This window comes from Oncorhynchus nerka, linkage group LG2 (genome assembly GCF_034236695.1).
Source record: "Oncorhynchus nerka isolate Pitt River linkage group LG2, Oner_Uvic_2.0, whole genome shotgun sequence".
In the NCBI taxonomy this organism is placed as follows: domain Eukaryota; kingdom Metazoa; phylum Chordata; class Actinopteri; order Salmoniformes; family Salmonidae; genus Oncorhynchus; species Oncorhynchus nerka.
The window spans coordinates 101,612,390-101,756,568 of record NC_088397.1 but is presented as its reverse complement, the minus strand read 5'-3'; the positions used below and the strand labels follow the sequence as shown (position 1 = coordinate 101,756,568).

Here is a 144,179-nt window from a genome sequence, read left to right as displayed (position 1 = left end):
AGATGGGCATGAGGAGATAGATGTACCAAGCCAACCTCCACACTAGATGAGCATGAGGAGATAGATGTACCAAGCCAACCTCCACACTAGATGAGCATGAGGAGATAGATGTACCAAGCCAACCTCCACACTAGATGGGCATGATGAGATAGATGTACCAAGCCAACCTCCACACTAGATGGGCATGATGAGATAGATGTACCAAGCCAACCTCCACACTAGATGGGCATGATGAGATAGATGTACCAAGCCAACCTCCACACTAGATGGGCATGATGAGATAGATGTACCAAGCCAACCTCCACACTAGATGGGCATGATGAGATAGATGTACCAAGCCAACCTCCACACTAGATGGGCATGATGAGATAGATGTACCAAGCCAACCTCCACACTAGATGGGCATGATGAGATAGATGTACCAAGCCAACCTCCCAAGCCAACCTCCACACTAGATGGGCATGATGAGATAGATGTACCAAGCCAACCTCCACACTAGATGGGCATGATGAGATAGATGTACCAAGCCAACCTCCACACTAGATGGGCATGATGAGATAGATGTACCAAGCCAACCTCCACACTAGATGGGCATGATGAGATAGATGTACCAAGCCAACCTCCACACTAGATGGGCATGATGAGATAGATGTACCAAGCCAACCTCCACACTAGATGGGCATGATGAGATAGATGTACCAAGCCAACCTCCACACTAGATGGGCATGATGAGATAGATGTACCAAGCCAACCTCCACACTAGATGGGCATGATGAGATAGATGTACCAAGCCAACCTCCACACTAGATGGGCATGATGAGATAGATGTACCAAGCCAACCTCCACACTAGATGGGCATGATGAGATAGATGTACCAAGCCAACCTCCACACTAGATGGGCATGATGAGATAGATGTACCAAGCCAACCTCCACACTAGATGGGCATGATGAGATAGATGTACCAAGCCAACCTCCACACTAGATGGGCATGATGAGATAGATGTACCAAGCCAACCTCCACACTAGATGGGCATGATGAGATAGATGTACCAAGCCAACCTCTACACTAGATGGGCATGATGAGATAGATGTACCAAGCCAACCTCCACACTAGATGGGCATGATGAGATAGATGTACCAAGCCAACCTCCACACTAGATGGGCATGATGAGATAGATGTACCAAGCCAACCTCCACACTAGATGGGCATGATGAGATAGATGTACCAAGCCAACCTCCACACTAGATGGGCATGATGAGATAGATGTACCAAGCAAACCTCCACACTAGATGGGCATGATGAGATAGATGTACCAAGCCAACCTCCACACTAGATGGGCATGATGAGATAGATGTACCAAGCAAACCTCCACACTAGATGGGCATGATGAGATAGATGTACCAAGCCAACCTCCACACTAGATGGGCATGATGAGATAGATGTACCAAGCAAACCTCCACACTAGATGGGCATGATGAGATAGATGTACCAAGCCAACCTCCACACTAGATGGGCATGATGAGATAGATGTACCAAGCCAACCTCCACACTAGATGGGCATGATGAGATAGATGTACCAAGCCAACCTCCACACTAGATGGGCATGATGAGATAGATGTACCAAGCCAACCTCCACACTAGATGGGCATGATGAGATAGATGTACCAAGCCAACCTCCACACTAGATGGGCATGATGAGATACATGTACCAAGCCAACCTCCACACTAGATGGGCATGATGAGATAGACGTACCAAGCAAACCTCCACACTAGATGGGCATGATGAGATAGATGTACCAAGCCAACCTCCACACTAGATGGGCATGATGAGATAGATGTACCAAGCCAACCTCCACACTAGATGGGCATGATGAGATAGATGTACCAAGTAAGCCCTTAACTGTGTTCCATACCTTTTTACAATCAATTTCTCATTTTGACTTGGCTGTGAAGACTTTTGCCATATTTCTTTGAGAAAAAGCCTCACCCAGTTCATCATCAATCCATGGAGATGGAACGAGCACCAACTGTCCTCTTTCTTATAGGGGCATGATGGTCCATTACCTCAGTGAGCAAATCAATAAAACATTCTCTAGCGTGAATCAAATCATCCTCTAGATAAATCAGCTCCCAGGGTACAGCAGCCAAATCATCCTCTAGATAAATCAGCTCCCAGGATACAGCAGCCAAATCATCCTCTAGATAAATCAGCTCCCAGGATACAGCAGCCAAATCATCCTCTAGATAAATCAGCTCCCAGGGTACAGCAGCCAAATCATCCTCTAGATAAATCAGCCCCCAGGGTACAGCAGCCAAATCATCCTCTAGATAAATCAGCTCCCAGGGTACAGCAGCCAAATCATCCTCTAGATAAATCAGCTCCCAGGGTACAGCAGCCAAATCATCCTCTAGATAAATCAGCTCCCAGGGTACAGCAGCCAAATCATCCTCTAGATAAATCAGCTCCCAGGGTACAGCAGCCAAATCATCCTCTAGATAAATCAGCTTAAAGGGTACAGCAGCCAAATCATCCTCTAGATAAATCAGCTCCCAGGGTACAGCAGCCAAATCATCCTCTAGATAAATCAGCTCCCAGGGTACAGCAGCCAAATCATCCTCTAGATAAATCAGCTCCCAGGATACAGCAGCCAAATCATCCTCTAGATAAATCAGCTCCCAGGGTACAGCAGCCAAATCATTTAGAAATAACTCATGATTAAATGTTTTAAAATGTATCTTGACCACAATCCTAAGGGGTTTCTTTGGAACCTTGGTGGTCATGGTTATGGTCACAATATTATGGTCTGTTCATTCATGGTATATTACAGAAAATCAGATCAATGCATGAGGTTAGGGTAGGTAGTCTCTGGTATTTGATAGGAGGTCATGTGACATACCAAACACTGGGTTATGGGTTAGTGATATATACCTCTATAGGGTTATGGTTAGTGATATATACCTCTATAGGGTTATGGTTAGTGATATATATCTCTGTAGGGTTATGGTTAGTGGTATATACCTCTATAGGGTTATGGTTAGTGATATATACCTCCTATAGGGTTATGGTTAGTGATATATACCTCCTATAGGGTTATGGTTAGTGATATATACCTCTATAGGGTTATGGTTAGTGATATATATCTCTGTAGGGTTATGGTTAGTGATATATACCTCTATAGGGTTAGGGTTAGTGATATATACCTCTATAGGGTTATGGTTAGTGATGTATACCTCTATAGGGTTATGGTTAGTGGTATATACCTCTATAGGGTTATGGTTAGTGGTATATACCTCTATAGGGTTATGGTTAGTGATATATACCTCTATAGGGTTATGGTTAGTGATATATACCCTACTCAACAAATTGGATGCAGTCTATCACAGTGCTATCCGTTTTGTCACCAAAGCCCCATATACTACCCACCATTGCGACCTGTACGCTCTCGTTGGCTGGCCCTCGCTTCATACTCTGTAGGGTTGGGGTTCGCCAAACCCACTGGCTCCATGTCATCTACAAGACCCTGCTAGGTAAAGTCCCCCTTATCTCAGCTCGCTGGTCACCATAGCATCTCCCACCTGGGTTATGGTTACACGCTCCAGTTAGTGGTATATCTCTCTAGTCACCCCCAAAACCAATTCTTTCTTTGGCCGCCTCTCCTTCCAGTTCTCTGCTGCCAATGACTGGAACGAACTACAAAAATCTCTTAAATTGGGAAACACTTATCTCCTCACTAGCTTTAAACACCAACTGTCAGAGCATCTTACAGATTACTGCACCTGTACATAGCCCACCTATAATTTAGCCCAAACAACTACCTCTTTCCTAACTGTATTTAATTTATTTATTTATTTTGCTCCTTTGCACCCCATTATTTTTATTTCTACTTTGCACATTCTTCCATTGCAATACTACCATTCCAGTGTTTTACTTGCTATATTGTATTTACTTTGCCACCATGGCCTTTTTTGCCTTTACCTCCCTTCTCACCTAATTTGCTCACATTGTATATAGACTTGTTTTTTTTTACTGTATTATTGACTGTATGTTTGTTTTACTCCATGTGTAACTCTGTGTCGTTGTATGTGTCGAACTGCTTTGCTTTATCTTGGCCAGGTCGCAATTGTAAATGAGAACTTGTTCTCAACTTGCTTACCTGGTTAAATAAAGGTGAAATAAATAAATAAAAATAAATATATATCTCTGTAGGGTTATGGTTAGTGATGTATATCTCTGTAGGGTTGGGGTTATGGTTAGTGATGTATATCTCTGTAGGGTTATGGTTAGTGATATATACCTCTATAGGGTTATGGTTAGTGGTATATACCTCTATAGGGTTATGGTTAGTGATGTATATCTCTGTAGGGTTATGGTTAGTGATATATACCTATATAGGGTTATGGTTAGTGATATATACCTATATAGGGTTATGGTTAGTGATATATACCTATATAGGGTTATGGTTAGTGATATATACCTCTATAGGGTTATGGTTAGTGATATATACCTATATAGGGTTATGGTTAGTGATGTATATCTCTGTAGGGTTATGGTTAGTGATATATACCTCTATAGGGTTATGGTTAGTGATATATACCTCTATAGGGTTATGGTTAGTGATATATACCTCTATAGGGTTATGGTTAGTGATATATACCTATATAGGGTTATGGTTAGTGATGTATATCTCTGTAGGGTTAGGGTTATGGTTAGTGATATATACCTCTATAGGGTTATGGTTAGTGATGTATACCTATATAGGGTTATGGTTAGTGATGTATATCTCTGTAGGGTTGGGGTTATGGTTAGTGATATATACCTCTGTAGGGTTATGGTTAGTGATGTATATCTCTGTAGGGTTGGGGTTATGGTTAGTGATATATACCTCTATAGGGTTATGGTTAGTGATATATACCTATATAGGGTTATGGTTAGTGATATATACCTCTGTAGGGTTATGGTTAGTGATGTATATCTCTGTAGGGTTGGGGTTATGGTTAGTGATATATACCTCTGTAGGGTTAGGGTTAGTGATGTATATCTCTGTAGGGTTGGAGTTATGGTTAGTGATATATACCTATATAGGGTTATGGTTAGTGATGTATATCTCTGTAGGGTTGGGGTTATGGTTAGTGATATATATCTCTGTAGGGTTGGGGTTATGGTTAGTGATATATACCTCTATGGGGTTATGGTTAGTGATGTATATCTCTGTAGGGTTGGGGTTAGGGTTAGTGATATATACCTCTATAGGGTTATGGTTAGTGATGTATATCTCTGTAGGGTTATGGTTAGTGATGTATACCTATATAGGGTTATGGTTAGTGATGTATATCTCTGTAGGGTTGGGGTTATGGTTAGTGATATATACCTCTGTAGGGTTATGGTTAGTGATGTATACCTATATAGGGTTATGGTTAGTGATATATATCTCTGTAGGGTTGGGGTTATGGTTAGTGATATATACCTCTATGGGGTTATGGTTAGTGATGTATATCTCTGTAGGGTTGGGGTTAGGGTTAGTGATGTATATCTCTGTAGGGTTGGGGTTATGGTTAGTGATATATATCTCTGTAGGGTTGGGGTTATGGTTAGTGATGTTTTTAAAACAGCTATGTGTGGCATCTTAATGTGTAATGTCTCTACCTCCATAGCCTTGGAGAGAGAATGTGCTTCATGGCAACACCCAGAGACCCACACTGCCTCAGAGAGACATCCGACCCTGGCTACACCGCTACAATGACATGGAGCTCTACATCACACCCCCACCAGTCTTGAGTCCTGTCCCCCCTGTTACTATACACCTGGCAGGTAACACCCCTTCAGTCCTGTTACTATACACCTACCAGGTACCAGACCCTCACCCTGTCTCTATGGTTACTATACACCTACCACGTACCAGACCCCCACCCTGTCTCTATAGTTACTATACACCAACCATGTACCAGACCTCCACCCTGTCTCTATAGTTACTATACACCTACCATGTACCAGACCCCCACCCCGTCTCTGTAGTTACTGTACACCTACCACATACCAGACCCCCACCCTGTCTCTATAGTTACTATACACCTACCATGTACCAGACCCCCACCCAGTCTCTATAGTTACTATACACCTACCATGTACCAGACCCCCACCCTGTCTCTATAGTTACTATATACCTACCATGTACCAGACCCCCACCCTGTCTCTGTAGTTACTATACACCTACCAGGGTAGTTTACCATAACCGTATTCAGCTCTGTCCTACCTTTCACCATCCACTTCACAAGTAGGGACCAGGTAGGGACCGCTCCACACCAGGGCCATGTATAGTATCAGTCTATGGTTTGGACACACCTACCCATTCAAGGGTTTTTCTTTGTTTTTTACTATTTTCTACATTGTAGAATAATAGTGAAGACATCAAAACTATGAAATAACATATGGAATAATGTAGTTACCAAAAAAGTGTTAAGGGCTTTTTGACCAAGAAGGAGAGTGATGGAGTGCTGCATCAGATCACCTGGCCTCCACAATCACCCAACCTCAACCCAATTCGTGATGATTTGGACCACAGAGTGAAGGAAAACCAGCTAACAAGTGCTCAGCTTATGTGGAAACTCCTTCAAGACTGTTGGAAAAGCATTCCAGGTGAAACTGGTTGAGAGAATGCCATCTGACAGAAGCTGTCATCAAGGCGAAGGAAGGGTGGCTACTTTGAAGATTCTAAAATCTATAATATATTTTGATTTGTTTAACACTTTTTTGGTTACTACATGATTCCATATGTGTTATTTCATAGTTACCAGGGCACAGTGTTAAGTAGTGCACTGCGTTCAGTATGGCCCAGTGTTCAGTAGGATACAGCGTTCAGTAGGATACAGCATTCAGTAGGATACAGCATTCAGTAGGATACAGCATTCAGTAGGATACAGTAATCAGTAGGATACAGTAATCAGTAGGATACAGTAATCAGTAGGTTACCATGTTCAGTAGGATACAGCATTCAGTAGGATACAGCATTCAGTAGGATACAGTAATCAGTAGGTTACCATGTTCAGTAGGATACAGCATTCAGTAGGATACAGCATTCAGTATGGCCCAGTGTTCAGTAGGATACAGCATTCAGTAGGATACAGTAATCAGTAGGATACAGTAATCAGTAGGTTACCATGTTCAGTAGGATACAGCATTCAGTAGGATACAGCATTCAGTATGGCCCAGTGTTCAGTAGGATACAGCGTTCAGTAGGATACAGCATTCAGTAGGATACAGCATTCAGTAGGATACAGCATTCAGTATGGCCCAGTGTTCAGTAGGATACAGTGTTCAGTAGGATACAGCGTTCAGTAGGATACAGCGTTCAGTAGGATACAGTAATCAGTAGGTTACCATGTTCAGTAGGATATAGCTTTTAGTAGAACACAGGGTTTAGTAGGTCACAGTGTTCAGTAGGGTACAGAGTTCAGTAGGATAAAGCATTCAGTAGAATACAGCGTTTAGTAGAATAGAGTTCAGTATTGCATAGCATTCAGTAGGTCAGTGTTCAGTAAGATACGGCATTCAGTAGGTTACAGTATAGCCCAGTGTTCAGTAGGATACAGTATAGCCCAGTGTTCAGTAGGTTACAGTATAGCCCAGTGTTCAGTAGGTTACAGTATAGCCCAGTGTTCAGTAGGATACACCGTCCAGTAGGATACAGCGTTCAGTAGGTTGCAGTGTTCAGTAGGATTCAGCATTCAGTAGGTTACACCGTTCAGTAGGTTGCAGTGTTCAGTAGTATTCCGTGTTCAGTAGGTTACAGTGTTTAGTAAAGCCCAGCATTTAGTAGAACACAGAGTTTAGTAGGATTCAGCGTTCAGTAAAGCCCAGCATTTAGTAGAACACAGAGTTTAGTAGGATTCAGCGTTCAGTAAAGCCCAGCATTTAGTAGAACACAGAGTTTAGTAGGATTCAGCGTTCAGTAAAGCCCAGCATTTAGTAGAACACAGAGTTTAGTAGGATTCAGCGTTCAGTAAAACCCAGCATTTAGTAGAACACAGAGTTTAGTAGGATACAGCGTTCAGTAAAGCCCAGCATTTAGTAGAACACAGAGTTCAGTATTGCATAGCATTCAGTAGGTCAGTGTTCAGTAAGATACGGCATTCAGTAGGTTACAGTATAGCCCAGTGTTCAGTAGGATACACCGTCCAGTAGGATACAGCGTTCAGTAGGTTGCAGTGTTCAGTAGGATTCAGCATTCAGTAGGTTACACCGTCCAGTAGGATACAGTGTTCAGTAGGATACAGTGTTCAGTAGGATACAGTGTTCAGTGGGTTGCAGTGTTCAGTAGGATTCAGCATTCAGTAGGATACAGCATTCAGTAGGTTGCAGTGTTCAGTAGGATTCAGCATTCAGTAGGATACAGCGTTCAGTAGGATACAGTATAGCCCAGTGTTCAGTAGGATACAGTATAGCCCAGTGTTCAGTAGGATACAGTATAGCCCAGTGTTCAGTAGGATACAACATTTAGTAGAATACACTGTTCAATAGGATACAGCATTCAGTAGGTTACACCCTTTAGTAGGTTAGTGTTCAGTAGGTTACAGTGTTCAGTAGGATACAGTGTTCAGTAGGTTACAGTGTTCAGTAGGTTACAGTGTTCAGTAGGATACAGTGTTCAGTAGGATACAGTGTTCAGTAGGTTACAGTGTTCAGTAGGATACAGTGTTCAGTAGGATACAGTGTTCAGTAGGTTACAGTGTTCAGTAGGTTACAGTGTTCAGTAGGATACAGTGTTCAGTAGGATACAGTGTTCAGTAGGTTACAGTGTTCAGTAGGATACAGTGTTCAGTAGGATACAGTGTTCAGTAGGTTACAGTGTTCAGTAGGTTACAGTGTTCAGTAGGATACAGTGTTCAGTAGGATACAGTGTTCAGTAGGATACAGTGTTCAGTAGGATACAGTGTTCAGAAGGATCCAGTTTTCATTAGGGCACGGCATTCAGTAGGATACACACTTTAGTAGGTTAGTGTTCAGCATTATTCAGTGTTCAGAAGGATCCAGTTTTCAACGGCGTTCAGTAGGGCATGGCATTGTGAAACATTCATTATAATATGCTCCTACCTGTGTTCCCTCCCCCAGGAGAGCGTCTGCAGAGGGAGCAGCTGCAGGGAGCCCAGTCTCAGTACTACCGCTGGCTGAGGAAGGTGCTGCCTGATGCAGGACACACTCCCGCGCCAAACTGCAGCCACGTGCGGGTCCCACAGTTCAGCTGCCACATGGGCGGGGCCGACCCAGGGAAGCTGCATGATATACTGAAGGATCGACCAATGAAATACTCCCTCAGGAAACCTGGCCTCACCCTCAAGGTAGGGAACAGGAGTAGGGACAGGAGATTTACCTGTTCAGGTGAACACTGCTTCAGGAAACACTCCTGCCCCCATTAATAGACAATCACAGAAAATCAAAAGTAATGTTGAGGAGGAATTACAGAACATGACATCATGTTCTTCCCCTGAAATACAGTGTGTTCTCTTTGCTCCTTGAGCCAGAGATGTGTGTTACCGTGTGTGTCAGACACGGCCGTACTCCCTCATTTCAAGCTCAGATGGGAACAGTAGCCCAGTTGGAATAGGAGCTGAAGTCTGGCCGCTGACTTTCGGCTTCAATTGTAGCCTATTATAGAATTAACTCCTGAACAATGAACTGTTTCTTGCAGAAAAATGTTCATTTTGTCTCGCGAACAGAAGTGGAGAAATATGATTTCTTTCTTTCAGCATCTTGAGGGGAATACCGTAAGAAGGCACATTTAGGGACCTGTTGTGTAGCCTAAACATGCAATTTCTTTCAGTGAAATAAAAGCTGACAGTATAGAATTTTTTACCACATAATGTGCATCCAAGATGAACTGATATACTACCAGAATGTGGGATATTTGTTACCACATAATGTGCATCCAAGATGAACTGATATACTACCAGAATGTTGGATATTTGTTTTTACTTCCTTAAAACCGGTCCAATTGATGTCATTTGGACATTTTGCACAAAAAATCTCTTATACTTGTTTATACGTAAGTCTAAACACCATGGGACCACGCATCCGTCATACCACTCAGGAAGGAGACGCGTTCTGTCTCCTAGAGATGAACATACTTTGGTGCGAAAAGTGCAAATCAATCCCAGAACAACAGCAAAGGACCTTGTGAAGATGCTGGAGGAAGCAGGTACAAAAGTATCTATATCCACAGTAAAATAAGTCCTATATCGACATAACCCCTCAGCAAGGAAGAAGCCACTGCTCCAAAGCCGCCATAAAAAAGCGAGACTACGGATTGCAACTGCACATGGGGACAAAGATCGTACTTTTTGGAGAAATGCCCTCTGGTCTGATGAAACAAAAATAGAACCGTTTGGCCATAATGACCATCGTTATGTTTGGAGGAAAAAGGGGGAGGTTTGCAAGCCAAAGAACACCATCCCAACCGTGAAGCACGGGGGTGGCAGCATCATGTTGTGGGGGTGCTCTGCTGCAGGAAGGACTGGTGCACTTCACAAAATAGATGGCATCACGAGGTAGGGAAATGATGTGGATATATTGAAGCAACATCTCACGACATCAGTCAGGAAGCTTGTTTGCAAATGGGTCTTCCAGATGGACAATGACCCCAAGCATACTTCCAAAGTTGTGGCCAAATGGCTTAAGGACAACAAAGTCAACGTATTGGAGTGGCTATCACAAAGCCCTGATTTCAATCCCATAGAAAATTTGTGGGCAGAACTGAAAAAGCGTGTGCGAGCAAGGAGGCCTTACAACCCTGACTCACAACTTATTGTGGGAATCTTGTGGAAGGCTACCCAAAACGTTTACCCCATGTTAAACAATTTAAAGGCAATGCTACCAAATACTAATTGAGTGAATGTAAACTTCTGACCCACTGGGAATGTGATGAAAGGAATAAAAGATGAAATAAATCATTCTCTCTACTATTATTCTGACATTTCACATTATTTTAATACAGTGGTGATCCTATCTGACTGAAAACAGGGATTTTTACTAGGATTAAATGTCAGAAATTGAGTTTAAATTTATTTGGCTAAGGTGTATTGTAAAGTTTTGACTTCAACTGTAAACTGAACAAGTTCCACAGACATGTGAATAACAGAAATTGAATAATTTGACCGTGAACAAATCAAAAGTAACAGTCAGTATCTGTTTGTGGCATTGTCATGCTGGAGGGTCATGTCAGGAGGGAGGAGGATGTCTTCCCTATAACGAACCGTGTTGAGATTGCTTGATTTTTGAGATTGATGCTGTGGCACACCGCTCCAGACCATGATGGACCCTCCACCTCCAAATCGATCCCGCTCCAGAGTACAGGCCTCGGTGTAACACTCATTCCTTCGACTAGTTAGGGTTAGCGAATCCGACCATCATCCCTGGTGAGACAAATCCGCGACTCGTTAATGAATAGCACTTTTTGCCAGTCCCGTCTGGTCCAGCAATGGTGGTTTCGTGCCCATAGGCAATGTTGTTGCCGGTGATGTCTGGTGTGGACCTGCCTTACAACAGGCCTACAAACCCCCAGTCCAGCCTCTCTCAGCCTATTGCGGACAGTCTAATCACTGATGGAGGGATTGTGCGTTCCTGGTGTAACACCTGTGCAGGTGTTGTTACACATGGTCTGCCACTGCGAGGACGATCAGCTGTCCGTCCCGTCTCCCTGTAGCACTGTCTTAGGCATCTCACTGTACGGATATTGCAATTTACTTCCCTGGCCACATCTGCAGTCCTCATGCCTCCTTGCAGCATGCCTAAGGCACGTTCACGCAGATGAGCTGGGCTCCTGGGCATCTTTCTTTTGGTGTTTTTCAGAGTCCGTAGAAAGGCCTCTTTAGTGTCCTAAGTTTTCATAACTGTGACCTTAATTGCCTACCGTCTATAAGCTGTTAGTGTCTTAATGACCGTTCCACAGGTGCATGTTCATTATGGTTCATGGAAAACAGTGTTTAAACCCTTTACAATGAAGATCTGTGAAGTTATTCGGATTTTTATGAATTATCTTTGAAAGACGGGGTCCTGAAAAAGGTCCGTTTCTTTTTTTGGCTGGGTTTATTTGCTGTATTCTATTCTACTGTATTTTAGTCAATGCCACTCCGACATTGCTCGTAGTAATATTTAAAAATGTCTTAATTCCATAATTTAACTTTTATATTTAAGTGTATAGTTGTGAATTGTTAGATGTTACTGCACTGTTGGAGCTAGTCTGAACATAAGCATTTCGCTACACCTGCAATAACATCTGATAAATATGTGTATGTGACCAATAACATTAGATTTGATTTATTTAGTATTCAACAGCATCAAGTAATGACAGAAGAGAAGCATCCACAAACCTTCTAAATCAGAAAGCAGAAAACGATCAAACATAGTAAAAACAAATTAAAATTATTGAAAAATCCTTCCACCCTCACTGGTGTTTGTTTGGTAATGGTTGTGTGTGTACTTACTGTATGACAATGTATGTGTGTTGTATCACAGCCCATGCCGGTACTGTCAGTACTGCAACAACCCCAGCAGGTCTCCAGGTCAGGCCGTATGGCGGTGGTGAGAGAGGAGAGCTCGTCCTTCGCCCCAGGACCGTTCCCGGAACACAGTCTGAGCTGGGATAAGAACACCATCCCCCGACAACCCTCACACTACAACAAGTACCACTTTACGTAAGTTACCATGACCACCCTCACTACAACAAGCAACACATCACATACATTACCACGACAACCATCACACTACAGCAAGTAACACATTATGTACAGTATGTTACCTAAAACTAACACTTCCCCCCTAGCCTAACCCTCCTGACACTACAACAAGTACCACTTTATGTATGTTACCTAAAGCTAACACTCCCCCCCTAGCCTAACCCTCCTGACACTACAACAAGTACCACTTTATGGAAGTTACCTAAAGCTAACACTTCCCCCCTAGCCTAACCCTCCTGACACTACAACAAGTACCCTTTATGTATGTTACCTAAAGCTAACACTCCCCTAGCCTAACCCTCCTGACACTACAACAAGTACCACTTTATGGAAGTTACCTAAAGCTAACACTCCCCCCCTAGCCTAACCCTCCTGACACTACAACAAGTACCACTTTATGGAAGTTACCTAAAGCTAACACTCCCCCCTCGCCTAACCCCTAACCCTCCTGACACTACAACAAGTATCACTTTATGGAAGTTACCTAAAGCTAACACTTCCCCCCTAGCCTAACCCTCCTGACACTACAACAAGTACCACTTTATGGAAGTTACCTAAAGCTAACACTCCCCCCCTAGCCTAACCCTCCTGACACTACAACAAGTACCACTTTATGGAAGTTACCTAAAGCTAACACTTCCCCCCTAGCCTAACCCTCCTGACACTACAACAAGTACCACTTTATGGAAGTTACCTAAAGCTAACACTCCCCCTAGCCTAACCCTCCTGACACTACAACAAGTACCACCCTAAAGCCTAACCCCTAACCCTCCTGACACTACAACAAGTCCCACTTTATGGAAGTTACCTAAAACTAACACTTCCCCCCTAGCCTAACCCTCCTGACACTACAAAAAGTACCACTTTATGGAAGTTACCATGACGACACTCACTTAACCAATTAACACTTCACCTATTTCTCTTTGTTGGCTATGCATATTTTAACCCCCCCAATAAATGGAATTAGCATAATAAAAACAATCATTTTTTTGCATTGGATTTGTCTCAATGCACTGCATCCACATATGTAACACTTCCATATCTGTGGTGAAAGCTGGCCGAGCTATAGGGGTGACTGTTAGTCCATGAGACTTACCTAATCCTAATCCTAACCCTAACACTGACTCTAACCCTAACCCTAACACTCCTGACTCTAACTCTAACCCTAACCCTAACTCTCCTGACTCTAACTCTAACCCTAACACTCCTGACTCTAACTCTAACCTTAACCCTAACACTCCTGACTCTAACTCTAACCTTAACCCTAACTCTAACACTCCTGACTCTAACTCTAACCCTAACACTCCTGACTCTAACCCTAACCTACTGCATCCACATATGTAACACTTCCATATCTGTGGTGAAAGCTGGCCGAGCTATAGGGGTGACTGTTAGTCCATGAGACTTACCTAACCCTAACACTCCTGACTCTAACCCTAACACTCTCTAACCCTAACACTCCTGACTCTAACCCTTACCTAACCCTAATACTCCTGACTCTAACCCTAACACTCTCTAACCCTAACACTCCTGACTCTAACCCTTACCTAACCCTAATACTCCTGACTCTACCCTAACACTCCCTAACCCTAACACTCCCTAACCCTAACCCTAACACTCCTGACTCTAACCCTAACACTCCCTAACCCTAACAATCCTGACTCTAACCCTTACCTAACCTTATTACTCCTGACTCTACAAGTGCCAGTTCATGTATGTTACCTCACAATCTTTATTACCATACACACTAACATTAGTCACAACAGAATCTCAGATTTTACAAATGTAGTAAATAACTGTATAGATACTAATCTATATCACTGTCTTGTAGTTGTATTTAGTAACAGGAAATGTTAGTGAAAAATAAATAGAGTCCCTAGCTGAGAGCTATAGGTGCCACAGATTTGTTTTAAAGGACCATGAAACATAAGTGTGATGTCACTTCCTGAAGGGAGTTCCTGAGGCAGAGGTCGTTCCAGTACAAGAGGTCAGCTCCTCCCCTAACAGACAAAGAGAGGCGTATCCACGTTTTCCAGAAACACCCAGCCCCCTATGACACCAGACAAACTGCTGGAACCAGCCAATCACAGCCAGCCCAGAGCATCGTAGAGACTCGGACCTATAGGGATGTCACCCTGCACATCAACTGAGGAAAACCCCTTGTGTGAGTCCCAAATGGCACCCTATACAGTGCACTACTTTGACCAAACGTTGGTACTGTATAGGGAATCGGGTGCCATTTGAGATGCAACCTCAGACTGAAACCACACCACTGCACTATGGAAGACAAATGTGAAAAATCAACACTAATATAATAAATGGTCAGTATGTTCCAACCACCACTGTTCATTTCATTACAACCTCTTCAGTAGTGTCAGTAGAATCATCAGTACTAAAAGAAGAGCAGCATCCCAAATGGCACCCTATATGCTATGTAGTGCACTACTTTTGATCTGGGAAACAGGGTGCAATGGGACCCAGGTAAGGTCATTATAGTCACTTGTGTGTGTTATTATAAATGGTATATACAGTATTAAATGAACATCCCTGGTGATTTTCTTGAGAGAATCTGGAACCAATAGAGCTTCATTACATACAAACATCCACTACATTCATTCATCTAATAAAACAAGAGTTTTTTCTGGATCAAAAAGGGTCTTAGGCGGCACGTCCTGAAAACCCCTGCTCTCTGAATATGTTGAGTAACTGGCACAAAGCATATGAAATGTCAGTAATTAAAATAGCTTGTATAATGTGGCAATATGGCATGCGATGATGTGGCTGACTGACTGGTGGGATTTCTGCAACACATGCAACTCTGCTGTAGTGATGAGCTGTAAAACTCTACTGGCTGTAAACAATTAGCTGCCCATGTTTTCTGTTCTACCCACTCTTCTGCAGCTGTCATCCAGTAGTTGTTCTTGAAGAATGCGTTGGTGCAGAACGTGTTAGGCAGCAGCACCTAGAAAAATAGAACACAACACAGCCATATAACAACAGAACACACCCTTAGAACAACAGAACACTTCCGTAGAACAACAGAACACTTCCATAGAATAACAGAACACACCCGTAGATCAACAGAAAACTTCCGTAGAACAACAGAAGACACCCTTAGAACAACAGAACACTTCCGTAGAACAACAGAACACTTCCGTAGAACAACAGAACACTTCCATAGAATAACAGAACACACCCGTAGATCAACAGAAAACTTCCGTAGAACAACAGAAGACACCCGTAGAACAACAGAACACACCCGTAGAACAACAGAACACACCCGTAGAACAACAGAACACACCCGTAGAACAACAGAACACACCCGTAGAACAACAGAAAACTTCCGTAGAACAACAGAACACACCCGTAGAACAACAGAACACACCCGTAGAACAACAGAACACACCCGTACAACAACAGAAGACACCCGTAGAACAACAGAACACATCCTTTCACTTAGTTCGTCACGGTACAGAATATATTAGAGATATAAAAAAATGGAAGAAATAAATATTGAGGAAAGGTTCCGGTGGCATGCATTGAAGCGAGTGGCCTTTTCATGGCTTTCTTTTGCAACCTGTCAATACTAAACATCATATTAAGATGTGGGACAAGAAATAACTAGCAGGTCTATTACGCTCCAGCAGCTAGAATTTCTCTGTCCACAATTCAACAGTGGGAACATGGCGGCTCTCAGCACCAACAGAAAGAGTTGAAAACTACTATACGAGAGAATATTTGTGAGGGATTGAATTGAATCATTGGAAGTGCTCACTGCTAACGTGGATACCTATTTAACCAAAGTGGAAAGTCTGGAAAGGACAGCCAATACAGTACCAGTCAAAAGTTTGGACACACCTACTCATTCAAGGGCTTTTCTTTATTTTTTATATTTTTTTCTCTTTTCTACATTGTTGAATAATAGTGAAGACATCAAAACTATGAAATAACACATATAGCATCATGTAGTAACCAAAAAAGTTTAGTAACCAAAGAATTAAAAATATATTTCAAATTCTTCAAAGTAGCCACCCTTTTCCAGCTTCATGAGGAATGCTTTTTCAACAGTCTTGAAGGAGTTCTCACATATGCTGAGCACTAGTTGGCAGCATTTCCTTCACTCTGGTCTGATGAGTCCAAATTTGAGATTTTTGGTTCTAACCACTGTGTCTTTTGAGACGCAGAGTAGGTGAACAGGTGATCTCCGCATGTGTGGTTCCCACCGTGAAGCATGGAAGAGGAGGTGTGATGGTGTGGGGGTGCTTTGCTGGTGACACTGTCTGTGATTCACTCTGCAGTCCAACTCATCCCAAACCATCTGAACTGGGTTGAGGTTGGGTGATTGTGGAGGCCAGATCATCTGATGCAGCACTCCATCACTCTCCTTCTTGGTCAAATAGCCCTTACACAGCCTGGAGGTGTGTTGGGTCATTGTCCTGTTGAAAAACAAATGATAGTTCCACTAAGAGCAAACCAGATGGGATGGTGTATCTCTGCAGAATGCTGTGGTAGACATGCTGGTTGTGCCTTGAATTCTAAATAACCAGTTGGATTTAGGGGGCGCTATTTTAATTTTTGGATGAAAAACGTTCCCGTTTTAAACAAGATATTTTGTCAAGAAAAGATGCTCGACTATGCATATAATTGACAGCTTTGGAAAGAAGACAATCTGACGTTTCCAAAACTGCAAAGATATTGTCTGTGAGTGCCACAGAACTGATGTTACAGGCGAAACCCAGAAAAAATCCAACCAGGAAGTGACACCTTTTTTGAAACCACCTCATGCCAATGACTCCTTATATGGCTGTGAATGAGCTACGAATGAGCTTACGTTTTCTACGTTTTCCCCAAAGTGTCTACAGCATTGTGACGTCTTTTTAGGCATTTCCCTTGAAGAATGGCTGTAAGGGACCATATATGGCATGTGGTCACATGGTGTCTCCCGCAGAAAACCTCGCGTAAAATCTGAGGTAGCCATTTTTCCTATCGCTTCTTATGAGAAACCAACTGCCTCGACGGATATATTATCGAATATATTTGTTAAAAACACCTTGAGGATGGATCCTAAACAACGTTTGCCGTGTTTCTGTCGATATTATGGAGCAAATTTTGAAAAAAGTTTGGCGTTATAGGGTCGATTTCTCAGCCAAGCATGATGAACAAACGGGAGCTATTTCGCCTACAAAAATAATATTTTGGGAAAAAAGGAACATTTGCTATCTAACTGGGAGTCTCCTGAGTGAAAGCATCTGAAGTTCTTCAAAGGTAAATTATTTAATTTGGTTGCTTTTCTTATTTTCATGAAAATGTTGCCTGCTGCCAGCAGAGCCTAGCATAGCATTATGCCATGATAAACTTACACAAATGCTTGTCTAGCGTTGGCTGTAACGCATATTTTGAAAATCTTAGATAACAGTGTTGTTAACAAAAGGCTAAGCTTGTGTTTGAATATATTTATTTCATTTCATTTGCGATTTTCATGAATAGGAAAAGTTTCTAGGGGTATTTATGTCCGTTGCGTTATGCTAATGCGTTTGAGGTTATGATTACGCTCCCGGATACGGGTTTGCTCATCGCAACAGGTTAAATCACATACAGTGTCACCAGCAAAGCACCCCCACACCCTCACATCTCCTCCTCCATGCTTCACTGTGGGAACCACACATGCAGAGATCATCTGTTCACCTATAAAAGTAAAGACACAGAGATAAGATAATTGTATATCTTACACTACAGTATGGCAAAGTCATTCTGCTTTGAAAGTTGATAAACTTGTAACCTCACTTTTGAGAAAATGTCCCTTGAATGTTTTGGAGAGCTGTTCTTTACATGTTAGTCATTTAGCATAAGCTCTTATCCAGAGTTACTTACAGTAGTGAGTGCATACATTTTCATATTGTCTTTCCTTTGTCTACACCCATTCAGCATTGTTCACACCCTCTTAAGCCTTAGCCCCACCCATTCAGCATTGTTCACACCCTCTTAACCCTTAGCCCCACTCATCTCTTTAAGGATTCACATGTGAGGCCATGTGCTAAACAGAGTGCACAAAAAAAACTAAAATGTTAATACTAAAGGCTGCTTTACTACACTACGCCTATCGACGTGTCTGTAGACAGTTGTCGCTATGAAAAAGTAGAAACACAAAAACAACAGGATGCATGGTGGTCCAAAATAGCATAATTGGTGTATTTTATTAACACCAATAAACCCATCAGTTTAAAAAACGAATTTAGTAAATGTCAATCTAGCAAACCAGCCAACTAAAAGCAACTTTCTGAACAATGTTTTGGTTCGTTTTTAGCTTGTTAGCTAGCTGGCTATCCAGTTCAAATAATGACCATATCATATAGCTGACAACAACTTCACTTTAGCTAATCTAGATGCATTATTACACAAAATAAACTCACAACAAGATCATTATTTACAAGTAAATGGCGAGCTAATTGCAGAAAATAGCTTATAGTTGTGAGTGTGAAAATCAGAGCATTCTACCAGAATGTAATTTTATATCGTAATTTGACTTTGATACATGTTGCTCTTCACATTCCCGTCTCTGGTAAACAAACACTATATGAAATCATGCAGAGGATACAGAAGGTGTAAACAGTACAGTGAAATGGTTACTGGCATAGTGGAGTCATTTGTTTATACATGTAGCTAGCTAAACAATGAACTATAATCCCAACTCATAACGTTAGTACCCTGCATTACACAGTGGAGTCTTCTGTTTAGACATGTAGCTAGCTAGCTAAACAATGAACTATAATCCCAACTCATAACGTTAGTACCCTGCATTACATAGTGGAGTCTTTTCTTTAGACATGTAGCTAGCTAGCTAAACAATGAACTATAATCCCAACTCATAACGTTAGTACCCTGCATTACATAGTGGAGTCTTTTCTTTAGACATGTAGCTAGCTAGCTAAACAATGAACTATAATCCCAACTCATAACGTTACTACCCTGCATTACATAGTGGAGTCTTTTCTTTAGACATGTAGCTAGCTAGCTAAACAATTAACTATAATCCCAACTCATAACGTTACTACCCTGCATTACATAGTGGAGTCTTCTGTTTAGACATGTAGCTAGCTAGCTAAACAATGAACTATAATTCCAACTCATAACGTTACTACACTGCATTACATAGTGGAGTCTTCTGTTTAGACATGTAGCTAGCTAGCTAAACAATGAACTATAATCCCAACTCATAACGTTAGTACCCTGCATTACATAGTGGAGTCTTCTGTTTAGACATGTAGCTAGCTAGCTAAACAATGAACTATAATCACAACTCATAATTTTACTACACTGCATTACATTACAGTTACTTCCGGCGCCAACAGAGATGGCCGCCTCGCTTCGCGTTCCTAGGAAACTATGCAGTTTTTTGTTTTTTTAAGTGTTATTAAACTCATTCATATCTCTTTATGTACATATTCTTTATTCCCTTACACTTGTGTCTATAAGGTAGTAGTTTTGGAATTGTTAGCTAGATTACTTGTTGGTTATTACTGCATTGTCGGAACTAGAAGCACAAGCATTTCGCTACACTCGCATTAACATCTGCTAACCATGTGTATGTGACAAATAAAATTTGATTTTGATTTGATTTAGTGGATCAAATCCTTCCCTCCCTGGGAACAAATGAAACAGACTAATTACCAATACTTAATGAACAATTTCAATAACCAAAAACACTTAAGTACTTTTGGGATACACATACCGCCGAAGGAGCGGCTACAAAATAATATCCACACAACTTTTACTGACCGCCACAACAATCAACACGGGACATAAAAAGTAGCTCTCTTCTGACAAAGGAACACTGGATAATATCAAGCTGGAGAAGGAGATGGTAATTGCAGAGGCAGCTGTATCCCTTGATGAGAGAGAGGGGTCAGAGCTCCAATCTGCAATGGGGCTGACCTATCAGCTGCTTAGAATCCAGGAAGCCATTTTCTGAAAAACATACACATACAAACCCACAACACAGAAACTGGGGAACGTAACAGTACAGTAGTCTATAGTCTGGAGGGACAGAGAGAGAAATAGGTATATAGTCGAGTCTATAGTCTGGAGAGACAGAGAGAGAGACAGGCATATAGTAGAGTCTATAGTCTGGAGAGACAGAGAGAGAGACAGGCATATCGTAGAGTCTATAGTCTGGAGGGACAGAGAGAGAAACAGGTATACAGTAGAGTCTATAGTCTGGAGAGACAGAGAGAGAAACAGGTATACAGTAGAGTCTATAGTCTGGAGAGACAGAGAGAGAGACAGGCATATAGTAGAGTCTATAGTCTGGAGAGACAGAGAGAGAGACAGGCATATAGTAGAGTCTATAGTCTGGAGAGACAGAGAGAGAGAGACAGGCATATAGTAGAGTCTATAGTCTGGAGGGACAGAAAGAGAAACAGGTATATAATCGACTCTATAGTCTGAAGAGACAGAGAGAGAGACAGGCATATAGTAGAGTCTATAGTCTGGAGGGACAGAGAGAGAGACAGGCATATAGTAGAGTCTTTAGTCTGGAGAGACCGAGAGAGACAGGCATATAGTAGAGTCTATAGTCTGGAGGGACAGAGAGAGAGACAGGTATATATTAGAGTATAGTAGAGTCTATAGTCTGGAGGGACAGAGAGAGAGACAGGCATATAGTAGAGTCTATAATCTGGAGAGACAGAGAGAGAGATAGGTATATAGTAGAGTCTATAGTCTGGAGGGACAGAGAGAGAGACAGGTATATAGTAGAGTCTAGTCTGAAGAGGCAGAGAGAGACAGGTATATAGTAGAGTACAGTAGAGTCTATAGTCTGGAGGGACAGAGAGAGACAGGTATATAGTAGAGTACAGTAGAGTCTATAGTCTGAAGAGAAAGAGAGAGACCGGTATATAGTAGAGTACAGTAGAGTCTATAGTCTGGAGGGACAGAGAGAGAGAGACAGGTATATAGTACCATCCCCTACTACCCCATCCCCTACTACCCCATTCCCTACTTCCCCATTCCCTACTTCCCCATTCCCTACTACCCCATTCCCTACTACCCCATTCCCCACTACCCCATTCCCTACTACCCCATTCCCTACTACCTCATTCCCTACTACCCCATCCCCTACTACCCCATTCTCTTCTTCCCCATTCCCTACTATCCCATTGCCTTCTACCCCATCCCCTACTACCCCATTCCCTACTACCCCATTCCCTACTTCCCCATCCCCTACTACCCAATTCCCTACTCCCCCATTCCCTACTATCCCATTCCCTACTACCCATTCCCTACTACCCCATTCCCTACTACCCCATTCCCTACTTCCCTACTACTACCCATTCCCTACTTCCCCATACCCCCCTACTACCCATTCCTTCTACCCCATTCCCTTCTACCCCATTCCCTACTATCCCATTCCCTTCTACATCCCATTCCCATTTCCTACCCCATTCCCCCACTACTACCCCATTCCCTACTCCCACATCCCCCATACTACCACATTTCCTACTACCCCATTCCCTACATTCCCCCCATCCCCTACTACCCCATTCCCTACTCTCCCATCCCCATTTACTACTACCCCATTCCCTACTCCCCCATCCCATACTACCCCATTCCCTACTACCCCATCCCATACTACCCCGTTGCCTACTACCCCATTCCCTACATTCCCTACTACCCCATTCCCTACTCCCCCATCCCCTACTCCCCCATCTTTTTCTAAGATGGCGTAGCAGTCGGACGTGTGTTTTGTCTTGTCCCGTCCTGTATAGTGTAAATATAGGTTTTCCTCGTTTTTTTCTGTATATATTTCGTACATATTTTAATCTCACTTTCCAACTACAGGCTGAATATACTCTCCTGCAACCCGCATCACCCAATGTGGTACGGATCTGCTTTTTCTATACTTTAGAATCGGAACCCTCATCAGAAGCTAGCCAGCTAACTAGCTACTAGCTAGTAGCTAGCCACTGCTAGCGGTCTTCAACGCTAACTAGGACACCAGCGCGACATCTACCCAAAGCATATCAGACTGCTTTTTCTCTACCACATCTCCGGATTCCTACCGCAAGCTCTGAACCTTTACACCGGATCATCGCAACTAGCTAGCTGCAATCCGAGTGGCTACTCCTGGCTAACGTCTCTGTCTCAGAGCAAGCACCAGTTAGCCTGGAGCTAGCCTCGAGCTAAGCCCATCTCCCGACTAGCCGAAGAGGTCCAACAATACCTATTTTGCCAATTGGCCTGGACCCTCTACTGCCGACACGGAGCCCCGCCCGATCCATCACGACTGGTCCGCCGACATAATCGTCCGAGGGGGTTTCAACAGGCTTTTCCGCTGCGACATCGCCAAAGATCCATCTGCTGGCCAAGGCCCGCGAGCTTTCTGAATCGCTGTATCTCCAGCTCACCGCATGAAGAGGAATAAACAGACTCACCCCATCGCGACGTCCCCCAAAGGTTAACTCTCTAGCCCTCGCTATCTCCCTGCTTGCTAATTCGGCCTGCTAACGGCTAGCTTGTCAAGCTCCGGTCCGCTAACTGCTACCTTGTCTAGCTCGGGCCTACGAACTGTTAGCTTGTTAGCACAGGCCTGCTAACCGTCTGAACCACCGCGTCCCAATCACTCTCTGACCCCATTTACTTTCTATCTCTTTTTGATTTTTAATTTGTTTATACCTTCCGGAAACCTGCCTCACCCAATGTGATACGGAATCGCTATTACTTTTACTCTTATTTTTATTTTTATGACACACTCAAGAACCTCCAGACGCTAACCAGCTAACTAGCTACAAGCTATTTAGTCATTGTTAGTTTTTTAAAAACCTGGATAACACTCGCCAGCCCAGCCTCCCTGCCCATCCACCGCTGCCCCCTGGACACTGATCTCTTGGCTACATAGCTGACGCACGCTGGACTGTCCATTAATCACGGTACTCCTTTCTGCTTGTTTGTCTTACCTGTCGGCCCCGTTGCCTAGTCAACGCCATTTTACCTGCTGTTTGTTGTGCTAGCGGATTAGCCTCGCCTACTGTTTTTAGCTAGCTTTCCAAATTCAACACCTGTGATTACTGTATGCCTCGCTGTATGTCTCTCTCAGATGTCAATATGCCTTGTATACTGTTGTTCAGGTTAGTTATCATTGTTTTAGTTCACAATGGAGCCCCTAGACCCACTCTGCATACCCCTGTTACCTCCTTTGTCCCACCTCCCACACATGCGGTGACCTCACCCATTACAACCAGCATGTCCAGAGATACAACCTCTCTCATCATCACCCAGTGCCTGGGCCTACCTCCGCTGTACCCGCACCCCACCATACCCCTGTCTGCGCATTATGCCCTGAATATATTCTACCATGCCCAGAAACCTGCTCCTCTTATCCTCTGCCCCCAACGCTCTAGGCGACCAGTTTTGATAGCCTTTAGCCGCACCCTCATACTACTACTTCTCTGTTCCGCGGGTGATGTGGAGGTAAACCCAGGCCCTGCATGTCCCCAGGTACCCTCATTTGTTGACTTCTGTGATCGAAAAAGCCTTGGTTTTATGCATGTCAACATCAGAAGCCTCCTCCCTAAGTTTGTTTTACTCACTGCTTTAGCACACTCTGCTAACCCTGATGTCCTTGCCGTGTCTGAATCCTGGCTCAGGAATTCTGAGATTTCCATACCCAACTATAACATCTTCCGTCAAGATAGAACTGCCAAAGGGGGCGGAGTTGCAGTCTACTGCAGAGATAGCCTGCAAAGTAATGTCATACTTTCCAGGTCCATACCCAAACAGTTCGAACTACTAATTTTGAAAATTACTCTCTCCAGAAATAAGTCTCTCACTGTTGCCGCCTGCTACCGACCCCCCTCAGCTCCCAGCTGTGCGCTGGACACCATTTGTGAATTGATCGCCCCCCATCTAGCTTCAGAGTTTGTTCTGTTAGGTGACCTAAACTGGGATATGCTTAACACCCCGGCAGTCCTACAATGTAAGCTAGATGCCCTCAATCTCACTCAAATCATCAAGGAACCCACCAGGTACAACCCTAACTCTGTAAACAAGGGCACCCTCATAGACGTCATCCTGACCAACTGGCCCTCCAAATACACCTCCGCTGTCTTCAACCAGGATCTCAGCGATCACTGCCTCATTGCCTGTATCCGCCACGGAGCCGCAGTCAAACGACCACCCCTCATCACTGTCAAACGCTCCATAAAACACTTCTGTGAGCAGGCCTTTCTAATCGACCTGGCCCGGGTATCCTGGAAGGACATTGACCTCATCCCGTCAGTTGAGGATGCCTGGTCATTCTTTAAAAGTAACTTCCTCACCATTTTAGATAAGCATGCTCCGTTCAAAAAATGCAGAACCAAGAACAGATACAGCCCTTGGTTCACTCCAGACCTGACTGCCCTCGACCAGCACAAAAACATCCTGTGGCGGACTGCAATAGCATCGAATAGCCCCGTGATATGCAACTGTTCAGGGAAGTCAGGAACCAATACACGCAGTCAGTCAGGAAAGCTAAGGCCAGCTTCTTCAGGCAGAAGTTTGCATCCTGTAGCTCCAACTCCAAAAAGTTCTGGGACACTGTGAAGTCCATGGAGAACAAGAGCACCTCCTCCCAGCTGCCCACTGCACTGAGGCTAGGTAACACGGTCTCCACCGATAAATCCATGATTATCGAAAGCTTCAATAAGCACTTCTCAACGGCTGGCCATGCCTTCCGCCTGGCTACTCCAACCTCGGCCAACAGCTCCGTCCCCCCGCAGCTCCTCGCCCAAGCCTCTCCAGGTTCTCCTTTACCCAAATCCAGATAGCAGATGTTCTGAAAGAGCTGCAAAACCTAGACCCGTACAAATCAGCTGGGCTTGACAATCTGGACCCTCTATTTCTGAAACTATCTGCCGCAATTGTCGCAACCCCTATTACCAGCCTGTTCAACCTCTCTTTCATATCGTCTGAGATCCCGAAGGATTGAAAGCTGCCGCAGTCATCCCCTCTTCAAAGGGGGAGACACCCTGGACCCAAACTGCTATAGACCTATATCCATCCTGCCCTGCCTATCTAAGGTCTTCGAATGCCAAGTCAACAAACAGGTCACTGACCATCTCGAATCCCACCGTACCTTCTCCGCTGTGCAATCTGGTTTCCGAGCCGGTCACGGGTGCACCTCAGCCACGCTCAAGGTACTAAACGATATCATAACCGCCATCGATAAAAGACAGTACTGTGCAGCCGTCTTCATCGACCTCGCCAAGGCTTTCGACTCTGTCAATCACCATATTCTTATCGGCAGACTCAATAGCCTCGGTTTCTCGGATGACTGCCTTGCCTGGTTCACCAATTACTTTGCAGACAGAGTTCAGTGTGTCAAATCGGAGGGCATGCTGTCCGGTCCTCTGGCAGTCTCTATGGGGGTGCCACAGGGTTCAATTCTCGGGCCGACTCTTTTCTCTGTATATATCAATGATGTTGCTCTTGCTGCGGGCGATTCCCTGATCCACCTCTACGCAGACGACACCATTCTATATACTTTCGGCCCGTCATTGGACACTGTGCTATCTAACCTCCAAACGAGCTTCAATGCCATACAGCACTCCTTCCGTGGCCTCCAACTGCTCTTAAACGCGAGTAAAACCAAATGCATGCTTTTCAACCGATCGCTGCCTGCACCCGCATGCCCGACTAGCATCACCACCCTGGATGGTTCCAACCTTGAATATGTGGACATCTATAAGTACCTAGGTGTCTGGCTAGACTGCAAACTCTCCTTCCAGACTCACATCAAACATCTCCAATCGAAAATCAAATCAAGAGTCGGCTTTCTATTCCGCAACAAAGCCTCCTTCACTCACGCCGCCAAGCTTACCCTAGTAAAACTGACTATCCTACCGATCCTCGACTTCGGCAATGTCATCTACAAAATGGCTTCCAACACTCTACTCAGCAAACTGGATGCAGTCTATCACAGTGCCATCCGTTTTGTCACCAAAGCACCTTATACCACCCACCACTGCGACTTGTATGCTCTAGTCGGCTGGCCCTCGCTACATATTCGTCGCCAGACCCACTGGCTCCAGGTCATCTACAAGTCCATGCTAGGTAAAGCTCCGCCTTATCTCAGTTCACTGGTCACGATGGCAACACCCATCCGTAGCACGCGCTCCAGCAGGTGTATCTCACTGATCATCCCTAAAGCCAACACCTCATTTGGCCGCCTTTCGTTCCAGTACTCTGCTGCCTGTGACTGGAACGAACTGCAAAAATCGCTGAAGTTGGAGACTTTTATCTCCCTCACCAACTTCAAACATCAGCTATCCGAGCAGCTAACCGATCGCTGCAGCTGTACATAGTCTATTGGTAAATAGCCCACCCATTTTCACCTACCTCATTCCCATACTGTTTTTATACTTGTTTTTTTTTCATTTATTTACTTTTCTGCTCTTTTGCACACCAATATCTCTACCTGTACATGACCATCTGATCATTTATCACTCCAGTGTTAATCTGCAAAATTGTATTATTCGCCTACCTCATGCCTTTTGCACACATTGTATATAGACTGCCCATTTTTTTCTACTGTGTTATTGACTTGTTAATTGTTTACTCCATGTGTAACTCTGTGTTGTCTGTTCACACTGCTATGCTTTATCTTGGCCAGGTCGCAGATGCAAATGAGAACTTGTTCTCAACTAGCCTACCTGGTTAAATAAAGGTGAAATAAAAAATAAAAAAAAATCCCCTACTACCCCATTCTCTACCCCCCCCATTCCCTACTTCCCCATCCCCATCCCCTACTACCCAATTCCGTACTTCCCCATTCCCTACTATCCCATTCCCTACTACCCCATTCCCTACTACCCCATTCCCTACTCCCCCATCCCATACTACCCCATTCCTACTACCCCATCCCCTACTCCCCATCCCATACTACCCCAATCCCTACTACCACATTCCCAACATTCCCTACTACTCCATCCCCTACTACCCCATTCCCCACATCCCCTACTACCCCATTCCCTACTACCCCATCCCATACTACCCCATTCCCTACTTCCCCATTCCCTACTACCCCATTCCCTACTTCCCCATCCCCTACTACCCAATTCCCTACTCCCCATTCCCTACTACCTCATTCCTACTACCCCATCCTCTATTACCCCATTCCCTACTTCCCCATCCCCTACTACCCAATTCCCTACTCCCCCATTCCCTTCTACCCCATTCCCTACTATCCCATTCCCTTCTACCCCATTCCCTTCCACCCCATTCACTACTACCCCATTCCCTACTCCCACAGCCCATACTACCACATTTCCTACTACCCCATTCCCTACTCCCCATCCCCTACTACCCCATTCCCTACTCCCCATCCCATACTACCCCGTTGCCTACTACCCCATTCCCTACATTCCCTACTACCCCATTCCCTACTCCCCCATCCCCTACTCCCCATCCCCTACTACCCCATTCCCTACTCCCCCATTCTCTACTCCCCCATTCTCTACTCCCCCATCCCATACTACCCCATTCCCTACTTCCCCATCCCCATCCCCTACTACCCAATTCCCTACTTCCCCATTCCCTACTCCCCCATTCCCTACTCCCCCATCCCATACTACGCCATTCCCTACTACCCCATTCCCTTCTCCCCCATCATCTAATACCCCATTCCCTACTACCCCATTCCCTAATCCCCCATTCCCTACTCCCCCATCCCATACTACCCCATTACCTACTACCCCATCCCCTACTCCCCCATTCCTACTACCCCATTCCCTACTACCCCATTCATTACTCCCCCCCCATTACCCCATTCCCTCTCTCCCATCCCATACTACCCCAATCCCTACTACCACATTTCCTACATTCCCTACTACTCCATCCACTACTACCCCATTCCCCACATCCCCTACTACCCCATTCCTTACTCCCCATTCCCTACTACCCCACCAACTACTCCCCATTCCCTAATGAGAACTTGTTCTCAACTAGCCTACCTGGTTAAATAAAGGTGAAATATTTTTTTTTTAAATCCCCTACTACCCCATTCTCTACTCCCCATTCTCTACCCCCCCATCCCATACTACCCCATCCCCTACTACCCCATTCCCTACTACCCCATCCCCTACTACCCCATCCCCTACTACCCTATTCCCTTATGCTTATCTTGTGATCAAATCCTTCCATGGCCATGGAGGAAGTCTCTTTAAATGTCTAAAACTAGTCTGTTTAATCAAATGTTGGTCAACACTGTGAACCGGGAATAAACTCACACAGGACGATGACAGGAAGACAGAGGGTATCTGAAGCATTTCCCACTACTTTACTGGTTATCCTCAATAACATGGCCCCATACACACACCGCTAGGAATAAGCTACCTAGGAACAGATCTGTGAATCTGTCTGTGTGTGTTTGTGTGTGTGTGTGTGTGTGTGCAGCTGCTGAGCAGATGAACATGATCTCAGCAGGGACAGGAAGTGAGGGAGTTGAGAGAAGGTCCCCGCTGGTATCAACACTGGGGGGACCTTAGTGAGCAGCCTTAGTAATCACCATGGCCGTCTCCATGGAAACACGCAACAGTGTAAACACTGTTCAACACATGGAACATTTGGCAGAGGAATTCAACAATTGATTTCCTTTTAATCGTACCAAATAAATCTACTTATTTGACGGCAGACGTAACTGTTCCATTACTTTGGGAACTGAACTGAGAAAAAGAATGTGTAACATTTACAAGCTTTTTAGTTAGAAATATCCTGGTGCTTGGAAGAAAAGCAAATGTTTTGTCCATTAAAATAACATCAAATTGATTAGAAATACAATGTAGACATTGTTCATGTTGTAAATGACCCATTGTAGCTGGAAACGGCTGATGTTTAATGGAATATCTATATAGGCCCAGTATCAGCAAACATCACTCCTGTGTTCCAATGGCACGTTGTGTTAGCTAATCCAAGTTTATCATTTTAAAAAGCTAATTGATCATTAGAAAACCTTTTTCGCAATTATGTTAGCACAGCTGAAAACGGTTGTCCTGATTAAAGAAGAAATAAAACCTATGATGTCAGTTCATTGTCATCTGAGACATTCTCATCGATGATAGGATGACATAAACTCTACAGTGGAAAGGCTACACATCAGAGTTATAGGATTCACATGGAATTGTTGTTCAATTTGAATGTTTGAATATACAATTATTGGTGAAGAGATGAAATGTAATTTTATCTTCCAAATGAGAGATTTTGGTTTTCATAAGGTAGGGCTCTGCTCAATCAGTAGCCCGCCCCTGTGAAGGGACATGGTTATACAGCTTTTCAAACACGCCCTCCTCTCCCTTGATGAAAATGTAACCTGTTCCAAGTATGTGAGGTCTGCAGCCTCTGCGTTAAAAGGACTAACATGTCAACTACAGAACTATGCCAACCTCTTAGTGAGTTTTGGTTGCGAATGGTATGAACTTTGATCTCTTATTCACTACAGAAGTGATACCTCCTAGCCGTTGAGTTAGCAACAGCAGCTGCAAACGTGGTCTAGGAAAGAACAGACAGAGTATCCCATCTACCACACAACGACGTTACTACAACGTATCCAATTGACCACCAGAGACATTCTTCAAAGGACTCGGTTGGGCAACACGGCCTTCCATCTACCACCAACCTACCGAAGCGCAGCTCAAAGTGAATATTTATTGCATTTTCCTTTTCCAAATGGGCGGTAATTTAAAATGCATAAGATACTGTATTTACGATAGCACAGCTTCTCCCTTTGTCCCTCAGTCTTTCACTCAAACCCAGCCCCCTTTTCTTTTGTGTAACCAGCTGTCATATCTGTTCCGCCCACTAGGGACGTTTTCCTTTATGATGTAATTTGTAATCAAGGTATGATTCATTCTCTGTATATGTAATTCTGTGTGATTAGTTGGGTATTTAGTAAATAAATAATTAAACCCAATTGTGTATTGCTGATTCAACTTGTTAGCCAGGGTTCGTGAAGATAACCAAGAATTGGCTTTAAGACTGAATTAATATGACGATTAATATTGACTGCTATTGATGTAAAATATTACTAGGTCTTTAAGAGTTTATTCGGAAGATAACAGCTCTATAAATATTATTTTGTGGTGCCCCGACTCTCTAGTTAAATACATTTGCATGATTACCTCAATCAGGTAATATTAATTACAGAGAAAGGATTTTATAGAATAGCATGTCATATCACTTAATAGCCAACGACATGACAGTACCCAAAAGTTTTGTAACGGATCTTGTCCTCCTCTTCTGAGGAGGAGTAGCGAGAAGGATCGGAGGACCAATTTGCGGCGTGGTAAGTGTTCATGATGTAATATTTAATGAATCAAACTGAACAGAACACTGGAACAAAACAATAAACGTGAATAAACCGAAACAGTCCTGTCTGGCGACATACACAAAGACAGAAAATAACCACCCACAAAACACAATGGAAAACAGGCTACCTAAATATGGTTCTCAATCAGGGACAACAATTGACAGCTGCCTCTGATTGAGAACCATACCAGGCCAAACACAGAAATAGAAAATCATAGACAAACTAACATAGACAACCCACCCAACTCACGCCCTGACCATACTAAAACAAAAGGCAAAACAAAGAAACTAAGGTCAGAACGTGACACATTTGGTATACATATTTGTTCAGAACTTAGCAATGAACCTCAGCTATCATAGCCAGTTGTATCAACTTCAAAACAGTCTGAATGACATTAATGAAGCCTATTGATTGAGTAGAATATAATATAATGTTGTGCCAAGGATGCAAGTTGTATATACAGTTGAAGTCGGAAGTTTACATACACCTTAGCCAAATACATTTAAACTCAGTTTTTCATAATTCCTGACATTTAATCCTAGTAAACATTCCCTGTCTTAGGTCAGTTAGGATCACCACTTTATTTTAAGAATGTGAAATGTCAGAATAATAGTAGAGAGAATGATTTATTTCAGCTTTTATTTCTTTCATCACATTCCCAGTGGGTCAGAAGTTTACATACATTCAATTAGTATTTTGTAGCATTGCCTTTAAATGGTTTAACTTGGGTCAAACATTTTGGGTAGTCAGGGTTGTAGGCCTCCTTGCTCGCACACGCTTTTTCATTTCTTCCCACACATTTTCTATAGGATTGAAGTCAAGGCTTTGTGATGGCCACTCCAATACCTTGACTTTGTTGTCCTTAAGTCATTTTGACACAACTTTGGAAGTATGCTTGGGGTCATTATCCATTTGGAAGATCCATTTGCGACCAAGCTTTAACTTCCAGACTGATGTCTTGAGATGTTGCTTCAATATATCCACATAATTTCCCTTCCTCATGAAGCCATCTATTTTGTGAAGTGCACCAGGCCTCCTGCAGCAAGGCACCCCCACAACATGATGCTGCCACCCCGTGCTTCACGGTTGGGATGGTGTTCTTCAGCTTGCAATCCTTCCCCTTTTCCCTCCAAACACAACGATGGTCACTATGGCCAAACAGTTCTACTTTTGTTTCATCAGACCAGAGGACATTTCTTCCTAAAAGTACGATCTTTGTCCCCATGTGCAGTTGTAAACCCTTGTCTGGCTTTTTTTATGGCGGTTTTGGAGCAGTGGTTTCTTCCTTGTTGAGCGGCCTTTCAGGTTATGTCGATATAGGACTTGTTTTACTGTGGCTATAGATTCTTTTGTACCTGTTTCCTCCAGCAACTTCACAAGGTCCTTTGCTGTTGTTTTGGGATTGATTTGCACTTTTTTGCTCCAAAAGTACATTCATCTCTAGGAGACAGAACTTGTCTCCTTCCTGAGCGGTACGATGGCTGCATGGTCCCATGGTGTTTATACTATTGTTTGTACAGATTAACGTGGTACCTTCAGGTGTACATGTAGTTATTACCATGCATGTGTACACCCACATTGTAGCCTGTACATTTAATAGATTTGTATTTTTGTATTTATTATGGATCCCCACTACTCTTCTTGGGGTCCAGCAAAATTACGGCAGTTTATACAATTTTTAAACAGTACAGTACATTCACAGATTTCACAACACACTGTGTGCCCTCAGGCCCCTCCTCCACCACTACCAGGGTGGACTATTTCATCAAGTTTTTCCACTCACCACGTTTATTCTGAAAAATGGCTGTCCTCACTCTGGTAGCCTACGGACAAACATTAAGAATAAGATACATGGTGAGTTGATGGCTATTCGGCAGCTAGTTAGCTATGTGAATTGATCATGGTACTTTGTATGCATTGTTTGTTGGCAACCTTGTAATTCACAAAGTTTTTGGAACAGATTGCTGTTGGAACGTTCCACAAATGATACCTATCTTGGCAAATAAAGGTGCAGTTCAGGTATGAATGTGTTTGAGATTGTTTTTCAGTCATATGCAATATCAGGAGTATTAAACTCCAGTCTTTGAATGATGATGTGTCTGCATGTATGTATTACAATTATACACTTCAACAGTGTTTACCAATATTGGTCCTGGGACATCAATGGTAACACATTGTAACTATGCAATAGACTAGAAACATGATTTAACTAGTTAAAGGCTGATTTGTAATTCATATATACAGAAATATAATTTTTTTAAACAGTACACTACACCTCCTATGCATCATGTAAATACTGTAAAACCAGTTTATCTCAATATCTAATGCATTGATCTGATAAACATATCCTCAATACTGACAAAACAAAACTAATGGTGTTTTTTTCTAAAGCAAGAAATAGACCTTTGAACCTTTCACCTATTACTACCTCTCAGGGTAAGGAGATTGAGGTTGTAACCTCATATAAATATCTTGGAATTTTAATTGATGACGACCTCTCTTTTAAATTGCATATTCAACAATTTACAAAACAATTGAAGCTGAAATTGGGATTTTATTTTAGGAATAAGACCTGTTTTTCTATTGAAGCCAGAAGGAGGCTAGTGTCAGCTACATTTATGCCTTTACTAGACTATTGGGATATTTTATATATGAATGCTTCCGCTCAATGTTTGAGAACAATTGACACCCTTTACCATGGCACTTTGAGATTTATTTATTTTAAACTGCAAAACCCTTACGCACCACTGCACTTTGTATACCAGGGTTGGCTGGCCTTCTCTAGTCACTCGTAGGTTCAGGCACTGGTATACTTTTATTTACAAAGCCATTTTGGGTTTACTACCTTTTTATTTGTGCATTTTTATTGTTCAGAAATGTCTCTCTTCGTTCGCTGGACTTTATCCTGCTAACTGTTCCAAATGTCCGAACTAAATTTGGTAAAAGGGCTTTTATGTACTCTACTCTTGGAACACCTTACAAAATACTTTTAAACTGAAAGAACTTGTCCCGATTGGTGTTTTTAAATCACTGATGAATGATCTTGAGACTGATTCCCTGACCTGTCAATGTTTTTCATTTGCTGATTTTGATTTTGTTATAGTCTTGTGAATTCATTTACATTTACATTTAAGTCATTTAGCAGACGCTCTTATCCAGAGCGACTTACAAATTGGTGCATTCACCTTATGACATCCAGTGGAAAATTCTATGGTTTTTATTTTTTACTTGTAGTTTTTCATGTTGTTTGTTTGTAATTTTTGTAAAGACTTGGTGCTGCCGATCTTGGCCAGGACGCTCTTGAAAAATAGATTTTAAATCTCAATGAGCCCTTCCTTGTTAAATAAAGGTTAAAAAACAAACACAGGATGGGTGTAGTATTTCATCAACTTAAATTTCAACCAGGAGAGAATGTGAAACGCTTTATTGAAAGAAGTCCATTATCCAAGTGTTATAAATACATGCATTATAAATATTATAATTGTAATATTATAACTACAAGTTCAATCTGTACTTCAATGCACATCTGTTGTTTATTAAAAAAAACAGAGGAAGAAAGAGGAGGTGTGAAAGGCAGACAAGGAAAGAGGTAAGAACATAGGAGCTGGGAAGGCAGCATATGCTGGCTGAGTTGGGGTGGACTTTCAATGTTTTTGTTCTATGTGTTGTATTTCTGCTTTTGGTATGGTTCCTTATCAGAGGCAGATCCGATATTTCCTACTCCTCCTCAGACGACGAAGAGATTCGTTATACATGCATACATATACACATACTGTATATACATACACATACCTATATAGACATACTTTTTTAAAGAATATACCTTTATAATTATTCCCCACAAATCCTAGCACCGATCCCCCAATTGGACTAAACTAATAAACACTTCGGCTTTTACCTTCAATGTATACAATCTTATACACATTTTACAGACACCATCTACTTTACAATAGTTCTCTTTTGTTTGTTCTTAGTCCTTCCTCTATTTTTGTAACTGCTATTTCACAAAAGTTCCGAACCTATATACATTTGACAGATCCCGTATGTTTTACATTGTTTCTCTTGTTATTAGTCCCACCCTTCAGCTCCATTCAACCCCACCTATCTATCTCTCAACACCATCCAGTCCCACCCTTCAGCTCCATTCAACCCCACCTATCTATCTCTCAACACCATCCAGTCCCACCCTTCAGCTCCATTCAACCCCACCTATCTATCTCTCAACACCATCCAGTCCCACCCTTCAGCTCCATTCAACCCCACCTATCTATCTCTCAACACCATCCAGTCCCACCCTTCAGCTCCATTCAACCCCACCTATCTATCTCTCAACACCATCCAGTCCCACCCTTCAGCTCCATTCAACCCCACCTATCTATCTCTCAACATCATCCATTTCAATTTTTTATTTGCCAAATATTTTTAAACTGTGCTGTGATGCTTCACAAAATAATTGAACCTTTCTATTCTCATAGATTCTACAGATTGTAAATTAAAAATATATTTTTTTGCTAAAATAATTATTAGATTATTGATTGACTATGGCTTTTCAAATCACCCAGTATTGCTGTCTGCAGCATTAGTTCTAGGCAAATGTTGCAATTCTTCAGCCATTCCTGGACCTGTGACCATAAACGAGCTACATATGGACAATACCAAAATAAATGATCCAATGACTCTGCCTCCTCACAGCAGAATCTGCAGAGCTGGGAAGATTGTATCCCCCATATATATAATATTCTATTAGTTTCAAGAATTTTGTATAGTAATTTAAATTGGAAAATTAGAAGTTTTGAATCCAGCGTTGTTTTGCGTATCAATTCATAAACCATGTGCCATGGAATGGGTACATCAAAAATCTCTTCCCAATTATTTTGCAATTTATACACACAACACAGCTGTCAAAGTCAATACTTTGTAGAGACACCTTTTGCAGCAATTACAACTGCAAGTCTCTTGGGGTATGTCTCTATAAGCTTGGCACATCTAGCCACTTGGATTGTTGCCCATTCTTCAAGGCCCATTCTTCTTCATTTATTTATTTTTTATTTCACCTTTATTTATCCAGGTAGGCTAATTGAGAACAAGTTCTCATTTGCAACTGCGACCTGGCCAAGATAAAGAAAAGAAGTGTGACACAGACAACACAGAGTTACACATGGAGTAAACAATAAACAAGCCAATAACACAATAAACAAATCAATGACAAAGTAGAAAAAAGAAAGTCTATATACAGTGTGTGCAAAAGGCATGAGGAGGTAGGCAATAAATAGGCCATAGGAGAGAATAGTTACAATTTATCAGATTAACACTGGAGTGATAGATGAGCAGATGATGATGTGCAAGTAGAGATACTGGTGAGCAAAAGAGCAGAAAAGTCAACAAAATAAAAACAGTATGGGGATGAGGTAGATAGATTGGGTGGGCTATTTACAGGTGGACTATATACAGCTGCAGCGATCGGTTAGCTGCAAAGATAGTTGATGTTTAAAGTTGGTGAGGGAAATAAAAGTCTCCAACTTCAGCGATTTTTGCAATTCGTTCCAGTCACTGGCAGCAGAGAACTGGAAGGAAAGGCAGCCAAATGAAGTGTTGGCTTTGGGGATAATCAGTGAGATATACCTGCTGGAACGTGTGCTACGGGTGGGTGTTGTTATCGTGACCAGTGAACTGAGATAAGGTGGAGCTTTACCTAGCATAGAGTTATAGATGACCTGGAGCCAGTGGGTCTGGTGACGAATATGTAGCGAGGGCCAGCCGACTACAGCATACAGGTCACAGTGGTGGGTGGTATAAGGTGCTTTGGTAACAAGACAGATGGCACTGTGATAGACTACATCCAGTTTGCTGAGTAGAGTGTTGGAAGCTATTTTGTAGATTACATCGCTGAAGTCGAGGATCGGTAGGATAGTCAGTTTTACTAGGGTAAGTTTGGCGGCGTGAGTGAAGGAGGCTTTGTTGGGAAATAGAAAGCCGATTCTACATTTGATTTTTGATTGGAGATGTTTAATATAAGTCTGGATGTGTTCTGCTGGTGTACAGCAATCATTAAGTCATACCACAGATTCTCAATTGGATTGAGGTCTGGGCTTTGACTAGGCAATTGAATGTTTCTCCTTAAACCACTCAAGTGTTGCTTTGGCAGTATGCTTAGGGTTAGTGTCAAATCTCTGGAAGACTGAAACAGGTTTCCCTCAAGAATTTCCCTGTATTTAGCGCCATCCATCATTCCTTCAATTATGACCATTTTCCCAGTCCCTGCCAATGAAAAACATCCGCACAGCATTATGCGGCCACCACCATGGTGTTGGTGTTCTCAGAGTGATGAAAGGTGTTGGGTTTGCCCCAGACATTTTCCTTGATGGCCAAAAAGCTCAATTTTAGTCTCATCTCGACCAGAGTACCTTCTTCCATAATTTTGGGGAGTCTCCCACACACCTTTTGGTAAACACCACACGTGTTTGCTTATTTTTTTCTTTAAGCAATGTTTTTTTCCCTGGCCACTCTTCTGTAAAGCCCAGCTCTGTGGAGTATACGGCTTAAAACCATCCTATGGATAAATTCTCCAAACTCTGCTGTGGAGCTTTGAGGCTCCTTCAGGGTTATCTTTGGTCTCATTGTTGCCTCTCTTATTAATGCCCTCCTTGCCTGGTCCGTGAGTTTTGGTGGGTGGCCCTTTCTTGGCAGGTTTGTTGTGGTGCTATATTCCTTCCATTATTTAATAATGGATTTAATGGTGCTCAGTGGGATGTTCAAAGTTTCTGATATTTTTTTATAACCCAACCCTGATCTGTACTTCTCCACAACTTTGTCCCTGACCTGTTTGGAGAGCTCCTTGGTCATCATGGTGTCGCTTGCTTGGTGGTGCCCCTTGCTTAGTGTTGTTGCAGACTCTGGGGCATTTCAGAACAGGTGTATATACTGAGATCATGTGACAGATCATGTTGACACTTAGATTGCACACAGATGGGCTTCATTTAAATAATTGTGTGACTTCTGAAGGTAATTTGTTGCACCAGCCAGTCACATTCTGTTAAAGGTCCCAGTTAAAAGCACATACATCCCTGGGTTGCTCGTCTTTTCAGTTCGCTGCAGCTAGCGACTGGAACGAGCTGCACTCAAACTGGACAGTTTTATCTCAATCTCTTCATTCAAAGACTCAATCATGGACACTCTTACTGACAGTTGTGGCTGCTTAGCGTGTATTGTTGGCTCTACCTTTTTTATTTATTGAATACCCGAAACATACAATTTACTTGCAGTGAAGCTAATCAACAACTGCATCCAACAGATTCCCATTCAGAGCGACACACAGAAGCAACCAGGGTCAATGCCCTGCTCAAGGGCACGTTGAAAAATCTACCACCAGGCCAAGAAACGTGAACCCGAACCAAACTATTCGAGACCTCTCACGTACAATTTCAATCTATCTAATCGAATAGAATCCACAGATTGCGGGTTGAAGATAAATACTTTTACTAAGAGTATTAGTATATTAGTAATTGACTGACCCTATCTCTCCAAATCTCCAAACAGTACTATTTCTCGGGTAAATTTGAGATCAATGCTATGCATTTTCAGCCATTCCTGAACCTAAGACCAGAAACAGGAAACCCGGGGGCAATATCAAAATTAATGGTCTATTGATTCTGTATCCTCACAACAAAATATGCAGAGCTTGGATGACTTTATGCCCCAAATATTCAACATTTTGTTGGTGGCAAGAATTCTATATAATAATTTTAGCTGAAAAGCACTGTAGTGGAAATGTCCTGTATTTACCAAATCATGAGAGCAAACCACACACAAGTCAGAGTTATCATAAAGTCCATCTTAAATTATATGAGCTCCATCACAACCCTGTGACTCTCAGATCAATTCAGTGTCTTCCAATGAATTCTCTGAGAGTCCTTACACATTGCAACTGAGATCCTTTATAGCAAAGACACACATAGCCAGACAGCATTGGCTATAAATTATCATTCAGCTTTGTCTCCTAAACTATGTTCTTATCTCGCTCTCAGGACCATAAAACAAAACCTCATCAACAGGCATATATCAAATACACCCCTCCTTGACAAGATCACAGAGACACAGTGACTGGCACACAGACATTGTGGAGCCAAGAGATACTTGGTTTAAAAGATATGTTTACATATGAAGACAATCTTGACCTCTCCCCTTTCTGCGGCCCAAGTAACTGAAACCTTGACAGAGAACAGATAACTGCAACAGGCCAACCGTATTATCCAAAAGAGAGATCAGGGTCCAGAGTAACGCCGAGGTCCTTCACAGTTTTATTTGAGACGACTGTACAACCATTAAGATTCATTGTCAGATTCAACAGAAGATCTCTTTGTTTCTTGGGACCTAGAACAAGCATCTCTGTTTTGTCCGAGTTTAAAAGTAGAAAGTTTGCAGCCATCCACTTTCTTATGTCTGAAAAACATGCTTCTAGCGAGGGCAATTTTGGGGCTTCACCATGTTTCATTCATTCATCTACTTCCGGGTTGGAGCGAGCGGTCGCATCTGCACTCGGTCCGCAGGTAGTTTTTCATTTCATTACATTTCATTATAGTACAACGGTTTGATTTGTCTAATCTTAGCAATTGTTCTTCTCAGCTAGCTACATAGCCGTCTTTGTATCATAGATAATCATAGATAATTGCGTAATTATCGTATTTCGTCGTCCTAACGCAGTCTACACCGCCCTGCAGCTAGCTAGCTAGCTAACGTCTACCGTTAGCTAGTCCACCGTCTACCGATTAGCAGCACAACTTCCACTCAACTGAACGACTTGATTAGTGTAGTGTTAGCTAGCTACATAGTTGTCTTTGCTGTCTTCGTATCCAAGATAATTGTGTAGTTAGAGTGTGTAGTTTTAGAGTGATTATCTTAATTTACCGAGGTTAGCTAGCCAGCTATTCGTCGTCCTTAACGTAACAGAACTTCCGCACTCAACAATCCGGTCGCATTTCGCTTCGCTCCACAGGTAGTATCACATTTTTCATTTCATTACAGTACAACGGCTTGATTTGTTTGATCGTAGCTAGCTACATAGCTAGCTACATAGCCGTCTTTGTATCAAAGATAATTGTGTAGTCTTGAGCGATTTCCTAGGTTAGCTAGCCAGCTATTGTCGTTCTTTTAACGCAACGTAACGTAAATCAACACTGCTAGCTAGCCAGCTAGCCCCGAATAGCAGCACAGTAGCACAGTAGAAACCATTACACTCAACGGAACGACTTGATTAGTGTAGTGTCAACAACACAGACACTGCCAGCTAGCCTACATAGTCAACAACGCAGCCTCTGCCAGCTAGCCTACTTCAGCAGTACTGTATCATTTTAATCATTTTAGTCAATAAGATTCTTGCTACGTAAGCTTAACTTTCTGAACACTCGAGACGTGTAGTCCACTTGTCATTCCAATCTCCTTTGCATTAGCGTAGCCTCTTGTGTAGCCTGTCAACTATGTGTCTGTCTATCCCTGTTCTCTCCTCTCTGCACAGATCATACAAACGCTCCACACCCCGTGGCCGCGGCCACCCTAATCTGGTGGTCCCAGCGCGCACGACCCACGTGGAGTACCAGGTCTCCGGTAGCCTCTGGAACTGCCGATCTGCGGCCAACAAGGCAGAGTTCATCTCAGCCTATGCCTCCCTCCAGTCCCTCGACTTCTTGGCACTGACGGAAACATGGATCACCACAGACAACACTGCTACTCCTACTGCTCTCTCTTCGTCTGCCCACGTGTTCTCGCACACCCCGAGAGCTTCTGGTCAGCGGGGTGGTGGCACCGGGATCCTCATCTCTCCCAAGTGGTCATTCTCTCTTTCTCCCCTTACCCATCTGTCTATCGCCTCCTTTGAATTCCATGCTGTCACAGTTACCAGCCCTTTCAAGCTTAACATCCTTATCATTTATCGCCCTCCAGGTTCCTCGGAGAGTTCATCAATGAGCTTGATGCCTTGATAAGCTCCTTTCCTGAGGACGGCTCACCTCTCACAGTTCTGGGCGACTTTAACCTCCCCACGTCTACCTTTGACTCATTCCTCTCTGCCTCCTTCTTTCCACTCCTCTCCTCTTTTGACCTCACCCTCTCACCTTCCCCCCTACTCACAAGGCAGGAAATACGCTCGACCTCATCTTTACTAGATGCTGTTCTTCCACTAAACTCATTGCAACTCCCCTCCAAGTCTCCGACCACTACCTTGTATCCTTCTCCCTCTCGCTCTCATCCAACACTTCCCACACTGCCCCTACTCGGATGGTATCGCGCCGTCCCAACCTTCGCTCTCTCTCCCCCGCTACTCTCTCCTCTTCCATCCTATCATCTCTTCCCTCTGCTCAAACCTTCTCCAACCTATCTCCTGATTCTGCCTCCTCAACCCTCCTCTCCTCCCTTTCTGCATCCTTTGACTCTCTATGTCCCCTATCCTCCAGGCCGGCTCGGTCCTCCCCTCCCGCTCCGTGGCTCAACGACTCATTGCGAGCTCACAGAACAGGGCTCCGGGCAGCCGGGCGGAAATGGAGGAAAACTCGCCTCCCTGCGGACCTGACATCCTTTCACTCCCTCCTCTCTACATTTTCCTCTTCTCTCTCTGCTGCTAAAGCCACTTTCTACCACTCTAAATTCCAAGCATCTGCCTCTAACCCTAGGAAGCTCTTTGCAACCTTCTCCTCCCTCCTGAATCCTCCTCCCCCTCCCCCCCCTCCTCCCTCTCTGCAGATGACTTCGTCAACCATTTTGAAAAGAAGGTCGACGACATCCGATCCTCGTTTGTTAAGTCAAACGACACCGCTGGTTCTGCTCACACTGCCCTACCCTGCGCTCTGACCTCTTTCTCCCCCCCTCTCTCCAGATGAAATCTCGCGTCTTGTGACGGCCGGCCGCCCAACAACCTGCCCGCTTGACCCTATCCCCTCCTCTCTTCTCCAGACCATTTCCGGAGACCTTCTCCCCTACCTCACCTCGCTCATCAACTCATCCCTGACCGCTGGCTACGTCCCTTCCGTCTTCAAGAGAGCGAGAGTTGCACCCCTTCTGAAAAAACCTACACTCGATCCCTCCGATGTCAACAACTACAGACCAGTATCCCTTCTTTCTTTTCTCTCCAAAACTCTTGAACGTGCCGTCCTTGGCCAGCTCTCCCGCTATCTCTCTCAGAATGACCTTCTTGATCCAAATCAGTCAGGTTTCAAGACTAGTCATTCAACTGAGACTGCTCTTCTCTGTATCACGGAGGCGCTCCGCACTGCTAAAGCTAACTCTCTCTCCTCTGCTCTCATCCTTCTAGACCTATCGGCTGCCTTCGATACTGTGAACCATCAGATCCTCCTCTCCACCCTCTCCGAGTTGGGCATCTCCGGCGCGGCCCACGCTTGGATTGCGTCCTACCTGACAGGTCGCTCCTACCAGGTGGCGTGGCGAGAATCCGTCTCCACACCACGTGCTCTCACCACTGGTGTCCCCCAGGGCTCTGTTCTAGGCCCTCTCCTATTCTCGCTATACACCAAGTCACTTGGCTCTGTCATAACCTCACATTGTCTCTCCTATCATTGCTATGCAGACGACACACAATTAATCTTCTCCTTTCCCCCTTCTGATGATCAGGTGGCGAATCGCATCTCTGCATGTCTGGCAGACATATCAGTGTGGATGACGGATCACCACCTCAAGCTGAACCTCGGCAAGACGGAGCTGCTCTTCCTCCCGGGGAAGGACTGCCCGTTCCATGATCTCGCCATCACGGTTGACAACTCCATTGTGTCCTCCTCCCAGAGCGCTAAGAACCTTGGCGTGATCCTGGACAACACCCTGTCGTTCTCAACTAACATCAAGGCGGTGGCCCGTTCCTGTAGGTTCATGCTCTACAACATCCGCAGAGTACGACCCTGCCTCACACAGGAAGCGGCGCAGGTTCTAATCCAGGCACTCGTCATCTCCCGTCTGGATTACTGCAACTCGCTGTTGGCTGGGCTCCCTGCCTGTGCCATTAAACCCCTACAACTCATCCAGAACGCCGCAGCCCGTCTGGTGTTCAACCTTCCCAAGTTCTCTCACGTCACCCCGCTCCTCCGCTCTCTCCACTGGCTTCCAGTTGAAGCTCGCATCCGCTACAAGACCATGGTGCTTGCCTACGGAGCTGTGAGGGGAACGGCACCTCAGTACCTCCAGGCTCTGATCAGGCCCTACGCCCAAACAAGGGCACTGCCACATCCACCTCTGGCCTGCTCGCCTCCCTACCACTGAGGAAGTACAGTTCCCGCCCAGCCCAGTCAAAACTGTTCGCTGCTCTGGCCCCCCAATGGTGGAACAAACTCCCTCACGACGCCAGGACAGCGGAGTCAATCACCACCTTCCGGAGACACCTGAAACCCCACCTCTTTAAGGAATACCTAGGATAGGATAAAGTAATCCCTCTCACCCCCTTAAAAGATTTAGATGCGCTACTGTTCCACTGGATGTCATAAGGTGAATGCACCAATTTGTAAGTCGCTCTGGATAAGAGCGTCTGCTAAATGACTTAAATGTAAATGAAATGTAAATGTAAATGTACAGCTGTGTGTCATCCGCATAGCAGTGAAAGTTAACATTATTATTAACATTATGAGATCTAGTATAAGAGTAAGACTATAATGTGTGATGTCCAAATAAATAACAACTGCCAATTTGCATGTTTGAGTGTCTATGTGTCTAACATGTAGTGTGTATAGCCTTAATATTCATAATTGTAATCCATATCGTATCACCATCATAGTTGCATCATAATTACCTTTAACATAATTGAAAAACACATCCCAGCATTTCCCTAGCAATTGACGTTTCACAAGATCATGAAAGAGACCTTGCATTACTCTGGAGACTTCACTAGAACTAGAGGCTTCACTACAGTACAAATGTATTCCGTACAGTATGTTATTATTCCCCAATGTCTCTACTCTGATATCTTCCCCAGTATGTTATTATTCCCCAATGTCTCTACTCTGATATCTTCCCCAGTATGTTATTATTCCCCAATGTCTCTACTCTGATATCTTCCCCAGTATGTTATTATTCCCCAATGTCTCTACTCTGATATCTTCCCCACTATTCTGATATCTTCCCCAATGTCTCTACTCTGATATCTTCCCCAATGTCTCTAATCTGATATCTTCCCCAGTATGTTATTATTCCCCAATGTCTCTATTCTGATATCTTCCCCAGTATGTTATTATTCCCCAATGTCTCTACTCTGATATCTTCCCCAATGTCTCTATTCTGATATCTTCCCCAATATGTTATTATTCCCCAATGTCTCTATTCTGATATCTTCCCCAATATGTTATTATTCCCCAGTATGTTATTATTCCCCAATGTCTCTACTCTGATATCTTCCCCAATGTGTTATTATTCCCCAATGTCTCTACTCTGATATCTTCCCCAGTATGTTATTATTCCCCAATGTCTCTACTCTGATATCTTCCCCAGTATGTTATTATTCCCCAATGTCTCTACTCTGATATCTTCCCCAATGTCTCTATTCTGATATCTTCCCCAATATGTTATTATTCCCCAATGTCTCTACTCTGATATCTTCCCCAGTATGTTATTATTCCCCAATGCCTCTACTCTGATATCTTCCCCAATGCCTCTACTCTGATATCTTCCCCAATGTCTCTATTCTGATATCTTGCCCAGTATGTTATTATTCCCCAATGTCTCTATTCTGATATCTTCCCCAATATGTTATTATTCCCCAGTATGTTATTATTCCCCAATGTCTCTACTCTGATATCTTCCCCAATGTGTTATTATTCCCCAATGTCTCTACTCTGATATCTTCCCCAGTATGTTATTATTCCCCAATGTCTCTACTCTGATATCTTCCCCAGTATGTTATTATTCCCCAATGTCTCTACTCTGATATCTTCCCCAATGTCTCTATTCTGATATCTTCCCCAATATGTTATTATTCCCCAATGTCTCTACTCTGATATCTTCCCCAGTATGTTATTATTCCCCAATGCCTCTACTCTGATATCTTCCCCAATGCCTCTACTCTGATATCTTCCCCAATGTCTCTATTCTGATATCTTGCCCAGTATGTTATTATTCCCCAATGTCTCTATTCTGATATCTTCCCCAATATGTTATTATTCCCCAATGTCTCTACTCTGATATCTTCCCCAGTATGTTATTATTCCCCAATGTCTCTACTCTGATATCTTCCCCAGTATGTTATTATTCCCCAATGTCTCTACTCTGATATCTTCCCCAGTATGTTATTATTCCCCAATGCCTCTACTCTGATATCTTCCCCAGTATGTTATTATTCCCCAATGTCTCTACTCTGATATCTTCCCCAGTATGTTATTATTCCCCAATGCCTCTACTCTGATATCTTCCCCAGTATGTTATTATTCCCCAATGCCTCTACTCTGATATCTTCCCCAGTATGTTATTATTCCCCAATGTCTCTACTCTGATATCTTCCCCAGTATGTTATTATTCCCCAATGCCTCTACTCTGATATCTTCCCCAGTATGTTATTATTCCCCCATGCCTCTACTCTGATATCTTCCCCAGTATGTTATTATTCCCCAATGTCTCTACTCTGATATCTTCCCCAGTATGTTATTATTCCCCAATGTCTCTACTCTGATATCTTCCCCAATATGTTATTATTCCCCAATGCCCCTATTCTGATATCTTCCCCAGTATGTTATTATTCCCCAGTATGTTATTATTCCCCAATGTCTCTACTCTGATATATTCCCCAATATGTTATAATTCCCCAATGCCTCTACTCTGATATCTTCCCCAGTATGTTATTATTCCCCAGTATGTTATTATTCCCCAGTATGTTATTATTCCCCAGTATGTTATTATTCCCTAATGCCTCTATTCTGATATCTTCCCCAATATGTTATTATTCCCCAATGTCTCTACTCTGATATCTTCCCCAGTATGTTATTATTCCCCAGTATGTTATTATTCCCCAATGTCTCTACTCTGATATCTTCCCCAGTATGTTATTATTCCCCAATGTCTCTACTCTGATACCTTCCCCAATATGTTATTATTCCCCAATGTCTCTGTTCTGATATCTTCCCCAGTATGTTATTATTCCCCAATGTCTCTACTCTGATATCTTCCCCAGTATGTTATTATTCCCCAATGTCTCTACTCTGATATCTTCCCCAATATGTTATTATTCCCCAATGCCTCTATTCTGATATCTTCCCCAGTATGTTATTATTCCCCAATGCCTCTATTCTGATATCTTCCCCAGTATGTTATTATTCCCCAATGTCTCTACTCTGATATCTTCCCCAGTATGTTATTATTCCCCAATGTCTCTATTCTGATATCTTCCCCAGTATGTTATTATTCCCCAGTATGTTATTATTCCCCAATGTCTCTACTCTGATATCTTCCCCAGTATGTTATTATTCCCCAATGTCTCTACTCTGATATCTTCCCCACTATTCTGATATCTTCCCCAATGTCTCTACTCTGATATCTTCCCCAATGTCTCTACTCTGATATCTTCCCCAATGTCTCTACTCTGATATCTTCCCCAGTATGTTATTATTCCCCAATGTCTCTACTCTGATATCTTCCCCAATGTCTCTATTCTGATATCTTCCCCAATATGTTATTATTCCCCAATGTCTCTATTCTGATATCTTCCCCAATATGTTATTATTCCCCAGTATGTTATTATTCCCCAATGTCTCTACTCTGATATCTTCCCCAATGTGTTATTATTCCCCAATGTCTCTACTCTGATATCTTCCCCAGTATGTTATTATTCCCCAATGTCTCTACTCTGATATCTTCCCCAGTATGTTATTATTCCCCAATGTCTCTACTCTGATATCTTCCCCAATGTCTCTACTCTGATATCTTCCCCAATATGTTATTATTCCCCAATGCCTCTACTCTGATATCTTCCCCAATGCCTCTACTCTGATATCTTCCCCAATGTCTCTATTCTGATATCTTCCCCAATATGTTATTATTCCCCAATGTCTCTACTCTGATATCTTCCCCAGTATGTTATTATTCCCCAATGTCTCTATTCTGATATCTTCCCCAATATGTTATTATTCCCCAATGTCTCTACTCTGATATCTTCCCCAATATGTTATTATTCCCCAATGTCTCTACTCTGATATCTTCCCCAGTATGTTATTATTCCCCAATGTCTCTACTCTGATATCTTCCCCAGTATGTTATTATTCCCCAATGCCTCTACTCTGATATCTTCCCCAGTATGTTATTATTCCCCAATGTCTCTACTCTGATATCTTCCCCAGTATGTTATTATTCCCCAATGCCTCTACTCTGATATCTTCCCCAGTATGTTATTATTCCCCAATGTCTCTACTCTGATATCTTCCCCAGTATGTTATTATTCCCCAATGCCTCTACTCTGATATCTTCCCCAGTATGTTATTATTCCCCCATGCCTCTACTCTGATATCTTCCCCAGTATGTTATTATTCCCCAATGTCTCTACTCTGATATCTTCCCCAGTATGTTATTATTCCCCAATGTCTCTACTCTGATATCTTCCCCAATATGTTATTATTCCCCAATGCCCCTATTCTGATATCTTCCCCAGTATGTTATTATTCCCCAGTATGTTATTATTCCCCAATGTCTCTACTCTGATATCTTCCCCAATATGTTATTATTCCCCAATGCCTCTACTCTGATATCTTCCCCAGTATGTTATTATTCCCCAGTATGTTATTATTCCCCAGTATGTTATTATTCCCCAGTATGTTATTATTCCCTAATGCCTCTATTCTGATATCTTCCCCAATATGTTATTATTCCCCAATGTCTCTACTCTGATATCTTCCCCAGTATGTTATTATTCCCCAGTATGTTATTATTCCCCAATGTCTCTACTCTGATATCTTCCCCAGTATGTTATTATTCCCCAATGTCTCTACTCTGATATCTTCCCCAATGTCTCTACTCTGATATCTTCCCCAATGTCTCTACTCTGATACCTTCCCCAATATGTTATTATTCCCCAATGTCTCTATTCTGATATCTTCCCCAGTATGTTATTATTCCCCAATGTCTCTACTCTGATATCTTCCCCAGTATGTTATTATTCCCCAATGTCTCTACTCTGATATCTTCCCCAATATGTTATTATTCCCCAATGCCTCTATTCTGATATCTTCCCCAGTATGTTATTATTCCCCAATGCCTCTATTCTGATATCTTCCCCAGTATGTTATTATTCCCCAATGTCTCTACTCTGATATCTTCCCCAGTATGTTATTATTCCCCAATGTCTCTATTCTGATATCTTCCCCAGTATGTTATTATTCCCCAGTATGTTATTATTCCCCAGTATGTTATTATTCCCCAATGCCCCTATTCTGATATCTTCCCCAGTATGTTATTATTCCCCAATGCCTCTATTCTGATATCTTCCCCAATGTCTCTACTCTGATATCTTCCCCAATATGTTATTATTCCCCAATGTCTCTACTCTGATATCTTCCCCAGTATGTTATTATTCCCCAATGTCTCTACTCTGATATCTTCCCCAGTATGTTATTATTCCCCAATGTCTCTACTCTGATATCTTCCCCAGTATGTTATTATTCCCCAATGTCTCTACTCTGATATCTTCCCCAGTATGTTATTATTCCCCAATGTCTCTATTCTGATATCTTCCCCAGTATGTTATTATTCCCCAATGTCACTACTCTGATATCTTCCCCAATGTCTCTATTCTGATATCTTCCCCAGTATGTTATTATTCCCCAATGTCTCTACTCTGATATCTTCCCCAGTATGTTATTATTCCCCAATGTCTCTACTCTGATATCTTCCCCAATGTCTCTATTCTGATATCTTCCCCAGTATGTTATTATTCCCCAATGTCTCTACTCTGATATCTTTCCCAATATGTTATTATTCCCCAATGTCTCTATTCTGATATCTTCCCCAGTATGTTATTATTCCCCCATGCCTCTACTCTGATATCTTCCCCAGTATGTTATTATTCCCCAATGTCTCTACTCTGATATCTTCCCCAATATGTTATTATTCCCCAATGCCTCTACTCTGATATCTTCCCCAGTATGTTATTATTCCCCAATGTCTCTACTCTGATATCTTCCCCAGTATGTTATTATTCCCCAATGTCTCTACTCTGATATCTTCCCCAGTATGTTATTATTCCCCAATGCCCCTATTCTGATATCTTCCCCAGTATGTTATTATTCCCCAATGTCTCTGATATCTTCCCCAATATGTTATTATTCCCCAATGCCTCTACTCTGATATCTTCCCCAGTATGTTATTATTCCCCAATGTCTCTACTCTGATATCTTCCCCAATATGTTATTATTCCCCAGTATGTTATTATTCCCCAATATGTTATTATTCCCCAATGTCTCTACTCTGATATATTCCCCAGTATGTTATTATTCCCCAATGTCTCTACTCTGATATATTCCCCAGTATGTTATTATTCCCCAATGTCTCTATTCTGATATCTTCCCCAGTATGTTATTATTCCCCAGTATGTTATTATTCCCCAATGTCTCTACTCTGATATCTTCCCCAGTATGTTATTATTCCCCAATGTCTCTATTCTGATATCTTCCCTAGTATGTTATTATTCCCCAATGCCTCTATTCTGATATCTTCCCCAGTATGTTATTATTCCCCAATGCCTCTATTCTGATATCTTCCCCAGTATGTTATTATTCCCCAATGCCTCTACTCTGATATCTTCCCCAGTATGTTATTATTCCCCAATGTCTCTACTCTGATATCTTCCCCAGTATGTTATTATTCCCCAATGCCTCTATTCTGATATCTTCCCCAGTATGTTATTATTCCCCAATGCCTCTTTTCTGATATCTTCCCCAGTATGTTATTATTCCCCAATGCCTCTATTCTGATATCTTCCCCAGTATGTTATTATTCCCCAATGCCTCTACTCTGATATCTTCCCCAGTATGTTATTATTCCCCAATGTCTCTACTCTGATATCTTCCCCAGTATGTTATTATTCCCCAATGTCTCTACTCTGATATCTTCCCCAATATGTTATTATTCCCCAATGCCCCTATTCTGATATCCTCCCCAGTATGTTATTATTCCCCAGTATGTTATTATTCCCCACATCCTTAGCTAAAGTGGGCCACCAGTACCTTCCTTCAAGACAGCGCATCGTCCGACCTATCCCAGGATGACCAGAGGAGGGTGACGTGTGAGCCCAATATATCAATCGGTCGCGGACAGCAGACGGAACGTACAGACGACCAGCTGGACACTCAGGGGGAGAGGGCTCTGCACGTGACGCCCGCTCAATGTCCGTGTCCAGCTCCCACACTACCGGCGCCACCAGACACGAAGCTGGGAGTATGGGAGTGGGATCCATGGACCGCTCCTCTGTGTCATACAGCCGAGACAATGCGTCTGCCTTAACGTTCTGGGAGCCTGGTCTGTAAGAAAGAGTAAACACAAAACGAGTGAAAAACATGGCCCACCTTGCCTGGCGAGGATTCAATCTCTTCGCCTGCTGGATGTCCTCCAGATTGCGGTGGTCAGTCCAAATGAGAAAAGGGTGTTTAGCCCCCTCAAGCCAATGCCTCCACACCTTCAAGGCTTCTACGACAGCTAACAGCTCTCGGTTCCCTACATCATAGTTTCGCTCCGCTGGGCTGAGCTTCTTCGAAAAGAAAGCACAGGGGCGAAGCTTCAGTGGCGCACCCGAACGCTGAGAGAGCACTGCTCCTATCCCAGCTTCGGATGCGTCCACCTCCACTATGAATGGCAAAGAGGGATCCGGATGAGCCAACACAGGCACCGAGGTAAACAGAGTCTTCAGGTGCTCAAAAGCCCTGTTCGGCTCAGCCGACCACTGCAAGCGCACCGGGCCCCCCTTTAGCAGTGAGGTAATGGGAGCTGCCACCTGACCAAAACCCCGGATAAACCTCCGGTAGTAATTGGAAAACCCCAAAAACGCTGCAACTCCTTTACCGTGGTTGGAGTCGGCCAATTACGCACGGCTGTAATGCGGTCACTCTCCATCTCCACTCCTGAAGTGGAAATCCGATGCCCTAGGAAGGAGATGGATTGTTGGAAAAACAAGCATTTCTCAGCCTTGACATATAGATCATGCTCCAACAGGCGACCAAGCACCCTGCGCACCAGGGACACATGCTCGGCGCGTGTAGCAGAGTATATCAGAATATCATCGATATACACCACTACACCAGATATACACCACTACACCTGCCCGTGCAGGTCCCTGAAGATCTCATCTACAAATGATTGGAAAACTGATGGAGCATTCATCAACCCATATGGCATGACCAGGTACTCATAATGACCTGAGGGAGTGCTAAATGCCGTCTTCCACTCATCACCCTTCTTAATACGCACCAGATTGTACGCACTCCTGAGATCCAATTTTGTGAAAAAGCGTGCCCCGTGCATTAACTCAATAACCGTATTGATCAGAGGCAGCGGGTAGCTATATTTCACTGTGATTTTATTTAGACCTCGATAATCAATGCACGGGCGTAAACCGCCATCCTTTTTCTTCACAAAAAAGAAACTCGAGGAGACGGGTGAAATGGATGACTGAATGAACCCCTGATGCAGGGATTCAGAGACATATGTCTCCATAGCCTCCGTCTCCGCTAGCGATAGGGGATACACGTGACTCTTGGGATATGCAGCGTCTACGAGGAGATCTATCGCACAATCCCCCCGTCGATGGGATGGTAATTGAGTCGCCTTCTTTTTACAGAAGGCGAGAGCCAAATCGGCACATTCGGGGGGAATGCGCACGGTGGAGACCTGGTCTGGACTTTCCACCGTAGTAGCACCAACGGAAACCCCTAAACACCTACCTGAGCATTCTCGCGACCACCCCGTGAGAGCCCTCTGTGGCCAAGAAACAGTGGGGTTATGACAAACTAACCAGGGTAGGCCTAGCACCACAGAATATGCAGGAGAATCAATAAGGAAAAGACTAATCCTCTCCTTGTGACCCTCCTGCGTTATCATACACAAAGGTGCGGTAACCTCCCTGATAAACCCTGACCCTAATGGCCGACTATCTAAGGCATGAATAGGGATAGGCATATCCACAGGAACAATAGGGATCCCTAAACTATGAGCTAGACTTTTATTAATGAAATTCCCAGCCGCACCTGAATCAACTAGTGCCTTATACTGGGAATGCAGTGAAAAATCAGGAAAAAAGACAGAGACAAACATTAGTGCAGCAGAGGGCTCTGGATGAGAATGGTGCCTACTCACCTGGGGTGACGCCAGAATGCCCTGCCTGCCCTCTCTATTCCCAGAGGAACCAACCCGGCACCGACCAGCAGTGTGCCCTCTGCGACCATGAATGGTGCTCAAGCGGGAACCCCCTCCGGTCTCCCTGCGCACCATCCCTCCCAATTCCATAGCTTCGGGAGAGAGGGTGAGCGAGGATGGAACAACCAGACCCCGATCTAGACGTCCACGAGTAGCCAGCATGTTGTCCAGCTTAATGGACATGTCCACCAGCTGGTCGAAGGTGAGGGTGGTGTCTCTACAGGCCAGCTCCCGACGGACATCCTCGCGTAGACTACATCGGTAATGGTCGATCAGGGCCCTGTCGCTCCATCCAGCACCGGCAGCCAAGGTCCTAAACTCCAAAGCAAACTCCTGTGCACTCCTCGTCTCCTGCCTCAGATGATAGAGGAGCTCACCCGCTGCTTTGCCTTCAGGTGGATGATCGAATACTATCCGGAATTGGCGGGTGAACTCCTCAAAATGGTCCAACGCCGCATCCTCCCTTCTACACACAGCGCTGGCCCATTCCAGGGCTCTCCCGGTGAGGCATGAGACGAGGGCGTAACTCTTCTCACGGTCAGATGGTACTGGGGAGGCCGTGGCTAGATATAAGTTTAGTTTGAGGAGGAAACCCTGGCAGCCGGCAGTATCTCCATTGTATCCCGTAGGTAGGGAAAAATGGATCCTCGATTCCGGAGAGGAAAAAACGTTCACGGGAGATTGTGGTGGTGGTGGCGCTGGAGAAACTCCCTGTCTCTCCCAGCGATCCATTTTCTGGATAATGTGTTCCATGACGGAGCAGATACAGTCAAGCTCCCTCGCTTGTTCCTGAACGCGTTCCTCCAGGTCCATGGGTATAGTGTCTTCTCCTGCTGACTTCATATATTTTGGTCAGAGATTCTGTCACGCATAGGTGTAATAGGTGGCAGGGAAGTCAGGCGCAGGAGAGTCAAAATGGAGTTTAAATATGGAGTCTTTTAATAAAGTTCCACGAGTATGCTCCATAACAATAAATGTACAAACAAACAAAACATGGGTACGAAGACCCGACGCGCACCTATACAAACAAGCACACTACACAGACAACAAATCAATCTCTGACAAAGACATGAGGGGAAACAGAGGGTTAAATACACAACAGGTAATGAATGGTATTGAAAACAGGTGTGTGGGAAGACAAGACAAAACCAATGGAAAATGAAAAAAGGATCAATGATGGCTAGAAGACCGGTGACGTCGAACGCCGAGCATCGCCAGAACAAGGAGAGGCAACGACTTCGGTAGAAGTCGTGACACTTGCCTAGTTAAGTAGAGGTTAAATATATATATATATATATATATATTCAGAGCCATATCCCTGTAATGCTTAGAGAAGATCTTATGTCAAGTGTTATTGAAGTGTTGTGGTTGCAGGTTCACTTGGCACATCTAAAGCCTTTTCCTTTGGGGTGTTGCTATAGGCCACCAGGTGCTAACAGTCAGTATCTAAATAATATGTGTGAAATGCTTGATAGTGTATGTGATGTAAACCGGGAGGTCTACTTTCTTGGGGACCTGAATATTGACTGGTTTTCATCAAGCTGTCCGCTCAAGAGGAAGCTTCTCACTGTATCCAGTGCCTGTAAGTTTTAATCAACCTACCAGGGTGTTTACAAACACTACAGGAACAATATCATCCACATGTATCAATCACATTTTTACTAATGCTGTAGAACTTTGTTCTAAAGCTGTATCTGTACCAAAACCTACTTTGGCCACCATTCCTTCAAGTTCTCTGATCCCTATCACTCCAGTGTTAATTTGCTTAATTGTAATTACTTCTCTCTTATGGCCTATTTATAGCCTTGCCTCCTCACGCCATTTGCACAAACTGTATAAAGACTTGTTTCTATTGTGTACGTTTGTTTATTCCATTATTCCAACTCTGTGTTGTTGTTTGTGTCGCACTTCCTTGCTTTATCTTGGCCAGCTTGCAGTTGTTAATGAGAACTTGTTCTCAACTGGCCTACCTGATTAAACTCAGTACTTTGTGGAAGCACCATTCTTCTCTGGAGATCCTCTCAAGCTCTGTCAGTTTAGATGGGGAGCAGCGCTGCAGACCTACAGTTGAAGTCGGAAGTTAGCATGCACTTAGGTTGGAATCATTAAAGCTCGTTTTTCACTCCACAAATTTCTTGTTAACAAACTAAAGTTTTGGCAAGTCGGTTAGGACATCTACTTTGTGCATGACACAAGACCAACAATTTTTTAAAGACAGATTATTTCACTTAAATTCACTGTATCACTATTCCAGTGGGTCAGAAGTTTACATACACTAAGTTGACTGTGCCTTTAAACAGCTTGGAAAATTCCAGAAAATTATGTCATGGCTTTAGAAGCTTCTAATTTACATAATTTGAGTCAATTGGAGATGTACCTGTGGATGTATTTCAAGGCCTACCTTCAAACTCAGTGCCTGCTTGACATCATGGGAAAATCAAAAGAAATCAGCCAAGACCTCAGAAGAAAAATTGTAGACCTCCACAAGTCTGGTTCATCCTTGGGAACAATTTCCAAATGCCTGAAGGTACCGCGTTCATCTGTAGAAACAATAGTATGCAAGTATAAACACCATGGGACCATGCAGCAGTCATACCGCTCAGGAAGGAGACACGTTCTGTCTCCTAGAGATGAACGTACTTTGGTGCGAAAAATGCAAATCAATCCCAGAACAACAGCAAAGGACCATGGGAAGATGCTGGAGGAAACAGGTACAAAAGTATCTATATCCACAGTAAAACGAGTCCTTTATTGCCATAACCTGAAAGGCCGCTCAGCAAGGAAGAAGTCACAGACTACGCTTTGCAACTACACATGGGGACAACAATTGCTTTTTGGAGAAATGTCCTCTGATCTGATGAAATAAAAGTAGAACGATTTGGCAATAATGACCTTCGTTATGTTTGGAGGAAAAAGGAGGATTCTTGCAAGCCCAATCGTGAAGCATGAAGGTGGCAGCATCATGTTGTGGGGATGCTTTGCTGCAGGAGGGACTGGTGCACTTCACAATATAGATGGCATAGATGGCATCATGATGAAGTAAAATTATGTGGATATATTGAAGCAACATCTCAAGACATCAGTCAGGAAGTTAAAGCTTGGTCGCAAATGACCCCAAGCATACTTCCAAAGTTGTGGCAAAATGGCGTAAGGACAACAAAGTCAAGGTATTGGAGAGGCAATCACAAAGTCCTGACCTCAAGCCTATAGAAAATGTGTGGGCAGAACTGAAAAAGCGTGTGCGAGCAAGGAGGCCTACAAACCTGACCCAGTTACACCAACTCTGTCAGGAGGAATGGGCCAAAATTCAACCACGTTATTGTGGGAAGCTTGAGGAAGGCTATTGAGTGTATGTAAACTTCTGACCCACTGGGAATGTGATGAAATAAATAAATGCTGAAATAAATAATTATCTGTACTATTATTCTGACATTTCACATTCCTAAAATTAAGTGGTGATCCCAACTGACCGAACACAGGGAATTTTTACGTGGATCAAATGTCATGAATTGTGAAAAACTGAGTTTAAATGTATTTGACTAAGGTGAATGTAAACTTCCGACTTCAACTGTATTTTCAGGTCTCCCCATTGACGTCCAAGGGTTCAAGTCTGGGCAACTCAAGGACATTTACAGACTTGTCCCGAAGCCACTCCTGCATTGTCTTGACTGTGTGCTTAGGGTTGTTGTCCTGTTGGGACGGTGAACCTTCACCCCAGTCGGAGGTCCTGAACACTCTGGAGCAGGTTTTCCATCAAGGATATCTCTGTACATTGCTCCGTTCATCTTTCCCTCAATCCTGACTAGTCTCCCAGTCCCTGCCGCTGAAAAACATCCCCATAGCATGATGCTGCAACCACCATGCTTCAGTGCAGTAATGGTGCCATGTTTCCTCCAGACGCGACTCTTGGTATTCAGAGCAGAGAGTTCCATCTTGGTTTCATCAGACCTTAGAATCTTGTTTGCTTCTATGGTCAGAGTCTTTTAGGTGCTTTGGGTTCTTAGGTGCATCGGGTTCTCGGTAACCTCCCTGACCATAGCCCTTCTCCCCTGATTGCTAATTTTGGCCAGGCTGCCAGCTCTAGGAAGACTTTTGGTGGTTCCAAACTTCTTCCATTTAAGAATGATGGAGGCCACTGTGTTCTTGGGGACATTCAATGCTGTAGAAATGTTTTGGTACCCTTCCCCAGATCTGTGCCTCGACACAATCCTGTCTCGGAGCTCTACAGACATTTCCTTCAACCTTATGGCTTGGTTTTTGCTCTGACATCCACTGTCAACTGTGGGACCTTATATAAACAGGTGTGCCTCTCCAAATAATCAATTAAATTTACCACCGGTGGACTCCAATCAAGTTGTAGAAACATCTCAATTTCAAGTCTCATATCAATACTTATGAATACTTTTGTAAATAAGGTATTTCTGTTTCTGGAAAATTTCTAAAAACCTGTTTTCACTTTGTCATTATTGGGTATTGTGTGTAGTTTGAGGAGATGTTTTATTTATTTTTAAACCATTTTAGAATAAGGCTGTACCGAAACAAAATGTGTAAAAAGTCTCAAACTAAACACTCTAGGGTACTTTTCCTCTTGCTCGGTTGTGCACTGGGGCCTTCCACTCCACTTTCTATTCTGCTTAGCGCCAGTTTGCTCCGTTCTGGGAAGGGAGTAGTATACAGCGTTGTACGAGATCTTCAGTTTCTTGCCAATTTCTCGCATGGAATAGCCTTCATTTCTCAGAACAAGAATAGACTGATGAGTTTCAGAATAAAGTTTTATATTTCTGACCATTTTGAGCCTGTAATCGAACCCACAAATGCTGATGCTCCAGATACTCAACTAGTCTAAAGAAGACCAGTTGTATTGCTTCTTAATCAGGACAACAATTTTCAGCTGTGCTAACATAATTGCAAATGGGTTTTCTAATGATCAATTAGACTTTTAAAATGATAAACTTGATTAGCTTACACAACGTGCCATTGAAACACAAGAGTGATGGTTGCTGATAATGGTCCTCGGTACACCTATGTAGATATTCCATTAAACAATCAGCTGGTTCCATCTACAATAGTCATTTACAACATTAACAACATTAACAATGTCTACACTGTATTTCTGATCAATTTGATCTCATTTTAATGGCAAAAAATTTGATTTTCTTTCAAAAACAAGGACATTTCTCAGTGACTCCAAACTTTTGAATGGTAGTGTGTGTAATATATATATACACACACTACATATATATATACACATAGCCATATAGTTTACTGTATATATGGTTCTGGAGAGGACTAAAGCCATATAGTATACCGTCATATATTTCTATAGAGGACTACAGCAGTATATACACATACACATGGAGAGGACTGCACAGGGAGCGGACTACAGCAGTATGTACCAATGGAGAGGACTACAGCAGTATGTACACATACACATGGAGAGGACTACAGCAGTATGTACCAATGGAGAGGACTACAGCAGTATGTACACATACACATGGAGAGGACTACAGCAGTATATACACATGGAGAGGACTACAGCAGTATATACACATGGAGAGGACTACAGCAGTATATACACATGGAGAGGACTACAGCAGTATATACACATGCAGTATATACACATGGAGAGGACTACAGCAGTATATACACATGGAGAGGACTACAGCAGTATATACACATGGAGAGGACTACAGCAGTATATACACATGGAGAGGACTACAGCAGTATATACACATGGAGAGGACTACAGCAGTATATACACATGGAGAGGACTACAGCAGTATATACACATGGAGAGGACTACAGCAGTATATACACATGGAGAGTACTACAGCATACACATGGAGAGTACTACAGCAGTATGCACACATGGAGAGGACTACAGCAGTATATACACATGGAGAGTACTACAGCAGTATATACACATGGAGAGGACTACAGCAGTATATACACATGGAGAGTACTACAGCAGTATGTACACATACACATGGAGAGGACTACAGCAGTATATACACATGGAGAGTACTACAGCAGTATATACACATGGAGAGGACTACAGCAGTATATACACATGGAGAGGACTACAGCAGTATATACACATGGAGAGGACTACAGCAGTATATACACATGGAGAGGACTACAGCAGTATGTACACATGGAGAGGACTACAGCAGTATATACACATGGAGAGGACTACAGCAGTATATACACATGGAGAGGACTACAGTATATACACAGTACTACAGCAGTACACATGGAGAGGACTACAGCAGTATATACACATGGAGAGTACTACAGCAGTATATACACATGGAGAGGACTACAGCAGTATATAACATGGAGAGTACTACAGCAACACACCCATGGATAGGATGCAGACAAAACAAAGTATATACACATGGGAGGACAGACATGGAGGTCACACGTATATACACAGTACCAGCAGTAGATTATACTTCCATGGAGAGACTAAGCAGTATATACAATCTGTTTTACATGTGAACTCCATATGTAAACAGGAAGGACTTCAGCCAGACTACACATGGGAGGAGCAGTGAACTCCATATTAAACAGCTGGAGGGTTCAGCCAGATGTACACATGGAGTGGATGTGATATACCATGGAGAGGATTAAACAGCTGGAGAGGTTCAGACAGACTGCTGGGAGGAGGTGAATCCATATTAAACAGTGGTAGGGTCAGGCCAGACTGCTGGGTGGAGGTGAATCCATGTATTAAACAGATGGTACTTCCTGAAGACAAGTCAGTCAATCTGTTTTACTGTGTCAGGTTCAGGCCAGACTGCTGGCTGGGTGGATGTGTAAACAGGAGACAGACTGCTGGGTGGAGGTGAATCCATATTAAACAGTGGTAGGGGTCAGGCCAGACTGCTGGGTGGAGGTGAATCCATATTAAACAGCTGTAGGGTTCAGACAGACTGCTGGCTGGAGGTGAATCCATATTAAACAGTGGTAGGGTTCAGCCAGACTGCTGGGTGGAGGTGAATCCATATTAAACATTGGCAGGCTTCGGCCAGACTGATGGGTGGAGGTGAATCCATATTAAATAGCTGTAGGGTTCAGCCAGACTGCTGGCTGGAGGTGAATCCATATTAAACAGTGGTAGGGTTCAGCCAGACTGCTGGGTGGAGGTGAATCCATATTAAACATTGGCAGGCTTCGGCCAGACTGATGGGTGGAGGTGAATCCATATTAAATAGCTGTAGGGTTCAGCCAGACTGCTGGGTGGAGGTGAATCCATATTAAACATCGGTAGGGTTCGGCCAGACTGCTGGGTGGAGGTGAATCCATATTAAACAGTGGTAGGGTTCAGTCAGACTGCTGGGTGGAGGTGAATCCATATTAAACAGTGGTAGGGGTCAGGCCAGACTGCTGGGTGGAGGTGAATCCATATTAAACAGTGGTAGGGGTCGGCCAGACTGCTTGGTGGAGGTGAATCCATATTAAACAGAGGTAGGGTTCAGCCAGACTGCTGGGTGGAGGTGAATCCATATTAAACAGCTGTAGGGTTCAGCCAGAATGCTGGTTGGAGGTGAATCCATATTAAACTGTGATAGGGTTAGGCCAGACTGCTGGGTGGAGGTGAATCCATATTAAACAGTGGTAGGGTTCAGTCAGACTGCTGGGTGGAGGTGAATCCATATTAAACAGCTGTAGGGTTCAGCCAGACTGCTGGGTGGAGGTGAATCCATATTAAACAGTGGTAGGGTTCAGACAGACTGCTGGGTGGAGGTGAATCCATATTAAACAGTGGTAGGGTTCAGTCAGACTGCTGGGTGGAGGTGAATCCATATTAAACAGCTGTAGGGTTCAGCCAGACTGCTGGGTGGAGGTGAATCCATATTAAACAGCTGTAGGGTTCAGACAGACTGCTGGGTGGAGGTGAATCCATATTAAACAGTGGTAGGGTTAGGCCAGACTGCTGGGTGGAGGTGAATCCATATTAAACATCGGTAGGGTTCGGCCAGACTGCTGGGGGAGGTGAATCCATATTAAACAGCTGTAGGGTTCAGCCAGACTGCTGGCTGGAGGTGAATCCATATTAAACAGTGGTAGGGTTCAGCCAGACTGCTGGGTGGAGGTGAATCCATATTAAACAGTGGTAGGGTTCAGTCAGACTGCTGGGTGGAGGTGAATCCATATTAAACATTGGTAGGCTTCGGCCAGACTGATGGGTGGAGGTGAATCCATATTAAATAGCTGTAGGGTTCAGCCAGACTGCTGGGTGGAGGTGAATCCATATTAAACAGCTGTAGGGTTCAGCCAGACTGCTGGGTGGAGGTGAATCCATATTAAACAGCTGTAGGGTTCAGCCAGACTGCTGGGTGGAGGTGAATCCATATTAAACATCGGTAGGGTTCGGCCAGACTGCTGGGTGGAGGTGAATCCATATTAAACAGTGGTAGGGTTCAGTCAGACTGCTGGGTGGAGGTGAATCCATATTAAACAGTGGTAGGGGTCAGGCCAGACTGCTGGGTGGAGGTGAATCCATATTAAACAGTGGTAGGGTTCGGCCAGACTGCTTGGTGGAGGTGAATCCATATTAAACAGCTGTAGGGTTCTGCCAGACTGCTGGGTGGAGGTGAATCCATATTAAACAGCTGTAGGGTTCAGCCAGACTGCTGGGTGGAGGTGAATCCATATTAAACAGCTGTAGGGTTCAGCCAGACTGCTGGGTGGAGGTGAATCCATATTAAACATCGGTAGGGTTCGGCCAGACTGCTGGGTGGAGGTGAATCCATATTAAACAGTGGTAGGGTTCAGTCAGACTGCTGGGTGGAGGTGAATCCATATTAAACAGTGGTAGGGGTCAGGCCAGACTGCTGGGTGGAGGTGAATCCATATTAAACAGTGGTAGGGGTCGGCCAGACTGCTTGGTGGAGGTGAATCCATATTAAACAGAGGTAGGGTTCAGCCAGACTGCTGGGTGGAGGTGAATCCATATTAAACAGCTGTTGGGTTCAGCCAGACTGCTGGGTGGATGTGAATCCATATTAAACAGTTGTAGTGTTCAGCCAGACTGCTGGGTGGAGGTGAATCTATATTAAACAGCTGTAGGGTTCAGCCAGACTGCTGGGTGGAGGTGAATCCATATTAAACAGTGATAGGGTTCAGCCAGACTGCTGGGTGGAGGTGAATCCATATTAAAACAGTGGTAGGGTTTAGTCAGACTGCTGGGTGGAGGTGAATCCATATTAAACATCGGTAGGGTTCGGCCAGACTGCTGGGTGGAGGTGAATCCATATTAAACAGCTGTAGGGTTCAGCCAGACTGCTGGGTGGAGGTGAATCCATATTAAACATCGGTAGGGTTCGGCCAGACTGCTGGGTGGAGGTGAATCCATATTAAACAGTGGTAGGGTTCAGTCAGACTGCTGGGTGGAGGTGAATCCATATTAAACAGTGGTAGGGTTAGGCCAGACTGCTGGGTGGAGGTGAATCCATATTAAACATCGGTAGGGTTCGGCCAGACTGCTGGGTGGAGGTGAATCCATATTAAACAGCTGTAGGGTTCAGCCAGACTCCTGGCTGGAGGTGAATCCATATTAAACAGTGGTAGGGTTCAGCCAGACTGCTGGGTGGAGGTGAATCCATATTAAACAGTGGTAGGGTTCAGCCAGACTGCAGGGTGGAGGTGAATCCATATTAAACAGAGGTAGGGTTCAGCCAGACTGCTGGGTGGAGGTGAATCCATATTAAACAGCTGTTGGGTTCAGCCAGACTGCTGGGTGGATGTGAATCCATATTAAACAGTTGTAAGGTTCAGCCAGACTGCTGGGTGGAGGTGAATCCATATTAAACAGCTGTAGGGTTCAGCCAGACTGCTGGGTGGAGGTGAATCCATATTAAACAGTGATAGGGTTAGGCCAGACTGCTGGGTGGAGGTGAATCCATATTAAACAGTGGTAGGGTTCAGTCAGACTGCTGGGTGGAGGTGAATCCATATTAAACAGCTGTAGGGTTCAGCCAGACTGCTGGGTGGAGGTGAATCCATATTAAACAGTGGTAGGGTTCAGCCAGACTGCTGGGTGGAGGTGAATCCATATTAAACAGTGGTAGGGTTCAGCCAGACTGCTGGGTGGAGGTGAATCCATATTAAACAGTGGTAGGGTTCAGCCAGACTGCTGGGTGGAGGTGAAACCATATAAATCAGTGGTAGGGTTAGGCCAGACTGCTGGGTGGAGGTGAATCCATATTAAACAGCTGTAGGGTTCAGCCAGACTGCTGGGTGGAGGTGAATCCATATTAAACATCGGTAGGGTTCGGCCAGACTGCTGGGTGGAGGTGAATCCATATTAAACAGTGGTAGGGTTCAGTCAGACTGCTGGGTGGAGGTGAATCCATATTAAACAGTGGTAGGGTTCAGCCAGACTGCTGGGTGGAGGTGAATCCATATTAAACAGTGGTAGGGTTCAGCCAGACTGCTGGGTGGAGGTAAAACCATATAAATCAGTGGTAGGGTTAGGCCAGACTGCTGGCTGGAGGTGAATCCATATTAAACAGCTGTAGGGTTCAGCCAGACTGCTGGGTGGAGGTGAATCCATATTAAACAGTGGTAGGGTTCAGTCAGACTGCTGGGTGGAGGTGAATCCATATTAAACAGTGGTAGGGTTAGGCCAGACTGCTGGGTGGAGGTGAATCCATATTAAACAGCTGTAGGGTTCAGACAGACTGCTGGGTGGAGGTGAATCCATATTAAACAGCTGTAAGGTTCGGCCAGACTGCTGGGTGGAAGTGGAGGTGAATCCATGAAGAGGTCCAGAGTTCGGCTATGTTCTGTTTTCATTTCCCACGAGACAGACCCGGTTTTATCCAGTTTAAACTGGACTGAACCGTTCAGTAGAACAGTAAACTACAGTTTACACTCGCATTAACATCTGCTAACCATGTGTATGTGACAAATACAATTTGATTTGATTTGATTTGAAGTAGTTTGGAGCACAGTGATCCACTTTGAACCAGTCTGATCTGGTTTGTCTCTAGGAAGCACATTGACTAACCCAACCGAGATCCGGTCGGTAGATACAGAACTCTGCTGTGGAACCAGAACCAGCCAGGTAGAATCCTCACAGTTGTAATCCAAAGGTAACCAGATAAATATACACTGATAAGCCTAATAACTAAAACAAGCTTTGATGGGCTTATTGATCAGAATAGTGAAACTATACCACAGGTCTGCTACGTAAATAGAGTATAATACTGCCTTATGGAAGCATGGTCTGTTAACAACAATAATAACAACTGTGGATTATATTATTATCATTATTTATACAAAATACATTCATATGCATGATATACACAAAGCAAAGTGACTAAATTAGTCAATGCTTGAATAATTGGCACAGTTATTTATGTCTGTTATTGTACAGAGGCAATGAGTGAATGAATGAATCAATATCACAGTGAAATGACACCTATGGCTAGGCTGCATTATAACACTGGAACAGCTGCTAGCTTTGTCTATAAAACGGGCTGTCATGTTGGTCTACACATTCTAAAGTCAGGTTGCTACTATTGAGAAACACTTTCTGCTCCTGTCAACACTAGTAGGCAAGTAATAACTTAATAACATATGTGATATAGATTCCCAGTAATTCCTTGATTGATATAAAACAGAAAATAGATAAAGATTTAGATAGATGTATATTTTAAATAGCCATGGTGTTGACTTGCTTTGTGTTGCTTGGTAAGGAGAAGAAAGACATAATGTAGATATCATTTTTCAATCAGCTGTACTAACGGATCAGTCTAGAGGAACCAGTCTTTAGTTAAATCAGCTGTACTAACGGATCAGTCTAGAGGAACCAGTCTTTAGTTAAATCAGCTGTACTAACGGATCAGTCTAGAGGAACCAGTCTTTAGTTAAATCAGCTGTACTAACGGATCAGTCTAGAGGAACCAGTCTTTAGTTAAATCAGCTGTACTAACGGATCAGTCTAGAGGAACCAGTCTTTAGTTAAATCAGCTGTACTAAAGGATCAGTCTAGTTTTAAGTTAATTTCCTCCAATTCTGCACATTTTGCCATTGTGTATTCTATTAGTCTAACTCTTAACAATAAGTCGAGACACCAACTGCCCCCCCCCCCCAAAAAAAACCTATATATTTTTAAATGCTCATGCGTCCCGTGGGCCTCGAGTTGCCCATTCCCGGTCTAGAGGAACATGTAGTTTCTACAGTCTTAAGGTGGCGATGAGTTGTATGGATAGTTGGGAGGTACTGCTGACAGACCCAGTCAACTGGAGGACACCAGAGCTGGGCCATGGAACCTCCTCTTCTCCCTCTCCCTTGGAGGGTCTCTGGATGAGGTGAGAATTCAGTCTAGATATCCATAATGTCAGTCCAAGCAACCATGTCCCGGTCCTGGTCAGCAGTCGGAGACATTTGTCCCCATTGTCTCTTGTAGGTCCTGTAGGGGACAGGAGCTCTAACCAGGTGTGTGTGTGTGTCTGTGTGTGTGTATGTGTATGTGTATGTGTATGTGTATGTGTATGTGTATGTGTGTGTGTGTGTGTGTGTGTGTGTGTGTGTGTGTGTGTGTGTGTGTGTCTGTGTGAGTTTCTGTCCTCAAACCACGGTGCTGATGCCACTGTGTTTGGGCTTGGTGGAGGAGGCAGTGGGGGTGGGGGGCAGTGGGTGGTGGTGAGGAGGGGGAGGTGGATGAGATGAGGAGGGGGCAGACCCAGGGGCAGGGGGGTGGTAGTGGTGGTGGTGGTGGTAGGGTGGAGGGTTCTGGCAGTACTGGGCTCCTTGAAGCAACTGGTTCTGTGTATCTGCCTGGCTCTGGGCCGTCTGGTGCAGGTTGGTGGGGTGCTGGGGGGACAGGGAGGGGGACTTGGCCCTCTTGGACCCGAACAAAGAGCCCAGGAGGGAAGAGGAGGTGGTGGGGACGGAATGTCCTCTGGAAGGACTGTCTCTGTCTCGGGAAGACGTGGCTCTGCGTCTCATGTGGGGACTGGGGTGGCTAATGATGGAGCCCTGTGGACCAGAGAGGACAGTTAGGACACAGACAGAGCAATCAGTCACACTATGAAGTTACTAACAGTGGTTACACTGTGGAACAGACAGTACAGTCAGAACATACTGCAGACATGGCAACCATTTCTCAGGGCAGACCAGACAATTGGCCAATCACTGATCAACTAACCTGATCCTGGAGAGATACAGGAATGTGCAGGGTTTCGCTCTACCCCAACACAAATGCCAGCTAATCAAATGGTCATTAAGACCTTGTACGGCTGAATCAGGTTGTGTCAGTGCAGGGTTGGAACAAAAGCTTGCACATCATGTAGCTCTTTAGGACTAGGATTGTGGAACATATCTTAGCCTCTGTTTTCAGGAACAGAACAGGTGACATTAAACAAGGCTTTTTCAAATGAACCTTCATAGCCATGCTGCATCCAGACCAGGATTACACAGGATGATATTATGTTCACACTTGACATTCAAATCAAATCAAATCAAATATTATTTGTCAAATACGCCAAACACAACAGGTGTAGGTAGACCTTACGGTGAAATGCTTACTTAGACCCCTTAACCAACAATGCAGGAATAGAGTTAATAAAATATTTATGAAATATACACCACTAGTCAAAACTTTTAGAAAACCTACTCATTCAAAGGTTTTTCTTAATTTTACTATTTTCTACATTGTAGAATAATAGTGAAGACATGAAAACTATGAAATAACACATATGGAATCATGTAGTAACCCCCAAAAAGTTTTAAACAATTAAAAATATATTTTATATTGAGATTCTTAAATAGCCACCCGTTGCCTTGATGACAGCTTTGCACACTCTTGGCATTCTCTCAACCAGCTTCATGAGGTAGTCACCTGGAATGCATTTGAATTAACCGGTGTGCCTTGTTAAGAGTTAATTTCTGGAATTTCTTATCTTAATGCGTTTAGTTAAGCCAATCAGTTGTGTTGTGACAAGGTAGGGCTGGTATACAGAAGATAGCCCTATTTGGTAAAAGACCAAGTCCACATTATGGCAAGAACAGTTTAAATAAGCAAAGAGAAACGACAGTCCATCATTACTTTAAGACATGAAAGTCAGTCAATACGGAACATTTCAAGAACTTTGAATGTTTTTTCAAGTGCAGTCGCAAAAAACATCTAGCGCTATGATGAAACTGTCTCTGATGAGGACCGCCACAGGAAAGGAAGACCCAGAGTAAACTCTGCTGTAGAGGATACGTTCATTAGCGTTACCAGCCTCAGAAATTGCAGCTCAAATAAATGCTCCACAGAGTTCAAGTTTTTATTTTATTTTTATTTTTAACCTTTATTTAACTAGGCAAATGCTTATTTACAATGACGGCCTACCAAAAGGCCTCCTGCGGGGACAGGGGCTGGGATATACATTTTTTATATACACTACCATTCAAAAGTTTTGGGTCACTAAGAAATGTTCTTGTTTTCCATGAAAAAATGCATAAAATTAGTTGTAAAATGAATAGAAAATATAGTCAAGACGTTGACAAGGTTATAAATTATGATTTTTAATTGAAATAATAATTGTCTCCTTCAAACTTGTATTTGGGACCAATCATTCACTAAACCTCAACTAAATGTTGTAATAAATAAATGTGGAAATTGAGATGACTAAACTGCTTAGAGTAACCCAAGGTCTCCTGAGTGGCGCAGTGGTCTAAAGCACTGCATCTCAGTGCAAGAGGAGCCACTACAGTCCCTGGTTCGATTCCAGGCTGGAACACATCCAGTCGTAATGGGAGTCCCATAGGGCAGCGCCGTCCAGGTTTGACCCGGGTAGGCCATCGTCAATACATGCCCAGTAAAACAAAGGTAAAAAACAATGTCATGGACAAAACATACTGATACAATAGTTGCTAAGATGGGGAGAAGTATGTCCATAATAAATCCCAGCTCTACCTTCTTAACAGCACTATCAACAAGGCAGGTCCTACAGGCCCTAGTTTCTACCTTCTTAACAACACTATCAACAAGGCAGGTCCTACAGGCCCTAGTTTCTACCTTCTTAACAACACTATCAACAAGGCAGGTCCTACAGGCCCTAGTTTCTACCTTCTTAACAGCACTATCAACAAGGCAGGTCCTAGTTTCTACCTTCTTAACAGCACTATCAACAAGGCAGGTCCTACAGGCCCTAGTTTCTACCTTCTTAACAGCACTATCAACAAGGCAGGTCCTACAGGCCCTAGTTTCTACCTTCGTAACAGAGGTCTCTTCACAGTCCCCAAGTCCAGAACAGACTATGGGAGGCGCACAGTGCTACATAGAGCCATGACTACATGGAACTCTATTCCACAGTACTACATAGAGACATGACCACATGGAACTCTATTCCACAGTACTACATAGAGACATGACCACATGGAACTCTATTCCACAGTACCACATAGAGACATGACCACATGGAACTCTATTCCACAGTACCACATAGAGCCTTGACTACATGGAACTCTATTCCACAGTACTACATAGAGACATGACCACATGGAACTCTATTCCACAGTACCACATAGAGCCATGACTACATGGAACTCTATTCCACAGTACCACATAGAGCCATGACTACATGGAACTCTATTCCACATTACTACATAGAGCCATGACTACATGGAACTCTATTCCACATCAAGTAACTGATGTAAGCAGTAAAATTTGATTTAAAAAACACCTTATGGAACAATGGGGATTCAGAAGCAATATAAACATAGGCACAGACACGTGCATGAACATACACACTATACAAACACATACACATTAATTTAATACTGTAGATATGTGGTAGAGGAGGAGTAGGGGCCTGAGGGCACACCGTGTGTTTTGAAATCAAATTAATCCAAATGTAACAAGGTTATATACAGGGGGGAATCAATGTGTGGGGGTACAGGTTAGCCAAGGTCATTTGTAAGGTGACTATGCATAGATAATAAACAGCTAGTAGCAGCAGTGTACATTTAAAGAGGGGGGGGAGGTCAGAGTAAATAGTCTGGGTGGCCATTTGACTAGATGTTCAGGAGGCATATGGCTTGGGTGTAGAAGCTGTTAAGGAGCCTTTTGATCCTAGACTTGCCGTGCGGCAGCAGGGAGAACACAGTCTATGACTTGGGTGACTGGAGTCTGACAATTTTTGTGGCCTTCCTCTGACATCGCCTAGAATATAGGTCCTGGATGGCAGGAAGCTTGGCCCCAGTGTTGTACTGGGCCGTATGCACTATCCTCTGTAGCACCTTACGCTCAGATGCCGAGCAGTTGCCATACCAGGCGGTGATGCAACCGGTCAAGATGCTCTTGATGGTGCAGCTGTAGAACTTTTTGAGGATCTAGGGACCAATGCCAAATCTTTTCAGTCTCCTGAGGGGGAAAAGGTGTTGTCGTGCCCTCTTCACAACTGTCTGTGTGTGTTTGGACCATGATATTTGGTTGGTGATATAGACACCAAGGAACTTGAAACTCTCGACCCCTCTCCACTTCAGTCCTTTCGATGTTATTGGGGGCTTGTGCGACCCTTCTTTTCCTGTACTCCATGATCAGCTTCTTTGGCTTGGTCAAATTGAGAGAGCAGTTACACAAATACGTCACAATGCTGCAGACACCTTGGGGAAACGACAGAAAGTGCAGGCTCATTCCTGGCCCATTCACAGCCATATAAGGAGACATTGGAACATAGCGCATTCAAAATCTGGAAAATTTCCTGTATGAAATTTCATATTGGTTTCGCCTGTAGCATTAGTTCTGGGGCACTCACAGATAATATCTTTGCAGTTTTGGAAACGTCAGAGTTTTTTCTTTCCAACGCTGTCAATTACATGCATAGTCGAGCATCTTTTCGTGACAAAATATCTTGTTTAAAACGGGAACGTTTTTTATCCAAAAATTAAAAGAGTGCCCCCTATCTCGAAGAAGTTAAAGCAAAAATCTTTGTCCAGTTCGAGGTAAGTAATCACTGTTCTGATGTCCAGAAGCTATTTTCGGTCATAAGATACGGTAGCTGTAATGGGCGTTGTTGGTGGAAGAAGGTGAGGACCAAGGTGCAGCGTGGTGTGTTTCCATAGTCATTAAAATTAACACGGAAATAACAAAAATACCAAAGAGAAACGACCAAAAACAGTTCTGGCTGGTGCAGACACACAACAGAAAACAATCACCCATGAAACACAATGGAAAACAGGCTCCCTAGATATGGTTCTCAATCAGGGACAACGATTGACAGCTGCCTCTGATTGAGAACCATACCAGGCCAAACACAGAAATAGCAAATCATAGAAAAACGAACACAGACAACCCACCCAACTCACACCCTGACCATACTAAAACAAAGACAACCCACCCAACTCACGCCCTGACCATACTAAAACAAAGACAACCCACCCAACTCACGCCCTGACCATACTAAAACAAAGACATAACAAAAGAACTAAGGTCAGAACGTGACAGTAACAGCAACATTATGTACAAAATTAGTTACTAACAATGCGAAAAAACTAAGCACAGGTGATTAGGAGCCCGTCAAATAAAATTCAGCTACACACTCAGGATGCCGCCTCTCAGTTTTAACTGGGATATGTCTGTCGATATCTAAGGCATGCATTTCATGATGTGCTCGATGGAACTCTACTTTAAATGAAACATCTGGGATTGATCAACGATATCGCCATATTGCTGAAAATAGATGAATGACATCTCATGAAATCTCATCTTGTTCCTGACCAATAGGATCTATCATTGCTGCTCTGTCCTGACCTATAGAATGTAGAGTTGCTGCTCTGTAGCTCAGTAGAGGAGTTAGGCTCAGGTAGAGGAGAGTAGAGAGGGTTGGAGAGGAAGAGGTTTTCTTGGTGCACAGTGTCACAACTGTCTCAGTTGAACAAACAGCAGAAAGAAAACGACAACAAAATAAACTAAACAACCAGAATCAGACTAACAAGAGATCAATGGTCAGAGTAACTGTGCGGTATAGTAATTAGCTGTATTAGTCCATCATGCTGGCAGAATGAACATAAAACAGAATAACAAGCAGGCCAAGCATGCAGCAGGTGGTATCCCGATCCTCCCCTCCACTCCTGAAGACAACCAGGGTGAAGAAGAGGTTGAGCCCAGCCACTGAGACCAGCACAAGTAAGAAACAAAAGATACAGGAACATAGAACAGAAATAGAAAACAGAGAAAACAGGGTGCAGGAACAGGGTGCAGGAACAGGGAACAGGGTGCAGGAACAGGAAACAGGGTGCAGGAACAGAAAACAGGGTGCAGGAACAGAAAACAGGGTGCAGGAACAGGGTGCAGGAACAGGGTGCAGGAACAGGGTGCAGGAACAGGGAACAGGAACAGGGAACAGGGAACAGGGTGCAGGAACAGGAACAGGGAACAGGGTGCAGGAACAGGGTGAAGGAACAGGGAACAGGGTGCAGGAACAGGGAACGGGGTGCAGGAACAGGGAGCAGGGTGCAGGAACAGGGAACAGGGTGCAGGAACAGGGAACAGGGTGCAGGAACAGGGAACAGGGTGCAGGAACAGGGTGCAGGAACAGGGTGCAGGAACAGGGTGCAGGAACAGGGAACAGGGCGCAGGGACAGGGTGCAGGAACAGGGTGCAGGAACAGGGAGCAGGGTGCAGGAACAGGGAACAGGGTGCAGGAACAGGGAACAGGGTGCAGGAACAGGGTGCAGGAACAGGGTGCAGGAACAGGGTGCAGGAACAGGGAACAGGGCGCAGGGACAGGGTGCAGGGTGCAGGAACAGGGAGCAGGGTGCAGAAACAGGGAACAGGGTGCAGGAACAGGGGGCAGGAACAGGGTGCAGGAACAGGGAACAGGGTGCAGGAACAGGGTGCAGAAACAGGGAACAGGGTGCAGGAACAGGGAGCAGGGTGAAGAAACAGGGAACAGGGTGCAGGAACAGGGTGCAGGAACAGGGTGCAGGAACAGGGTGCAGGAACAGGGTGCAGGAACAGGGAACAGGGTGCAGGAACAGGGAACAGGGAGCAGGAACAGGGAACAGGAACAGGGAACAGGGTGCAGAAACAGGGTGCAGGAACAGGGAGCAGGAACAGGGAACAGGAACAGGGTGCAGGAACAGGGTGCAGGAACAGAAAACAGGGTGCAGGAACAGGGAACAGGAACAGGGAACAGGGTGCAGGAACAGAAAACAGGGTGCAGGAACAGGGTGCAGGAACAGGGAACAGGGTGCAGGAACAGAAAACAGGGTGCAGGAACAGGGTGCAGGAACAGGGTGCAGGAACAGGGTGCAGGAACAGGGTGCAGGAACAGGGTGCAGGAACAGGGTGCAGGAACAGGGAACAGGGTGCAGGAACAGGGTGCAGGAACAGGGAACAGGGTGCAGGTTCAGGGAACGGGGTGCAGGATCAGAGAACAGGGTGCAGGATCAGAGAACAGGGTGTTGTGTGTTCAAAGTGCATCATCACAGAGCGATACATAAATACAGCGAGAAGCCAGTGACATGCAGTAGAGTGCGATTAATGTCTTCCTACTTACTTCAGTATTGCTGTCTAGTGATCCTGCACTGCTGCGGCGCTCACGCTTACCTGAGCAGGACAGGACAGGCAATAGCAGAGGTTAGACAACCAACCAACATACCTGGCATACAGGAACTATCTGACTTACAGCAGGACAACCAATCAATACACCTAGCATACAAGTACAGGCTGCTAGGGTTCCTTACAGGTTAATCTACACTACATATACAAAAGTATGTGGACACCCCTTAACATTTGTGGAGTTGACTATTTCAGCCACACCCTTTGCTGACAAATGTATAAAATTGAGCACACAGCCATGCAATCTCCATAGACAAACATTTGCAGTAGAATGGCCTTTCCGAAGAGCTCAGTGAATTTCAACGTGGCACCGTCAGAGGATGCCACCTTTCCAACAGGTCAGTTCATCACATTTCTGCACTGCTAGAGCTGCCCCAGTCAACTGTAAGTTGTTGTTTTGAAGTAGAAACGTCTAGTAGCAACAATGACACAACCGTGAAGTGGTAGTCCACACAAGCTCACAGAACGGGACAGCTGAGTGCTGAAGTGCTTAAAAATAGTCTGTCCTCGGTTGCAACACTCACTGCCGAGGTCTAAACTGCCTCTGGAAGCAACGTCAGCACAATAACTGTTTGTCGGGAGCTTCATGAAATGGGTTTCCATGGCCGCAGCCACACACACACACAAGGCTAAGATCACCATACGCAATACCAAGTGCTGGCTGGAGTGGTGTAAAGCTCGCCGCCATTGGACTCTGGAGTGATGAATCACGCTTCACCATCTGGCAGTCCGACAGACGAATTTGGGTTTGGCAGATACCGGGTGAACGCTACCTGCCCCAATGCATAGTGTCAATTGTAAAGTTTGATGGAGGAGGAAAATTGGTCTCGGCTGTTTTTCATGGTTCGGGCTAGTCCCCTTAGTTCCAGTGAAGGGAAATATTAACTCTACAGCATACAATGACAATCTAGACAATCCTGTGCTTCCAACTTTGTAGCAACAGTTTGGGGAAGGCCCTTTCCTGTTTCAGCATGACAATGACACCGTGCACAAAGCGAGGTCCATTCAGAAGTGGTTTGTCAAGATCGGTGTGGAAGAACTTGACTGGCTTGCACAGAGCCTTGACCTCAAACACATCGAACACCTTTGGAAAGGATTGGAAAGCTGACTGCGAGCCAGGCCTAATCGCCAAACATCAGTGCCTGACCTCACTAATGCTCTTGTGGCTGAATGGAAGCAAGTCCCCGCAGCAATGTTCCAACATCTAGTGGAAAGCCTTCCCAGAAGATTGGAGGCTGTTATAAACTCAGCAAAAACAGAAATGTCCCTATTTCAGGACCTGGTCTTTCAAAGATAATTCATAAAAATCCAAATAACTTCACAGCTCTTCATTGTAAATGGTTTAAACACTGTTTCCCATTTTTGTTCAATGAACCATAAACAACTAATGAACATGCACCTGTGGAACGGTCGTTAAGACACTAACAGCTTACAGACGGTAGGCAAGGAAGACAGGATGGACAGATGATCGTCCTCGCAGTGGCAGACCACGTGTAACAACACCTGCACAGGATCGGTACATCCGAACATCACACCTACGGGACAGGTACAGGTTGGTAAGAACAACTGCCCGAGTTACACCAGGAATGCACAATCTCTCCATCAGTGCTCAGACTGTCCACAATAGGCTGAGAGAGTCTGGACTAAGGGCTTGTAGGCCTGTTGTAAGGCAGGTCCTCACCAGACATCACCGGCAACAACGTCACCTATGGGCACAAACCTACCGTCGCTGGACCAGACAGGACTGGCAAAAAGTGCTATTCACTGACAAGTCGGTATCGTCGAAGGAATAAGCGTTACACCGAGGCCTGTACTCTGGAGCGGGATCAATTTGGAGATGGAGGGTCCGTCATGGTCTGGGGCGGTGTGTCACAGCATCATCATCGGACTGAGCTTGTTGTCATTGCAGGCAATCTCAAAGCTGTTCGTTATAGGGCAGACATCCTCCTCCCTCATGTGGTACCCTTCCTGTAGGCTCATCCTGACATGACCCTCCAGCATGACAATGCCATCAGCCATACTGCTCGTTCTGTGCGTGATTTCATGCAAGACAGGAATGTCAATATTCTGCCATGGCCAGCAAAGAGCCTGGATCTCAATCCCATTGAGGACTTCTGGGAACTGTTGGATCAGAGGGTGAGAGCTTGGGCCATTCCCCCCAGAAATGTCCGGGAACCTGCAGGTGCCTTGGTGGAAGAGTGGGGTAACATCTCACAGCAAGAACTGGCAAATCTAGTGCAGTCCATAAGGAGGAGATGCACTGCAGTACTTAATGCAGCTGGTGGCCACACCAGATACTGACTGTTACTTTTGATTTGACACCCTTTGTTCAGGGACACATTATTCCATTCCTGTTAGTCACATGTCTGTGGAACTTGTTCAGTTTATGTCTCAGTTGTTGAATCTTGTTATGTTCATACAAATATTTACACTTGTTAAGTTTGCTGAAAATAAACGCAGTTGACAGTGAGAGGGCATTTATTATTTTGCTGAGTTTAGCAGCAAAGGGGGGACCAGCTCCATATTAATTCTCATGACTTTGGAATGAGATGTTTGACCAGCAGGTGTCCACATACACTACATGACCAAAACTATCATCCTTACTACAAAGCTGTAGGTCTGCATTATAGGTTTTGGTTTTTGTATTTATGTTTTGAATTTGGACATTAGCACATATAGCTCATTAGCACATAGGGCTCGTTAGCACATAGGGCTCGTTAGCACATAGGGCGCACCGAGTGGTGTCACGAGTCAATGTGTTACACCTTTGCTGGTTGCCATCTCGTTAGTGTTTCACCTGTGCTGGTTGCCATCTCGTTAGTGTTTCACCTGTGCTGGTTGCCATCTCGTTAGTGTTTCACCTGTGCTGGTTGCCATCTCGTTAGTGTTTCACCTGTGCTGGTTGCCATCTCGTTAGTGTTTCACCTGTGCTGCAACAGGTGATATTTAAGAGTGCCTGGCCCAGTGCTCCAGTTGTCTTGAGAGATGTAGAGGGTTAACAACTTCAGTTGGTGCTCCCTATTTTATTTCTAGAAAGCATTGCTTTGTCTGATCTGTGCTGATTTAGTTTTGCACCACCATTTTGGTTTGCTTCCTGTCTAAGTTTGGAGTGGGTTTTTCTTTCGTTTGCCTCTCAATGGGCACTCATGGTGGGTGTCTTTAAGGTCCCAGTTGTTGTTGCAAGTCAACTTTAAGTGCACTCCCCCATGACTGTCTTTCAGAACCCCTCCTAAAACTCCACCTGTTGTTTGTTGGTCAATGACTGTTAGTTCCCTCTTCTGTTTGAGCGACATTTTGTTTTTTCTTGTTGGGGAACGTATGTCTGCCTAGTGGCCACTAGGTTTTTTGATGTTGTCAGTGACCACTAGCTAGAACCAGTCTCATGGAGGGGTGGGGGTCACAGGAGAGACAGAAGGGAAGATAGCACGGAAGAGAGAGAGCGCAGTCTACAGTAAAACACTGGTACATCTCTAGTACGCTACCACAGCACTACACTAAATAGATACTACGGAGCAACTGAGATTTGGAGATGAACTGAGAATAAAAGTGACTCCTGATAAGTTTGGCCAACCCATTACCACAACCCATCCCAAACCAAAACCAGTGAAGTAAAGGTTAAGAGATTGAACATGTCAGAAGGGCTTAGGGTGCGGAATTGAGGAACTGAAGTGTGATGTAGACAGAGGGCAGTAGTTCAGCTAACTGTTTCAGGTCATGTGTCTAGTGTGCAGAGAGAACAGGTTGTTGTGTCTAGTGTGTAGAGAGAACAGGTGATGTGTGCAGAGAGAACAGGTGATGTAAGCAGAGAGAACAGGTGATGTGTGCAGAGAGAACAGGTGATGTGTGTAGAGAGAACAGGTGATGTGGGCAGAGAGAACAGGTGATGTGGGCAGAGAGAACAGGTGATGTAAGCAGAGAGAACAGGTGATGTGTGCAGAGAGAACAGGTGATGTAAGCAGAGAGAACAGGTGATGTAAGCAGAGAGAACAGGTGATGTGTGCAGAGAGAACAGGTGATGTGTGTGTAGTGGCAACTTTCTAAAGTCTTTATCTGGATTAACAATAGAACATTAAGTAACGTTCCTGCTAACAGGCTGAGTACATTAGTCAACACGTCCATCTGTCTCTAGTCCACACTGAGACCCTAGTTGGACACAGACACACCATGTTAAACTGAGACTCAGACTGTGCTTGACTCTGCTTCACCTAACCATTCACCTATAGTACAGCCACTACTGGCCCAGAGGAGGTGATATTCTCTTAATTTCATAACTGAGTAATCACATCTAGTGAAGTGCGTATCATACCAGCAGCTACTGCCTAGAGAGGAGACTACAGAGCTCTACTTAATGTCACAGGGCACTATACTACACATACTAGTGACATAGGATACATCTGAAATGGCACACTTTTCCCTATATAGTAATGCACTACCTTTGGTCCAATGAGGGGAATAGGGTGCTATTTTGTATGTAGCCTTAAACACAGAACACAAGGCAGGCTGGTGACCTCTAACCCCTCACCTGCATCTGAGAGGTCTCGTAGCGAGCTGCTGAGGGCACTCCTCTTTAGCCCCTCCCCCATGGCGTAGTTGTCATCAAGGCTCCCTCGACCCAATTGGCCGTTGGCTGAAGAGTCCTTCTTCAGCCCCGAGCTCTGTGATAGACTGGGAAGGACCACGCCCTTCTGCTTCTCTAGCTCCGCTAGAAGGGTACGCAGAGTCAGGTTAGATTACAGCTCTGGGACCTGTCAGTCAGCCTTGAGCTCTGTGATGGGACGGACCACGCCCTTATGCTTCTCCAGCTCCATTACAGTGATATAATCAAAGGAGCTTCTGAATCAATTAACGTTAACTTGTATAATCTATTTATTAGGATCCCCATTAGCCGCTGCATAAGCATATGCTACTCTTCCTGGGTCCACATGAAACATGATAAAATACATAGTACAGAACATTATTAGTCAAGGACTGAAAATACATACATTTAAAAATATCACAAAGCCTAGAAATCAGTACATACATACAATATCTAGGTCTAATACATAGTAGAGTGCAAACTACAATACAACATAAATAAAATGTCTGTGTCTCTTCACATTCCCCTTGGTGCAGTAAGGTGTTCTTTCATCTGGTTTTATATCCAGCTTGAGTTTCCTGGGTTGGCAGAGATTTCTATGTAGTCATGGCTCTATTTAAAACAATGGGTTTCCCAGCCTTTGTTCTGGACATGGGGGGACTGTGAAGAGAGCTATGGTTTCATGTCTTGTGTTGTACTGATTAGTGTCCGGACTGTGTGCCAACTGCTTGAACCGACAGTTTGGTACCTTCAACACAGCAATATCTCGCACAAATCAAATTGTATTTGTCACATGTGCCGAATACAAAAGGCGTAGTAGAGTAGACCTACAGTGAACTGCTTACTTACAAGTTCATGAAAAATAGAAAATAAAAGTAACAAATAATTAAACAGCAGCAGAAAAATAACTAGTGAGGCTTTATACAATGTGGAGGCTATATACAGGGGGTACTGGTACAGAGTCAATGTGGAGGCTATATACAGGGGGTACCGGTACAGAGTCAATGTGGAAGCTATATACAGGGGGTACTGGTACAGAGTCAATGTGGAGGCTATATACAGGGGGTACCGGTACAGAGTCAATGTGGAGGCTATATACAGGGGGTACTGGTACAGAGTCAATGTGGAGGCTATATACAGGGGGTACCGGTACAGAGTCAATGTGGAGGCTATATACAGGGGGTACCAGTACAGAGTCAATGTGGAGGCTATATACAGGAGGTACCGGTACAGGGTCAATGTGGAGGCTATATACAGGGGGTACCGGTACAGAGTCAATGTGGAGGCTATATACAGGGGGTACCGGTACAGAGTCAATGTGGAGGTTATATACAAGGGGTACCGGTACAGAGTCAATGTGGAGGTTATATACAAGGGGTACCGGTACAGAGTCAATGTGGAGGCTATATACAAGGGGTACCGGTACAGAGTCAATGTGGAGGCTATATACAGGGGGTACCAGTACAGAGTCAATGTGGAGGCTATATACAGGGGGTACCGGTACAGAGTCAATGTGGAGGCTATATACAGGGGGTACCAGTACAGAGTCAATGTGGAGGCTATATACAGGGGGTACCGGTACAGAGTCAATGTGGAGGCTATATACAGGGGGTACCGGTACAGAGTCAATGTGGAGGCTATATACAGGGGGTACCGGTACAGAGTCAATGTGGAGGCTATATACAGGGGGTACCGGTACAGAGTCAATGTGGAGGCTATATACAGGGTGTTACGGTACAGAGTCAATGTGGAGACTATATACAGGGGGTACCGGTACAGAGTCAATGTGGAGGCTATATACAGGGGGTACCGGTACAGAGTCAATGTGGAGGCTATATACAGGGGGTACCGGTACAGAGTCAATGTGGAGGCTATATACAGGGGTACCGGTACAGAGTCAATGTGGAGGCTATATACAGGGGGTACTGGTACAGAGTCAATGTGGAGGCTATATACAGGGGGTACCAGTACAGAGTCAATGTGGAGGCTATATACAGGGGGTACTGGTACAGAGTCAATGTGGAGGCTATATACAGGGGGTACCGGTACAGAGTCAATGTGGAGGCTATATACAGGGGGTACCGGTACAGAGTCAATGTGGAGGCTATATACAGGAGTACCAGTACAGAGTCAATGTGGAGGCTATATACAGGGGGTACCGGTACAGAGTCAATGTGGAGGCTATATACAGGGGGTACCGGTACAGAGTCAATGTGGAGGCTATATACAGGGAGTACCAGTACAGAGTCAATGTGGAGGCTATATACAGGGGGTACTGGTACAGAGTCAATGTGGAGGCTATATACAGGGGGTACTGGTACAGAGTCAATGTGGAGGTTATATACAGGGGGTACCGGTACAGAGTCAATGTGGAGGTTATATACAGGGGGTACCGGTACAGAGTCAATGTGGAGGTTATATACAGGGGGTACCGGTACAGAGTCAATGTGGAGGTTATATACAGGGGGTACCGGTACAGAGTCAATGTGGAGGTTATATACAGGGGGTACCGTTACAGAGTCAATGTGGAGGCTATATACAGGGGGTACCAGTACAGAGTCAATGTGGAGGCTATATACAGGGGGTACCAGTACAGAGTCAATGTGGAGGCTATATACAGGAGGTACCGGTACAGGGTCAATGTGGAGGCTATATACAGGGGGTACCGGTACAGAGTCAATGTGGAGGCTATATACAGGGGGTACCGGTACAGAGTCAATGTGGAGGTTATATACAAGGGGTACCGGTACAGAGTCAATGTGGAGGTTATATACAAGGGGTACCGGTACAGAGTCAATGTGGAGGCTATATACAAGGGGTACCGGTACAGAGTCAATGTGGAGGCTATATACAGGGGGTACCAGTACAGAGTCAATGTGGAGGCTATATACAGGGGTACCGGTACAGAGTCAATGTGGAGGCTATATACAGGGGGTACCAGTACAGAGTCAATGTGGAGGCTATATACAGGGGGTACCGGTACAGAGTCAATGTGGAGGCTATATACAGGGGGTACCGGTACAGAGTCAATGTGGAGGCTATATACAGGGGGTACCGGTACAGAGTCAATGTGGAGGCTATATACAGGGGGTACCGGTACAGAGTCAATGTGGAGGCTATATACAGGGTGTTACGGTACAGAGTCAATGTGGAGACTATATACAGGGGGTACCGGTACAGAGTCAATGTGGAGGCTATATACAGGGGGTACCGGTACAGAGTCAATGTGGAGGCTATATACAGGGGGTACCGGTACAGAGTCAATGTGGAGGCTATATACAGGGGGTACCGGTACAGAGTCAATGTGGAGGCTATATACAGGGGTACTGGTACAGAGTCAATGTGGAGGCTATATACAGGGGGTACCAGTACAGAGTCAATGTGGAGGCTATATACAGGGGGTACTGGTACAGAGTCAATGTGGAGGCTATATACAGGGGGTACCGGTACAGAGTCAATGTGGAGGCTATATACAGGGGGTACCGGTACAGAGTCAATGTGGAGGCTATATACAGGGAGTACCAGTACAGAGTCAATGTGGAGGCTATATACAGGGGGTACCGGTACAGAGTCAATGTGGAGGCTATATACAGGGGGTACCGGTACAGAGTCAATGTGGAGGCTATATACAGGGAGTACCAGTACAGAGTCAATGTGGAGGCTATATACAGGGGGTACTGGTACAGAGTCAATGTGGAGGCTATATACAGGGGGTACTGGTACAGAGTCAATGTGGAGGCTATATACAGGGGGTACCGGTACAGAGTCAATGTGGAGGCTATATACAGGGGGTACCGGTACAGAGTCAATGTGGAGGTTATATACAGGGGGTACCGGTACAGAGTCAATGTGGAGGTTATATACAGGGGGTACCGGTACAGAGTCAATGTGGAGGTTATATACAGGGGTACCGGTACAGAGTCAATGTGGAGGCTATATACAGGGGTACCGGTACAGAGTCAATGTGGAGGCTATATACAGGGGTACCAGTACAGAGTCAATGTGGAGGTTATATACAGGGGTACCGGTACAGAGTCAATGTGGAGGTTATATACAGGGGGTACCGGTACAGAGTCAATGTGGAGGTTATATACAGGGGGTACCGGTACAGAGTCAATGTGGAGGTTATATACAGGGGGTACCGGTACAGAGTCAATGTGGAGGCTATATACAGGGGGTACCGGTACAGAGTCAATGTGGAGGCTATATACACAGGGGGTACCGGTACAGAGTCAATGTGGAGGCTATATACAGGGGGTACCGGTACAGAGTCAATGTGGAGGCTATATACAGGAGTACCAGTACAGAGTCAATGTGGAGGCTATATACAGGGGGCACCGGTACAGAGTCAATGTGGAGGCTATATACAGGGGGTACCGGTACAGAGTCAATGTGGAGGCTATATACAGGAGTACCAGTACAGAGTCAATGTGGAGGCTATATACAGGGGGTACTGGTACAGAGTCAATGTGGAGGCTATATACAGGGGGTACTGGTACAGAGTCAATGTGGAGGCTATATACAGGGGGTACCGGTACAGAGTCAATGTGGAGGCTATATACAGGGGGTACCGGTACAGAGTCAATGTGGAGGTTATATACAGGGGGTACCGGTACAGAGTCAATGTGGAGGTTATATACAGGGGGTACCGGTACAGAGTCAATGTGGAGGTTATATACAGGGGGTACCGGTACAGAGTCAATGTGGAGGCTATATACAGGGGGTACCGGTACAGAGTCAATGTGGAGGCTATATACAGGGGGTACCGGTACAGAGTCAATGTGGAGGTTATATACAGGGGGTACCGGTACAGAGTCAATGTGGAGGTTATATACAGGGGGTACCGGTACAGAGTCAATGTGGAGGTTATATACAGGGGGTACCGGTACAGAGTCAATGTGGAGGTTATATACAGGGGTACCGGTACAGAGTCAATGTGGAGGCTATATACAGGGGGTACCGGTACAGAGTCAATGTGGAGGCTATATACAGGGGGTACTGGTACAGAGTCAATGTGGAGGCTATATACAGGGGTACCAGTACAGAGTCAATGTGGAGGCTATATACAGGGGGTACTGGTACAGAGTCAATGTGGAGGCTATATACAGGGGGTACCAGTACAGAGTCAATGTGGAGGCTATATACAGGGGGTACTGGTACAGAGTCAATGTGGAGGCTATATACAGGGGGTACTGGTACAGAGTCAATGTGGAGGCTATATACAGGGTGTACCGGTACAGAGTCAATGTGGAGGCTATATACAGGGGGTACTGGTACAGAGTCAATGTGGAGGCTATATACAGGGGGTACTGGTACAGAGTCAATGTGGAGGCTATATACAGGGGTACTGGTACAGAGTCAATGTGGAGGCTATATACAGGGGGTACTGGTACAGAGTCAATGTGGAGGCTATATACAGGGGTTACTGGTACAGAGTCAATGTGGAGGCTATATACAGGGGGTACCGGTACAGAGTCAATGTGGAGTCTATATACAGGGGGTACCGGTACAGAGTCAATGTGGAGGCTATATACAGGGGTTACTGGTACAGAGTCAATGTGGAGGCTATATACAGGGGTTACTGGTACAGAGTCAATGTGGAGTCTATATACAGGGGTTACTGGTACAGAGTCAATGTGGAGGCTATATACAGGGGTTACTGGTACAGAGTCAATGTGGAGTCTATATACAGGGGGTACTGGTACAGAGTCAATGTGGAGTCTATATACAGGGGTTACTGGTACAGAGTCAATGTGGAGGCTATATACAGGGGGTACTGGTACAGAGTCAATGTGGAGGCTATATACAGGGGTTACTGGTACAGAGTCAATGTGGAGGCTATATACAGGGGGTACCGGTACAGAGTCAATGTGGAGTCTATATACAGGGGGTACTGGTACAGAGTCAATGTGGAGGCTATATACAGGGGTTACTGGTACAGAGTCAATGTGGAGGCTATATACAGGGGGTACTAGTACAGAGTCAATGTGGAGGCTATATACAGGGGGTACTGGTACAGAGTCAATGTGGAGGCTATATACAGGGTGTTACGGTACAGAGTCAATGTGGAGGCTATATACAGGGGGTACTGGTACAGAGTCAATGTGGAGGCTATATACAGGGGGTACTGGTACAGAGTCAATGTGGAGGCTATATACAGGGGGTACTAGTACAGAGTCAATGTGGAGGCTATATACAGTGGGTACTGGTACAGAGTCAATGTGGAGGCTATATACAGGGGGTACTGGTACAGAGTCAATGTGGAGGCTATATACAGGGGGTACTGGTACAGAGTCAATGTGGAGGCTATATACAGGGGGTACTAGTACAGAGTCAATGTGGAGGCTATATACAGTGGGTACTGGTACAGAGTCAATGTGGAGGCTATATACAGGGGGTACTGGTACAGAGTCAATGTGGAGGCTATATACAGGGGGTACTGGTACAGAGTCAATGTGGAGGCTATATACAGGAGTACCAGTACAGAGTCAATGTGGAGGCTATATACAGGGGGTACCGGTACAGAGTCAATGTGGAGGCTATATACAGGGGGTACTGGTACAGAGTCAATGTGGAGGCTATATACAGGGGTACCGGTACAGAGTCAATGTGGAGGCTATATACAGGGGGTACCAGTACAGAGTCAATGTGGAGGCTATATACAGGGGGTACCGGTACAGAGTCAATGTGGAGGCTATATACAGGAGTACCAGTACAGAGTCAATGTGGAGGCTATATACAGGGGGTACTGGTACAGAGTCAATGTGGAGGCTATATACAGGGGGTACTGGTACAGAGTCAATGTGGAGGCTATATACAGGGGTACCGGCACAGAGTCAATGTGGAGGCTATATACAGGGGGTACCGGTACAGAGTCAATGTGGAGGTTATATACAGGGGGTACCGGTACAGAGTCAATGTGGAGGTTATATACAGGGGTACCGGTACAGAGTCAATGTGGAGGTTATATACAGGGGTACCGGTACAGAGTCAATGTGGAGGCTATATACAGGGGGTACCGGTACAGAGTCAATGTGGAGGCTATATACAGGGGGTACCGGTACAGAGTCAATGTGGAGGTTATATACAGGGGTACCGGTACAGAGTCAATGTGGAGGTTATATACAGGGGGTACCGGTACAGAGTCAATGTGGAGGTTATATACAGGGGGTACCGGTACAGAGTCAATGTGGAGGTTATATACAGGGGGTACCGGTACAGAGTCAATGTGGAGGCTATATACAGGGGGTACCGGTACAGAGTCAATGTGGAGGCTATATACAGGGGGTACTGGTACAGAGTCAATGTGGAGGCTATATACAGGGGGTACCAGTACAGAGTCAATGTGGAGGCTATATACAGGGGTACTGGTACAGAGTCAATGTGGAGGCTATATACAGGGGGTACCAGTACAGAGTCAATGTGGAGGCTATATACAGGGGTACTGGTACAGAGTCAATGTGGAGGCTATATACAGGGGGTACTGGTACAGAGTCAATGTGGAGGCTATATACAGGGTGTACCGGTACAGAGTCAATGTGGAGGCTATATACAGGGGGTACTGGTACAGAGTCAATGTGGAGGCTATATACAGGGGGTACTGGTACAGAGTCAATGTGGAGGCTATATACAGGGGGTACTGGTACAGAGTCAATGTGGAGGCTATATACAGGGGGTACTGGTACAGAGTCAATGTGGAGGCTATATACAGGGGTTACTGGTACAGAGTCAATGTGGAGGCTATATACAGGGGGTACCGGTACAGAGTCAATGTGGAGTCTATATACAGGGGGTACTGGTACAGAGTCAATGTGGAGGCTATATACAGGGGTTACTGGTACAGAGTCAATGTGGAGGCTATATACAGGGGTTACTGGTACAGAGTCAATGTGGAGTCTATATACAGGGGTTACTGGTACAGAGTCAATGTGGAGGCTATATACAGGGGTTACTGGTACAGAGTCAATGTGGAGTCTATATACAGGGGGTACTGGTACAGAGTCAATGTGGAGTCTATATACAGGGGTTACTGGTACAGAGTCAATGTGGAGGCTATATACAGGGGGTACTGGTACAGAGTCAATGTGGAGGCTATATACAGGGGTTACTGGTACAGAGTCAATGTGGAGGCTATATACAGGGGGTACCGGTACAGAGTCAATGTGGAGTCTATATACAGGGGGTACTGGTACAGAGTCAATGTGGAGGCTATATACAGGGGTTACTGGTACAGAGTCAATGTGGAGGCTATATACAGGGGGTACTAGTACAGAGTCAATGTGGAGGCTATATACAGGGGGTACTGGTACAGAGTCAATGTGGAGGCTATATACAGGGTGTTACGGTACAGAGTCAATGTGGAGGCTATATACAGGGGGTACTGGTACAGAGTCAATGTGGAGGCTATATACAGGGGTACTGGTACAGAGTCAATGTGGAGGCTATATACAGGGGGTACTAGTACAGAGTCAATGTGGAGGCTATATACAGTGGGTACTGGTACAGAGTCAATGTGGAGGCTATATACAGGGGGTACTGGTACAGAGTCAATGTGGAGGCTATATACAGGGGGTACTGGTACAGAGTCAATGTGGAGGCTATATACAGGGGGTACTAGTACAGAGTCAATGTGGAGGCTATATACAGTGGGTACTGGTACAGAGTCAATGTGGAGGCTATATACAGGGGGTACTGGTACAGAGTCAATGTGGAGGCTATATACAGGGGGTACTGGTACAGAGTCAATGTGGAGGCTATATACAGGGAGTACCAGTACAGAGTCAATGTGGAGGCTATATACAGGGGGTACCGGTACAGAGTCAATGTGGAGGCTATATACAGGGGGTACTGGTACAGAGTCAATGTGGAGGCTATATACAGGGGGTACCGGTACAGAGTCAATGTGGAGGCTATATACAGGGGGTACTGGTACAGAGTCAATGTGGAGGCTATATACAGGGGGTACCGGTACAGAGTCAATGTGGAGGCTATATACAGGGGGTACTGGTACAGAGTCAATGTGGAGGCTATATACAGGGGGTACTGGTACAGAGTCAATGTGGAGGCTATATACAGGGGGTACCGGTACAGAGTCAATGTGGAGGCTATATACAGGGGGTGCCAGTACAGAGTCAATGTGGAGGCTATATACAGGGGGTACTGGTACAGAGTCAATGTGGAGGCTATATACAGGGGTACTGGTACAGAGTCAATGTGGAGGCTATATACAGGGGTACTGGTACAGAGTCAATGTGGAGGCTATATACAGGGGGTACCAGTACAGAGTCAATATGGAGACTATATACAGGGGGTACGGTACAGAGTCAATGTGGAGGCTATATACAGGGGTACCGGCACAGAGTCAATGTGGAGGCTATATACAGGGGTACCGGTACAGAGTCAATGTGGAGGCTATATACAGGGGGTACTGGTACAGAGTCAATGTGGAGGCTATATACAGGGGGTACCGGTACAGAGTCAATGTGGAGGCTATATACAGGGGGTACCGGTACAGAGTCAATGTGGAGGCTATATACAGGGGGTACCGGTACAGAGTCAATGTGGAGGCTATATACAGGGGGTACCGGTACATAGTCAATGTGGAGGCTATATACAGGGTATACCAGTACAGAGTCAATGTGGAGGCTATATACAGGGGGTACCGGTACAGAGTCAATGTGGAGGCTATATACAGGGGGTACCGGTACAGAGTCAATGTGAAGGCTATATACAGGGTGTACCGGTACAGAGTCAATGTGGAGGCTATATACAGGGGGTACCAGTACAGAGTCAATGTGGAGGCTATATACAGGGGGTACTGGTACAGAGTCAATGTGGAGGCTATATACAGGGTATTACGGTACAGAGTCAATGTGGAGGCTATATACAGGGGGTACCGGTACAGAGTCAATGTGGAGGCTATATACAGGGGGTACCAGTACAGAGTCAATGTGGAGGCTATATACAGGGGGTACCGGTACAGAGTCAATGTGGAGGCTATATACAGGGGGTACCAGTACAGAGTCAATGTGGAGACTATATACAGGAGGTACCAGTACAGAGTCAATGTGGAGACTATATACAGGAGGTACCAGTACAGAGTCAATGTGGAGGCTATATACAGGGAGTACTGATACAGAGTCAATGTGGAGGTTATATACAGGGGGTACCAGTACAGAGTCAATGTGGAGGCTATATACAGGGGGTACTGGTACAGAGTCAATGTGGAGGCTATATACAGGGTATTACGGTACAGAGTCAATGTGGAGGCTATATACAGGAGGTACCGGTACAGAGTCAATGTGGAGGCTATATACAGGAGGTACCGGTACAGAGTCAATGTGGAGGCTATATACAGGAGGTACCGGTACAGAGTCAATGTGGAGGCTATATACAGGGGGTACTGGTACAGAGTCAATGTGGAGGCTATATACAGGGGGGACCGGTACAGAGTCAATGTGGAGGCTATATACAGGGGGTACCGGTACAGAGTCAATGTGGAGGCTATATACAGGGTATTACGGTACAGAGTCAATGTGGAGGCTATATACAGGGGGTACTGGTACAGAATCAATATGGAGACTATATACAGGGGGGACCGGTACAGAGTCAATGTGGAGGCTATATACAGGGAGTACCGGTACAGAGTCAATGTGGAGACTATATACAGGGGGTACTGGTACAGAGTCAACGTGGAGGCTATATACAGGGGGTACCGGTACAGAGTCAATGTGGAGGCTATATACAGGGGGTACTGGTACAGAGTCAATATGGAGACTATATACAGGGGGGACCGGTACAGAGTCAATGTGGAGGCTATATACAGGGGGTACCAGTACAGAGTCAATGTGGAGGCTATATACAGGGGGTACCGGTACAGAGTCAATGTGGAGGCTATATATAGGGGGTACTGGTACAGAGTCAATGTGGAGGCTATATACAGGGGGTACTGGTACAGAGTCAATGTGGAGGCTATATACAGGGGGTACCTGTACAGAGTTAATGTGGAGACTATATACAGGGGGTACCGATACAGAGTCAATGTGGAGGCTATATACAGGGGGTACCTGTACAGAGTCAATGTGGAGGCTATATACAGGGGGTACCGATACAGAGTCAATGTGGAGGCTATATACAGGGGGTACCGGTACAGAGTCAATGTGGAGGCTATATACAGGGTGTACCGGTACAGAGTCAATGTGGAGGCTATATACAGGGGGTACCTGTACAGAGTCAATGTGGAGGCTATATACAGGGGGTACCGGTACAGAGTCAGTGTGGAGGCTATATACAGGGGGTACCGGTACAGAGTCAATGTGGAGGCTATATACAGGGGGTACCTGTACAGAGTCAATGTGGAGGCTATATACAGGAGGTACCAGTACAGAGTCAATGTGGAGGCTATATACAGGGGGTACCGGTACAGAGTCAATGTGGAGGCTATATACAGGGGGTACCGGTACAGAGTCAATGTGGAGGCTATATACAGGGGGTACCGGTACAGAGTCAATGTGGAGGCTATATACAGGGGGTACCGGTACAGAGTCAATGTGGAGGCTATATACAGGGGGTACTGGTACAGAGTCAATGTGGAGGCTATATACAGGGGGTACCAGTACAGAGTCAATGTGGAGGCTATATACAGGGGGTACCAGTACAGAGTCAATGTGGAGGTTATATACAGGGGTACCGGTACAGAGTCAATGTGGAGGCTATATACAGGGGGTACCAGTACAGAGTCAATGTGGAGGCTATATACAGGGGGTACTGGTACAGAGTCAATGTGGAGGCTATATACAGGGGGTACCAGTACAGAGTCAATGTGGAGGCTATATACAGGGGGTACCGGTACAGAGTCAATGTGGAGGCTATATACAGGGGTACCAGTACAGAGTCAATGTGGAGGCTATATACAGGGGTACCGGTACAGAGTCAATGTGGAGGCTATATACAGGGGGTACCAGTACAGAGTCAATGTGGAGGCTATATACAGGGGTACCGGTACAGAGTCAATGTGGAGGCTATATACAGGGGGTACCAGTACAGAGTCAATGTGGAGGCTATATACAGGGGGTACCAGTACAGAGTCAATGTGGAGGCTATATACAGGGGGTACCGGTACAGAGTCAATGTGGAGGCTATATACAGGGGGTACCGGTACAGAGTCAATGTGGAGGCTATATACAGGGCACCGGCACAGAGTCAATGTGGAGGCTATATACAGGGGTACCGGCACAGAGTCAATGTGGAGGCTATATACAGGGGGTACAGGTACAGAGTCAATGTGGAGGCTATATACAGGGGGTACCGGTACAGAGTCAATGTGGAGGCTATATACAGGGGGTACCGGTACAGAGTCAATGTGGAGGCTATATACAGGGGGTACTGGTACAGAGTCAATGTGGAGGCTATATACAGGGGGTACTGGTACAGAGTCAATGTGGAGGCTATATACAGGGGGTACCAGTACATAGTCAATGTGGAGGCTATATACAGGGGGTACCAGTACAGAGTCAATGTGGAGGCTATATACAGGGGGTACCAGTACAGAGTCAATGTGGAGGCTATATACAGGGGGTACCGGTACATAGTCAATGTGGAGGCTATATACAGGGGGTACCAGTACAGAGTCAATGTGGAGGCTATATACAGGGGGTACCAGTACAGAGTCAATGTGGAGGCTATATACAGGGGTACTGGTACAGAGTCAATGTGGAGGCTATATACAGGGGGTACTGGTACAGAGTCAATGTGGAGGCTATATACAGGGGGTACCAGTACAGAGTCAATGTGGAGGCTATATACAGGGGGTACCAGTACAGAGTCAATGTGGAGGTTATATACAGGGGGTACCGGTACAGAGTCAATGTGGAGGCTATATACAGGGGGTACCAGTACAGAGTCAATGTGGAGGCTATATACAGGGGGTACTGGTACAGAGTCAATGTGGAGGCTATATACAGGGGGTACCAGTACAGAGTCAATGTGGAGGCTATATACAGGGGGTACCGGTACAGAGTCAATGTGGAGGCTATATACAGGGGGTACCAGTACAGAGTCAATGTGGAGGCTATATACAGGTGGTACCGGTACAGAGTCAATGTGGAGGCTATATACAGGGGGTACCAGTACAGAGTCAATGTGGAGGCTATATACAGGGGGTACCGGTACAGAGTCAATGTGGAGGCTATATACAGGGGGTACCAGTACAGAGTCAATGTGGAGGCTATATACAGGGGGTACCAGTACAGAGTCAATGTGGAGGCTATATACAGGGGGTACCGGTACAGAGTCAATGTGGAGGCTATATACAGGGGGTACCGGCACAGAGTCAATGTGGAGGCTATATACAGGGGGTACCGGTACAGAGTCAATGTGGAGGCTATATACAGGGGGTACCGGTACAGAGTCAATGTGGAGGCTATATACAGGGGGTACAGGTACAGAGTCAATGTGGAGGCTATATACAGGGGGTACCGGCACAGAGTCAATGTGGAGGCTATATACAGGGGGCACGGCACAGAGTCAATGTGGAGGCTATATACAGGGGGTACTGGTACAGAGTCAATGTGGAGGCTATATACAGGGGGTACTGGTACAGAGTCAATGTGGAGGCTATATACAGGGGGTACCAGTACATAGTCAATGTGGAGGCTATATACAGGGGTACCAGTACAGAGTCAATGTGGAGGCTATATACAGGGGGTACCAGTACAGAGTCAATGTGGAGGCTATATACAGGGGGTACCGGTACATAGTCAATGTGGAGGCTATATACAGGGGGTACCAGTACAGAGTCAATGTGGAGGCTATATACAGGGGGTACCAGTACAGAGTCAATGTGGAGGCTATATACAGGGGTACCGGCACATAGTCAATGTGGAGGCTATATACAGGGGGTACTGGTACAGAGTCAATGTGGAGGCTATATACAGGGGGTACCGGTACAGAGTCAATGTGGAGGATATATACAGGGGGTACCGGTACAGAGTCAATGTGGAGGCTATATACAGGGGGTACCGGTACAGAGTCAATGTGGAGGCTATATACAGGGGGTACCGGCACAGAGTCAATGTGGAGGCTATATACAGGGGGTACCGGTACAGAGTCAATGTGGAGGCTATATACAGGGGTACCGGTACAGAGTCAATGTGGAGGCTATATACAGGGGGTACCGGTACAGAGTCAATGTGGAGGCTATATACAGGGGGTACCAGTACAGAGTCAATGTGGAGGCTATATACAGGGGGTACCGGTACAGAGTCAATGTGGAGGCTATATACAGGGTGTACCGGTACAGAGTCAATGTGGAGGTTATATACAGGGGGTACCAGTACAGAGTCAATGTGGAGGCTATATACAGGGGGTACCAGTACAGAGTCAATGTGGAGGCTATATACAGGGGGTACCAGTACAGAGTCAATGTGGAGGCTATATACAGGGGGTACCAGTACAGAGTCAATGTGGAGGCTATATACAGGGGGTACCAGTACAGAGTCAATGTGGAGGCTATATACAGGGGGTACCGGTACAGAGTCAATGTGGAGGCTATATACAGGGGGTACTGGTACGTATATATACAGGGCTATATTACAGAGTCAATGTGGAGGCTATATACAGGGGGTACTGGTACAGAGTCAATGTGGAGGCTATATACAGGGGGTACTGGTACGTATATATACAGGGCTATATTACAGAGTCAATGTGGAGGCTTTATTCAGGGGTACTGGTACAGAGTCAATGTGGAGGCTATATACAGGAGGACTGGTACAGAGTCAATGTGGAGGCTATATACAGGAGGACTGGTACAGAGTCAATGTGGAGGCTATATACAGGGGGTACCGGTACAGAGTCAATGTGGAGGCTATATACAGGGGGTACCGGTACAGAGTCAATGTGGAGGCTATATACAGGGGGTACCGGTACAGAGTCAATGTGGAGGCTATATACAGGGGTACCAGTACAGAGTCAATGTGGAGGCTATATACAGGGGGTACCAGTACAGAGTCAATGTGGATGCTATATACAGGGGGTACTGGTACAGAGTCAATGTGGAGGCTATATACAGGGGGTACTGGTACAGAGTCAATGTGGAGGCTATATACAGGGGGTACTGGTACAGAGTCAATGTGGAGGCTATATACAGGGGGTACCAGTACAGAGTTAATGTGGAGGCTATATACAGGGGGTACTGGTACAGAGTCAATGTGGAGGCTATATACAGGGGGTACCGGTACAGAGTCAATGTGGAGGATATATACAGGGGGTACCGGTACAGAGTCAATGTGGAGTCTATATATAGGGGGTACCGGTACAGAGTCAATGTGGAGGCTATATACAGGGGGTACCAGTACAGAGTCAATGTGGAGTCTATATATAGGGGGTACCGGTACAGAGTCAATGTGGAGGCTATATACAGGGGGTACTGGTACGTATATATACAGGGCTATATTACAGAGTCAATGTGGAGGCTATATACAGGGGGTACTGGTACAGAGTCAATGTGGAGGCTATATACAGGGGGTACCAGTACAGAGTCAATGTGGAGGCTATATACAGGGGGTACCAGTACAGAGTCAATGTGGAGGCTATATACAGGGGGTACCGGTACAGAGTCAATGTGGAGGCTATATACAGGGGGTACTGGTACGTATATATACAGGGCTATATTACAGAGTCAATGTGGAGGCTATATACAGGGGGTACTGGTACAGAGTCAATGTGGAGGCTATATACAGGGGGTACTGGTACGTATATATACAGGGCTATATTACAGAGTCAATGTGGAGGCTTTATACAGGGGGTACTGGTACAGAGTCAATGTGGAGGCTATATACAGGAGGACTGGTACAGAGTCAATGTGGAGGCTATATACAGGAGGACTGGTACAGAGTCAATGTGGAGGCTATATACAGGGGGTACCGGTACAGAGTCAATGTGGAGGCTATATACAGGGGGTACCGGTACAGAGTCAATGTGGAGGCTATATACAGGGGGTACCGGTACAGAGTCAATGTGGAGGCTATATACAGGGGGTACCAGTACAGAGTCAATGTGGAGGCTATATACAGGGGGTACCAGTACAGAGTCAATGTGGATGCTATATACAGGGGGTACTGGTACAGAGTCAATGTGGAGGCTATATACAGGGGGTACTGGTACAGAGTCAATGTGGAGGCTATATACAGGGGGTACTGGTACAGAGTCAATGTGGAGGCTATATACAGGGGGTACTGGTACAGAGTCAATGTGGAGGCTATATACAGGGGGTACCAGTACAGAGTTAATGTGGAGGCTATATACAGGGGGTACTGGTACAGAGTCAATGTGGAGGCTATATACAGGGGGTACCGGTACAGAGTCAATGTGGAGGATATATACAGGGGGTACCGGTACAGAGTCAATGTGGAGTCTATATATAGGGGGTACCGGTACAGAGTCAATGTGGAGGCTATATACAGGGGGTACCAGTACAGAGTCAATGTGGAGGCTATATACAGGGGGTACTGGTACGTATATATACAGGGCTATATTACAGAGTCAATGTGGAGGCTATATACAGGGGGTACTGGTACAGAGTCAATGTGGAGGCTATATACAGGGGGTACTGGTACAGAGTCAATGTGGAGGCTATATACAGGGGGTACCGGTACAGAGTCAATGTGGAGGCTATATACAGGGGGTACCGGTACAGAGTCAATGTGGAGGCTATATACAGGGGGTACTGGTACAGAGTCAATGTGGAGGCTATATACAGGGGGTACCGGTACAGAGTCAATGTGGAGGCTATATACAGGGGGTACCGGTACAGAGTCAATGTGGAGGCTATATACAGGGGGTACTGGTACAGAGTCAGTGTGGAGGCTATATACAGGGGGTACCGGTACAGAGTCAATGTGGAGGCTATATACAGGGGGTACCAGTACAGAGTCAATGTGGAGGCTATATACAGGGGGACCGGTACAGAGTCAATGTGGAGGCTATATACAGGGGGTACCGGTACAGAGTCAATGTGGAGGCTATATACAGGGGGTACCGGTACAGAGTCAGTGTGGAGGCTATATACAGGGGGTACTGGTACAGAGTCAATGTGGAGGCTATATACAGGGGGTACCGGTACAGAGTCAATGTGGAGGCTATATACAGGGGGTACCGGTACAGAGTCAATGTGGAGGCTATATACAGGGGGTACCGGTACAGAGTCAATGTGGAGGCTATATACAGGGGGTACCGGTACAGAGTCAATGTGGAGGCTATATACAGGGGGTACCGGTACAGAGTCAATGTGGAGGCTATATACAGGGGGTACCGGTACAGAGTCAATGTGGAGGCTATATACAGGGGGTACCGGTACAGAGTCAATGTGGAGGCTATATACAGGGGGTACCGGCACAGAGTCAATGTGGAGGCTATATACAGGGGGTACCGGTACAGAGTCAATGTGGAGGCTATATACAGGGGGTACCGGTACAGAGTCAATGTGGAGGCTATATACAGGGGGTACCAGTACAGAGTCAATATACAGGAGGTACCAGTACAGAGTCAATGTGGAGGCTATATACAGGGGGTACCGGTACAGAGTCAATGTGGAGGCTATATACAGGGGGTACCAGTACAGAGTCAATGTGGAGGCTATATACAGGGGGTACCGGTACAGAGTCAATATACAGGAGGTACCAGTACAGAGTCAATGTGGAGGCTATATACAGGGGGTACCGGTACAGAGTCAATGTGGAGGCTATATACAGGGGGTACCAGTACAGAGTCAATGTGGAGGCTATATACAGGGGGTACCAGTACAGAGTCAGTGTGGAGGCTATATACAGGGGGTACCGGTACAGAGTCAGTGTGGAGGCTATATACAGGGGGTACCGGTACAGAGTCAATGTGGAGGCTATATACAGGGGGTACCAGTACAGAGTCAATGTGGAGGCTATATACAGGGGGTACTAGTACAGAGTCAATGTGGAGGCTATATACAGGGGGTACTAGTACAGAGTCAATGTGGAGGCTATATACAGGGGGTACCAGTACAGAGTCAATGTGGAGGCTATATACAGGGGGTACCGGTACAGAGTCAATGTGGAGGCTATATACAGGGGGTACCGGTACAGAGTCAATGTGGAGGCTATATACAGGGGGTACCGGTACAGAGTCAATGTGGAGGCTATATACAGGGGGTACTGATACAGAGTCAATGTGGAGGCTATATACAGGGGGTACCAGTACAGAGTCAATATGGAGGCTATATACAGGGGGTACCGGTACAGAGTCAATGTGGAGGCTATATACAGGGGTACTGGTACAGAGTCAATGTGGAGGCTATATACAGGGGGTACCGGTACAGAGTCAATGTGGAGGCTATATACAGGGGGTACCAGTACAGAGTCAATGTGGAGGCTATATACAGGGGGTACCGGTACAGAGTCAATGTGGAGGCTATATACAGGGGGTACCAGTACAGAGTCAATGTGGAGGCTATATACAGGGGGTACCAGTACAGAGTCAATGTGGAGGCTATATACAGGGGGTACCAGTACAGAGTCAATGTGGAGGCTATATACAGGGGGTACCGGTACAGAGTCAATGTGGAGGCTATATACAGGGGGTACCGGTACAGAGTCAATGTGGAGGCTATATACAGGGGGTACCAGTACAGAGTCAATGTGGAGGCTATATACAGGGGGTACCAGTACAGAGTCAATGTGGAGGCTATATACAGGGGGTACCGGTACAGAGTCAATGTGGAGACTATATACAGGGGGTACTGGTACAGAGTCAATGTGGAGGCTATATACAGGGGGTACCAGTACAGAGTCAATGTGGAGACTATATACAGGGGGTACTGGTACAGAGTCAATGTGGAGGCTATATACAGGGGGTACCGGTACAGAGTCAATGTGGAGACTATATACAGGGGGTACCGGTACAGAGTCAATGTGGAGGCTATATACAGGGGGTACCGGTACAGAGTCAATGTGGAGACTATATACAGGGGGTACCAGTACAGAGTCAATGTGGAGGTTATATACAGGGGGTACCGGTACAGAGTCAATGTGGAGGCTATATACAGGGGGTACTGGTACAGAGTCAATGTGGAGGCTATATACAGGGGATACCGGTACAGAGTCAATGTGGAGGCTATATACAGGGGGTACAGGTACAGAGTCAATGTGGAGGCTATATACAGGGGGTACCGGTACAGAGTCAATGTGGAGGCTATATACAGGGGGTACCGGTACAGAGTCAATGTGGAGGCTATATACAGGGGAGTACCGGTACAGAGTCAATGTGGAGGCTATATACAGGGGGTACCAGTACAGAGTCAATGTGGAGGCTATATACAGGGGGTACCGGTACAGAGTCAATGTGGAGGCTATATGCAGGGGAGTACCGGTACAGAGTCAATGTGGAGGCTATATACAGGGGGTACCGGTACAGAGTCAATGTGGAGGCTATATACAGGGGGTACCGGTACAGAGTCAATGTGGAGGATATATACAGGGGGTACCGGTACAGAGTCAATGTGGAGGCTATATACAGGGGGTACCGGTACAGAGTCAATGTGGAGACTATATACAGGGGGTACTGGTACAGAGTCAATGTGGAGGCTATATACAGGGGGTACCGGTACAGAGTCAATGTGGAGGCTATATACAGGGGGTACCGGTACAGAGTCAATGTGGAGGCTAGGTTAGTCGAGGTAATTTGTACATGTAGGTAGAGTTAAAGTGACTATGCATTGATAATAACAGAGAGTAGCAGCAGGGTAGTATGGGGGGCAATGCAAATAGTCTGGGTAGTCATTTGATTAGCTGTTCAGGAGTCTTATGGCTTGGGGGTAGAAGCTGTTCAGGAGTCTGATGGCTTGGGGGTAGAAGCTGTTCAGCAGTCTAATGGCTTGGGGGTAGAAGCTGTTCAGGAGTCTAATGCCTTGGGGGTAGAAGCTGTTCAGCAGTCTAATGGCTTGGGGGTAGAAGCTGTTCAGGAGTCTAATGCCTTGGGGGGTAGAAGCTGTTCAGCAGTCTAATGGCTTGGGGGAAGAAGCTGTTCAGGAGTCTTATGGCTTGGGGGTAGAAGCTGTTCAGCAGTCTTATGGCTTGGGGGTAGAAGCTGTTCAGCAGTCTGATGGCTTGGGGTAGAAGCTGTTCAGCAGTCTGATGGCTTGGGGGTAGAAGCTGTTCAGCAGTCTGATGGCTTGGGGGTAGAAGCTGTTCAGCAGTCTAATGGCTTGGGGGTAGAAGCTGTTCAGCAGTCTGATGGCTTGGGGGTAGAAGCTGTTCAGCAGTCTGATGGCTTGGGGTAGAAGCTGTTCAGCAGTCTAATGGCTTGGGGGTAGAAGCTGTTCAGCAGTCTAATGGCTTGGGGGTAGAAGCTGTTCAGCAGGTTGATGGCTTGGGGGTAGAAGCTGTTCAGCAGTCTGATGGCTTGGGGGTAGAAGCTGTTCAGCAGTCTGATGGCTTGGGGGTAGAAGCTGTTCAGCAGTCTGATGGCTTAGGGGGTAGAAGCTGTTCAGGAGTCTAATGGCTTGGGGATAGAAGCTGTTCAGCAGTCTGATGGCTTGGGGGTAGAAGCTGTTCAGGAGTCTTATGGCTTGGGGGTAGAAGCTGTTCAGGAGTCTTATGGTTTGGGGGTAGAAGCTGTTAGGGAGCCTTTTGGACCTGGACTTGGTGCTCTGGTACCGCTTTCCTTGCTGTTAGGGAGCCTTTTGGACCTAGACTTGGCGCTCTGGTACCGCTTGCCTTGCGGTAGCAGACAGAACAGTCTATGACTAGGGTGGCTGGAGTCTGACAATTCTTTGGGCCGTCCTCTGACACCGCCTGGTATGGAGGTCCTGGATGGCAGGAAGCTTGGCCCTGGTGATGTACTGGGCCGTACGTACTATCCTCTGTAGTGCCTTGCATTCGGAGTAGCAGCAGTGTAAAAAAGGGGTCCGGGTAGCATTTCGATTAGCTGTTCAGGAGTCTTATGGCTTCGGGGTAGAATATGTTAAGAAGTCTTTTGGACCTAGATGGCAGGAAGCTTGGCCCCAGTGATGATTTATCCCATACTTCTTTAAGGTTTTTGGCTAAGCCAGTCTTGAGGTTTAGTTCAAATCATATCAAATTTCATTGATCACATACACATACAGTGGCTTCCGAAACTATTCACCCTGCTTGGCATTTTTCCTATTTTGTTGCCTTACAACCTGGAATTAAAATGGATTTTTTTGGGGGGGTTTGTATCATTTGATTTACGCAACATGCCTACCACTTTGAAGATGCAAAATATTTTTTATTGTGAAACAAATGAGAAATAAGACAAAAACAACAGAAAACGTAAGTGTACATAACTATTCCCCCTCTACAAAGTCAATACTTTGTAGAGCCACCATTTGTAGCAATTACAGCTGCAAGTCTTGGAGTATGTCTCTATAAGCTTGGCACATCTATCCACTGGGATTTTTGCCCATTCTTCAAGGCAAAACTCCTCCAACTCCTTCAAGCTGGATGGGTTCCGCTGGTGTACAGCAATCTTTAAGTCATACCACAGATTCTCAATTGGATTGAGGTCTGGACAGTTTCTAAAACTGGTTAAATCACGGCTGTGACTATAACATAATGTGTGTTCCATCGAAAAGCGCAAGAAAAACTGATCACTGAAAACTGGAAAATATATCAATGCGCCACTTGCATGTATTGTCTATTAGGAAGCAAATTACATGGGGCTGAGATTGCAAGTCCTACAGCTTCCACAGGATGTCGCCAGTCTTGTCAATTGCCTGCGCTTTGTTTCTTGGTCAAACGAGTAAGAGAGAGCCCATTCCTTCTGGTCTCCGACAGGATGTTTTGGATGAGAAATTTCCGGACATGATTTCAAGACGTGGAGCTATTGAATACACATCGCCCCGTGATCAATTTGATAGATTATTAACGTTTACTAATACCTAAAGTTGGATTACAAAAGTATTTCGAAGTGTTTTGTGAATGTTTATCGTCGACTTTTTTAATTTAAAAAAATGACGTTGCGTTTTAAAACGCTGTTTTTTCCTTGATCACACACTCTTCATAGATCGATATTTAGGGTATATATGGACCGATTTAATCGAAAAAAAGACCCAATAGTGATGTTTATGGGACATCTAGGAGTGCCAACAAAGAAGATCGTCAAAGGTAATGAATGTTTTATATTTTATTTCTGCGTTTTGTGTAGCGCCGGCTATGCTAATTATGTTGTTTACGTCCCCTTCGGGGAATTTCGGGGTGTTGCATGCTATCAGATAATAGCTTCTCATGCTTTCGCCGAAAAGCATTTTAAAAATCTGACTTGTTGGCTGGATTCACAACGAGTGTAGCTTTAATTCAGTACCCTGCATGTGTGTTTTAATGAATGTTTGAGTTTTAACGAGTGCTATTAGCATTTAGCGTAGCGTATTTTCATTTCCAGATGGCTAGATGGGACGCATGCGTGTCAGGTCGACGTAAGAGGTTAAACCACTCAAGTGTTGCTTTAGCAGTAAGCTTAGGGTCATTGTCCTGCTGGAAGGTGAACCTCCGTCCCAGTCACAAATCTCTGGAAGACTGAAACAGATTTCCATCAAGAATTTCCCTGTATTTAGTGCCATCCATCATTCCTTCAATTCTTACCAGTTTCCTAGTCCCTGCCGATGGAAAAACATCCCCACAGCATGATGTTTCACTGTGGGAATGTTGTTCTCAGGGTGATGAGAGGTGTTGGGTTTGTCCCAGACATAGCGTTTTCCTTGATGGTCAAAAAGCTCAATTTTAGACTTCCATATGTTTGGGGAGTCTCTCACATGCCTTTTGGTGAACACCAAACATGCTTGCTTATCTTTAAATGTTTCTGAGGGTCTTAGGAAGGGAGTAGCAAAATGGAGTTGTGATCTGATTTGCCAAAGCGAGGGCAGGTAGCAGTGATCTAGGGTTTTCCTTAAGGGAGTAAAGTCGAACTTCGAAAGCTTTTTCCTCAAATTTGCTTTGTTAAAATCCCCAGCTACAAAAAAGGTGGCCTCAAGATATGTGGTTTACAGTTTGCATGAAGTCCAATGTAGTTCCTTGAGTGCCATTGTGGTATTAGCTTGAGGGGGAATAGACACAGCTGTGACTATAACCGAAGAGGCTTGTCTTGGGAGGTAATACAGTCGGCATTTGATTGAGGTATTCTAGGTCAGGTGAACAAAATAACTTGAGTTTCTGTATGTTATCACAATCACACCATGTATAGTTAACATACATCCCCGCTTTACTTCTTCCTGGAGAGTTCTTTATTCCTGTCTGTGCGATGTACTGAGAACCCAGATGGCTGTATGGATGGGGACAGTATATCCCGAGAGAGCCATGTTTCTGTGAAACAGAGTATGTTACAGTCCCTGATGTCTCTCTGGAAGGAGATCCTCTACTTTATTGTGCAGAGACTGAACATTAGCTAGTAATAAAATGGGAAGCGGTTGATGGTGTGCCCACCTCCTGAGTCAGACTAGAAGTCCACTCCGAAAACCTCTTCTCTGCCGGCTGCGTCTTGAAACAGCCTCTGGGAAAAGTTCAATTGCCCTGGAGGGTACGAACAAAGGATCCAATTCGGGAAAGTCCTGGTCATACTGCTGATGAGTTACCATCGCTCTGATATCCAAAAGTTATTTCTGGCTGTATGTAATAACACAAAAAACGCTAATAATGCAAGCAATAACACACACAAAAAACGAAATACTGCAAAGTTGCTTAGGAGCTGGAAGCAGAGCTGTCATGTCTGTCGGCGCCATGCTACTTATTTATTTTCAGCAGTCTTGAGGTTCAAACCTAGGTATTTCCACTACTCACACTCTATGCGGTATTTCTCCATCTCCTGGACCTCGGCAATGGATTCTCTCAGGTCGTCAGTGAACTTCTTCCTGTCTTGAGGGTTGGGAGCGTTGAAGTTGATTAAAAGCTTGACATCCGCTCGGGGAACCGCCGATGTTAACCGCACACCGTTAGGATAGTCTAGGAGGGATGACATCAGAAGAAAAATAACATTTAACCCGAAAGTAGGTTGCAGCACCAGAGGGTTTAATAATAGTTTCAGCTTCATAGGGCAGCACTAGAGATTTAATAATAGTTTCAGATTCATAGGGCAGCACCAGAGGGTTAATAATAGTTTCAGCTTCATAGGGCAGCACCAGAGGGTTTAATAATAGTTTCAGCTTCATAGGGCAGCACCAGAGGGTTTAATAATAGTTTCAGCTTCATAGAGCAGCACCAGAGGTTTAATAATAGTTTCAGCTTCATAGGGCAGCACCAGAGGGTTTAATAATAGTTTCAGCTTCATAGGGCAGCACCAGAGGGTTTAATAATAGTTGCAGCTTCATAGGGCAGCACCAGAGGTTTAATAATAGTGTCAGCTTCATAGAGCAGCACCAGAGGGTTTAATAATAGTTTCAGCTTCATAGAGCAGCACCAGAGGGTTTAATAATAGTTTCAGCTTCATAGAGCAGCACCAGAGGGTTTACTAATAGTTTCAGCTTCATAGGGCAGCACCAGAGGGTTTAATAATAGTTTCAGATTCATAGGGCAGCACCAGAGGGTTTAATAATAGTTTCAGCTTCATAGAGCAGCACCAGAGGGTTTAATAATAGTTTCAGCTTCATAGGGCAGCACCAGAGGATTTAATAATAGTTTCAGCTTCATAGGGCAGCACCAGAGGGTTTAATAATAGTTTCAGATTCATAGGGCAGCACCAGAGGTTTAATAATAGTTTCAGCTTCATAGGGCAGCACCAGAGGTTTAATAATAGTTTCCCATACACAGATTAAGCCTGGTCCTGGACTTAAAATCATGCTCAATATAGAATATTAATTGAAAGCAGGCTGAATCTGTACTTAGGACCACCGCCCAGAGGCACACAGAAACATCACAGCAGTTTATACTTACACTGGTTCTCAAACAGCAGCACCTGCATCCCATGAAGGGAGAAGGACTGTCTGAAGCTGTATGTCACACAATTCTTCTTCTTCTGGAAGATCTTTGTCACCTAGTTGGGGAAAAAACACACAGGGACATTCAGGACTCAGTCCGGTCTTGGTCATAAACAGACTAATGTTCCCTCTGTACATCAGAAACAACAATGTGAACACGCTGTGTGTCCAAAGGACCAGGATATAAGAGCTTCTCCTGGGTGAGAATGTACTAGAGAAATAACTAGAGCCAGACAGAGTTCAGTTCTACAGTACATACCACCACCAGGTCATTGAAGAGGAAGATCTCTCTCTGGTGCAGACCCAGTTTCTGAGGCTTGTTGGGGTCTGGAACCTCAAACAACCTGCAGTAACACACCAGCCTGCGGTGTGGCAGGGACAGAACACAGCCTAGACCATGGTGCAGAGAACCAATCTGCGTTTGGGGGGGTAAGAAAGAGAGAGATCAAGTCATTCTTTGTGACAATACACAGGACTAGAATTTCTCAGCAAACAGCTGGAGGCAGTTTGAGCAACAACAACAAAAAAAAGTTATATATATATATACTGTCTCTATGCAGTAAGATATATATATATATATATATATACACACTGCTCAAAAAAATAAAGGGAACACTAAAATAACACATCCTAGATCTGAATGAATGAAATATTCTTATTAAATACTTTTTTCTTTACATAGTTGAATGTGCTGACAAATCACACAAATTATCAATGGAAATCAAATGTATCAACCCATGGAGGTCTGGATTTGGAGTCACACTCACAATTAAAGTGGAAATCCACACTACAGGCTGATCCAACTTTGATGTAATGTCCTTAAAACAAGTCAAAATGAGGCTCAGTAGTGTGTGTGGCCTCCACATGCCTGTATGACCTCTCTACAACGCCTGGGCATGTTCCTGATGAGGTGGCGGATGGTCTCCTGAGGGATCTCCTCCCAGACCTGGACTAAAGCATCTCGTCTCGGTACCTAATGGCAGTCAGGCTACCTCTGGCGAGCACATGAAGGGCTGTGTGGCCCCCCAAAGAAATGCCACCCCACACCATGACTGACCCACCGCCAAACCGGTCATGCTGGAGGATGTTGCAGGCAGCAGAACGTTCTCCACGGCGTCTCCAGACTCTGTCACGTCTGTCACATGTGCTCAGTGTGAACCTGCTTTCATTTGTGAAGAGCACAGGGCGCCAGTGGCGAATTTGCCAGTCTTGGTGTTCTCTGGCAAATGCCAAACGTCCTGCACGGTGTTGGGCTGTAAGCACAACCCCCACCTGTGGACGTTGGGCCCTCATACCACCCTCATGGAGTCTGTTTCTGACCGTTTGAGCAGACACATGCACATTTGTGGCCTGCTGGAGGTCATTTTGCAGGGCTCTGGCAGTGCTCCTCCTGCTCCTCCTTGCACAAAGGCGGAGGTAGCGGTCCTGCTGCTGGGTTGTTGCCCTCCTACGGCCTCCTCCACGTCTCCTGATGTACTGGCCTGTCTCCTGGTAGCGTCTCCATGCTCTGGACACTACGCTGACAGACACAGCAAACCTTCTTGCCACATCTCCCATTGATGTGCCATCCTGGATGAGCTGCACTACCTGAGCCACTTGTGTGGGTTGTAGACTCCGTCTCATGCTACCACTAGAGTGAAAGCACCGCCAGCATTCAAAAGTGACCAAAACATCAGCCAGGAAGCATAGGAACTGAGAAGTGGTCTGTGGTTGCCACCTGCAGAACCACTCCTTTATTGGGGGTGTCTTGCTAATTACCTATAATTTCCACCTGTTGTCTATTCCATTTGCACAACACCATGTGAAATGTATTGTCAATCAGTGTTGCTTCCTAAGTGGACAGTTTGATTTCACAGAAGTGTGATTGACTTGGAGTTACATTGTGTTGTTTAAGTGTTCCCTTTATTTTTTTGAGCAGTGTATATATTATTTTCGTGGTATCCAATTGTTTAGTAGCTACTATCTTGTCTCATCGCTACAACTCCCGTACGGGCTCGGGAGAGACAAAGGTTGAAAGTCATGCGTCCTCCGATACACAACCCAACCAAGCCGCACTGCTTCTTAACACAGCGCATCCAACCCGGAAGCCAGCCGCATCAATGTGTCGGAGGAAACACCCTGCACCTGGCAACCTTGGTTAGCGCGCACTGCGCCCGGCCCGCCACAGGAGTCGCTGGTGCGCGATGAGACAAGGATATCCATACCGGCCAAACCCTCCCTTACCCGGACGACGCTAGGCCAATTATGCGTCGCCCCACGGACGTCCCGGTCGCGGCCTGTTACAACAGAGCCTGGGCGCGAGTCTCTGGTGGCACAGCTGGCGCTGCAGTACAGCGCCCTTAACCACTGCGCCAACCGGGAGGCCCATGAGCTAAATTTTTATGGAATTGTCTGCAGATCCATGTGAGAGTCTCTCACTCCCCATAGCGCCACACTGGTTGTCTCGACGTCTGAATGCTCGGCTATGAACTGACATTTACTCTTGAGGTGCTGACCTGTTGCACCCTCTATAACCACTGTGGTTATTATTTGACCCTGCTCGTCATCTATAAACATTTGAACATCTTGAAGGATGATCTGGCCTTAAGGCTTGTTCCTCTCTAGGTTTCTTCCTAGGTTCCTGCTTTTCTAGGGAGTTACCATCTTTCTGCATTGCTTGCTCTTTGGGTTTTAGGCTGGGTTTCTGTATAGCACATTGTGACAACTACTGATAGAAAAAGGGCTTTATATATACATTGGATTGAGTTGGTAAGTCATAGGGAGTAGAATAGTTGGTCTCCGCCGATGCCTTGTCTGGATTTATTTCCATCCCTTTCCTTAGATAATATGTCCAAGGAACTTCAGCTGAGTCTAGTACTGACTTTTCCCCCCTGCTAGTACTGACTTTTCCCCCCTGCTAGTACTGACTTTTCCCCCTTGCTAGTACTGACTTTTCCCCCCTGCTAGTACTGACTTTTCCCCCCTGCTAGTACTGACTTTCCCTCTACTAGTACTGACTTTTCCCCCTGCTAGTACTGACTTTCGGAAAAGCTGACCACGACTCCATTTTGTTGATCACTGCCTACAGACAGAAACTTAAACAAGAGGCTCCCACGCTGAGGTCTGTCCAACGCTGGTCCGACCAAGCTGACTCCACACTCCAAGACTGCTTCCATCACGTGGACTGGGACATGTTTCGTATTGCGTCAGATAAACAATATTGACGAATACGCTGATTCGGTGTGCGAGTTCACCGTGCGTTGAAGATGTCGTTCCCATAGCAACGATAAAAACATTCCCTAACCAGAAACCGTGGATTGATGGCAGCATTCGCGTGAAACTGAAAGCGCGAACCACTGCTTTTAATCAGGGCAAGGTGTCTGGTAACATGACCGAATATAAACAGTGCAGCTATTCCCTCCGCAAGGCTATCAAACAAGCTAAGCGTCAGTACAGAGACAAAGTAGAATCTCAATTCAACGGCTCAGACACAAGAGGCATGTGGCAGGGTCTACAGTCAATCACGGACTACAAGAAGAAACCCAGCCCAGTCACGGACCAGGATGTCTTGCTCCCAGGCAGACTAAATAACTTTTTTGCCCGCTTTGAGGACAATACAGTGCCACTGACACGGCCTGCAACGAAAACATGCGGTCTCTCCTTCACTGCAGCCGAGGTGAGTAAGACATTTAAACGTGTTAACCCTCGCAAGGCTGCAGGCCCAGACGGCATCCCCAGCCGCGCCCTCAGAGCATGCGCAGACCAGCTGGCCGGTGTGTTTACGGACATATTCAATCAATCCCTAAACCAGTCTGCTGTTCCCACATGCTTCAAGAGGGCCACCATTGTTCCTGTTCCCACGAAAGCTAAGGTAACTGAGCTAAACGACTACCGCCCCGTAGCACTCACTTCCGTCATCATGAAGTGCTTTGAGAAACTAGTCAAGGACCATATCACCTCCACCCTACCTGACACCCTAGACCCACTCCAATTTGCTTACCGCCCAAATAGGTCCACAGACGATGCAATCTCAACCACACTGCACACTGCCCTAACCCATCTGGACAAGAGGAATACCTATGTGAGAATGCTGTTCATCGACTACAGCTCGGCATTCAACACCATAGTACCCTCCAAACTCGTCATCAAGCTCGAGACCCTGGGTCTCGACCCCCCCTGTGCAACTGGGTACTGGACTTCCTGACGGGCCGCCCCCAGGTGGTGAGGGTAGGCAACAACATCTCCTCCCCGCTGATCCTCAACACGGGGGGCCCCACAAGGGTGCGTTCTGAGCCCTCTCCTGTACTCCCTGTTCACCCACGACTGCGTGGCCACGCACGCCTCCAACTCAATCATCAAGTTTTGGACGACACAACAGTGGTAGGCTTGATTACCAACAACGACGAGACGGCCTACAGGGAGGAGGTGAGGGCCCTCGGAGTGTGGTGTCAGGAAAATAACCTCACACTCAACGTCAACAAAACTAAGGAGATGATTGTGGACTTCAGGAAACAGCAGAGGAACACCCCCTATCCACATCGATGGAACAGTAGTGGAGAGGATAGCAAGTTTTAAGTTCCTCGGCATACACATCACAGACAAACTGAATTGGTCCACTCACACAGACAGCGTCGTGAAGAAGGCGCAGCAGCGCCTCTTCAACCTCAGGAGGCTGAAGAAATTCGGCTTGTCACCAAAAGCACTCACAAACTTCTACAGATGCACAATCGAGAGCATCCTGGCGGGCTGTATCACCGCCTGGTACGGCAACTGCTCCACCCACAACCGTAAGGCTCTCCAGAGGGTAGTGAGGTCTGCACAACGCATCACCGGGGGCAAACTACCTGCCCTCCAGGACACCTACACCACCCGATGTTACAGGAAGGCGATAAAGATCATCAAGGACATCAACCACCCGAGCCACTGCCTGTTCACCCCGCTATCATCCAGAAGGCGAGGTCAGTACAGGTGCATCAAAGCTGGGACTGAGAGACTGAAAAACAGCTTCTATCTCAAGGCCATCAGACTGTTAAACAGCCACCACTAACATTGAGTGGCTGCTGCCAACACACTGACATTGACACTGACCCAACTCCAGCCACTTTAATAATGGGAATTGATGGGAAATTATGTAAATATATCACTAGCCACTTTAAACAATGCTACCTTATATAATGTTACTTACCCTACATTATTCATCTCATATGCATACGTATATACTGTACTCTATATCATCGACTGCATCCTTATGTAATACATGTATCACTAGCCACTTTAACTATGCCACTTTGTTTACTTTGTCTACATACTCATCTCATATGTATATACTGTACTCGATACCATCTACTGTATGCTGCCCTGTACCATCACTCATTAATATATCCTTATGTACATATTCTTTATCCCCTTACACTGTGTATAAGACAGTAGTTTTGGAATTGTTAGTTAGATTACTTGTTGGTTATTACTGCATTGTCGGAACTAGAAGCACAAGCATTTCGCTACACTCGCATTAACATCTGCTAACCATGTGTATGTGACAAATAAAATTTGATTTGATTTGACTTTTCCCCCTGCTAGTACTGACTTTTCCTCCCTGCTAGTACTGACTTTCCCCCCTACTAGTACTGACTTTTCCCCCTGCTAGTACTGACTTTTCCTCCCTGCTAGTACTGACTTTTCCCCCTACTAGTACTGACTTTCCCCCCCTGCTAGTACTGACTTTTCCCCCCTACTAGTACTGACTTTTCCTCCCTGCTAGTACTGACTTTTCCCCCCTACTAGTACTGACTTTTCCTCCCTGCTAGTACTGACTTTTCCCCTACTAGTACTGACTTTTCCCCTACTAGTACTGACTTTTCCTCCCTGCTAGTACTGACTTTTCCCCTACTAGTACTGACTTTTCCCCTTGCTAGTACTGACTTTTCCCCTGCTAGTACTGACTTTTCCCCCTACTAGTACTGACTTTTCCCCCTGCTAGTACTGACTTTTCCCCCTGCTAGTACTGACTTTCCCCCTGCTAGTACTGACTTTTCCCCTACTAGTACTGACTTTCCCCCTACTAGTACTGACTTTCCCCCTGCTAGTACTGACTTTTCCTCCCTGCTAGTACTGACTTTTCCCCTAATAGTACTGACTTCCCCCCTGCTAGTACTGACTTTCCCCCCAACTAGTACTGACTTTTCCCCCTGCTAGTACTGACTTTCCCCCTGCTAGTACTGACTTTTCCCCCTTGCTAGTACTGACTTTCCCCTGCTAGTACTGACTTTTCCCCCTTGCCAGTACTGACTTTCCCCCTGCTAGTACTGACTTTTCCCCCTGCTAGTCCTGACTCCCCCTGCTAGTACTGACTTTTCCCCCTACTAGTACTGACTTTTCCTCCCTACTAGTACTGACTTTTCCCCCTACTAGTACTGACTTTTCCCCTACTAGTACTGACTTTTCCTCCCTGCTAGTACTGACTTTTCCCCTACTAGTACTGACTTTTCCCCCTTGCTAGTACTGACTTTTCCCCCTGCTAGTACTGACTTTTCCCCTACTAGTACTGACTTTTCCCCCTGCTAGTACTGACTTTTCCCCCTGCTAGTACTGACTTTCCCCCTGCTAGTACTGACTTTTCCCCCTACTAGTACTGACTTTCCCCCTACTAGTACTGACTTTCCCCCTGCTAGTACTGACTTTTCCTCCCTGCTAGTACTGACTTTTCCCCTACTAGTACTGACTTTCCCCCTACTAGTACTGACTTTCCCCCTGCTAGTACTGACTTTTCCTCCCTGCTAGTACTGACTTTTCCCCTAATAGTACTGACTTCCCCCTGCTAGTACTGACTTTCCCCCAACTAGTACTGACTTTTCCCCTGCTAGTACTGACTTTCCCCCTGCTAGTACTGACTTTTCCCCCTTGCTAGTACTGACTTTTCCCCCTGCTAGTACTGACTTTTCCCCCTTGCCAGTACTGACTTTCCCCCTGCTAGTACTGACTTTTCCCCTGCTAGTCCTGACTTCCCCCTGCTAGTACTGACTTTTCCCCCTGCTAGTACTGACTTTTCCCCCTTGCTAGTACTGACTTTCCCCCTGCTAGTACTGACTTTCCCCCTGCTAGTACTGACTTTTCCCCTGCTAGTACTGACTTTTCCCCCTGCTAGTACTGACTTTTCCCCCTTGCTAGTACTGACTTTCCCCCTGCTAGTACTGACTTTTCCCCTGCTAGTACTGACTTTCCCCCTGCTAATACTGACTTTTCCCCCTGCTAGTACTGACTTTTCCCCCTGCTAGTACTGACTTTTCCTCCTGCTAGTACTGACTTTCCCCCTGCTAGTACTGACTTTTCCCCTGCTAGTACTGACTTTTCCCCCTGCTAGTACTGACTTTCCCCCTGCTAGTACTGACTTTTCCCCCTGCTAGTACTGACTCCCTGAAGTGGACCTTATCCTAAACTCCCTGTGACCTATTGACATGTGTCCATGGCAGCACAGAGTCTAAACTCACTGTGACCTATTGACATGTGTCCATGGCTGCACAGAGTCTAAACTCACTGTGACCTGTAGAAATGTGTCCATGGCAGCACAGAGTCTAAACTCACTGTGACCTGTAGAAATGTGTCCATGGCAGCACAGAGTCTAAACTCACTGTGACCTATTGACATGTGTCCATGGCAGCTCAGAGTCTAAACTCACTGTGACCTGTAGAAATGTGTCCATGGCAGCACAGAGTCTAAACTCACTGTGACCTATTGACATGTGTCCATGGCAGCTCAGAGTCTAAACTCACTGTGACCTGTAGAAATGTGTCCATGGCAGCACAGAGTCTAAACTCACTGTGACCTGTAGAAATGTGTCCATGGCTGCACAGAGTCTAAACTCACTGTGACCTGTAGAAATGTGTCCATGGCAGCACAGAGTCTAAACTCACTGTGACCTGTAGAAATGTGTCCATGGCAGCACAGAGTCTAAACTCACTGTGACCTGTAGAAATGTGTCCATGGCAGCACAGAGTCTAAACTCACTGTGACCTATTGACATGTGTCCATGGCAGCACAGAGTCTAAACTCACTGTGACCTGTAGAAATGTGTCCATGGCAGCACAGAGTCTAAACTCACTGTGACCTGTAGAAATGTGTCCATGGCAGCACAGAGTCTAAACTCACTGTGACCTGTAGAAATGTGTCCATGGCAGCACAGAGTCTAAACTCACTGTGACCTATTGACATGTGTCCATGGCTGCACAGAGTCTAAACTCACCGGTTTCTTCCCAACAATGAGTTTCTCGACCTTCTGGACCTGAGAGACGTGATCTTCGTTGGTCTTCAGTTCCCTCTTCCTGATCCTCTCATATATACCTGTCAGCATCTCCCGTGGGATGTCCCCACCATCATCCACACCTGGAGGAATAGTTGATACAATGTTACAACTAACTCTAACCTCTTGTATCTAACCCTATCAGCATCTCCAGCTAGATGTCCTCTCCATCCCCGCTAGAGATACACATACTGTACGTTCACAGTAATATGCACAGAAATACTGTGTTTCCCTTTAGAAAGGATTGTGAGATTGAGTTTGAATCTCTCTGCTTTTCCACTAGACAAAATCAGATCAATTCGCATACACATACAGTGCATCCAGAAAGTATTCAGACCCTTTATTTTTCCCACATTGTTACGTTACCACCTTATCCTAAAATGTATTAAATAGTTTTTCCCCCTCATCAAAATACACACAATACACCATAATGATAAAAAAAATAGGTTTTTAGAAATATCATATTTATAGTTATCCAGACCCTTTACTCGGTACATTGTTGAAGCACCTTTGGCAGCGATTACAGCCTAGAGTCTTCCTGGGTATGACGCTACAAGGTTGGCACACCTGTATTTGATTGGCGATGATCGGCTATGAAAAGCCAACTGACAGACGCTACAAGCTTGGCACACCTGTATTTGATTGGCGATGATCGGCTATGAAAAGCCAACTGACAGACGCTACAAGCTTGGCACACCTGTATTTGATTGGCTATGAAAAGCCAACTGACAGACGCTACAAGGTTGGCACACCTGTATTTGATTGGCTATGATCGGCTATGAAAAGCCAACTGACAGACGCTACAAGGTTGGCACACCTGTATTTGATTGGCGATGATCGGCTATGAAAAGCCAACTGACATTCACTCCTGAGGTGCTGACCAGTTGCACCCTCTACAACCACTGTGATTATTATTATTTGACCCTGCAGGTCATCTATGAATGTTTGAACATCTTGGCCATGTTCTGTTATAATCTCCACCCGGCACAGCCAGAAGAGGACTGGCCACCCCTCAGAGCCTGGTTTCTTCCTAGGTTCTGGCTTTTTTAGGGAGTTTTTCCCAGCCACCGTATAAAATGGTCTGAATAGTTAGGTAAATAAGGTATTTCTGTTTTTTAGCAAACATTGTGTGTACTGTGTGTAGTAGATTGATGAGAAAAAAATGCAAGTCAAGAAGTTTGAATACTTTCCAAATGCACTGTATAGTCAGAGAAATGTTGTTCTGTTCTGGTTAAAGAAACTCTGCTTTGCTTGAGTTCCACTGCTAAGCCATGACACAATATAAACACCTTCTAGACAGGGACATTCATCAAGCTGTAGTGCATGAACAGGTTCTATTAGACAGAGGTCAGGAGTTAGTTACAGACCCTGACTACCGCAATGGATTTCTACCTCTGAGGTTCTTGACAAAGTCCTCCAGCTTCATCTTCCTCTCTGGCTTGACGTTGGGAGAGTACATGTCAGTGTTGAGGAGGATGATGGCGAATGCCAGGATGAAGATGGTGTCGGGGTTACGGAACTGTCGTACCACCCCGGGGTTACAGATACAGTACCTCTGACTGGAGAGAGAACAACATCCTGTATTATACAGACGCAAATGTAAACCTAACCATAAGATAACAGAACTGACATACCACCCGGGGTTACAGACACAGTGCCTCAAGCTGTCGGAGGGAGAAATAATGAGAGAATGAAAAAGAAAGTCACCGAAAGACAGAGACAGAAAGAGAGAGAGAGTTTGAGTTGAAAAAAAACAACTTTTATTGGGTTTGGGAACCCACAACACGAACACTCAAACAAACAAAAAACATAAATTAAAAACAACACTAAACCTGTACTTTGGCCCAAATATAAACAGTTTGGGAAGACAAAACCTCCCCCAGAGCTGAGAAACAAATAGTGATCATCATGACCAACCTGGGACACTGTATGAGCAGATGTGCCAGAGTTCAGTCTCAGTACAGAATAGACACCCCTCCCCAACAGTAGGATCCAGGTGTGCCAGATGCATGTTGGTGGCTATAGCTCCATGTATTAACCTCTATGTTGGTGGCTATAGCTCCATGTATTACCCTCTACGTTGGTGGCTATAGCTCCATGTATTAACCTCTACGTTGGTGGCTATAGCTCCATGTATTAACCTCTATGTTGGTGGCTATAGCTCCATGTATTATGCTCTATGTTGGTGGCTATAGCTCCATGTATTAACCTCTATGTTGGTGGCTATAGCTCCATGTATTAACCTCTATGTTGGTGGCTATAGCTCCATGTATTATGCTCTATGTTGGTGGCTATAGCTCCATGTATTACCCTCTATGTTGGTGGCTATAGCTCCATGTATTATCCTCTATGTTGGTGGCTATAGCTCCATGTATTAACCTCTATGTTGGTGGCTATAGCTCCATGTATTAACCTCTATGTTGGTGGCTATATCTCCATGTATTACCCTCTATGTTGGTGGCTATAGCTCCATGTATTAACCTCTCTGTTGGTGACTATAGCTCCATGTATTAACCTCTATGTTGGTGGCTATAGCTCCATGTATTACCCTCTATGTTGGTGGCTATAGCTCCATGTATTAACCTCTATGTTGGTGGCTATAGCTCCATGTATTACCCTCTATGTTGGTGGCTATAGCTCCATGTATTAACCTCTATGTTGGTGGCTATAGCTCCATGTATTAACCTCTATGTTGGTGGCTATAGCTCCATGTATTACCCTCTATGTTGGTGGCTATAGCTCCATGTATTAACCTCTATGTTGGTGGCTATAGCTCCATGTATTATCCTCTATGTTGGTGGCTATAGCTCCATGTATTAACCTCTATGTTGGTGGCTATAGCTCCATGTATTACCCTCTATGTTGGTGGCTATAGCTCCATGTATTAACCTCTATGTTGGTGGCTATAGCTCCATGTATTAACCTCTATGTTGGTGGCTATAGCTCCATGTATTACCCTCTATGTTGGTGGCTATAGCTCCATGTATTATCCTCTATGTTGGTGGCTATAGCTCCATGTATTATCCTCTATGTTGGTGGCTATAGCTCCATGTATTAACCTCCATTGTAAAGATTGCCAACAGCCTTTTGGGGAGGGACCTGGACCAAACACACCCGCCCACCTTGTCGATTTGACCCATTCCAGGGAAGAAACATCGGACACTTTTACACATTATGTACATGGCCTTTTTTCCCAGCACCTTGAACTCCCCCAGCTCCGGGGTATGGAAGGAAAGCAGCATCCCCACGTCCTCCTCTAATGCCCCAGCTGCGGCACTAACAATCAGTGCATGGAACACATCATCCAGACCCTCCGTCCACCGATCAGCGTTAGAAGTATCAGTCACATACTGCTGATGAAGTACTGGCAAGGAGTCACAGACCTCAGCTACGACGGATCCCCACTCTTTCTCTCAGCTTCTCCAATGATCTTCTTTTGCTCCACATCAGATGACCCAGCTTGGTACATACCTGAACACATAGCATGGGACTGGATGGCAGTATTATAAAAAAAGAGGCTCTTCAAAAAGCCATATATCTGGTGGCGTGCCGGTCTTACGGGAGATGACAAACTCTCCAAGCCTGCATAACAGACTCATGGAATGTAGTCAAGCCAGACAAATCACCCCCCCCCAGCTTTAAGAGGAAAAGGTGCTTGTCTAAGCCCAAACAGCCAGCTCTCCTCATCAATGTGAAGGCTGTAATGACCGAGCTAGAACAATCACTGTACAACAGTCTCTGGGCTGCTTGAAGCTGGAAAGCCACGATCCTAGAAGAAATTGCCTACAGCTTTAACCCAATGATGTCCAGACCAGCAGAAATTGACAAGGGTCGTTTGAAGCTCTTGTATCAGCCCCCCCCCCCCCCCCCCCGGTGGCTGTAAAATCATAATTCTGTGCCACAGGGTAGGTTATTGGCTACCAGCACCCTTCCCCTATAGGACAGCTGGGGTAGCACCCATTTCCAACGAGACAATCTGGCACACACCTTCTCCACTACACCCTCCTGTTTTTTGGGGGGAAAAACATCAGAGCCTAGAAAACCCCCCAAAGTCTTCATCCGATCTCTGCCCCCCTGGTGACCATGGAGATGACCCTATCTGAAGCTGACCTGGTGACCATGGAGAGGACCCTATCTGAAGCTGACCTGGTGACCATGGCGATGACCCTATCTGAAGCTGACCTGGTGACCATGGAGATGACCCTATCTGAAGCCGACCTGGTGACCATGGAGAGGACCGTAACTGAAGCCGACCTGGTGGCCGTGGAGCCGACCCTATCTGACTGAAGCTGACCTGGTGACCGTGGAGTGGACCCTATCTGAAGCGGACCTTATCCTAAAGCTGACTTGGTGACTGTGGAGGGGACCCTATCTGAAGCTGACCGTGGAGCGGACCCTATGTGATGCTGACCTGGTAACCGTGGAGCGGTCCCTACCTGAAGCCCTACTGGTTATCGTGAGTGGACGCTATCTGAAGCTGACCTGGTAACCGTGAAGTAGACCCTATCTGAAGCTGACCTGGTAACTGTGGAGCAGACACTATCTGAAGCTGACCTGGTGACTGTGGAGGGGACCCTATCTGAAGCTGACCTGGTGACCGTGGAGAGGACCCCATCTGAAGCTAACTGTGGAGCGGGCCTTATCTGAAGCTGACCGTGGAGCGGACCCTATGTGATGCTGACCTGGTAACCGTGGAGTGGACCCTACCTGAAGCCCTACTGGTTATCGCGGAGTGGACGCCATCTGAAGCTGACCTGGTAACCGTGGAGTGGACCCTACCTGAAGCCCTGCACGTTATCGCGAAGTGGACGCCATCTGAAGCTGACCTGGTAACCGTGAAGTGGACCCTATCTGAAGCTGACCTGCCCACAGCGATTCACTCTTTTGCCAATTGACTCTAGCTGAGGATGCCCACCTTTAAAAACAGTCACGTCATCTGCATACGCAGACAGTGCTACCATGGGACCCTTCATAACCCCTGGCACAGAGAAACAAGTAAGCCTCACTCTTAAAAATCAAAGCCTTGGTTCAATTGCCAGAAAATATAACTGTCCTGAAATTGGGCATCTCTGCCTAATACCCCTATGGATGGGGATGGGGCAGCTCAAACCACCATCTTAGATAAGCATGCCCCACTCACAAATATTAGAACAAAGAACAGATATAGCCCTTGGTTCACCCCAGACATGACTGCCCTTGACAAAAACATCCTGTGGCATTCTGCATTAGCATCGAATAGCCCCCATGATATGTAACTTTTCAGGGAAGTCAGGAACCAATCTAAGGCAACATTTTTCAAACAGAAATTTAGATCCTGTAGCACTAATTACAAAAAGTTTTGGGACACTGTAAAGTCCATGGAGAATAAGAGCACCTCCTCCCAGCTGCCCATTGCACTGAGGCTAGGAAACACTATCAGCACTGATAAATCTATGATAATCGTTAATTTCAAAGAGCTTTTTCTACGGCTGGCTATGCTTTCCACCTGGCTACCCCTACCCCGGGGCAACAGCTCAGCACCCCATGCAGCAACTTGCCCAAGCACCCCCCCCACCCCCACCCCCACCCCCACTTCTCCTTCACCCAAATCAGACGGGCTAGACAATCTGGACAATCTCTCTTTCAAAAAATGATCTGCCAAAATTGTTGCAACCCCTATTACTAACCTGTTCAACTTCTCTTTCGTATCTTCTGAGATCCCCAAACATTGGAAAGCTGCCGCGGTTGTCCCCCTCTTCAAAGGGGGAGACACTCTTGATCCAAACTGTTATAGACATACATCCATTCTGCTCTGCCTGTCTAAAATCTTCGAAAGCCAAGTTAACAAAACAGATCACCGACCATTTCGAATCCCTCCGTACCTTCTCCACTATGCAATCTGGTTTCCGAGCTGGTCATGGGTGCACCTCAGCCACGCTCAAGGTCCTACACAATATCATAAACGGCATCGATAAAAGACAGTACAGTGCAGCCGTCTTCATCGACCTGGCCAAGGCTTTCGACTCTGTCAATCACCGCATTCTTATCGGCAGACTCAACAGCCTTGGTTTCTCAAATGATTGCTTAGCCTGGTTCACCAACTACTTCTCAGATCGAGTTCAGTGTTTCAAATCGGAGGGCCTGTTGTCCAGACATCAGGCAGTCTCTATGGGGGTGCCACAGGGTTCAATTCTCAGGCCGATTCTTTTCTCTGTATATATCAATGATGTTGCTCTTGTTGCTGGTGATTCTCTGATCCACCTCTGCGCAGACAACACCATTCTGTATACATCTGGCCCTTCTTTGGACATTGTGTTAACAACCCTCCAAACAAGCTTCAATGCCTCCCTCCCGGGTGGCATAGTGCTAGCTGTGCCACCAGAGACTCTGGGTTCGAGCCCAGGCTCTGTTGCAGCCGGCCGCGACCAGGAGATCCATGGGGCGACGCAATTGGCCTAGCGTCGTCCGGGTTAGGGAGGGTTTGGCCGGTAGGGGTATCCTTGTCTCATCGTGCACTAGCGACTCCTGTGGCGGGCCGGGCGCAGTGCGCGCTAACCAGGTCGCCAGGTGCACGGTGTTTTATTCGGACCTTGAGAAGCTATGATACCGTAAATAGAGAATCTTATGCATTCTAATAACCGCCCATTCGGAAAAGGAAAATGCAAGATATATATTTACACAGAGAGATAGAGATAGAAAGAGAGGGAGGGAGACAGAATGAGACAGAAACAGAGAAACAAAGAGACGAACAGAGATACAGAAAGAGGGAGAAATAGCGATGTATGCATCTTTGAGTCTCTCCACCTTCTGGGCCTATCCCTATCAGGTGTCTACTGGCTAGGTAGTGCTGTGGTAGTGGTGTGATAGTACTGTGGTAGTGGTGTGATAGTACTGTGGTAGTGGTGTGGTAGTACTGTGGTAGTGGTGTGATAGTACTGTGGTAGTGGTGTGATAGTACTGTGGTAGTGGTGTGGTAGTACTGTGGTAGTGGTGTGATAGTACTGTGGTAGTGGTGTTGTAGTGGTGTGGTAGTGGTGTGATAGTACTGTGGTAGTGGTGTTGTAGTGGTGTGATAGTACTGTGGTAGTGGTGTGATAGTACTGTGGTAGTGGTGTGGTAGTACTGTGGTAGTGGTGTGATAGTACTGTGGTAGTGGTGTGGTAGTACTGTGGTAGTGGTGTGGTAGTACTGTGGTAGTGGTGTTGTAGTGGTGTGATAGTACTGTGGTAGTGGTGTGGTAGTACTGTGGTAGTGGTGTGATAGTACTGTGGTAGTGGTGTGGTAGTGGTGTGGTAGTACTGTGGTAGTGGTGTGATAGTACTGTGGTAGTGGTGTGGTAGTACTGTGGTAGTGGTGTGGTAGTACTGTGGTAGTGGTGTGATAGTACTGTGGTAGTGGTGTGGTAGTACTGTGGTAGTGGTGTGGTAGTACTGTGGTAGTGGTGTGGTAGTACTGTGGTAGTGGTGTGATAGTACTGTGGTAGTGGTGTGGTAGTACTGTGGTAGTGGTGTGGTAGAACTGTGGTAGTGGTGTGGTAGTACTGTGGTAGTGGTGTGGTAGTACTGTGGTAGTGGTGTGGTAGTACTGTGGTAGTGGTGTGTTAGTGGTAGTACTGTGGTAGTGGTGTGATAGTGGTAGTACCGTGGTAGTGGTGTTGTAGTGGTGTGATAGTACTGTGGTAGTGGTGTGGTAGTGGTGTGGTAGTGGTGTGATAGTACTGTGGTAGTGGTGTGGTAGTACTGTGGTAGTGGTGTGGTAGTACTGTGGTAGTGGTGTGGTAGTACTGTGGTAGTGGTGTGATAGTGGTAGTACTGTGGTAGTGGTGTGGTAGTACTGTGGTAGTGGTGTGATAGTACTGTGGTAGTGGTGTGATAGTACTGTGGTAGTGGTGTGGTAGTACTGTGGTAGTGGTGTGGTAGTACTGTGGTAGTGGTGTGGTAGTGGTAGTAGTGGTGTGGTAGTACTGTGGTAGTGGTAGTACTGTGGTAGTGGTGTGGTAGTGGTAGTACTGTGGTAGTGGTGTGGTAGTACTGTGGTAGTGGTGTGGTAGTACTGTGGTAGTGGTGTGGTAGTGGTAGTACTGTGGTAGTGGTGTGGTAGTACTGTGGTAGTGGTGTGATAGTACTGTGGTAGTGGTGTGGTAGTACTGTGGTAGTGGTGTGGTAGTACTGTGGTAGTGGTGTGGTAGTACTGTGGTAGTGGTGTGGTAGTACTGTGGTAGTACTGTGGTAGTGGTGTGGTAGTACTCTGGTAGTGGTGTGATAGTGGTAGTACTGTGGTAGTGGTGTGGTAGTACTGTGGTAGTGGTGTGGTAGTACTGTGGTAGTGGTGTGGTAGTACTGTGGTAGTGGTGTGGTAGTACTGTGGTAGTGGTGTGGTAGTACTGTGGTAGTGGTGTGATAGTACTGTGGTAGTGGTGTGATAGTACTGTGGTAGTACTGTGGTAGTGGTGTGATAGTACTGTGGTAGTGGTGTGATAGTACTGTGGTAGTGGTGTGGTAGTGGTAGTACTGTGGTAGTGGTGTGGTAGTACTGTGGTAGTGGTGTGGTAGTACTGTGGTAGTGGTGTGATAGTACTGTGGTAGTGGTGTGATAGTACTATGGTAGTGGTGTGATAGTACTGTGGTAGTGGTGTGATAGTACTGTGGTAGTGGTGTGGTAGTACTGTGGTAGTGGTGTGGTAGTACTGTGGTAGTGGTGTGATAGTACTGTGGTAGTGGTGTGATAGTACTATGGTAGTGGTGTGGTAGTACTGTGGTAGTGGTGTGGTAGTACTGTGGTAGTGGTGTGGTAGTGGTGTTCGCTGCTCTGGCCCCCCAATGGTGGAACAAACTCCCTCACGACGCCAGGACAGCGGAGTCAATCACCACCTTCCGGAGACACCTGAAACCCCACCTCTTTAAGGAATACCTAGGATAGGATAAAGTAATCCCTCTCACCCCCCCTTAAAAGATTTATATGCACTACTGTTCCACTGGATGTCATAAGGTGAATGCACCAATTTGTAAGTCGCTCTGGATAAGAGCGTCTGCTAAATGACTTAAATGTAATGTAATTTAAATGTGTGATAGTACTGTGGTAGTGGTGTGATATTGGTGTGGTATTGGTGTGGTATTGGTGTGGTAGTATTGTGGTAGTATGGTGTGGTATTGGTCTGGTATTGGTGTGGTATTGGTGTGGTAGTACTGTGGTAGTGGTGTGATAGTACTGTGGTAGTGGTAGTACTGTGGTAGTGGTGTGATAGTACTGTGGTAGTGGTAGTACTGTGGTAGTGGTGTGGTAGTACTGTGGTAGTGGTGTGGTAGTACTGTGGTAGTGGTGTGATAGTACTGTGGTAGTGGTGTGATTGTACTGTGGTAGTGGTGTGGTAGTACTGTGGTAGTGGTGTGGTAGTACTGTGGTAGTGGTGTGATAGTACTGTGGTAGTGGTGTGATAGTACTGTGGTAGTGGTGTGGTAGTACTGTGGTAGTGGTGTGGTAGTACTGTGGTAGTGGTGTGATAGTACTGTGGTAGTGGTGTGATAGTACTGTGGTAGTGGTGTGATAGTACTGTGGTAGTGGTGTGGTAGTACTGTGGTAGTGGTGTGGTAGTACCGTGGTAGTGGTGTGATTGTACTGTGGTAGTGGTGTGGTAGTACTGTGGTAGTGGTGTGGTAGTACTGTGGTAGTGGTGTGATAGTACTGTGGTAGTGGTGTGATAGTACTGTGGTAGTGGTGTGGTAGTACTGTGGTAGTGGTGTGGTAGCACTGTGGTAGTGGTAGTACTGTGGTAGTGGTGTGGTAGTACTGTGGTAGTGGTGTGGTTGTACTGTGGTAGTGGTGTGGTAGTACTGTGGTAGTGGTGTGATAGTACTGTGGTAGTGGTGTGATAGTACTGTGGTAGTGGTGTGGTTGTACTGTGGTAGTGGTGTGGTAGTACTGTGGTAGTGGTGTGATAGTACTGTGGTAGTGGTGTGGTAGTACTGTGGTAGTGGTGTGGTAGTGGTGTGATTGTACTGTGGTAGTGGTGTGGTAGTGGTAGTACTGTGGTAGTGGTGTGGTAGTACTGTGGTAGTGGTGTGGTAGTACCGTGGTAGTGGTGTGATAGTACTGTGGTAGTGGTGTGATGGTACGGTGGTAGTGGTGTGGTTGTATTGTGGTAGTGGTGTGGTAGTACTGTGGTAGTGGTGTGGTAGTACTGTGGTAGTGGTGTGGTAGTACTGTGGTAGTACTGTGGTAGTGGTGTGGTAGTACTGTGGTAGTACTGTGGTAGTGGTGTGGTAGTACTGTGGTAGTGGTGTGGTAGTGGTGTGATAGTACTGTGGTAGTGGTGTGATAGTACTGTGGTAGTGGTGTGATAGTACTGTGGTAGTGGTGTGGTAGTACTGTGGTAGTGGTGTGGTAGTACTGTGGTAGTGGTAGTGGTAGTACTGTGGTAGTGGTGTGGTAGTACTGTGGTAGTGGTGTGGTAGTACTGTGGTAGTGGTGTGATAGTACTGTGGTAGTGGTGTGGTAGTGGTGTGATAGTACTGTGGTAGTGGTGTGATAGTACTGTGGTAGTGGTGTGATAGTACTGTGGTAGTGGTGTGGTAGTACTGTGGTAGTGGTGTGGTAGTACTGTGGTAGTGGTAGTGGTAGTACTGTGGTAGTGGTGTGGTAGTACTGTGGTAGTGGTGTGGTAGTACTGTGGTAGTGGTGTGGTAGTACTGCGGTAGTGGTGTGGTAGTACTGTGGTAGTGGTGTGGTAGTACTGTGGTAGTGGTGTGGTAGTGGTGTTCGCTGCTCTGGCCCCCCAATGGTGGAACAAACTCCCTCACGACGCCAGGACAGCGGAGTCAATCACCACCTTCCGGAGACACCTGAAACCCCACCTCTTTAAGGAATACCTAGGATAGGATAAAGTAATCCCTCTCACCCCCCCCCTTAAAAGATTTAGATGCACTACTGTTCCACTGGATGTCATAAGGTGAATGCACCAATTTGTAAGTCGCTCTGGATAAGAGCGTCTGCTAAATGACTTAAATGTAATGTAATGTAAATGTGTGATAGTACTGTGGTAGTGGTGTGATATTGGTGTGGTATTGGTGTGGTAGTGGTGTGATATTGGTGTGGTATTGGTGTGGTAGTACTGTGGTAGTGGTGTGGTAGTACTGTGGTAGTGGTGTGGTAGTACTGTGGTAGTGGTGTGGTAGTACTGTGGTAGTGGTGTGGTAGTACTGTGGTAGTGGTGTGATAGTACTGTGGTAGTGGTGTGATTGTACTGTGGTAGTGGTGTGGTAGTACTGTGGTAGTGGTGTGGTAGTACTGTGGTAGTGGTGTGGTAGTACTGTGGTAGTGGTGTGGTAGTACTGTGGTAGTGGTGTGATGGTACGGTGGTAGTGGTGTGATTGTACTGTGGTAGTGGTGTGGTAGTACTGTGGTAGTGGTGTGGTAGTACCGTGGTAGTGGTGTGATTGTACTGTGGTAGTGGTGTGGTAGTACTGTGGTAGTGGTGTGGTAGTACCGTGGTAGTGGTGTGATAGTACTGTGGTAGTGGTGTGATGGTACCGTGGTAGTGGTGTGATTGTACTGTGGTAGTGGTGTGGTAGTACTGTGGTAGTGGTGTGGTAGTACCGTGGTAGTGGTGTGATTGTACTGTGGTAGTGGTGTGGTAGTACTGTGGTAGTGGTGTGGTAGTACCGTGGTAGTGGTGTGATTGTACTGTGGTAGTGGTGTGGTAGTACTGTGGTAGTGGTGTGGTAGTGGTGTGATTGTACTGTGGTAGTGGTGTGGTAGTACTGTGGTAGTGGTGTGGTAGTACTGTGGTAGTGGTGTGGTAGTACTGTGGTAGTGGTGTGGTAGTACTGTGGTAGTGGTGTGATGGTACGGTGGTAGTGGTGTGATTGTACTGTGGTAGTGGTGTGGTAGTACTGTGGTAGTGGTGTGGTAGTACCGTGGTAGTGGTGTGATTGTACTGTGGTAGTGGTGTGGTAGTACTGTGGTAGTGGTGTGGTAGTACCGTGGTAGTGGTGTGATAGTACTGTGGTAGTGGTGTGATGGTACCGTGGTAGTGGTGTGATTGTACTGTGGTAGTGGTGTGGTAGTACTGTGGTAGTGGTGTGGTAGTACCGTGGTAGTGGTGTGATTGTACTGTGGTAGTGGTGTGGTAGTACTGTGGTAGTGGTGTGGTAGTACCGTGGTAGTGGTGTGATTGTACTGTGGTAGTGGTGTGGTAGTACTGTGGTAGTGGTGTGGTAGTGGTGTGATTGTACTGTGGTAGTGGTGTGGTAGTACTGTGGTAGTGGTGTGGTAGTACTGTGGTAGTACCGTGGTAGTGGTGTGATTGTACTGTGGTAGTGGTGTGGTAGTACTGTGGTAGTGGTGTGGTAGTACTGTGGTAGTGGTGTGATAGTACTGTGGTAGTGGTGTGGTAGTGGTGTGATGGTACGGTGGTAGTGGTGTGGTTGTACTGTGGTAGTACTGTGGTAGTGGTGTGATAGTACTGTGGTAGTACTGTGGTAGTGGTGTGGTAGTACTGTGGTAGTGGTGTGATAGTACTGTGGTAGTGGTGTGGTAGTACTGTGGTAGTGGTGTGGTTGTATTGTGGTAGTGGTGTGATAGTACTGTGGTAGTGGTGTGATAGTACTGTGGTAGTGGTGTGGTAGTACTGTGGTAGTGGTGTGGTAGTACTGTGGTAGTGGTGTGGTAGTACTGTGGTAGTGGTGTGGTAGTGGTGTGGTTGTATTGTGGTAGTGGTGTGGTTGTATTGTGGTGTAGTAGTGGTAGTACTGTGGTAGTGGTATGAGTGTGGTAGTATTGTGGTAGTGGTGGAATGGTAGCGGTGTGGTAATATTGTGGTAGTATTTGTGGTGTGGTAGTGGTGTAGTATTTGTGGTGTGGTAGTGGTGTGGTAGTATTGTGGTGGTGGGGTGGTAGAATTGTGGTAGTGGTAGCATTGTGGTAGTGGTGTGGTATTGGTCTGGTAGTATTGTGGTAGTATGGTGTGGTGGTGGTGTGGTGTGGTATTGGTGTGGTATTGGTGTGGTAGTATTGTGGTAGTATGGTGTGGTATTGGTCTGGAAGTAGTGTGGTAGTGGTGTGGTAGTATTGTGGTAGTGGTGTGGTTGTATTGTGGTAGTGGTGTGGTGTGGGTTGGTAGTGCTGTGTTAGCTTTGTGGTGGTTGTGCAGTAGGGGTGTGGTAGTAGAGTGGTGTGGTATAATCGTTGTAGTGGTAGTACTGTGGTATTATTGTGGTAGTGGTGTGGTAGTATTGTGGTAGTGGTGTGGTAGTATTGTGGCAGTGGTTGTGGTGTGGTATAATCGTTGTAGTGGTAGTACTGTGGTATTATTGTGGTAGTGGTGTGGTAGTATTGAGGTAGTGGTGTGGTAGTATTGTGGTAGTGGTGTGATGGTACGGTGGTAGTGGTTAGAGAGACGGCAGGGGCGGCAGGGTAGCCTAGTGGTTAGAGAGTTGGACTAGTACCCGAAAGGTTGCAAGTTCAAATCCCTGAGCTGACAAGGTACAAATCTGTCGTTCTGCCCCTGAACAGGCAGTTAACCCACTGTTCCTAGGCCGTCATTGAAAATAAGAATTTGTTCTTAACTGACTTGCCTAGATAAATAAAGGTGTGTAAAAAAATAAAAAAGTGGTGTCGTAGTATATAGGGTTAGTGTTACCTGTATGCTTCTATGAGTCTTTCCACCTTTTGGGCCTCTCCCTGGACTCTGATGTGAGCTTGGAACTTCCTGAGAGCCTCATCTAGTTCCAAGGCCGAGAAATCCATCTCATCCACCACACAACTGGAGAAGAGCACATTGGTATGAACATACAGTAGATACTATTCATTCAACTGGAGAAGAGAACATTGGTATATGATCAAGGAGACATATGTACTTCTGATTCTAAGACATACTGTACTGTACCCAGACAAAGGCAAGACAAAATATTTAAGTGCCTTCGAATGGGGTATTGCCGTAGGTGCCAGGTGCACCGGTTTGTCTCAAGAACTGGAAAGCTGCTGTTTTTTGCATGCTAACATGAACAGTTTCCTGTGTGTAGCAAGAATGGTCCACCACACAAACTGTGGGAAGCAATGGAGTCAACATGGGCCAGCTGCTCGTTGAAATATATAAATGACCAGCTGTTTATGTTAACAGATGAGAGGTGAATGGAGAAATAAAAGACAGAGCTGAGGGAGTTATATCAATCTAAAGAGTAGCATCAACATGGTGTTTAAGAAGAAGGATTTGTTGGGAAAGGGATGATGGTTTACTGCTGTGATTTTTCTAAAGCTGATCTTGTTGATACAGTCTATGTAGCTGGTCTTGTTGATTCAGTCTATGTAGCTGGTCTTGTTGCTACAGTCTATGTAGCTGGTCTTGTTGATACAGTCTATGTAGCTGGTCTTGCACATACAGTCTATGTAGCTGGTCTTGTTGATACAGAGACATAGAGACACACTGACTCACTCCAGGACGTCTCTATTGAATTGTTTCTGCCTGTTCCCCAAGAACTCTCCAATCATCTGCCTGCTCAGGCCCTTCCTCTGGAGCAGGAAGTGAGCCACTCCCTCTGGAGTGTCTGGGACAAACCCTCGATCCGTCAGGTACTGACAACCCTTCTCTGGCTTCCTAGAGGGGGGAGACAGAGAGAGAGACAGAGAAGACAGCATTATCATAATCCTGCATTTCTCTGTCTGAATATGTATAAGAGAAGATGCATGATTTGGGGTGAGGGTGGGAAAAGGGTGGGGTGCTGGGAATGGGGTGAGGGAGTAGGGGGTGGTAATGGTGGGTTCAGCTCCTGCTGGTCTATAGGGGGTTCCCTGAGAGAAGATAGAAGGGAGGTGGCTGGGGAGCACTCCTCTTTTAAAGCAACTTAATGGCCCATAAAGCAAATCAAAGTAGATCAACAATCATCAAGATTAAACACAATCACACAGACACACTCAGTCCAATTACACACAGACAGACACACTCAGTCCAATTACACACAGACAGACACACTCAGTCCAATTACACACAGACAGACACACTCAGTCCAATTACACACAGACAGACACACTCAGTCCAATTACACACAGACAGACACACTCAGTCCAATTACACACACACACACTCAGTCCAATTACACACAGACAGACACACTCAGTCCAATTACACACAGACAGACACACTCAGTCCAATTACACACAGACAGACACACTCAGTCCAATTACACACAGACAGACACACTCAGTCCAATTACACACACACACACTCAGTCCAATTACACACACACACACTCAGTCCAATTACACACACACAGACACACACACACTCAGTCCAATTACACACAGACACACACACACTCAGTCCAATCGCACACAGACACACTCAGTTCAATCACACAGACACACTCAGTCCAATTACACAAAGACACACACACACACTCAGTTCAAATCACACACAGACACACTCAGTCCAAATCACACAGAGGCACACACACTCAGTTCAATCACACGCACTCAGTTCAATCACACGCACTCAGTTCAATCACACGCACTCAGTTCAATCACGCACTCAGTTCAATCACACGCACTCAGTTCAATCACACGCACTCAGTTCAATCACACGCACTCAGTTCAATCACACGCACTCAGTTCAATCACACGCACTCAGTTCAATCACACGCACTCAGTTCAATCACACGCACTCAGTTCAATCACACGCACTCAGTTCAATCACACGCACTCAGTTCAATCACACGCACTCAGTTCAATCACACGCACTCAGTTCAATCACACGCACTTACACAGAATAACACAGTCAGTCAGTCCGTCCAATCCTTCTGTAAGACGTGGCTAAAAATATTGGCAATATGTCTTTAGTAGTAATCAATGTATCGCCGATGTATCCGGTGTGAAATGGCTAGCTGGTTAGCGATGTGTGCTACGTAGCGTTTCAATCAGTGATACCACTCGCTCTGAGGCCTTGTTAGCGATGTGTGCTAGGTAGCGTTTCAATCAGTGATACCACTCGCTCTGAGGCCTTGTTAGCGATGTGTGCTAGGTAGCGTTTCAATCAGTGATACCACTCGCTCTGAGGCCTTGTTAGCGATGTGTGCTAGTGGCGTTTCAATCAGTGATACCACTCGCTCTGAGGCCTGGTTAGCGATGTGTGCTAGGTAGCGTTTCAATCAGTGATACCACTCGCTCTGAGGCCTTGTTAGCGATGTGTGCTAGTGGCGTTTCAATCAGTGATACCACTCGCTCTGAGGCCTTGTTAGCGATGTGTGCTAGGTAGCGTTTCAATCAGTGATACCACTCGCTCTGAGGCCTTGTTAGCGATGTGTGCTAGTAGCGTTTCAATCAGTGACACCACTCACTCTGAGGCCTTGAAGTAGTTATTTCCCTGGTTCTGCAAGTGCCACGGCTTGTGTGGAGAGATAAGTAACAAAGCATTGTGGGATGCAGTTGCTAATGTTTTCAGAGGGTCCCTGGTTCAATCCGTCAACATTTTGGAAAACGGTAAAATCTCTGAAGGGTTGTACTTCCTTCTCTTTGCCCAACAAACAAATTCAGACTCTGGCCCCATTATGGACAAAATTGCAAAAACATTGATGGCAATCTTTTTGAAAGAGTTTAACTCTGAAAATGGTAGGGAAGTTTTTTGCACTTCGGCAATTCACAGAAAAAGAAGTCCTTGATGCCTAACTTGCAATAGATACCAAGAACTCCACAGGGACTAACCAATTGGAGCCAGGTCTTCTCAAGTGTGCTGCCCCCCTACACCCAAACAAGGGCACTGCGTTCATCCACCTCTGGCCTGCTCGCCTCCCTACCACTGAGGAAGTACAGTTCCCGCTCAGCCCAGTCAAAACTGTTCGCTGCTCTGGCCCCCCAATGGTGGAACAAACTCCCTCACGACGCCAGGACAGCGGAGTCAATCACCACCTTCCGGAGACACCTGAAACCCCACCTCTTTAAGGAATACCTAGGATAGGATAAAGTAATCCTTCTCACCCCCAGTTCCACTGGATGTCATAAGGTGAACGCACCAATTTGTAAGTCGCTCTGGATAAGAGCGTCTGCTAAATGACTTAAATGTAAATGTAACCCATATCTTAAATCTAATCTGGATAAGAGCGTCTGCTAAATGACTTAAATGTAAATGTAAATGTAATCAGGAAGTATGGAAAACCGCTTAAGTGCTGCCACTCCATAATTATCTTCCATCTCCAGGAGTCCATATGTAGCTAAGATTCGTGAATCCTTGGTAAATGTACAACTTTGCTTTTTTTATCTGAGAAATGTGTGTTGAATGTAAACCACAATGTAAACCATTCAGGGATTAGGCCTGGGCATAGCACTATTACAGCAACCACAATGTAAACCATTCAGGGATTAGGCCTGGGCATAGCACTATTACAGCAACCACTATTACAGCAACCGTTCTACCTGTTGTTATGGTGATACTATGTATCAACCTTTCTACCTGTTGTTGTTATGGTGATACTATGCATCAACATTTCTACCTGTTGTTGTTATGGTGATACTATGTATCAACCTGTCTACCTGTTGTTATGGTGATACTATGTATCAACCTTTCTACCGGTTGTTGTTATGGTGATACTATGCATCAACATTTCTACCTGTTGTTGTTATGGTGATACTATTTATCAACATTTCTACCTGTTGTTGTTATGGTGATACTATTTATCAATCAACCTTTCTACCTGTTGTTATGGTGATACTATGTATCAACCTTTCTACCTGTTGTTATGGTGATACTATGTATCAACCTTTCTACCGGTTGTTGTTATGGTGATACTATGCATCAACATTTCTACCTGTTGTTGTTATGGTGATACTATGTATAAAAATGTATACCTGTTGTTGTTGTGGTGATACTATTTATCAACCTTTCTACCTGTTGTTGTTATGGTGATACTATTTATCAACCTGGCTACCTGTTGTTATGGTGATACCATGACTTAAATGTAAATGTAAATGTAATCAGGAAGTATGGAAAACCGCTTAAGTGCTGCCACTCCATAATTATCTTCCATCTCCAGGAGTCCATATGTAGCTAAGATTCGTGAATCCTTGGTAAATGTACAACTTTGCTTTTTTTATCTGAGAAATGTGTGTTGAATGTAAACCACAATGTAAACCATTCAGGGATTAGGCCTGGGCATAGCACTATTACAGCAACCACAATGTAAACCATTCAGGGATTAGGCCTGGGCATAGCACTATTACAGCAACCACTATTACAGCAACCGTTCTACCTGTTGTTATGGTGATACTATGTATCAACCTTTCTACCTGTTGTTGTTATGGTGATACTATGCATCAACATTTCTACCTGTTGTTGTTATGGTGATACTATGTATCAACCTGTCTACCTGTTGTTATGGTGATACTATGTATCAACCTTTCTACCGGTTGTTGTTATGGTGATACTATGCATCAACATTTCTACCTGTTGTTGTTATGGTGATACTATTTATCAACATTTCTACCTGTTGTTGTTATGGTGATACTATTTATCAATCAACCTTTCTACCTGTTGTTATGGTGATACTATGTATCAACCTTTCTACCTGTTGTTATGGTGATACTATGTATCAACCTTTCTACCGGTTGTTGTTATGGTGATACTATGCATCAACATTTCTACCTGTTGTTGTTATGGTGATACTATTTATCAACATTTCTACCTGTTGTTGTTATGGTGATACTATTTATCAATCAACCTTTCTACCTGTTGTTATGGTGATACTATGTATCAACCTTTCTACCTGTTGTTATGGTGATACTATGTATCAACCTTTCTACCTGTTGTTGTTATGGTGATACTATGCATAAACATTTCTACCTGTTGTTGTTATGGTGATACTTTTTATCAACCTTTCTACCTGTTGTTGTTATGGTGATACTATTTATCAACCTGGCTAACTGTTGTTATGGTGATACTATTTATCAACCTTTCTACCTGTTGTTGTTATGGTGATACTATTTATCAACCTTTCTACCTGTTGTTATGGTGATACTATGTATCAAAATGTCTACCTGTTGTATTGGTGATACTATGTATCAACCGTTCTACCTGTTGTTGTTGTGGTGATACTATTTATCAACCTGTCTACCTGTTGTTGTTATGGTGATACTATTTATCAACCTGTCTACCTGTTGTTATGGTGATACTATGTATCAACCTGTCTACCTGTTGTTATGGTGATAATATGTATCAACCTTTCTACCTGTTGTTATGGTGATACTATGTATCAACCTTTCTACCTGTTGTTATGGTGATACTATGTATAAAAATGTATACCTGTTGTTGTTGTGGTGATACTATTTATCAACCTTTCTACCTGTTGTTGTTATGGTGATACTATTTATCAACCTGGCTACCTGTTGTTATGGTGATACCATGTACCAACCTGTCTACCTGTTGTTGTTATGGTGATACTATTTATCAACCTTTCTACCTGTTGTTATGGTGATACTATGTATCAACCTTTCTACCTGTTGTTGTTATGGTGATACTATGTATCAACCTTTCTACCTGTTGTTGTTATGGTGATACTATTTATCAACCTTTCTACCTGTTGTTATGGTGATACTATTTATCAACCTTTCTACCTGTTGTTATGGTGATACTATGTATCAACCTTTCTACCTGTTGTTGTTATGGTGATACTATGTATCAACCTTTCTACCTGTTGTTGTGGTGATACTATTTATAAACCTTTCTACCTGTTGTCATGGTGATACTATTTATCAACCTGTCTACCTGTTGTTATGGTGATACTATTTATCAACCTTTCTACCTGTTGTTGTTATGGTGATACTATGTATCAACCTTTCTACCTGTTGTTGTTATGGTGATACTATTTATAAACCTTTCTACCTGTTGTTGGTATGGTGATACTATGTATCAACCTTTCTACCTGTTGATATGGTGATACTATTTTTCAACCTTTCTACCTTTTGTTATGGTGATACTATGTATCAACCTTTCTACCTGTTGTTATGGTGATACTATTTATCAACCTTTCTACCTGTTGTTGTTATGGTGATACTATGTATCAACCTGTCTACCTGTTGTTGTTATGGTGATACTATTTATCAAACTGTCTACCTGTTGTTGTTGTTGTGGTGATACTATTTATCAAACTGTCTACCTGTTGTTATGGTGATACTATTTATCAACCTTTCTACCTGTTGTTATGGTGATACTATTTATCAACCTTTCTACCTGTTGTTATGGTGATACTATGTATCGACCTTTCTACCTGTTGTTGTGGTGATACTATGTATCGACCTTTCTACCTGTTGTTATGGTGATACTATTTTTCAACCTTTCTACCTGTTGTTATGGTGATACTATTTATCAACCTTTCTACCTGTTGTTATGGTGATACTATTTATCAACCTGTCTACCTGTTGTTGTGGTTGTGGTGATACTATGTATCAACCTTTCTACCTGTTGTTATGGTGATACTATGTATCAACCTTTCTACCTGTTGTTGTTGTGGTGATACTATGTATCAACCTTTCTACCTGTTGTTATGGTGATACTATTTATCAACCTTTCTACCTGTTGTTATGGTGATACTATTTATCAACCTTTCTAACTGTTGTTATGGTGATACTATGTATCGACCTTTCTACCTGTTGTTGTGGTGATACTATGTATCGACCTTTCTACCTGTTGTTGTGGTGATACTATTTATCAACCTTTCTACCTGTTGTTATGGTGATACTATTTATCAACCTTTCTACCTGTTGTTATGGTGATACTATGTATCAACCTGTCTACCTGTTCTTCATTATGGTGATACTATTTATCAACCTGTCTACCTGTTCTTGATTATGGTGATACTATTTATCAATGTGCAGCTGCTTCTACTCTTAAGTCCCTGGATAACGTTTATCACAGCACCCTTCGTGTTATCACAGAGGCAGTTTTGTTACACATCACTGCAAAATGTTGTCTGGACCTCTTTAAAGTCAAATAGATCACATCACTACGCTCTTCTTGTTTCCAAAGCCCTGCTTCATAAGCTTCCGACTTACCTAACGTCACCCGTTCACAAGGTGTGACTCCTTCGGTGTCTACAGAGTTAGGTAAATCTGCCTTTCTTTTCCTTGCACCCTATGTTTGGAATAATCTCAAATACATTTTGATTGGATGCTGATTACAATCACTGAACTCAACCACTGATCTCTGATTACAACCACCGACCTCTGATTAAAACCACCGACCTCTGATTAAAACCACCGACCTCTGATTAAAACCACCGACCTCTGATTAAAACCACCGACCTCTGATTAAAACCACCGACCTCTGATTAAAACCACCGACCTCTGATTAAAACCACGACCTCTGATTAAAACCACCGACCTCTGATTAAAACCACCGACCTCTGATTAAAACCACCGACCTCTGATTAAAACCACCGACCTCTGATTACAACCACCGACCTCTGATTACAACCACTGATCTCTGATTAAAACCACGGATCTCTGATTAAAACCACTGATCTCTGATTAAAACCACTGATCTCTGATTACAACCACTGATCTCTGATTAAAACCACTGATCTCTGATTACAACCACAGATTACAACCACTGATCTCTGATTACAACCACCGACCTCTGATTAAAACCACTGATCTCTGATTAAAACCACAGATTACAACCACTGATCTCTGATCACAACCAAGGATCTCTGATTAAAACCACTGACCTCTGATTAAAACCACTGATCTCTGATTACAACCACTGATCTCTGATTACAACCACTGATCTCTGATTAAAACCACTGATCTCTGATTAAAACCACTGATCTCTGATTAAAACCACTGATCTCTGATTAAAACCACTGATCTCTGCTGATCTCTGATTAAAACCACTGATCTCTGATTAAAACCACTGATCTCTGATTACAACCACGGATCTCTGATTACAACCACTGATCTCTGATTAAAACCACTGATCTCTGATTAAAACCACTGATCTCTGATTAAAACCACTGATCTCTGATCACAACCACTGATCTCTGATTACAACCACTGATTACAACCACTGATTACAACCACTGATTACAAGCACTGATCTCCGATTACAAGCACTGATCTCCGATTACAAGCACTGATCTCCGATTACAAGCACTGATCTCCGATTACAAGCACTGATCTCCGATTACAAGCACTGATCTCCGATTACAAGCACTGATCTCCGATTACAACCACTGATCTCCGATTACAACCACTGATCTCCGATTACAACCACTGATCTCCGATTACCACCACTGATCTCCGATTACCACCACTGATCTCCGATTACAAGCACTGATCTCCGATTTCAACCACTGATCTCTGATTACAAGCACTGATCTTCGATTTCAACCACTGATTACAAGCACTGATCTCCGATTACAAGCACTGATCTCCGATTACAACCACTGATCTCCGATTACCACCACTGATCTCCGATTACCACCACTGATCTCCGATTACAAGCACTGATCTCCGATTTCAACCACTGATCTCTGATTACAAGCACTGATCTTCGATTTCAACCACTGATTACAAGCACTGATCTCCGATTACAAGCACTGATCTCCGATTACAACCACTGATCTTCGATTTCAACCACTGATCTTCGATTTCAACCACTGATTACAAGCACTGATCTCCGATTACAAGCACTGATCTCCGATTACAAGCACTGATCTCCGATTACAAGCACTGATCTCCGATTACAAGCACTGATCTCCGATTACAACCACTGATTACAAGCACTGATCTCCGATTACAAGCACTGATCTCCGATTACAAGCACTGATCTCCGATTACAAGCACTGATCTCCGATTACAAGCACTGATCTCCGATTACAACCACTGATCTCCGATTACAACCACTGATCTCCGATTACAACCACTGATCTCTGATTACAACCACTGATAAGGACTAGGTAATTTAACTCAGACTTCAGTGTGTGTGCCTCTGTCCTGAACCTACTTGTTAAACAGGTTTAGTCCGATACGATAGTGTCTCTTCCTGATGATATCATTACTGAAGGCCGGTGAGTCCCAGCTGCTGCGTGTCTCTTTGTGATAGGTCTGTTTTCTGAGGGTCTGTTCTCTACTGGAGGACTCAGAGCTGCAGTTAATAGTGTCATTACTGTTAGATGTAGAGTTGATACTGTCATTGTCCCCATCTGAGAAGTCCGACTCTGACTTGCTCTGCCGGTTAGCCATCCCGTCGATCGCCAGGTGGGCCTCTAGTGCGCGTGGCCGGTAGCGGGGAGCATCCTCATCCCAGGAGGTTCCCTTGGGGGGCAGGCCACGGGGGTGAGACAAGGAGGAGGGGTGAGGAGGGGGATGTTTGGGGCTGGCTGGCTGACTAATGGGCTGGCGAGCGTAGGCTTTCTGTCTCTTCGGAATGGAGCGGTCGGAACGGTCACTGAGCTCCACAGAGCTGTCGCTGGGCGGCTCGATGGTCAGCAGCGGGAGGCGGTTCACCCTAAGCCTCTGCTCCTGCTGCTTCAGGGAGGGTGTGCTGCGGCAGGAGGTGTCTGACCCCTGACCTTTATCATCCTTATGGACCAGCGACCAGGAGAGAGAACGCAAACGCAGCTCCGACTCTTTGGAGGAGGGCCGGTCTACCGATGGTAGGGGGGTGTAGGGGCGCTCTAGGGACTGAGACAGAGGGAGAGGAGAGTAGGAATGGTCCAGGGACTGAGACAGAGGAAGAGGAGGGGACAGCTCTTCCTCATCGATGTAGAGAGTCACATCGCTGTATGATGCTGTCATCTCATCCAGTTTGTGGTGTTCCGCACTGCTGTGTGAGGAGGGTTTGACCTGGTAGGAGAACAGCTCTCTGTCTCGGTCTTTGTCCAGGTCAGGGTGTCCTCTCCCTCCTTGCCTCGTCTCTCCTGGCCCCCCCTCCTCCCTGTGCAGACTCCTACTATGCAGAGCATCGTCTATCGACTCGGCCAGAGACTTGACCTGACGGGAGAACGCGTCCTCCAGCTCTGTTATAGCGTCAGTGAAGTCATCGTTCTGGGCCACCACAGATGACTTCATAGTACCTGGGACCACACCCCCCGGGTCAGAGCTGCATTCTGATTGGACCAGGGCCCCCAGGTGTTTGGTTCCGTTGTCGGTGAGGAAGGACGACTGATGAACATTCTCAGGGCCTTCCAAGGAGAACTGCATCCTCATGCTGGACAGGACGATACGTCGGGACATGCGGTTCTCGGACATGGAACTGCGGAGACGTTTAAAGTTCTTGTTCATCTGATACTGGCGGAAGGCTGTCTGGATGGTGCGGGCCGCATGACGCGTTATGAAACGGCCTCCATACTTACGCTCCAGCATCTCCACCTGGAGGAGAGAGAGAGAAGACAATCAATCAACCAACCAATCAACCAATCAATCAATCAATCGACAGCATGAGAAGTTTGGTTATCCCTTTACATGTTCATTTACATTACAAGCCATTTCAAATTACTATGTGACATACACTGAGTATAGCAAAAATCCGGAACACCTTCCTATTATTGATTTGCACCCCCCCCCCCCTTCCTATTGTTGATTTGCACCCCCACCCCCCCCTTTTGCCCTCAGAACAGTGTTGAAAGGGTTCCACAGGGATTCTGGCCCATGTTAACTCCAATGCTTCCCACAGTTGTGTCATGTTGGCTGGATGTCCTTTGAGTGGTGGACCATTCCTGATACACACGGAAACAGTTGAGCGTGAACAACCCAACAGCGTTACAGTTCTTGATACAAATCGGTGCGCCTGGCACCTACTACCATACCTCATTCAAAAGCTGTAAAATTGTTTGTCTTGCCCATTCCCCTCTGAATGGCACACATTCACAATCCATGTGGAATTGTCTCAAGGCTTAAAAATGCTTCTTTAACCTTTCTCCTCCCCTTCATCTACACTGATTGAAGTTGATTTAACAGGTGACATCAACAAGGGATCATAGCCTTGACCTGGAGTCACCTGGTCAGTCTGAAAGGGCAGATGTTGTTAAAGTGTTGAATGCTCAGTATACATGCCCACACATTTAGGGAAATAACAAATTAACAAACACATATAGAATAGATCTATGGTTTTGTAACACAGTAACACGATAACACAGTAGCACAGTAGCATAGTAACACAGTAGCACAGTAGCATAGTAACTGTAACACAGTAACACGATAACACAGTAGCACAGTAGCATAGTAACTGTAACACAGTAACACGATAACACAGTAGCACAGTAGCATAGTAACTGTAACACAGTAACACGATAACACAGTAGCACAGTAGCATAGTAACTGTAACACAGTAACAGGGTAACATGGTACCATAGTAGGCATACTAAAGTTACACTTGTATTTATATTTATTATGGATCCCCAGTAGTTCCTGCCAAGGCAGCAGCTACTCTTCCTGGGGTTTATTATGGATCCCTATTAGTTCCTGCCAAGGCAGCAGCTACTCTTCCTGGGGTTTATTATGGATCCCCGTTACTTCCTGCAGCAGCTACTCTTCCTGGGGTTTATTATGGATCCCCATTAGTTCCTGCCAAGGCAGCAGCTACTCTTCCTGGGGTTTATTATGGATCCCCATTAGTTCCTGCCAAGGCAGCAGCTACTCTTCCTGGGGTTTATTATGGATCCCCATTAGTTCCTGCCAAGGCAGCAGCTACTCTTCCTGGGGTTTATTATGGATCCCCGTTACTTCCTGCAGCAGCTACTCTTCCTGGGGTTTATTATGGATCCCCATTAGTTCCTGCCAAGGCAGCAGCTACTCTTCCTGGGGTTTATTATGGATCCCCATTAGTTCCTGCCAAGGCAGCAGCTACTCTTCCTGGGGTTTATTATGGATCCCCATTAGTTCCTGCCAAGGCAGCAGCTACTCTTCCTGGGGTTTATTATGGATCCCCATTAGTTCCTGTCAAGGCAGCAGCTACTCTTCCTGGGGTTTATTATGGATCCCCATTAGTTCCCGTCAAGGCAGCAGCTACTCTTCCTGGGGTCCGGCAGAATTAAGGCATAACAGCCATTGCTGGCTATAATAGCCTATTGTTGTCTATTGCCTCTGAAATGGAGACAGCTGAGTGTACCGGTCCTCCAGAACTATTGCACTTTACTTATTTGGATTGCTATACCTTTGTGCTGATGCTAATGTCAATCATTAGAACTGTATATATATATTTGTACTGGTGGCTGTCAGCCCTATGACATGAGGTACTAGTTAATTGTAGTCACTATAACTGTATCTTTGTAATGCAGGTAAATGTTAATGTTTTGTATGTTTCTTGTTGTTTTAATGATCCGATGCTGCAAAAGCAATTACCCTCTGGAACAAATCAAGATGAAACGTGAACTTAAAAGTTATGCTCGTTTAAGTTTTGGACATAGAGTGGTTGTCGAATTGTGAATGAGAGACGGATGTAGCGTGTGCAAAAAAAACAAAGCAGAGCTTGTGCCTTCTTTCAAATCATCATTGGAGTCCCATCATGCAGCCTTACAATGTATTGTACATCTAAACATATAGCCCAACGTTTGTAGAACTACTAAAGTTACATTAATAACTCTACATTAAGCATATAGTAATATCTATTTCTTTCTTAACAGCTCAACACAGAATGGCTGTATGTGAGCACTCCATCAAATTGGTACAGAGTCATTGTGGAGGCTATATACAGGGGGTACCGGTACAGAGTCAATGTGGAGGCTATATACAGGGGGTACTGGTACAGAGTTAATGTGGAGGCTATATACAGGGGGTACTGGTACATAGTTAATGTGGAGGCTATATACAGGGGGTACTGGTACAGAGTTAATGTGGAGGCTATATACAGGGGGTACCAGTACAGAGTCAATGTGGAGGCTATATACAGGGGGTACCGGTTCAGAGTCAATGTGGAGGCTATATACAGGGGGTACCAGTACAGAGTCAATGTGGAGGCTATATACAGGGGGTACCGGTACAGAGTCAATGTGGAGGCTATATACAGGGGGTACCAGTACAGAGTCAATGTGGAGGCTATATACAGGGGGTACCGGTACAGAGTTAATGTGGAGACTATATACGGGGGTACCGGTACAGAGTCAATGTGGAGGCTATATACAGGGGTACTGGTACAGAGTCAATGTGGAGGCTATATACAGGGAGTACCAGTACAGAGTCAATGTGGAGGCTATATACAGGGGGTACCGGTACAGAGTCAATGTGGAGGCTATATACAGGGTGTTATGGTACAGAGTCAATGTGGAGGCTATATACAGGGTGTTATGGTACAGAGTCAATGTGGAGGCTATATACAGGGGGTACCGGTACAGAGTCAATGTGGAGGCTATATACAGGGGGTACCGGTACAGAGTCAATGTGGAGGCTATATACAGGGGGTACCGGTACAGAGTCAATGTGGAGGTTATATACAGGGGGTACCGGTACAGAGTCAATGTGGAGGCTATATACAGGGGGTACCAGTACAGAGTCAATGTGGAGGCTATATACAGGGGGTACCGGTACAGAGTCAATGTGGAGGCTATATACAGGGGTACTGGTACAGAGTCAATGTGGAGGCTATATACAGGGAGTACCAGTACAGAGTCAATGTGGAGGCTATATACAGGGGGTACCGGTACAGAGTCAATGTGGAGGCTATATACAGGGGGTACCGGTACAGAGTCAATGTGGAGGCTATATACAGGGGGTACCAGTACAGAGTCAATGTGGAGGCTATATACAGGGGGTACCAGTACAGAGTCAATGTGGAGGCTATATACAGGGTGTTATGGTACAGAGTCAATGTGGAGGCTATATACAGGGTGTTATGGTACAGAGTCAATATGGAGGCTATATACAGGGGGTACCAGTACAGAGTCAATGTGGAGGCTATATACAGGGGGTACCGGTACAGAGTCAATGTGGAGGCTATATACAGGGAGTACCAGTACAGAGTCAATGTGGAGGCTATATACAGGGTGTTATGGTACAGAGTCAATATGGAGGCTATATACAGGGGGTACCAGTACAGAGTCAATGTGGAGGCTATATACAGGGGGTACCGGTACAGAGTCAATGTGGAGGCTATATACAGGGGGTACCAGTACAGAGTCAATGTGGAGGCTATATACAGGGTGTTATGGTACAGAGTCAATATGGAAGCTATATACAGGGTGTACCAGTACAGAGTCAATGTGGAGGCTATATACAGGGGGTACCGGTACAGAGTCAATGTGGAGGCTATATACAGGGGGTACCGGTACAGAGTCAATGTGGAGGCTATATACAGGGGGTACCGGTACAGAGTCAATGTGGAGGCTATATACAGGGGGTACCGGTACAGAGTCAATGTGGAGGCTATATACAGGGGGTACCAGTACAGAGTCAATGTGGAGGCTATATACAGGGTGTTACGGTACGTAGTCAATGTGGAGGCTATATACAGGGGGTACCGGTACAGAGTCAATGTGGAGGCTATATACAGGGGGTACCAGTACAGAGTCAATGTGGAGGCTATATACAGGGTGTTACGGTACAGAGTCAATGTGGAGGCTATATACAGGGAGTACCGGTACAGAGTCAATGTGGAGGCTATATACAGGGAGTACCAGTACAGAGTCAATGTGGAGGCTATATACAGGGAGTACCAGTACAGAGTCAATGTGGAGGCTATATACAGGGGGTACCAGTACAGAGTCAATGTGGAGGCTATATACAGGGAGTACCAGTACAGAGTCAATGTGGAGGCTATATACAGGGGGTACCAGTACAGAGTCAATGTGGAGGCTATATACAGGGAGTACCAGTACAGAGTCAATGTGGAGGCTATATACAGGGGGTACCGGTACAGAGTCAATGTGGAGGCTATATACAGGGGGTACCAGTACAGAGTCAATGTGGAGGCTATATACAGGGGGTACTGGTACAGAGTCAATGTGGAGGCTATATACAGGGGGTACCAGTACAGAGTCAATGTGGAGGCTATATACAGGAGTACCAGTACAGAGTCAATGTGGAGGCTATATACAGGGGTACCGGTACAGAGTCAATGTGGAGGCTATATACAGGGGGTACCGGTACAGAGTCAATGTGGAGGCTATATACAGGGGGTACCGGTACAGAGTCAATGTGGAGGCTATATACAGGGGGTACCGGTACAGAGTCAATGTGGAGGCTATATACAGGGTGTACCGGTACAGAGTCAATGTGGAGGCTATATACAGGGGGTACTGGTACAGAGTCAATGTGGAGGCTATATACAGGGGGGACCGGTACAGAGTCAATGTGGAGGCTATATACAGGGGCTACAGGTACAGAGTCAATGTGGAGGCTATATACAGGGGGTACTGGTACAGAGTCAATGTGGAGACTATATACAGGGGGTACCGGTACAGAGTCAATACACAGAATAGCTGTATGTGAGCACTCCATCAAATTGTTTGGCGAAAATATCCTTTATATTTTATTCAGCTATGTTTAATTGTATTCTTCATACTATAAAATAATGCCACGGAATTCTAAGCAAATATTGTCTGCTAAATGAACTAGTGTAGCCTACAGCCATTTGGCATAGCCAGATCAGGACCTAACATGATGAACTAGTGTAGCCTACAGCCATTTGGCATAGCCAGATCAGGACCTAACATGATGAACTAGTGTAGCCTACAGCCATATGGCATAGCCAGATCAGGACCTAACATGATGAACTAGTGTAGCCTACAGCCATATGGCATAGCCAGATCAGGACCTAACATGATGAACTAGTGTAGCCTACAGCCATATGGCATACCCAGATCAGGACCTAACATGATGAACTAGTGTAGCCTACAGCCATTTGGCATACCCAGATCAGGACCTAACATGATGAACTAGTGTAGCCTACAGCCATATGGCATACCCAGATCAGGACCTAACATGATGAACTAGTGTAGCCTACAGCCATATGGCATACCCAGATCAGGACCTAACATGATGAACTAGTGTAGCCTACAGCCATTTGGCATACCCAGATCAGGACCTAACATGATGAACTAGTGTAGCCTACAGCCATTTGGCATACCCAGATCAGGACCTAACATGATGAACTAGTGTAGCCTACAGCCATTTGGCATAGCCAGATCAGGACCTAACATGATGAACTAGTGTAGCCTACAGCCATATGGCATACCCAGATCAGGACCTAACATGATGAACTAGTGTAGCCTACAGCCATTTGGCATAGCCAGATCAGGACCTAACATAATGAACTAGTGTAGCCTACAGCCATTTGGCATAGCCAGATCAGGACCTAACATAATGAACTAGTGTAGCCTACAGCCATTTGGCATAGCCAGATCAGGACCTAACATGATGAACTAGTGTAGCCTACAGCCATATGGCATACCCAGATCAGGACCTAACATGATGAACTAGTGTAGCCTACAGCCATTTGGCATACCCAGATCAGGACCTAACATGATGAACTAGTGTAGCCTACAGCCATATGGCATACCCAGATCAGGACCTAACATGATGAACTAGTGTAGCCTACAGCCATTTGGCATACCCAGATCAGGACCTAACATGATGAACTAGTGTAGCCTACAGCCATTTGGCATAGCCAGATCAGGACCTAACATAATGAACTAGTGTAGCCTACAGCCATTTGGCATAGCCAGATCAGGACCTAACATAATGAACTAGTGTAGCCTACAGCCATTTGGCATAGCCAGATCAGGACCTAACATAATGAACTAGTGTAGCCTACAGCCATTTGGCATAGCCAGATCAGGACCTAACATAATGAACTAGTGTAGCCTACAGCCATATGGCATAGCCAGATCAGGACCTAACATAATGAACTAGTGTAGCCTACAGCCATATGGCATAGCCAGATCAGGACCTAACAAGTCAGAGTATGTATTGTTCCTCTGACATGATGACAACACAGAGGATGCTATTCTGTTCTTCTGAAATAATCTACATTTTCTTCATATCATGTTTCTTTAGACCTGTCTAAAATAAATAATGGATTTATTGTGATGGTGTAGGTAGACTATATTACATGGATTTATTGTGATGGTGTAGACTATATTACATGGATTTATTGTGATGGTGTAGGTAGACTATATTATATGGATTTATTGTGATGGTGTAGGTAGACTATATTACATGGATTTATTGTGATGGTGTAGACTATATTACATGGATTTATTGTGATGGTGTAGACTATATTACATGGATTTATTGTGATGGTGTAGACTATATTACATGGATTTATTGTGATGGTGTAGACTATATTACATGGATTTATTGTGATGGTGTAGACTATATTACATGGATTTATTGTGATGGTGTAGACTATATTACATGGATTTATTGTGATGGTGTAGACTACATTACATGGATTTATTGTGATGGTGTAGACTATATTACATGGATTTATTGTGATGGTGTAGACTATATTACATGGATTTATTGTGATGGTGTAGGTAGACTATATTACATGGATTTATTGTGATGGTGTAGACTATATTACATGGATTTATTGTGATGGTGTAGACTATATTACATGGATTTATTGTGATGGTGTAGACTATTACATGGATTTATTGTGATGGTGTAGACTATATTACATGGATTTATTGTGATGGTGTAAACTATATTACATGGATTTATTGTGATGGTGTAGGTAGACTATATTACATGGATTTATTGTGATGGTGTAGGTAGACTATATTACATGGATTTATTGTGATGGTGTAGGTAGACTATATTACATGGATTTATTGTGATGGTGTAGACTATATTACATGGATTTATTGTGATGGTGTAGACTATATTACATGGATTTATTGTGATGGTGTAGGTAGACTATGTTACATGGATTTATTGTGATGGTGTAGACTATATTACATGGATGTATTGTGATGGTGTAAGTAGACTATGTTACATGGATTTATTGTGATGGTGTAGACTATATTACATGGATTTATTGTGATGGTGTAGGTAGACTATATTACATGGATTTATTGTGATGGTGTAGGTAGACTATATTACATGGATTTATTGTGATGGTGTAGACTATATTACATGGATTTATTGTGATGGTGTAGGTAGACTATATTACATGGATTTATTGTGATGGTGTAGACTACATTAAATTGATTTATTGTGATGGTGTAGACTAAATTACATGGTTTTATTGTGATGGTGTAGGTAGACTATATTACATGGATTTATTGTGATGGTGTAGACTATATTACATGGATTTATTGTGGTGGTGTAGGTAGACTATATTACATGGATTTATTGTGATGGTGTAGGTAGACTATATTACATGGATTTATTGTGATGGTGTAGACTATATTACATGGATTTATTGTGATGGTGTAGACTATATTACATGGATTTATTGTGATGGTGTAGGTAGACTATATTACATGGATTTATTGTGATGGTGTAGACTATATTACATGGATTTATTGTGATGGTGTAGACTATATTACATGGATTTATTGTGATGGTGTAGGTAGACTATATTACATGGATTTATTGTGATGGTGTAGAGTATATTACATGGATTTATTGTGATGGTGTAGGTAGACTATATTACATTGATTTATTGTGATGGTGTAGGTAGACTATATTACATGGATTTATTGTGATGGTGTAGGTAGACTATATTACATGGATTTATTGTGATGGTGTAGGTAGACTATATCACATGGATTTATTGTGATGGTGTAGACTATATTACATGGATGTATTGTGATGGTGTAGGTAGACTATATTACATGGATTTATTGTGATGGTGTAGGTAGACTATATTACATGGATTTATTGTGATGGTGTAGGTAGACTATATTACATGGATTTATTGTGATGGTCTAGGCTATATTACATGGATTTATTGTGATGGTGTAGGTAGACTATATTACATGAATTTATTGTGATGGTGTAGACTATATTACATGGATTTATTGTGATGGTGTAGACTACATTACATGGATTTATTGTGATGGTGTAGACTATATTACATGGATTTATTGTGATGGTGTAGACAGACTATATTACATGGATTTATTGTGATGGTGTAGACTATATTACATGGATTTATTGTGATGGTGTAGACTATATTACATGGATTTATTGTGATGGTGTAGACTATTACATGGATTTATTGTGATGGTGTAGACTATATTACATGGATTTATTGTGATGGTGTAAACTATATTACATGGATTTATTGTGATGGTGTAGACTATATTACATGGATTTATTGTGATGGTGTAGGTAGACTATATTACATGGATTTATTGTGATGGTGTAGGTAGACAATATTACATGGATTGATTGTGATGGTGTAGACTATATTACATGGATTTATTGTGATGGTGTAGACTATATTACATGGATTTATTGTGATGGTGTAGGTAGACTATGTTACATGGATTTATTGTGATGGTGTAGACTATATTACATGGATGTATTGTGATGGTGTAAGTAGACTATGTTACATGGATTTATTGTGATGGTGTAGACTATATTACATGGATTTATTGTGATGGTGTAGGTAGACTATATTACATGGATTTATTGTGATGGTGTAGGTAGACTATATTACATGGATTTATTGTGATGGTGTAGACTATATTACATGGATTTATTGTGATGGTGTAGGTAGACTATATTACATGGATTTATTGTGATGGTGTAGACTACATTAAATTGATTTATTGTGATGGTGTAGACTAAATTACATGGTTTTATTGTGATGGTGTAGGTAGACTATATTACATGGATTTATTGTGATGGTGTAGACTATATTACATGGATTTATTGTGGTGGTGTAGGTAGACTATATTACATGGATTTATTGTGATGGTGTAGGTAGACTATATTACATGGATTTATTGTGATGGTGTAGACTATATTACATGGATTTATTGTGATGGTGTAGACTATATTACATGGATTTATTGTGATGGTGTAGGTAGACTATATTACATGGATTTATTGTGATGGTGTAGACTATATTACATGGATTTATTGTGATGGTGTAGACTATATTACATGGATTTATTGTGATGGTGTAGACTATATTACATGGATTTATTGTGATGGTGTAGACTATATTACATGGATTTATTGTGATGGTGTAGGTAGACTATATTACATGGATTTATTGTGATGGTGTAGAGTATATTACATGGATTTATTGTGATGGTGTAGGTAGACTATATTACATTGATTTATTGTGATGGTGTAGGTAGACTATATTACATGGATTTATTGTGATGGTGTAGGTAGACTATATTACATGGATTTATTGTGATGGTGTAGGTAGACTATATCACATGGATTTATTGTGATGGTGTAGACTATATTACATGGATTTATTGTGATGGTGTAGGTAGACTATATTACATGGATTTATTGTGATGGT

At 44.9% G+C, this 144,179-nt stretch overlaps 2 protein-coding genes across 2 annotated transcripts in view; one reads left to right on the top strand and one right to left on the bottom strand.

The window, feature by feature from the left end:
- LOC115128005 (uncharacterized) overlaps positions 1 to 15,179 on the top strand; it is a 28,741-nt gene extending 13,562 nt beyond the window's left edge. Inside the window, exons 4-7 of the mRNA XM_065021444.1 lie at positions 5,655 to 5,811; positions 9,109 to 9,335; positions 12,508 to 12,686; positions 14,680 to 15,179. Of these exons, the coding sequence (XP_064877516.1) occupies positions 5,655 to 5,811; positions 9,109 to 9,335; positions 12,508 to 12,686; positions 14,680 to 14,878 (762 nt within the window). The 3' untranslated portion in view covers positions 14,879 to 15,179. The remainder of the gene's footprint in view (positions 1 to 5,654; positions 5,812 to 9,108; positions 9,336 to 12,507; positions 12,687 to 14,679) is intronic.
- A 48,533-nt stretch (positions 15,180 to 63,712) lies between these two features.
- Positions 63,713 to 134,117, bottom strand: LOC115127014 (IQ motif and SEC7 domain-containing protein 1-like). Its single transcript, XM_065004769.1, has 11 exons — positions 132,756 to 134,117; positions 124,206 to 124,367; positions 123,414 to 123,536; positions 111,191 to 111,357; positions 109,742 to 109,881; positions 101,783 to 101,938; positions 101,480 to 101,579; positions 100,391 to 100,552; positions 76,521 to 76,700; positions 71,937 to 71,986; positions 63,713 to 65,424 (listed from the first exon to the last, which is right to left on the bottom strand). The coding sequence occupies exons 1-11, from the start codon at positions 134,114 to 134,116 to the stop codon at positions 65,014 to 65,016; spliced, it is 3,012 nt and encodes a 1,003-aa protein (XP_064860841.1). The 5' UTR covers position 134,117; the 3' UTR covers positions 63,713 to 65,013.
- Positions 134,118 to 144,179: the final 10,062 nt, after the last annotated feature.

Bases quoted from the DNA above. Each gene is read 5' to 3' on its own strand.
- LOC115127014 (XM_065004769.1), bottom strand. From the start codon at position 134,116: ATGCTGGAGCGTAAGTATGGAGGCCGTTTCATAACGCGTCATGCGGCC. The intron at 124,368-132,755 runs GTAGGTTCAGGA...TCCCCCCTCTAG, and splicing joins GGACTAAACCTGTTTAACAA to GAAGCCAGAGAAGGGTTGTC. The intron at 100,553-101,479 runs GTAAGTATAAAC...CATCCCTCCTAG, and splicing joins GCTGCTGTTTGAGAACCAGT to ACTATCCTAACGGTGTGCGG.